Genomic DNA, 144,179 nt, shown 5'->3' with positions numbered 1-144,179 from the left:
ACCTCTGCTGTACACATCAAAATAAAAGTGTGGGGAGAAACATCAAAAGTAGGGGATATCTTAAGCTTCATAAAACCTGTATATTTGTAAGTGTTACACACGTATTCCTGTACTGTCTTACAACAGGCCTGTTTCTGTACACTTTCAGTAACTGGATTTACAGGAGCTTATTTTTATTCATAGCTAGATTAAAAAAAAATACATTCCCTGCATCAAAGTGAATTAAAAGGAAATGACATGCAAGGGGAGAAGGTAGCTCAAATTTCTCATCAGCAGTCTAATCATGAGGGTGACCCACAGGCAGCTCGAAAGCTGCCCACACAATTACTCATGGAGTCTGCTGAAAAATGGGCATCGCTGCCAGTAAAATCTCTTTCTTATCTTGAATCCAAGCCTAGGGATTGCCACCTAAATAGGAATCGGGGGGAGGAACACGAAGCGCAAAGCGCTGCGTTAAGCTGGCACTATAGATCAGGGTTTGGCAGGCTGTACGTTTTTATGCGATGCGTTTCACGGACACAGACAAATATCCACAACTAGGACAGGGATGAGCAACAGGGCGATTCCGAGTCTGGTTTCCCTTTTCAGTTACGCCAGTCTCCTTGAAGTTAATTGACCTGCCCGGGTACAAGAGACAAAACTTTTGAGGGTGCTGGGTGGGAGAGTGGTACTTTCTATCTCGTACCACGCTACAGGCACACTAAACACTGTGAACTTCCAAGTAATGAAAAGCTGCGAGATCAAAGCACAACTGCCTCCGTAACCACCACAGCTAAAACCTGATCATGGTTGAAGTGACTTCAAAAGCATTATGTGAAGGATGACTTTAGCATTTGAACTTAAACTACACCGATACTCCAGCAACATTATGTATATAAAGGAGGTTTTACTGCTGTCTACCACTCTGTTAGGGACAGACGTGACCAGCTTTCAGCTACTAGAAAGAAAGTCTTTAATGGCGTTTTTTTCACTGAATACTTTTTTTCTCCCAAATAAATGTATATTGGGGTGGGGGGAAGGTAGGATTCAAATTATTTCTGAAATCATATAAAATTATCAGAACAGTTTCAAAAAAAAGAGCTTATGTGTTAAGAAAGTCGAGATGTTTTGACAATTTAATTGTTCGTTTTCAATGAAGTAAGTATAAAATAACAACAGTATGAACAGCATCAAAAAGCTTTAAAAATAATAAAAAAGAAATAAAATCTTTTATTTTCAGCCTAGCAAAATATGCTTCTGTACCTGGAACAAAATTTTACTTTTAGTGAGTTCCCTGAGAAAAATATCACTTCAACTAACACTTGCAGCACTGTTTAGCGATGACCTGAAATTATTCTTTGCACTCATTTGACAACTGATCTGAAATAATTAATTCACCTATTCATTTGCACAGAATGATGATGATGAATAGAATATCTTAATATATTTTAATATTACAGAGTTATGTATCCACATGTGATGTTTTAATGTCTCTGTATTCATCCGAACCAGTGGCTGATGTGACTATACAATACATTGCATATTATAAACATAATTTCCTTGGCAGAAAAACCCAAAGAAAAGAAAGAAACAGGCTGATTAAACTGTGGAAGGTGGCCTCTTCTTACCACGTCATTGTTCTCAGCTTTTTACTAGCTAATTATTTCCTTCAAATGGCAGGCAGAGGTTTTTGACATTATTTTTTCCACCAACAAACCACCTTTAAAAACAGCAGTTTGTGTATGGAAAATCAGTGCCAATATTTTAATTTTTTTAATTAATCTGAAACATGTAAGATGCCTATGTATTGCTGTTTATACTAATTGAGTTCAAATGCTTTTATATGATTTAAACTCTGATTTCTAATGAAATTTCACTCAGGGTTGCTTCTCTAAATAATCTGTGGAGTCACCTGTTTTATTATTCTGCTATAATACTGAAATATGTACCTTTTAGAGTTATGCACCTGAAGAAGGACATTACAACATCAGTGCTTTTTAATAGTTAAGGATTTTATAAGAACTGAGATCCTTGGCTAGACTTGCAAATTCTGAGAATTTCTGCATAAAATTAACTTTTACCTTTCCGACTCCAAATGTGTTCAGAATCTAAATGTCTAATAATAAACTTCCTTAAGGGATGTACTTCTGCAATGAAAAATATATAAGGCCCTGCATATTAGAGTTCCATAATACCTGTGGAGGAAAGAGAAGAGATTGTTGTGGACTTTCCTCTTTGTTTAATTGAAACAGTCAGCATTGGCTGGTCTGAGATAGAAATGTTACTGCAAATCAGTGAGACCGAGCCAAGTTTCCATTCAAATCAATGGCAAGGTCCTGTAGGCTCACACTGACTGTTATGTTTAAGAACGGGGACTCAGCAAACTCACAGTATTTTCTAAGGAAAAAGGTGCAGGCTTGGACAATTTCTTTGAGAAGTGTAGGTAATGATAAAAGAGCTACTGTAATAAGTGGAATGGAAAGTAGGCATAAAAATGGTGATGTACTGGGGGGAAAAAAAAAAAGGTTCAATTTAGATGTATGGAGACTTCGTAGGTTAGTTTTTAAGACTGCCTCATTTACCCATTCTGAACACATAGAAGAGATTTCAATAAAGAGCAAATGTGACCATTTTATTTTGAACTCTGACCTCCTTTGCCCTTCATTGCAAAGATCTTCTTCCCACTTTCTTAAGCAAATTACTGGTAAAACCAGAAGCTATTCAGTAATATGGGGGGTGAGGGTGGCCAGTTTCTAAGCCCAAGTTTGTCATTAATGCTATGAGTGTGAAATTGTTCAAAATACTACAGACCCCATACATTATATTGTTGGAAATGCATGAAAAAAAGAAAATCCTCAGTATTATGGAGAAAGCCTCTGGGACCTCGGATGTCAGTTCTAGGAGAGAGATTGCTCTACCTATAAATTCATCTCTCCTAGAACTGACATCCAAGGTCCCAGAGCCTTTTTCCATATCACTAAAGACTTTTTTTATGCAATTCCAGCAACGTAGTGCATTCCATTCTTTACAAGAAATGTTCAGCCATTCATATTGCAGACAGCCAGACATCCTGCTGACTGTTTGAGAATATTAGAGAACTGTTGGGAATGGAGGTACCAAAATACTGTATTGCACTAAATTTTCAATAAGCTTTCATAAACTAAAATCCGCTATATATTTCAAATGAAAAATGTCCTGTCGAAAAAAACCAAACAAAATAATCCTAACAAAAGTAAAAAGCAAGTGAAGTAGAAGCTATTAAAAATGTTGTATGCCCACATTTGAATTTATGTGTATGTGTGTGTCTCTCATGAGGGTAAGCTGGGAGAAGTGCAAAGGTATCTCTCATGGGCCATCAGTCTCACTTTGGTGTTACAGCACAAAGCCTTCCTCTGTGTGCTGAAAAAGCTCTATGCCTTCAGCTAATAACAGTCACAGAACAACGGCATTAAAAGAGAAATGCGCATTTTTGTCAGTGAGGCTTGGCTCTGTTCAAATTTACTGCTTTAGTTACAATTGGCAAATGCTACAAGAACTTTAAGACAATTTTTATCTTCCAGTGAATTGTAGGGGAAGGCAATAATAAGTTGTATTTAAAGCAAGCTAGAGATGTGCTACTAGGTGTAGCATAGAGGTGTGCTACTAGGAGCTCAGGGATATTAATTTGGGCAATACATTTTGCCAGTTAGGAGCATATGGCTACTAGTAAAAGAGTGAACAGAGAAGCTTTTTCAGATTCACACTACAGCAGCTGCACATTGAGGGATCCCTGGCAGCTAAACAGTTCCAAGGTACCATTACATTGGGGTTTAGGCATTAATACACCAGAATAGATGTTATATGAGCACAATATGAGCTCCAGATGTATCACGTAAATACAGTACTTGCATGGCTTTACAGGTGAATATTTTAAGTGTTTAAAGAGTATTTCAGAGGTTTGATGTGAACTGATTTAGTTGGTGAAATACACATGAACGTAAGCGACATTGCAGTCACTTACAGGAGCACATCCTTTTTTCCTAAGGGTGTGGGAGGGAGAAAGAAAGAAAGAAAAAAGAAAAAGAAAAAAAAAGAATAAAGAAAAAAAGGAGAAAAGAGAAGAAAACAGGAGGGAAGGGAAGGGAAGGGAAGGGAAGGGAAGGGAAGGGAAGGGAAGGGAAGGGAAGGGAAGGGAGGAGAAAAACCTTGATTTGGTTGTGATGGTCTTCTGAAAACCTCTACAAATGGTGCTAAGGACATAAATCTGTGCAATGTAGCAAATCCCAGCTGAGGTCAGGGAACTTCATGGAGACTAGAGCATCTGCTGTTCTGTAGTCAGGTGGGGATCTATGACTTCAACTGAGAGGAATTCTAAGAGCAGCTGAGATTTTGTTAACTATTATTTTTATATGTTCCCAACTGAAGTTTTGGAACCTTAAGTGATCCAAATAATCAATATCAATATATTCTAGGATCAGAGAAGTCTAAGGATAGACTTGCCTGACTCAGGTATTTTTGTTCTGAGATTAGTTTTTTTGGGAAATTTTTCAGACTCTTGTCTGCCTTCCAGAATCACAAGGCTTTTTTTCAGTCATTGTGATGACTGTAACACAATAGCTGTATCAGCCGTTCACTTTTGAAAAGATGCATGCTTTCTGGCTGAACTGCAAAAACGCTTGTTATTGTTGACAACCACTTAACATCCAGAACAAATAGTTTTTCACACTGGAAACAAAAATATTAATTGTTTTAGATGTGGTTATGTTTTTTAACAGCAGATTGGACAGCTCTGCAGTCTGGGAAGCAGCTAAATAGTCTTTTGTTTTCTTTATACTAGACATGCATAGAGATCTGGGAAGTGTATTTTATCTGTCACTGTACCTAACAGACTAAATTTGCCTACATCTGGCTTCATGTCTATGGACTAAGTTTCCCCTCCTTTTACCTATGTGTCTTACATGGATTGTAATTACACAAAAGGGATAAAAGGGTAAGGGGCCTGTGGGGTTCTCACTTACGGGTGAGTAGGATTCCCATCGGAAATTCATAACCCTCTCTAAAATCTTTCTGAGCCTTATTTCCTTCCTTTTTTAAACTAGCACCAGTTTTGTATGATACTGTACTTTCAAACTCCATTGTCTTACATGTGTGCATACACACACAGACTCATGTGCATGTGCACAATTCTACTAAAACTTTCCCCAAAAAGTTGACATTTGCTATAAAGCAATAAGACTGCCACTGATAAAGACTCACCTGAGGTTTCTAAGTTAGAAAAGCAGTTAACTGCCTTTATAGCAAATGGAGAGAAAAAGACAGCATGAGAGAGTAGTTCTTAGGTGGGGCAGCTCTAGACCTTAACATCAATGAAAAAGAGCAGAAAAAAAAGACATTGTCAGCAGTTACTGAAGTGAAAGTGTCCTCAGTGACTTTACATTAATGTTACATTCACAGGCCTATGTATCTGACCTCATTGCAAAAATGCTCAGCTTTATGCTGATCTAAGCCTCTGCTGCTCCTATGACAGTGTCATGCTGTTCAAAGATATTGTCATAGTCCTGCAGGTAGAATAGAATTACTGTTTTGCTTGATCCAAGGTCTTACCCTAGCCTCAGTGTCATACCTCTGCTGCCTCTGGTTCTGGGCTCTTTATAGCATCTGCGAGGTCTATGTAGGCATCATTGGAAACTTTTCACATGATAGTTAAGCAGTTCAGATATGAATAAAATACTTGATTTAGGACACCATATGGTACAAAGGAAGGCTGTAAAATAACTATCTGACAAGAGAAATTCATCCATTTGATAGGTACCTACTCACAACCTAAGAATATCTTAGGTAAGAGACACAACCTGTGTTCTTCTGCCATTCTTCTGCCTAGAGATGTAAGCAGAACTCGGACAGCAATGAAGGACAGTTAAAAAAGAAGTAATGAATTTTATGTAAGAATAGCACTATTTGTTTTAGCTATTCCTTTTTCTTGTCTGTAGACGACTGCTTGTTTTGACTTTTGTCAAAATTCTCCAAACTTTTTGAAATTTGCTCAGTTAAAGATCAGCTCTTCTGTATTGGCTTTCCCTATGCAGAAGTCTCAGAGTCTGAAGGCAACTGTGCGACACCTATTAAAGAATAAAGAAGAAAACTCAAGGGAAACAAAACCAAACAAAACCAACTTAGGTCTAATTTACACTTCACCTTCAGTGTTCATAGAAATGTAACAAATGAGAGGAAAAACATTCTTTTTTCCTTTTGTTTCATTAGTCATGAATGTAGGTGTGTAGGAGAATATCATGTCAAAGTTTTGCTTTTCAACATTAAAGTGTGCAAAAGGTTAAAAAGCAGAGAGAAAGGGAAGGAAAAAAAAGAACAGAGAAGCATAGACAAGGGGGAAAAGATTGTAGAGCAGGAGAAAATGAAAAGTTCCAAGGCAACTGCCTGCAAAGATGCACAAATGGGAGGAAGAGCAGAGGTACAACTGAGAGAAGCAGAGTCCAAAGGCCCATGAAGCCACACCAGGCAATAGCAGTGGTCATAGCTTCAGGCTCATCACTTTGCCACGGTTTTAATAACCTGACATCTCTAGAGTATATATCCATCATCTTTCAGTACCTCCAAGACAGTCCACCTGTGAACATTGATGGAAGTGGTGCTTTACTGAGGAAATAAAAGCAGTATATAAAGATTCAAACCTAGGTTTTACTATTTGGCATATACAGTAAATGATTAGTCTTTATTAATTAATCTGGGCTTTCCTAAAACCACCAATGTACTTGAGCAGATTTTTTTCAGTCTTTTCAGAAGAATAAGTAGCATGCAGACATTTTAATAACCTCACGTCTCAAGTGTATATATTTCTAGTACCTGCAAGCGGCATGACTCATCTGTCGACCACTTAATTTCCTAACTTGAAGGGTAGTAAGCTATTTAAACAGAAGGGGAGAAATGCATGATGAGAAATAAAGAGGTCATTCTATTTTTAAGAATTTAGCCCCCATCTCCTGGTTTTACTTGTTATATATTCTCATCCTTGATAAAATTATATACTACCTGCTGTCAAGCAGAAATGAAGATCATATGAGTAAGTATAACCAGGTAAAATGTAACCAGGCAGCTGATCTGTTTCATGCATCTTCATAGCTTATGGGATTAAAGCATGACAAGCAGAAAAGTACAGGGATCACAGTTACACAGATCAATCTTCATTTGGGATTGTTACTTTGATGTGATCCAAGTAAATTCCTTTTAAGAAGTAAGGATGTGGTTGCCACTTACGGTGATTAAGTGTAATCTAGTTTGATTCAATATGTTACAATATAACTTTCTTTCCAGGTTCTTTTCTGAATATTCAGGAAATTTCACACATACAAGACTCTGCTCACTGGGAACCTATTTCTACAAACTTGTTGAAGGGGTAAATTGCATGGAGGGAGAGAGGTTACCACTTTTCCTTTTTCAGAAGTATCAGACAAATGTTGTTATAAATAAATTTAAATATGCTGCACCTCTTACATCTGGCCTGCCAAGAAGTTTAATAAAGCCCCATTTCTAGTTTGTCTTTCTGATGGCTTGACAACTTCACTTGCCCAGACTTTCAAACACATTGCTGGTAGGTGAATGTGAAAAAGACCCAAAACCAGACGGCATCAAAGTGGATTTGTCTGAACTTTTCCTCTGAAGTGAGCACATCAGAACCACTGACAAGGTTTAAAATTAGAACGCTAGATTAAAACCAAAATTAATTAATACCATTATTTTTTTTTGAAAGAAAAAAACCATAGGATAAGAGCCAATATATGTAAAAATCATTTATTAAGAAATCTTTCTCAGAGCACCTTGACAGGCTTGCTTCCAAGCAAGGTTTCAGTACATCAAGCTAGTGACTATTAACTATTAAAATAAACTATTAGTTTCCATATTGCCTTTTAAAGCCGCTTCATCTGTAGTCCAGCTAAATCCCGTAGCATTATGACAAATGTAACCCTGATAAAGTTTTCCTCTCCACACCATTTCACTCATCCATAGAATTCCACTGCTGAAGGCTTGTATTAACAAGTTACAGTGTGGTGAGTGTCTCTGCACAGCTCAATCTCCAGTTCCAGGGAACTGTTCTCCATAAACTACTTGGTTGGCTACTGGCTTACTGGCCCACGTTATACATTAGAATTTAATGGGAGGAACTCTTATTTTCCGTGACAGCAAAAACTAATGAGGAAGACAAAACAACAACTAAAAGGTTTAGAACCTTTAAGCAAAGCTGGTTACCTGGAACTGAACATCTTCCCATGGCCAGTGACCCCTAAACTGAAAGCTTACATAGTACACAAATTTCACAGCACAGGACACATTAGAATATAAAGAGTAGACAGCCCATCAAGAAGTGGGCTTCTGTATCATCACTTTTCGCTTTTACCAGCAGAAACACCAATATGCGCTTTTCTCGAAGACTCTGATGACCACAGTGATCCCATGGACATGTTTGCACTGATGAAAAGTGTCTACAAAGAGGAAAAAATGGAGATCCAATATTATCACACTTAGCGTGCCTAATCAAATAAGGTACATGAATTTACCCTTTGCAAATTGCACTGCACATATAGATCTGATTGATGACTGTGGTGAACAGTTTGTGAATTACAGCATGATTAATGGAAACTGGTAGATTTCAATCCATGCTCTTGCCAGAGATATGAAATAGTGTGTGCAGTTGTATATGACTCCCTGGCTGAAGGTTTGACACTCAGGCAATTAAATGAGCCTGACAAGCATCTGGCCACTGCCTTTGCAAATGAGTCTGCGCATGTCTACACAAATGAAATTACTTGAAAAAACAGCACATAAAATCTGTTGATTGGCTCATAAATTTGGACTCTCCCTTTTTCCCCCTACCTGAGTCAGGGAGAAACCCAGCTAGATAGTTTTAAATTGGGGAGCCTTACATAGTGCTCTTTGAGGTCTGAAAAATATTAAATCTGCTAGAATTGTCTGAGTTTGTCTGGTTTATGGAAGTGCTCTCCTTTCCAATTTGCTCCCTATTTCAGCCTTCTTCTTAATTTCACTACTTTATTGAAACAATGCTCATATTTAGTCCATCTCCTTGTTCTGAAGATCTTCACTCTAATGTTTGAGTGTTTGAAATAATATCAGTAATGGAAGCTCACAGGCTGCATGAAATCTCTTATATCCTTTCAAGGCAAAACTCTGCCTGGGAGAGTAAGAAGAGAGCATAAAAGACAGAGCAAGCAAAGGAAAAAGTAGTATTGTCAATTCTTTTTCTCAATTACAATCAAAGTCCATCTTTAGCTCACCTCCCCTATTGTTAATCTTTGGTCAATATCTGAGTCCTTGCCCCCCCTGCAGACTTATTCTTTCTTAACTCTCACAGCTTTCCCTCCCCTAAGTGCTAACACTTTATAGCTAGAAACTGTTTCTTCATGGCTTCTCCCCGTGATGTCACTCTATTACCTGAGTCCCACACTGGCTTCTGACTTCCTTCCACAATCACTCTCTAAATCCTTATTCTTGTCTTCAAGGATCTATCCCTGCCTATTTCTCTCTCATCTCTCTCCTATTTTGATGCTTGTGTGTATCTTATATTTTTTCAACTCAGAGGCATGAATTTCTTTAACTCAGCTGTGAAATCTGTGCTGAAATAACATCCACTTATCCCCTATAATATTTCAGCTTCTGAGACTCTGTAGAGAAAATACAAAATTAAAAACAAAGCGTGCAATCCTCAACATTGCTATAACGAAACTACAGACAAAAACACATAGCAACTGGCTTTACCATAACAAAACTGAATATAGCTCCTGGCAGTATTTCAACTCCAACATAACAAACCACGTAAAAATAGTGATGGCAAAGACTAGGAGACTGAAGCACACTATTCTTTGTCAGCATATAGACCTGCCTCTCGTACAAGTTTAATCACGTATCACCAATCCCACATCAGTGCTTTCTGAAGTCGTTTCCTAAAATGAAAGAAAATGGGACCAATGTCCTGGTCATCATTCCCGTGGGATCTCTAATGAAACAAAGGCTTGCCCTACTTTCTGGACCTGCTCACATGGTCTCTGGGCTGGGTTAGAGATTTCTGTCCTGCCAGAGAAGAAAAAAACCAAAACAAACCACAAAACCACTCACTGAAGCTGCAGCAAAATCACATGTCTTTTCAGAAGGCAGTAAGGGCAACCCCAACGTTAGGGTAGTGGGGCAAGAGAGATAAAACAGGAAATATGGGCTTTTTTAACATATTTGAAGAAGACACATTACTGAAAGTAGTTCCTCTAGAGAAAAAAAAGATAATTTCTTGTTCAAAGTCTGGGAGAAGAAGGAAGAGGCACAGCTAATTAAAAGTCAGCTGTTGAAATTCCAGCCTGTAAAAAATCCAATTTGAAATTGAAATGCCTCATAAAAACCTGCCCAAAATCTCTATGGGCATCTGGATTGTGATGATGTAGTACCAACCATTGATGAAAATTCCACTGAAAACAAATGTTCTGTCCAAGATATTGAAGATAAAAATCTTAACTTTGTTGAAGTCAGAGGCAAAGCTCCCATGGACTTCTGCAGGGCCATGATTTCAAACTAAAGCTTTGGAAGAACTGTGAACCTGAAGATAAGCCATTTGTTAGTGGTTATAATTTTGCACTGAACGTATTATAGAGCCTTCCTATCTCTCTCTCTCTACCTTCTCAGGTAAGTACGTACACAAATTTATTTCAGCATTTTAAGAGGTAAAACCACAGCTACTCCTAATTTGTGAAAAAAACCACCACCACCACCACCACCAACAACAACAAAAACAACCAAACAAACTAAAAGTGTCGTATCTCTATGTCTGCTCTACTATATTCTTTCCAAACCTCACATAATCATTTGTGGAAAAAAATGCAGACATTCAGAATTTGTATTTTCCATTTCTTCTAATTTTCCCCCTGTTTAGCCCACCTAATGCTGCCTTTCTTTGGAAAGTACTTTGAGGCCTTGCTGAAAAGCACTGTGTACTATTTTACTTTTCTTCAGCAAAAGCTTGGAAAAACACAAACATATACAAACAAATCTTAAAAATCTTCCTCATAGAAAGGTTGGCTCTGAAGACAAAGGCCATTTTAAATTGAAAAAAGGTTTGAAATAGGCACATAAATATTGATCAGCTCCACTTACAAAACCCTCGCAGTGCAGAAGGGCCAATAGGCTGCCTCGTGGGGTTCGTATACAGCTCTGCCCAAAATGCAAAAATAACACAGGAAGGCGATAAAGGATTTTGCAGTCTAAACCACAAAGCGCTGAAGTCCTCTTCTTATCATTCCAGTCTACCCAGCAGTGGATACCCCTGTATGAACCTTCGGCATGCCACCGTCCTGGCAAGGCAACCTTACTTCCCAGGAGAGTATGAAGATAAGCCTCGCTCCCACAATTTAACTTTGAGCCAGTAAAGCTGAGACTTGTCTGCAGCTGTGCGTGACGTGTCTGTGGCTTCCTCAGTCACCTGGAGAAGGAAGCAGACTGGAGCACACAGGAATATCGCTGTCCTCCGTCCACCCCCCGCAGCAGAAAGCACGTCTCGGGAGGCAGCGTGGTCCCAAGCTGCCCCTGGGATGTTTAGTCATCTCATAGCTGGGACAGGTAGATGAACTTGGGAGCTGGGACAGCTCTGGAGTCCCACATTGTGGACATCTGTCCGCCCCGTGCCCTCTGCTAACGCTGCCTTTAAAGGTGGGAATTATTTTTTTCGCGATGAGGCCATTTATCTTCAAGGGCAGATTCAGAGAACTGCTTTCTGGAAATGAAAGTACCTGTAGTAATTAACAACTTCTGCTACTACTAAACTCTAGTGGGCTGGAACTGTTAACCTGAGGAGAAGATTTTAGATGTCATTACCAATCCCTTGTGTCATCATTCTTTCAGTCATTCATTGACACAATGTCTCGAGGACATGCGCTTGCAGAAATAATTGAACTGTGCCTTACAAGCAAATTCAATACACCTTTTCCTTCAGGTTGCTTTTTGTGATTCATGATGAGCACAGATTGAAAAAAACTTGAGAATACAGAAAACTTTTTTTTGTTTCAGAAGCTGAAAAGACTAATACCTCAAAGTGACCTGCTGCAGCACTTCATGAAAATCAGATTTCAGTTGTCTTTGACCAGATTGCAAAAAGACAGAATCGGAGATGTTCAGAGTAGCAATTTAGAATAAACTTCTCTGGAAACAAATGTGACAGTAACAATTTTAATGAAAAAGAGAAAGGCTAGAAAACTCAGGTCATGTTTTCAAAGCCTCTGAAGTCTCCAAATGAGATATTTGCTGCCTCAATAACAAATGCAAGAGCTGCAATTTCAAAAGAAGGTGTAACAAGGGAAGAATGAAGATTGGCCTGACAAAAATCACTAGGCAAAATCACAGACTGCTTGTACAGAGAACTTATCATACTGACCAATGCCACTTGTTTATCACCATATATTCCTTTGTCTGGTTCTACTTACGTGGGATTTTTCTTGTTGTTGTTTTGTTTATTTCCCCTCTTAAACTTTAGTTCTTACGGATAGGAACTGCCTTTTTCCATTCCTGTATATTCAGTGTCTTGCTCATTAGGGACATGGTATAGCATTGCAGGTTTTAAATGCTGCCACAGAACAAAAAAGAATCTATATAAATTACACAGCGTAATTATGTTTAAGTGGAAGTAACTGTGTTGATGTTTGCTGAAATGATGAACTCACTCTGTGCTGATTTTGTGATTCCTGTTGCAAACCTCTCAACCTGCATAAGATACGTGTTCTTTTATTATTATTGCTATTATTGTTAATATTATTGTTTTCATCACTTGCAGTAATAATTATTGTTGTTGTCGTTATTACTGTCATTATTGTTTATGTATTTAATATTATTGGTATTATTTGGTCCAAATCAGTGACCAAAGTGCTGAGCTAGTAATTGTTTTAGGCACTGCTTGAAAAAAGTAACAAAAAAGGATCAAAACTTCAGCTATTGCCCCAGTCCTGTGAATGTCTTTATTTAGATGAATTGTGATTCCCTGGACAAAAAGCACAGTATTGTATTTGGGTCTTATTGCACCAGAGAACAGATCAGAGAAGCAAATGAGGGATAGGATGCAATATGAGCTAGAAAGTCATATATGAAACAAAAAAAAACCAACAAAAAAACTAACCTTACAAAGGTAGCCACGTAGCTATGGCTGAGCATGATTTACCTCTGATATTCTCTTGAAACTGGTGACAGCTAATCCTCTTCCATGAGATACATTTCCATATTTCATAGAAGCCACATCCCCATAGCTTTGCTAAGGGTACACTCAAAACATGCATACACTTTTGTTCAGTTGAACATTTCATTGTATAAACAGTGAGTAAATGACCTCCAGCTCTGACCTGATATTATTAGTATTTTTGTTTTTCTTCCACACTGTTATTTGAAAATATGAATTCAATATACTAATCAAGTTAGGAAAAAGATAAACAACAGCAATTACAATTGGTTTTGAGAAAGTAAATGTTTTTCTGAGAGGGTAATTCTTACTTTGATGATCTGTGTAATGACATAGCTATTGCTTAAAAAAATGATAGCAAGCATTTATTGTCTTTACAAAATTTAAATTGACAACGCATAAACACTTTAATAACTGAATCCACAGAAGAAAAATATGAGTAGAATCAGAGTACAGCATAAGAAAAGATACTGTGTAGGTGGTCTCATTAAGATATCTCTGAGATGAATGCATGAAAATAGCAGGGCCACTGATAATTCATGCTTGAGAAATGGTGAGCTATTTTCCAAGAAAAAAAGAAAATTAATCATTTCTTTTCAAGTACTTGATTATTAAAGAGCTGGCAGAGGGGGTACAAAGCTAGAAGCAATGTCTTGTTTGAAGAGCTAAAATGTGTCACATAATCATTCCTCGTAGTTTTGCCTGGTTGTACATGTGGAGGAGCAAACTCTCCTACACCACCTAACAAAGTTCCCGCTATCAGTCCTCATTCCCTTCAGCCATACGGGAACCTTTGGGCATTAAGTCATATCAATAATGAATGAGGAAAGCATTGAAGCAAATAAGAGGGGCTGGCAAGGAAGCAAAAATGAATCCCACCCTCAGTACTTTATTACCAAAAAAAAGACCAGAGAAGATACTGGAAAAGAAAAACATTCCATCTAGCTCTGGACATCTGAGAATTGCTACCTTTGGGTTTAAATTTCTACATGTTTTACTCTTTTGAATTACGTTTTTTAAACAGCTTTGTTAAGGCACATGGATCCTGAAACGTGTATGTAAGCCAAAAAACTCCACATCAGCCTGAGCCTTGCTCAAGTAATTCATTGCTTACCCACTGACACATCTTCTTTTTCCAGGCTTTGCCTGAACACTGCCCTTCTGCCTTTCCGCTCTTTTGACACACATCATTTTTTGTCTGCAGTCACTGGTCTCCATCTTGCCGAGTGCCACTGACCGAACTCTCCACCTTTGCCAGTATGATGTAATGTTACTTGGCTATACTCCCTCACAGAGTGTTGCTTTGTCTCTTTTGAAGCAGGCTGCCAACAGCACAGCGTGAGTAATAAAGATCAGAATACACTCTTACGTGGCTTTAGTTACCGCCTTTTGGTTCATTTCACTATCACCTTATAAAAATAATGAACAAAAAAACCCAAGCCAAACTGTATAAAAGAAATAGACATATTCTTCTTTTTATTTTCTGAGACTTCTAAAACAAAAGAATAATTTATCAACCATTGGGATCATTCTTACGAGTCAAATAACAGCAACGAAAACCATTGGGTCCGTCAGGGGAAGCCCTATGTCTCATATATACATTCCTGTGAACTATTCTTTCTGCATGAATTAAAGATAAATGAATAGTGGAGTATGCCATCATAATTTTACTTTTTTTTTACTGAGTTACTGTAATTCATGTTAATATTTAATGGTCTTTTCCCTCACGGAAGCTGGTAAGCAAAGAAAACCGTCTTGGGCTGCCCACACTTTACCTGTGCTTCCAGAGCAGAGTGAAAAAAACAAAGCAGTGATACTGAGTTCCTATTTTATTAACAGGCTTTAACTAAAAGGATTAGCACAATATTACAAGTTCTGAAGAAGGCAGATAGTATGGCAACTTAACCTTTCCACTTAGAAATACAGAGGTAAGGGAAAAACATCTATTGTTCTAGGGAATACAGGAATAACAAAAGAGACACCAGCTGTTCCCAAGCTCCACTTGCCTCCCGTTAGAAAAGCTGGAAGTTGAGAAATATATATTATCTATCAGTATCTCTAACAGAGACATTACACCTGCCTACCTATCCATACTAATGTATTCGTACAGGAAATAAACTCAAGTTAAACATAAGAGCTTTGAGAATTTCTAATAAGGCAGCTTTTATTCAGCATCTGTAAGAGTTTAGGGAGGGTTGCTTTTTTTAAATTAAAATAGTTTTCACTTTCTAACTAACGTAGTAAAAAAATTGCAGGACTATTCTAAATGTGCTACAAATATTACTGTATATTAAAAAACAAGGTTTTTGCTTAAAGGAGATTAAATTTAGAAAAATTATTTATCCTTTAGTCCCTGCAAATTACAGAAAGCAAGAAAACACGATGCAATTTTTAACCATCCTGTGTAGTACATAAAGCATATTTCCAACACTTTCAATCTTCATATAGAATGTCTTTTCTTCTTCAAATGATAAAGAAATTGTTTATGCCCAATATTTACCTTGCACTGTAGGCAGGCACACTGTAAAACTGCTTGCATATTCACCATTGATATCACCCCACAGAGCTGAATATTTGACCAATCAACAAAGGACCTTACATTCTATGATCCTTAATTTTGTAATAATGAAAATCTGCGACAATCTCTGAGAGTGAAATTCACTGTTAGTGCATTACTGAGAGCCTCTGTACCTCAAATGGGCAGTTAAACAGGTATTCACAGCAGGCAGTGTGTCAAGCCCAAGGCCGCCAAATGTGGCAAAGAAAATACCAGAAGGAAAGGTACAGGCTTCATCAAGTGTTTCAAAAAGGTGACCTCTTCGTAAAATGGAGATTGAAGAAGCCAAAATCTCACGTCTTCCTGCTCCTTCTGCAATGTAGCCAAACTTTACAACTCCTACAAGGAAAATCTTTCTTGCATTAGTTCTTGTGCCTCAAATTTTGACAATTTTAGTACCAAAACTTCTCATCAAATGCTACCAATCATGTTGAGTATATCAAAATGAGTATCTGAAAATTTCCTGGCCAGAAGTGTGAAACATCAAGATGATTCAGATTGTACTGATCATGTGATTTGTCATTTGGTAAGAAATAGGACTGAAAGACCCAACAACTATATATGTTATGAGATATTGCAATTGATCAAGCAGATAAAGAGATGAGTGTGTACATAAACAAAATTAAATAAAATCTTTAGATCAGAATTCTGCAAAATTTAACCTTCCTCTGTAAGATGCCATTAGCTTATTCAAAAGATAAAAAGATTTTCTCTTGGCATTTTACAGTCAGTCTTGGTGATGTATTATTTGTCGTAAGAAAATCATGATGATAAGCAGAATTCTTTAGATCATATGATGAGGAAGACTGCTAGGTCGTAGTCTCCTATGTGCTGGAAATAAAGACATTGCTCATATTCTTGCACAAGTACTTTCAAGAACTCCTTCCCCCCAAACTTTTCATTTTACTTTTGAAGAATGACTGGAATGGCACAACACTTAGGTTAGCATAATTAAATTATTACTTCAGTTTGACTTTTCCATGGAAAATGAACACTGAAATCAGGCAAAATATTGCTAAGGTTGTTCCTGAGATGCCTTTTCATTTGAACACATTCATTTAAATATAATTAAAAATTATCTGTTCCTCAATCACTATCAGGTCGAAGGCAGGAGCTGCATCAGAAAACAACCAAAACTTTCTGATTACTTGATTTTTCTGGATTTTGACTTGAGGGAGTTGAGGATTTTGTTGTTGTTTTTGTTGTTGACGGGGTGTTGTTTTGGTTTTGTTTTTAAAAGTAGCAGCTGCTTGAAATGTATTTTAATATTTTTTCATACCCTAAAGGCCTCTATTTTGCACAGCAGCCCCAGGCACTAGCCCTTACATTCCCGTGAAGTCAATAAGACTGTCTGAAAACAGAAAGGAGTACAGCCCCCATTTTTACATGATCACAGACTAATAAAGCAGCTTGGATAATTAAGCATTTTTCTCAATGTCTGAAGTAAAGTGTAGGGTGTCCATGAGGAGACATAGCAGACAATGAAGTAGCCTTCTCCATTTAACAAAGGAAAAATCAATAAATTCTTAAAGATGACCAATGGATGCTGACCTTATCCCTTTAATTTTGTGTTGCAGAACACCATCTCATCAGAAAAGATATTTCTATTATTTAGGTGAAGTTTGTGTACTTAGTCCAGCTGGGAATGCCCGCCAGTTAAGGCGGGGAAAAAAAAAAGTGCACTAACATGTATTATGTTTCATGGTGAGATGAAATGCAACTTTGGAAACAGATTTGACATTTGAGATTTCCCTGTGTTGCAAAGGCAGAAATTGTTGCAGACATAAAAACGCTCGGTATATGCATCTGGAGGAAGTTGTGCACAGTTCTTTGAAGCACCCCTGGCAGCTGATAATGGAGAGCTGTTGGCAGTGTTTAGAGAGGCAGATGCTTACCTGTGCTCCTACAGTGTGCAGTCTTGGCTTGATGACAAGGTGAGAAGAAGGACAAGCCATCGCAGAGTGGGGGCAATTGGCAGCTGGTGCCCTACTGGGGAAGGGTAAACGGGTCACCTAGGGCTTCTTGCTTGTCTGTAGCAGAGTCATCAGTCCATGCCAGAATAAGCACTTTTCAGAAAATAAAGCAATTTCTTATACAGCAGAATGGAAAGAAATTAAAACCTTGATAATTCAAACAAAAATAAACAAATCGGTTTGCAGCTTGGTATTTGATAAATTGCAGACTGAAAAATACCACCTATACTGTAAAATTGCAGCGAGGCTTATCTGTGTACTTAGTGAATGCAGGACTTGTCGGGCCAAGTGGCAGGTGTTTCACTGGTGGTGTTCAATGTCAACTGGATGCTACTGAAACTCCATAGAGGGTACTTCCCTACAAAGTGCTTCTTCATGGCTTTCTCTTGTTCAAGCTGCAGGGCAGGTTGTCTTATGTCCCCTTTTTATGAAAACAGATTCTAATCCATGAGTTGTTCATCATGACTCACTGATAGTGGGGAAGGTCAAAACCAGGAAAGTATACAGTAAGACAGACAACAAAGAACCCACTTACAGGGGAAAACAAACAAACAAACAAACAACATGAAAAAATAAACAGAACATCTGAACCCTTTCCTTGTAGCAGTGTTAATTCCTGTTGTCCTGCTGAAGTAGGATGTGTTTGTCTCAAAGGCACCACGCCAGGTCATGATATTCTGAAGTTGAAAGATCAGTGACAAATCAGAACATCTAGGGCATGCAAACATATTTATGTCATGCTTAGCCAGCTAGCTTATTCAGAAGTTCACTGTCAATTTTAACATTGGCAGCAAGGGGCTTTTAAGCATTTGTAAAATCTCAGAGTACCAAATACCAAGGTATCTTAAGATTCAAACACATTTAAAACTGAACGACAATGGAAACATTAGGCAAGAGGAACACATTAGGTATCATTTTCCTTGTCCTTGGCTGAAGATGAAACCACCTCAAGCATTGGTATTCGACTTGTGTTTAATTCCGAGAATGGCCAAGCATGGATACTGAGACAGATGTCATTTGAATAAATGAACAAAGAGTCTGTGATGCACAGGTTGGGTAACATGTGAAAGCACAAAGACTATTCATTTGTCATATCTATGAGCTTGTTTCATACCCTCCTCACTAGAAAAAAAGTCCAGGTGTTTTGATCAAAAGACTAGAGTCTTTTGGCATATCATAAGCATTTGTGAAGTCCAGAAATTTGATTCATCTGTTAAGTTTTGCTGAAAGTAATTTTCATCAAAAGGAGCTTGCTCCATAATTTTGTCTAGGAAAGTAAACCTTTACTGGAAACCAGTGTACTTTTCAGGCTGGTCAGTGTTTCTAATCATATTCACCGGAGAATGACACATTCCAGTACCTTAATGCATCCAGACAACATTGGTATTAGCCAATGGATTAATGAATTATAGAGGTTTTTCTCCTAGCAAAATTAAAATCTTAGCTATCTAGCAGGCCTTTGGAACCTTGCCCTTTGATCATCCAGGATATCATATGTTTCCTAGATCTGTCAGCCGTTCCGATGATCAGGATCTGAAGTCTGATGCAAACATATAATAAACTGATCTGTATGTTGTGTCAGCAGCTGGAGAAGAAGTGTCTAACCATAGGTGAATTTTACCACCTGGCGAGATGAAGCATAGTACCTTGTCGTTATTGATGAGAAGAGCAACAGTTCTAGATGTAAAAACCAACGATTACTCTTTGTATGATGATTCTGAATATCCTGAAGCAGCAGTGTAGCTATTATAATCATTCACTTAAACTTATGACTGGACCAGCATTGGCAGCATTTGCTCTTGCCAGTTAACACATAAAGGCTTGTTCGGACTTACAGTCAGAATACCCCAGACCTGTATGACTTTACAAAAGCTGGAAGATGCCACTTCAATGACAATATAGAGCATTACAGGAAATGTCAATGATAATCAAAAATTACAGGTTTTGTAACTCATTGGACATCTACTCTAGATTTCCTAAGTGATCCTCGGAGGTTTTACTTCCATTTAGCCAGTGTCATTCTATACCCATTAGCCTCTTTTTTGCCTCTTCAGTTGTAAGAACTTACAAAATCATTCAAAACTAGCTTTGATCAAAATGGTGAGGTACGCATCACTTGTGAAAATGACTCAACCCCATAATAATGCCCAACAGAGAACCAAAAAATACTAAAACTGAGAATGTTGTTCTACAGGCTTCTGCCTTATTTTTGCTTAATCAGTTTTGATTAGCTTCTTCCTCTTACGCTAGCGTGAATGAAAACTTAGGCTGTAATGCTGCAAAGGTTGCATCTAAAAATGTACCTAAGACTGTCTAATGAGATTGCAGGAAACAGACAAACAAGCATATGGGTGTCTTTCTTGTTTATGCTCCAGAGCAACTATGACTCATGGTATCATGAAAAAAGACTTAGAACAGAATACGTCTTTTCTTACTTTGAACAAGTGAAAATGTAGGTTCCCATATTTGGGAAGATCAACCTAGACATTAATCCTAAATCAAAAATAAAAATTAATTCAATGCATAATGTCTTTAAAGTATGCCTGAGAGGGAGATATTGACACTTTATCAAATATATTTTATCAGTTTGGCATATGTCATGGTTTAACCCCAGCCAGGAACTAAGCACCACACAGCTGCTTGGTCACTTCTCCCCGCCCCCCCCAAGTGGGATGGGGGAGAGAACCAGGTTAAAAAAAGTAAAACTCATGGGTAGAGATAAAGACAGTTTAATAGAACAGAAAGGAAGAAACTAATAATGATAATAATAAAATGACAATAATAATAATAATAATAATAATAGGATTGGAATATACAAGTGATGCACAATGCAATTGCTCACCACTTGCTGACTGATGCCCGGTTAGTTCCTGAGCAGTGAACCCTCCCAGCCCCACTCCCCCCAGTTTATATGCTGGGCATGATGTCACATGGTATGGAATGTCCCTTTGGCCAGTTGGGGTCAGCTGCCCTGGCTGTGTCCCCTCCCAACTTCTTGTGCCCCTCCAGCCTTCTTGCTGGCTGGGCATCAGAAGCTGAAAAATCTTTGACTTTAGACTAAACACTACTGAGCAACAACTGAAAACATCAGTGTGTTATCAACATTCTTCTCATACTGAACCCAAAACATAGCACTATACCAGCTACTAGAAAGAAAATTAACTCTATCCCAGTTGAAACCAGGACAGCATAGCAGTTTTCATATAATCCTTCTTCTCCACCTTTCAGTGCTGAGGCCACAGGCATTTAAGTGTTTCCTGGACAGTTCTGGACATTTTAAAGTGGACACATTGATGTCATCAGCTCTCCTAAAAATATGGAGTCTTTTTGAGTATCTCTAAAATTTACCATTTCTTCAATAAACCATAATCCTTGTAATGAGCAATACTTCTTTAAATTGAAGCTCTCCTATCACAAGCTTTTAAGAAGAAAAAAAAAAAAAAAAAAGAAAAACATGCATTATTAACAACCACAGAAAGGGAACATCAACTTTCCCTGAAGAATCATTCCTCTTCATAGTTACAGTAATAACTTAGCATAGCCAGGTCTTATCAAAGCCCCTGCTAATGTGATTCTCAGGTATTTTTTTCACTGTTATGTCATATTTCATACTAGTTGTTTCAAGCTTATAGAGATCACAAGGTAGATCTCATAGTCACCTTACAGTTCCTGATGCCCCTAAACCTCTGACTTAGATTCAGCACAAGTCTGGGTGTATGACAAGTGTGATTTTTAAAGTGAGATAGCTCTGCAATGTCTTTACTATTTTGCACAAATTTCACACTCTGTTTCTCTTTACTTTCTAATGTACAGTGAGAAAAGTGTTGGTATTTTTGAGGGTCATTCATATATCCAAAACATAAGGGCAGATATGTATGCATTGCCTTAACACAAGCTGGCCTTTCTTGGTAATTACTGCACTATGTTTGATCTCAATATCATATGCCTCTTGTCTTACACCACTGGCTATGACATAAACCAGGACTACCGTGGCTTGGCTTTTTACTGCTACACATGAAATCCCACTATAATTAATTAGTGTTGTTATAGCAACATCTTTTATAACATTGCTTGACACTCAAGGGAGGGAGTGACACAGGGGTGAACTGTATGAGAAATCATTTTGTAAATTTCATTATCAAACTCCCTGACTTCATTGCTTTTTTTTTTTTTTTTTGTTAAAATCATTTTTCCCCTCAAATTGGTTCCCTGCTGTATTGAAGCCATTGAGCAGTCAAATCTCAGCAGTAATCTTAGATTGGTCTTGCTCATGTGAATACTCAGGGGCTCATGCTAAAATTTGCTATCAAAAAGTACAAATACAGCACGTCTTTTATTTCAGAGTAATTGGGTTTTTCTTATTATTATTTACAATGATTGCACACAGGATAGAAACTTCTTGCTGTACTTCACTATCAGTAATGGATACCCCCCACTTACATGGACAGTATTAAAGAATAGAAGTTTTCTTTGAAATCAAAACTTCTGTCCTAGCAAAAGGTTTCCACTGTGCATCATTTACCACCATGGAAAACTTAATTCTCATTCACTGTTAGAAAGCAAATACAGCTTTGCATATTATAAAAAAAAAGTTAAAGGACAGGCTTTATACCAGTTTGGTCAAAGGAGGTCCCATCACTTTATTCAGGCCACTGAGGAATGATACACACCATTGAGTCACTGCTTTTAGCAGTCAAACAGAGCTTCATGTAAAGTTCTCCAGCTACCATGATTCTGCGTGTTTATTACTCAGGTGAAAAAACATACCCGTATGAAAGATCCCTTCAATGTTGTAAAAACCTCAGCGGTGACCCAGCTGTACGAGCAGGTCTGCTGGGACAGGACCGCTCCTCTCACCACAACTCAGGTGAGTTGCTGAAAAACTTACTGCTAGCGCAACAGTTTATTCACTACTAGGAGTAGGCGGCTTCCATACTGTCCCCTTCCCTGTGCCATTCCGCCCTACATCCCCCCGCACACACCCAACGGATCAGTCTGGTCGTCCTTTCCCCCTGGAGCCAACGCAGGCAGCAGACGTTGCCAGTTCTGCAATCAAGATGAGTAATTTGGCTGTTGCTGGCCTTCTCTGAAAAGGAATGCTTAGGAGCTCCTGCTGCTGCCTCTGCAGCCCAGAGCGGTCCGGGTTTTGCTCTGTGATGCTCTTGTGCCCTTAGCAGGGCAATACCGCAGAATGAGAGAGGCAAGACAGCCTAAACGATCTAAAACAAATGGTCATCAAGATTCAAAAAAAATTCCTTTATTTTAGTATACATTTATTACATACATTATAAATAATGATCATTATTACATTCAATATAACAGCATTCTATTTGTTGAGGGATATTATGGTGAAAGAAGTACCCATCCCATAGTTTACAGTGTAGAAGCAAACACTCAGAAGTCCCTAAGTGATTTTTGAAACTAATTCCCCCATAAGTCATTAAAATATAAAAAAAAGAAGATGCCACTTCAGTGCTTAAGAGGGAGCAAAAATAAGCCTGTTTCTTCAGTGAAATCAACTGGGAGACCAGGAAAGTGTAATCTAAAATGCTAAACAGTCCTTGAAAGCAAGGATTCACACTCATAGTAACTGCTAGCCTATAGATTCTTTTATTCCTTGTTTCTCACCAAATGAATCTAAGTCTGAATGGTGGCACGGCTTCTAAAAAGAAGATAAGGTGATCTCCCCACCTGGTGTGTTACCTACTGGTATAAGTCTGCTTCACTAGGCTGAGAAATGGAAATGCAAAGTCTTTCAGGGACAATAGGGAACAAAGCAGCTTGGTGAAATTTCTGACCAGGATATAAAAACTAAAGGGTCCTTTCTCTTCCACCAGTGCTTCAAATGAGAGTGGCAAATACCGAGGCAGTTTGAAAGACATCAGTTCTGTGTCTCTTGTATTATGCATACTCTGAGATCCCCTCCCAGAGCCAACTCCAGATGGATTTAGGCAGAAGAATACCTAATTTCTCTATCCCAAGAAAACTCAGATGCTGAACTTAGCCGTGTGAGGATTTAGGAACTTCTGAGTATATATTTCTAGTGCCCAGAAAACTTTACATTTAAATCATAAGATGCCTACAGAGATTGTACAGGGCTTTTCAGGATTACACTCTTCATTGTAGGTATCTGCAGAGTAAGTCCCACTTCAGATACCTCAGTCCTTTTTTTAATATGGCCCTTAGGCGCTTCTGAAAATTTTATGTTATATGTCAATATCTGACAAGAAAAAAACATGAACCGAATGGAGGTGGAAAGGCAAAGTAACAAAACAGTTTAGCAAAAATGTCTCCTTGCTTTTTTGTTCTTCTTTGGATCCCACAGTAGTGCTGGAATTGAAATTAATATAAGCCGGACTGAGATCCTGATCATATCTGGTATGCAAATGGACACAGTATCAGGCACTTATTTTTCCTGTACCTATATTGCATTCACCAGTGTGTTGTCACCATAAGTACTGACACAAAGATATGTGCTGGAAACTTCAATTAACAAACTACAGGTCTATTACAATAACACCACATAAATATATTCCTGCTCTAGTCTGACCTTTAATTTGCCAGTGGAAAAATAGAATTACAGTGATACTAGCAGCCGTTTTTAGTTGTGTAGTTCATAAATGGAACTAGATCCACTATTTCTCCCTTAAGCTGTCTTAAAATGTCTCTTCATTATAATGAGCCTTATTTAATGTTCTGTTTACACTACATCGCATAAGATGTGTCAACTGCAAATGGTCTTTCGAATGCCACTAAATACCAAAGTGGAGAGTAACCACCATATCAGTGATCCTTTGAAATGTGTGAATAAGTATGTAGGAGAGCATCACTGATGACAAGAAATGACAAACATGGTGATAGATGTCACAGCTCAGCAGGGAAATTTTCTTACTTCTCCAACAGATGATATAAATGATTATGTATTTAAGAAAAGCTGCAAGCTTGGCAAATCAGTGGGACACAGCAATAAGGGTAATACTGTTTTAAGACTAGGAAAAAAACAACCACAAATTAAATCAAAAGTACTGCTGAAGTTGTAATCTATAGATAAAGCAAGGGATAGCACATGCTAGTTTTGGACAGTAGAGGTGGGGTTTTATACCTGAGAGAAACAAATCTGTATTTTCCTTTAAAGTGCATTTTAAACTGTCTTTTAATTCTTAATTTTAGTTTTTTCTTCACCAGAATCTTCATGTCTCCATTATCAAAAAAAAGTAGCAGGATATTTTATACAGTTTTTTCCTTGGGCTTACAAATATCTCCTTCAACAAAACAAATAAAGGATCAAAAGTAGAAGCTTTCTATAAAACAATGAGCTTGTCTATTCCCAAATTCAAATGCACATTATGCACTGTTGCTCCCACTGCAAGCACAATATTCACCTTGCCAAAGCCCAACTGGGTGATGTTGGCCTTTATAATGTGTGACAAATAATATCAATAATTCACAGCAAGAAGCAGTAGAGAAACAAGGTTTTGTGGGACAGAGGTATTTCAAGTTTGAAAATGAGTGATGTTGGGTTTAATGAGATAGAGTAAAGAATGAACTTCCATTGCTTCCCTTTTGAACACACCATTAAATATTTACAGGGAATTCATGTCACCTGCAGCTGACTGAGGATGTCAGTCCTCAACTTCTTACAGAGTCGATAGAAGATGGCCAGCTCTGCAGAACAAGTTGAAATGCTCTCAAGACCCACACCTTTTGCTCGGTGGTCTCCATAGCATTACTATGGTCTACATGTCTCACCACTTTTCTCATGACTTTCACTCTTGGAAGAGTGCTCTCAAGATTGCTCAAATGTTCCTACTCTTGTCCTTTCTGGGCCCTTTTCCACTATAGATCCTGAAGCTGAAATAATATTCTGATCTCCCTTCAGCAAGTCCATGCTCCTTCCATTCCTGTTCTCTCTAACGACAAAATCTTCTAAATTTCTTGAAAGACCAATGACCTTTCTTCATTCAGCATAATTTCTTTAATGGAAAAGACAGACATGAATGTGAGTATAATGATTAAATAAACACACAACTAGATTTTTTTTAAATGTATGGAAAAAGAAATTCCACTTCTTATATAAATTATTAAAAAGCACTGAAAATATGTGAGTGAATTTTTATATTCTTGTTTTTTTCTCATAAGTCAGAAAGAAAGCACGCCCTGGGGTGTGCAAGACAATCCATTGGGGTGCAGGAAGAAAGTATTCTTTGTACCATTAATAAGTCACATGAAATAAAATTATAAAAATAATATTTATTTCATCCTTTGCATCTGTATCTTATCCATTCTTTATTTTGCATTTTTCCATATGTTTTATAATGTACATAATGTATTAGTACATGGCCAGTGGTGGGTCCATTTTGGACCCAACTGAAACCAGTTTTGCCTGATGGGGGGGCAGCCCCGTGTCTCACCTCAAAGAGGCCACCCCTGTAGCCCACCTTCCTGCTACCAAAACCTTACCGTGTAAAGCCAAGACACGTCTATCATCTATAAATACATAAATATACCTATACTGGGGGTGCGTGCTCAAAAATTTTTTACTGGTGGGGGTGTGTAATCAAAAAAATGGGGAGACCACTGCTCTACAGTTGTTAGCTCAGGCTCTGTTATACTCTTTTCACATAGCATCTGGTCAGCTTGAAGCTTGAGCGAGAGACAGTTGGGCACTCGCTTGAGCTAATGATTCTCACCTCCGTATAGTTGATGTGGGCACCTCGATGAAACCCTCATTTCACCCCCAGTCAGGTAAATCAAGTCAAAAGTGCTCTAAAGGACCCTGTTTCTTTTCATTGACTACCAACGCAGCTGTAGGATTACTAGTTCAGATGTTGACAGCTCATAGTCTAAAGCTAGGTTAGATGAATCCTTCTGCTTGAATCTACCTGGCACGTATCCTGCATGCAGAAACTCTGATTCTTCTACATGCATTAAGAGATACAAACGTTTTTCTGATGCTGTCATATGTGACATACAGTATTCAGACTGGCTTTAAAATCTTTGTTGTGGATAAAATTTCTCTGAAGGAATTTTTCTTTCAAGTTCCTCCCTTCAGTTTCATTTAGTTTAATTAAATGAATTGCCTAACAAAATTTGCCCTTATTGGCTCCCTGTTTTTGTTTTTCACTCCAGACAACATTGTAGTAGTAAGAAAAGAAGAGGTGCGCTGGGTGAAAACAGAGGAAAATAATTAAAATTCTATTAATTTAGTAATTTTAAATGCTGTATTCACAAAGGACTAATCAGCATACTCTCTGTCACTACCAGTAGTCTGTAGTCAAGAAGTTAATGACAAAAAAACCCAGGATTTAATGAACATTCTTCATTCACTACAGTTCTAAAACTGTTTACATAATATCAGAGAAGTAGCAGTGCGACAGCACGACTACATAGTTGTTGCTGATATTTTTCTCTACATACTAATATGAGTAGAATACATTTCAGTTTGCCACAACATGTTCCTTTTTCATGTAAATACATATCTTTAATATTAACTCTTTATAACACTTTATAGTTTTTTATAGTGACTGATCTCTGGCTTCTGAAAAGACTTGTTAAGTGTGGCAAGTTGTTCTGTAGAGGTGTTACTATCACAATTTGTTTCTTTGGTTTTATTTACTTACCACTTGTATTTCCAACCCACTTTCTCACTTTGAGGAATCAAAAGTATATAACTGGAGAATTTTCTTCATTGCCTGTTTTTTTCCATTGTCTGCTCTTCAAATTGGAGTTAGGAATACTGGATATTCTAGGGATTCAGGGAACAGCATGCTGAATTGGGTTAGCATTCATGGCAAACACTCAATTTCTTACATTTAAAACAGCTTTTTCTTTTAGTAGTTTGATGTAAGAAACTGTCTCTGTCACCACTGGCTGTTCAGTAGCATGACTATGTCCAATGAGCCAAACCATCAAAACTATAAATGCTCTGTCATATAAATAGTAACTAGTTTTAAGGGCAATCATGATAAAATATTGTCCTAAAGGTAGACCATTTACTGAGATCCTGATAAAATGCCTGAAGCCCAAGATTGAAGACTATTATTGCACAATAAAAGTAACACCTCTATCCAGAGGGAAATATTTTTATACAGCTATAGCTCAGAAAAGTCACCACCTCATTTATTACAATTTTCTGTTTCTTTCTTTTAAAATGAATGGTGTAAATCTTTCCTGGACAATTCTCTTAAACAGACTTGGTTGAATTATTCATTCTGAGTAATATTAGTTGTCAATTTAGACTTTTTTTTTTTTTTTAATTCACAACCTTCTGCAAGCTGATCTGGAAATGAAATCTTGGCCTCAGTGAAGTCAGTGGGAGGTTTTCTATTTGCTTCAAAAAGGCCAATCTTCATCTTTTATATCTACGATCTGTTTAAATTAAAATACCCTGTTGATGCATATGAGACTTTGAGAAGGTACAGAGGTTCAGTCTTACCCTTAACTAGGTTTTTTTTAATGTGTTTTTTCTTAAAAAAAAGAAAAACAAAAACAAACCCCACCAAACCTAAATTATATTAGTGAATGACTTAACCTGACAAGTCTTCAGTTCACCATCACACAAATATATTCAAGCAGAGCAGATAAAATACTAGAGAAAAAAAAGCTAAAAGCTTTGTGCAGGTTAAAACCAACTCTCCAGAGTCTAGTATTGATGCTTAAATAGCTATTGTGAGTTTGTCACAATTCTCTAAATTTTAGCAGGCAGTAAGAAAATGTCAAATTTAAAAGCAAAGATCGTCAGTAAAAGGAGTGTGATCATTAACAGCAAACAAGAGCTAATGATTTTAATGCACCATTATCTAGAATGAAAAAAACTAAAACCCAAAACACACAATCATTAGAAAGAAAGAAACATCACAGCCCAAAACAGAGGGGATTACCAACACATTAGAGAACGTGATGCAGGCTAGCCTAAGCACAAGACTCAGTTTTTAACCTCACGTCCCAGGAGACAAGAAAAGGCAGAGAGAAAAGGAGGGAAGAGGTGATCTCAGGATGTCAGAGAAGGGCAATAGTAATCCTTCTCCTTAACTAGACCATGATGTTGTGAATACAAACTTAGTTATCTGGAATCTGCTCAAAACAGCTGCCATATAGAACACTTTTAGTAATACTACTACTACTACTAATAGTAATAATGATAATGATAAAGATAAAGTTAATGATAATGATAATAAAAACCCACAACCCCCCGCCAAAAAAAATCAACCTACTTGCTTTTAAGTAGATATTCAAACTTTCAGTTGGTGTATACTACAACTGTAAAAAGGTAATTTTAATTTTCTAAAAGTTCTCTAACTTAATCAGGTTTCTTAGGCCATTATGTGTCAGCAACAGTCATATAGGCCATCTCAAGTTCTGTTTCATCAATTTATTTTCTACAAAACATCCCAAGCTTTTGAGGTTTTGTGTTTCATTTCATGCTGCAGTAAAAATACAGGTTCTGAACTATCACACTGAATTAACGTAAATGAAAGAACTTATCTGCTTATGGTGAGGCATATTTGTAATTAGACTATTTTTTTCTAATCCTGGAAAGATTCTTAAAATCCATAGCTGGTTTTCATTTTTTTTTTAAGTATTACTTTGCAGATTATTTGTATTAAAAAAAAACCCAAAACCACACCAAAATCCAACTGCAACCAGTGATTGTCTTTATAAAGATACATATAAATTCACAAAAATTCATTAATTTCTTGTATAAAGTCCTCTCTATGAGGTTAAAGGCCAGGTTTTAAGAACTTGCCAATGGAGAGTTCAAAACCAAAGAACCCATAGAAAACATACCTATCTTTTTTTCCTTAAATGAAACTTAAACTACTTCCATTTCATTTTTAAGGAAAGGATGATTAGAGCATCTGTTCTTCCCATTAAGTTGTATCAGATGAGGGCAGGTTCAGTACAGTGCTATTTAGTGAAGCAATGTTGCTTGTGAAAAGGAAGCCCAACTTTGGACTTCGGGGCATAATTGGGTCTGTGACCCAACTGAAGATCACTTGAACCTGAACATCTTGACTGCTGGTGCAGTGACATTTTTGCAGCATTCAGCATAAGGAGAAACCAGCTAATGACAGAAACCTTAAGAGAAATCTGGTGGTTGCTCAGAATAAATCTCAGTAAACAAGTGATCTTGAAAACTGTATATTTGACAATGGAAGCATTTGGGGCATGCTACTTAAATGAGCACAAGTTCATTCAGCCTGTTTAGCTGCCACCTTTCAATTTAGCCATATGGGAGGTTTCCAGTTGAGACATTTAATAGCCCTAACAACTTGCTGTTCTAGAGAAATTTGATTACAGTAAATACAGCAGTGGCATGCTGCTTACATAGCTGGCAAGGCTGCGATACATGGGAAATCTGTTAGAGAATGAACTTTTTATCTTGGCTTATCACCTGACAACCATCAGGGTTACATAAATGGATACTAGTTTACATCTATGGTTAAACCTGAAGTCAAGCTGCTATTTTAGACACAAATACACTACGTTCTGAAGTGAAAAATTAAGTTCTTGGCTTTGAAGATGATGATGATCATGATGATTTACTGATATCATGTGAAAACATGTCATGATATATATCATATCATGACATCATATGCACTTATAGAAAAGCTAAAAGAAAGATTTTTGGACTGAAATAAAAGAAACAAAAGAAAAGGAGAAAAAAAACCCCAACCCTGGCTCCATACAAATATTTTCAAGAAGATTTGAATGTTTTGTTTAGCTATTTTTGCATATCATAATATATTTTTTTCTAATTCTGGCTTTGTGTTGTTTCTTATTTTCATTAGTGACTATCCAGTTACCTCATACAGTAATTAAAAAGTCTCAGCATCTTCCAGATAAGAAGAAATTATTTGGTCTTCCCTTTTTGAGGCTAATTATATAGGGAGAAAGGTAGATATCCTTTCTGTCTTTAAGGTATAATTTAATGTATTTACTACCTTACTTTAACTTTCACATTATTAGCTTTTAATTCTTTCTTTAATTGATCTTTTGCTACCTTATCTGCTTCAGAGCTATATTGTTTGCAATATTCTGGCATTGTACATGATTCTTACAGTCAGACTCAATTAAGCGAAAATCAGAAGTAAACAGGGATACACAAAGACACAAAGCATAGGATTAATCTGTAGAAATTTAGTCATTTATTAAGTGACAGTTATGAAATAATTGACAGCATGATCAGTTCTGACACTGACAGTTCCACTGTCATCAGCCACATTCTTCTCCATTGTCATTTTTAATGATTAGATATCGCAAAGAGAAAGTGGGAAAGCTCTGTGGCATTTTAGAAACAGCTGCTTCTTGCATCCTGCTCTCTCCACTTCAGTGTGTTTTTTTTTAAATCTTCTATTTATTTCTCCTTAATATTTTGTCATATTCTTCCAACTGTAAGATAAAACATTTTCTTCCTCAGGTCAAAAAAAATTTATTATTTATTACTCATTAAAAAAAATTAAATACCTTATATTCAGAATCAGAGGTGTACTTCTTATTTTAGGACAGAGAAAGTTCCGGAAGGTAATTTTTCAGTTGAGATTCATGTCATCCCACTTTAGCTGAGAACAAGCCGGTGCCTAGCCTAAGTTAGTTACCATAGGGCTTCCTGATAGTCGTCGATAAATAGGCATCTCTAGAGGGCCATGCATCCCCTTACCTTAAACCTCTTACAATGTCTGTTTTGTAATGGGATTAATCGCTGTGTCTTAGAGGCTTTTTGCAACCACTAAGGAAGCTCCTGCCAACAGTGTCATTCACTAATTTTACTCAAGACATGACTCCTTAAAAAAAATATTGATGAGCTAAGAGAAAGAAAAATAAAGAAATAAAAGAGTGAGAAGAGGAAATGCATTCATTAATGGGGGGACGGAGGAAGCGTTCTGTTGATTTTTCAATGCACTGTAATTTTCTGATGATTATTGTGGAAAAAAGTTCAAAGAATAATGGCACTTAAGTAACACTTCAAGAAAGTGATTTTACAAGTTGTCTTCATACCATTCCTGTTTCTGCAAAAGAAATGTTTTCTGCAAACAAGAGCAACAAAGCACATAAGAAAATGAGCAATATTCTTAATAGTGTTATTTTTTTTATTTGTTTATATGCTTTTTTTCCCTTATGACACCTACATACACTTAAACTTAAAGAGAGACCCAGGTCAAAACAGGAAAGAATTAGGCATTTGCAGTGTTTATTTAAAATGGAAAAACACTTCCAGCACAGAGGGCAGAGCATCTAATATACTCTACTATACATCTGTCCTGAGGATATGTAGCTAAACATGAATTATCCCATTGCATCAACGTGGTTTTGGTTTAGATTTGAGTGAGGGCTATAAAGGGCCATGTTATTCTGCAATTGCTAAGACATCACGAAAAGCAGAAGCAAATTGTGTTGGCAAATTGTGGATTAAGGATGGGTGAGCCAGTTTAAGAAAACAATTTGTATCTACCCTGGAGAAAGAAACCCTAGAGGAAGTTTATTAAGGCTGCAGTATTTAGGGGACTGATATATGCATGTTTCTCCTTATTTAGTATGCTTTCCAGCAACATAGAAAAATTCTTTTCTTCTCTCATGAGGGAAAGAAACAAATTGTGTCTAATTAATTTGTTAATTAATGCTTCTTATTGACAGCATCGTATTCCTGGTCATGCATCATCTTATATCATTATTTTTATCTAAGACAAAAATAAAGGAATTCTACTGGGACCAGAAATACGAAAAGTTAATAAATATTGTTTTGAGAACATCATTTAAAAAGAAAGGAGAAAAGTGAAATAAGTTGTTCTGGTTTGATATGTCTCATTACGTGTTCAAAAGGGTCCAGTAAATATGTGTACTACTATAATTAAAGCATATTTTTGTAACTGACTGAATACATTAATGTCTGAAAAAAATCGTGGAATCCTATAATATAGTAAAAGATAGTAAAGAAGAGTAGAGAAACTAAAGACATTTTCCAGATGTTTTTACTGCACCATCACTGCCATGTGACACTTATGCAGCACTGAAAATTTGAGGAATACCATGTTTCTCTCCATATCCCAGCCTCAGACAAATGAAGCTGAGTAGACCACTGTAATCATCACCATTTAAATTACTCCCCCCCCCCCAAAAAATAGTATACAAAATTAAAAATCCCAGGCAATGGGATTTAAGTAAGATATTTTTATATGATTTTGTCAACTGCAATGACAATTAGTCTGAACTCCACACTGTCCAAAGCCTTTTATACATTTTTTAATTAATTTGAAAGCACTAATTAGGCCTAAATTTTCCAAAGTTTGACAGTGCCAGATTAAACTCATAGATTTCCTTGATAAAATTTTCTGAGCAATAGGAATGGAATAGGTCCTACCTACTCAGACATTATGAAAAAAATGTTGTGATTTCACTTATGAAATTGTATATGAAGTTAGGGAAGAAAGAATTGGTGCTGGAATTATGAAATTGCTAAAGAATGACGTAAGTGAGAAGCAAAAGAGGATTGTGTTGAAAAGCTCCAGGGATGTTCCATGCAAAACTCTTCAGGGCAATGCTGGATCTGATGCTATTTAACATTTATCTATGACCTACAGCAGGTAAAAGTTATAGACACTCTGGCACAACAACTGGCTGTAACGAGTCCATGATTCAGGATGTAAATTTAAAGGGCTTTACTGATCAGAACAACAAGCTTTTGAAACAGAAACAGGAGAAGGAGAAGGCACAACGTCATTTTTTTTGAAGGCAGAGCTTGATCTGTCCACACAAAAAAATTCTGTGATGCTCTTGCCAGTGTTACCAGCACCCTGGGGCTGATGACTCGTATTGAGAGGTCCCACCCAAGGATTTTTCTCAAGGGTTGTTTCTCTTCTTTTACACCCCTCCTTTAGCTTCCAGCTTAAACACCAATTAACAGTTAGTTAAGGGGGTAGGAAGGTCCAAGTGACACAGAGGAATTCCTCCAGGAATGAAGGTAGCAACGTTCCCGAGCAACAGCCACATGAAGGACCTCGCAGGGTTTTCAGCATCGCATTGCCGACCGCGTTACACTTTCTGCGAGTATGGCGTAGCTGCCGCGAGGCATGGACTTGTGTTTGTGAAAACATGTAGATGTTCTGCTGCAATACAGAAATCTGTAAAACAAAAAAAAGGAGAAAGTTTGGGCAAAAGCTTTATGAGCCTGTACGGTATTTTACTGTGGCTTAGTATTTCTCACCTTACCATCTGCTTTTTCCTTTCCTACCTTCTGATATTATGGTAATTTATTTATACAACAGCACAGTGGTAGAATACCGGCAAGATATTCTCAAAACATAGCTGCAGATAGGCAAAAGAGATTAATTTAGTTTTCCTTTGAGGTACGGGGAGACTGAAAAAAATGGAGTACTGTACTACACAATCCCCCTTATGAACATTTATTTTAAAGGCTCACATGAACTCTCTAAGGAGATCTGGGAGGAAAAAACCTAAGACATGCCTGTGGAGATCTATGAAGTCTGTAGAGATTACAGTTGTAATCTACATCTGTAAGCAGATGTATTAAAAATCTTCTGAAGTTAGGAATTATTCTGGTAAAGTATGCCTCTTACTTTTTTTTATTTCTTCATATCTGCATCTTCCTTCTGTTTTGCATACCTCTGCTTTCCTCACAGAGATATAGAAATTTGCTTCTACAAGAAAAAAAACCCCAAGTGCATCATAGATTATGAATGCAATTCTGACCTCACCTCATTTAAAAGTTATGAGGCTCCTATAGGAAAGAAGAAAATTCGGTTGGTAAAACAATTTGGTAGTTTGATATTTAGTTTTCATCTCACTAGAAATTGAAACGAACAGGAAAATATCGATATCTACCATTACAGGATGATGACTGTGTCAGGCTGCTTGGTTGCTCGCCTTGGAAACGTGGATGTGGTAGTCCTTGCGATCCTGACAGTTGGGACATAACGGTTCCTATGTTTCAGGAGTACAAGTCCTGGAAACACCACCAAGAGGATAATAGTCACACCAATTTCTATGGGCTTCACAGGAATAGGCGATCTGACGGGGTGACTTGGAAGCTTGAGTTTTGCTGGAGTTGGCAAGCTGGTGTGAAACGCTGGAAATGTACTTGGCAGGAGCTGTTTGTAAATGTACATTGGTTGGATGTCTGGCTTCAACTGTTTGGTCGTTGTCTGATGTTCTGATTTCCTCAAACTAATGAGTTTTGGCAAAACCATGATTCTCCTTTTGCAGTTAATTCAAGACTTCATGATTATTTAGTTGCAAAATCTTTCTTCTTCTGGAGGGCGGAGGATCCCACCTTCCCACAGCCCTCCCATATCCAGGTCAGGGTAATATCAGGAGGAGTGGTGGCAGCCTGAGGCCTGGGCTGTTACGGTTGGATTTATCCCAGATGCCTTTCACTTCGAATGAATGGGACTAATGCGTTCATGAATAAAGCCAGCTCCACTGTGACAATTCTCAAATAGACACAAACAAACACTGCATTGAGGAAAAAGCTTTCTGCAATTTCTGGAGATCAGAGAGCATCACCTCTCTGAAAGCAGGACCTGTCATTGACTCTTCCATAATTACCACCTATACTGTAGTTTTAATGAAATTAGGAAAGCAGTTGCTTGACCCTGAATTCTGAAGGAACTGCAACATAAAAGTCCTGAATGTTTGTTATGTAACTTGTTTAAAAAAAAAAAAAAAAAAAAAAAAAAGGTGAAGTCTTAACCAAAAAAATCATCAAAAGATAATCTGGTAAATTTCAGATCAGTCCATTTAACCTCAATTTAAGTCAAATATGTAGAAATTATACTTAGTAGTAGAATTAGCAGAGCAATACAAAATAAGGGAGAAGTATGAACATGAGGAGGAGTGAACAAAAGAGCTATCTTTCAGAAGGAAATTATGTTTCAAAAATTTATTAGAATTATTTTCAAGTACTCAAGAAGCATGATGAGGTTATTCACGTGGATTTACTGTACTTGGATTTTCAAAAGCTTTCAAGAGATCTTTTATAACAGGCTTTTAAAGAAATTAAGCTGTCTCAAAATAGAAGGAAAAAATCCTCTCATGCGTTAAGTAATGGTTAAGAGAGAGAAAATAAATTATAAGAATAAACTGTTATTTCATCAATGAAGGGTGACAGCCAGTCTCAGGTATCTGTGCTGTTATTCATGTTGTTCAGAATATTCTAAAAGGTAGGAATAGTGAGGCCACAAATTTTGCTGATATAAAATTTGCATGAGAAAAAAAAGTATTCCTGATTGAAAAGTTACAGTTGGACATCACAACACTTACTGACTAGGTTGTTAGAAAGCAGAATAAGTTCCATATCTGTAAAAGCAATGTAATAGTTATGGAAAGGAGATCAAGGCTTACATAATTTTAATGTTACTTGTTTGCCACTGGAAATCATTAAGTTGTCAAAGATGATGAAAAGGGTTTGGTCAGTGTTGTTTGAGAATCTCATGCAAACGTTTGGGGATGTGATAATGATGTTTCCCTGGAGCAGGCAGAAATGATACGGTACAAGGGAATGTGAAGATAAAGCATGAGAAATGAATAAGATACAAATAGATAAAAGGAGAATTAGAAAGTACTTTGAAAGTAGGAGATTCTAGAGGAAACTCTTGCTATGTCAGAAAAAAAACAGAAAATAAATATTGTATCCCTCAGTACTTACATATTTGTCATCAGTAGAGGTTGTGGAGACTGAAAGCATAAATGAATTTTAGAAGGGATTAGACAAATTAATGAGGCATAGGACAATTAATGTCTTTTAAAAACAACAATTTGGATGCAATTTCCAAAGTAGGCAGCCCTTAACAGATGATTGTTGGAAGCTGAGAAGGTATGCCAGAGAGAGATTATGTGTTATCTGGGGTTTAGTTTAGGATAAAAATGGAACTGCCAACTAATTTAGCAAAGTGGCTTTTATATTCTAATGTAATAAGATGTCTAAAAGAACTTCACCTTGCCTTTCATTTTTGCACCCAGGAAATCACTGCGAAATTAAACAATATAAACCATATCTGTCTCTCTGTTTGCAAAAATAAATGTGAATTCCTCATTAAAAATATGCTTTAAAACCCATGGTTTATAGGCAAAATAAATAGATAAGATTGTAAGAATATATTCTTACACCTGAGGCCTAGACATAACCACTTTGGTAATATTTTCATATTTTTTGTTTGTAGTAAGAAAACTACTGCTGTCATAAATTTTATATGAAATTTGTTAAAAATATATAGTTGCGACATATGTAAGTGGTAGGTCTTATGGAACTGCAGTATTTATGGGATTTTTTATTTCAAATTGCACCATTGCACCATTTTGAATTAGTGGTTTAAAATCATCTTTGACAGGAAGGAAAAATTTCAAAAAGGTAATTCCTTAAAGCAATACAACTTTTTTAGGTTTAAGATATTTTTCTACGATTTTTATAATTAATATAAACACTCCCCTGTAGGAAAAAAACAAGAAAATTCAGTTTATCTTTGGCAGAAATCATAAATTAATATATTAGATGCAGTACTTTCTGAAAGTTTATTTAATTTCTTAGGTTTACGAAACTATGTCAACATATTCAAAAGTGGTTTTTTTATTGCACCGTCTTCCAGTTAAACACTCTTCTGTTCTCTAAGTTTATTTTTAAATTTCAAAATTTCCACCTGTGAATATTATTAGATTTGATTAATTATATACAATTAATCCTGTATTATAATAATTATATGTATAGCTATATGTATAATTCTATTTCTAATTATGTTACAATAAAGATATATTATAATAACTACATATATAATTATATGTTATATATTATATAAGATATTAAAGAAACCTTTTTGCTTCCACTTGGGCGTGTTGGTTGACAAGAAGCTCAACATGACCTGGCAACGTTCGCTCACAGCCCAGAAAGCCAACTGTACCCTGGGCTGCATCACAAGAAGCGTGACCAGCAGGTCAAGGGAGGTGATTCTCCCCCTCTACTCCTCTCTGGTGAGACCCCACCTGCAGTCCTGCGTTCAGCTCTGGGGACCCCAACATAAGAAGGACATGGACCTGTTGGAGCGAGTCCAGAGGAGGGCCACGAAGATGATGAGAGGGCTGGAGCACCTCTCCTGTGAAGACAGGCTGATAGAGTTGGGGTTGTTCAGCCTGGAGAAGAGAAGGCTCCAGGGAGACCTTATAGCAGCCGGCCAGTACCTAAAGGGGGGCTACAGGAAAGATGGGGACAAACTTTTTAGTAGGACATGTTCTGATAGGACAAGCGGTAATGGTTTTAAACTAAAAGAGGGTAGATTTAGATCAGATGTAAGGAAGAAGTTGTTCACTGTGAGGGTGGTGAGGCACTGGCACAGGTTGCCCAGAGAGGTTGTGGCTGCCCCATCCCTGGCAGCGTTCAAGGCCAGGTTGGATGGGGCTTTGAGCAACCTGGTCTAGTGGAAGGTGTCCCTGCCCATGGCAGGGGGATTGGAACTAGGTGATCATTAAGATGCCTTCCAACCCAAACCATTCTATGATTCCCAGAAAATATGAAGACTGAATTTGGGTGCATGTGAATTTTATTTTTCTTTGCTTAAGATATATAGTCTAAGCAGACATGTTTGGGTTTTTTTATATGAAATAGTCCAGCTCCTTGTAAGAAAATTCTGAAGAATACAATACTTTCAGAGGCACTGTTTTCATTTGTGTCCTCTGTAAGATGATACTCAAGTTTGAGGTAATCTTGATATGTCAATACATATTCTTACAGAAATTGTGCCATCATCTAGAGTGTTTGCATTTACCTGAAAAATACTCTGTGCTTAGAGTATTTTTCTAACTAATCTCTAACTAATTTAGAGACAGGCTCACTTTTCCAACATATTCTCCCTATTCAATGGGCTTCTTAAAAATTCATATTTAGAGACCTAAGGCAAAACATCTCATTATTTGTGGTGTGATACAATACTCAGGATATAAGCACAATCTTTTATGAAGGACATTTTATACAACTAGTCAAAATAACTCCAAATATGTAAGCAATGTGATTTTTCTCTCTGATGGCCTCAGAGACAGGTCTTTGAACATCACTTCACTCTGCTGTGCATAGAAACAAATTTATCAGGATATCTGAGACCTAAAGGGTCTCAATAGTATTTCCCAACATAGGGCAGAGTTCATGTAAAGAACAGAGGAATCTTGTTCCTCGGCATAGACTTGAAAGTTGGATGCAGAACGGTGAGAGATCTATATTATGAAATGCCAGTGAAGATCTTTCAAGTCATGAATACTAAATCCCTTTGAAAATCAGACCATTTCTTTCTGCCTTTAAACCAGAAAACCTGTAGATAGCAAAAGTAAAAGATGGTGGAAGTTGGGCTGCCAGCTTTCTTCTTCAGAGACTTGCTCTGCCATTGACTCGCTGATGAGGTGGCAAGGAGGCAATGTGATCAACATACATCCCTACAGAAACTGTGTCCTTAAATGCCTTCCCAGCCTTCAGACAGCCCATGAAGCCCATCACTGTTGCTTATGTTTATTCTGTGGCTTTTCAAGGCAGAATCCCTGGTCTCTTTGTATTCCTGATGAGTAAGCCTTGCATTTTTGTTTTGGTAAATTTACATTTCCATTTTCTGAGGATGTAAATGTTTTACAGAAGTTGTAACATACAGTAAAACAACATGTTTTGTACATCATCAAGACTCCCTGTGACTCCTTTTATTGTATTTTAATGGTATTCATTATATATATAATTTTTCAGTTACAACTTGATATAAATAACGCTTATGGCAAACTAATGAATTTTTGCAGGACTGACTGTAATTTAAGGAAAGGCACTTTTGATAATGAAATTATTATTTTATGTTCATTTTTAAATGAGGAATTGTAGTAATTTGTTTATCTACACATGCCACAACCACACTCAAATGCATATGTATATACACATATAGTTCCATACACATGTAAATAGATATATGGAAATGGAAACTGGCAAAAGTCATGTATAAAATACATCAGATCTTTTCCCTATGTACTTTCAGTGTCCCAGATGAAATATTTTTTTCCATCACATCATCCTTTTTATAGTGCAAGCATATCAGAATTTCTAACCGTAGTTCAATGTATAAATGTCATAGAATTTGTCATTGTGATGAGTTTTCTTGATGATTGAAATAGCATTTTCCAGAATACACTTTAATAGCTATACTGTGAGAGATGAAAACCTAAGTTAAACACAGTTTGTTTTCCTTTCACTTCCCCTAATGTAAAACAGTAGAGAATCTAAATTTAAATAGTAAGCCTCAACTCAGACTTGGTGCCTTTACTTGTATTGCAAACGTGATCATTTCCACGGTAATTAAAAAGAAATACCTACTCCATATTGTCATGTATGACAGCTGAGAAAACCATTGAGACTCCAAGAAAAAGGGCATAATTTTGACCTCAGTTTCAGCTTAGAGGATAGAGAATGAGAGAAAAACTGACCTGAAAATACACATATGCTAAGTATCTTACACCTCTCTACCTCGGATGTAAAACCTATGTGATGACTGGAGGAGAACTATTTTCACATTTGCTTATTAGTTTTCTGAACATTTTTTTTGTTTGCAGTTCCCATCTGACTTTTCTGATATCTATATTTTTCATGTAATATTGTTTCCTTTTTATTCAAATACTTCACCACATGTGTAAGGGGTATATATATTTTTACAGCTATGTGAAATGTGCCTGAATGTTTTGTAAAAGACATACATAAATGAACTTCTAAAGGATGCATCTTTTTCATCTTTTTTTTTTTTTAATTACTCATTAATTGTCTCATAATATCTGATGATCTTCTTGCTACTTAAGAGACACTGTGCAAACAGTGGACCCCGGGGACTATAAAAACTGTATTAGTGTTCATTAACGCAGTGCATTCCTTAGAAGCCTAAAGAAGACATCTGGAATAAAGCAGGGAAATGACTCAATGAAGATCACAAATCAGACCAGCGGAGCAGTTTTTGTGAATTCTTATGTATGCAAAATATCTATAATATTGATATTGAAATGAATTTAAGGCAACAAAATAACTTCAAACCCACCTTTTAATGACTCATTTAGGCAAAAAGTGAAAGAAATGCAAATGTTTAAAATCACTTTAATATAACCTGGGACAACAAACTACTATGCTATAGCCAGAACTGCCACTATGGAGCAGCATTAGTGTTATTTGTCTTCCCTAATTGTTCATTTGTATACTTAAACACATTTGTATTGCTCTTAAATTTAACTTTAAAATTATATGGCTTGCAATGATTGGTGGGGAGGGATGATTGCTGAATTCCACTATTATTTTCACTCTTAGATAGTGAATGCATACGAAACCTGAACTTCATTTTATTGTATTTTTTTAATCCAGAAAAATAACTGTAATAGTACTTTGCATACATTGGGGAGGCATATTCATTTTTCAAACTGACTATAACATTTTACTTTAACAGATATTAAAAAACCTCTAATTTTTAGGACCTGTTGGTCCTAAAATACAACACTATGGATGGTGGTTAAAAACCTGAGAATACTGAATTAAATACCTATTTGGCTTTTTTGTGTCACTGATGGTGGGTGGTGATGGGTATTTTTTTCAGAAGAAAATAGACTGTTTGGCAATAACAAAAACACCTTTTAACACTTAAGTCTGGAAAAGGTTAATTCTGATAAAAGCTAGCCATTTTATGGAAAGACCACATTAGAAGCACAATTGCTAAGTGCTTTTGCTTCTGAAAGCATGATTACAACAACTAAAGATATTAAATGAAGAAACCCAAACCCAGAACTACTAAAATGTAGAGCACAAAAAAGAAGTACTTAATTTTTCCCCCCTTTTTCTCACTACACGTGTATTTCACAGTGTGTGTACTACACACTTCCTTAGGGCACTGTTAAAGCTGCTTCAGGGATAATGTTTGTGGGCCACCACGACCCATGCTAAATTTACTATGCAAACTCAGTTTGAAAGGCATGAGGCACCTTCACCATAGATTTCAAAGTGAATTAGCATAATAAATACAGTATAGGCTTTAAATTTGCCTTTTAGGGGAATATGACAGATGTGTAAGCCATTTCTACAGTAAGTCTGCTCTGAATAATTAGAACTGCTCAGGAGCTCAAATCTGAGGTCATAGGAGGACATATAATAGCTAAAGGTAATGTATAAAGAAGATCTGTCTATATCCTTTAGTCATTTTACACATTAAAAAAAATTAATGATAGATTGTTCGTGATTTATGCTTATAATTGCAATAAGTTCCTTGATCCATGGAAATCAATAAAAACTTTACCATTGACTTCAATGCAGCCAGGTTTTCACCCTGAGCATTCTAGGTTATGACATTTTGTTTCGGAACTTTGCCAATGTTTGCAGGACCCAGATGGTGATTACACAGAAGGATTAAATTTTAATCTGATTTTCTTCTATGATTCTTCATGAGAAACAATGCAAGATACACATAAATAGCATCAAGGGTCATCTTGATGTTTAGTTTCGTAGGGAAGGCAGTATTGTATTTTCACCTAATTTGTCCCAATCCAGAATCTTTTCAGTAGTTTGCAATTTCAACCAAAAAAATGCAATGGTAAGGGTTTAAAAGAAGTTAAGGGAAAATCAGCAGGCGAACACAGGAAGGTGAAGATCTTGAATAACGATCTTGTTGGAAAAACTGACACAGCATGAGGATATACATAGATACCAACATTCACACTCTCTCAGTCTTCACATATAAATAGAAAAGCATGCTGTACAGTTTCCTCTGCTTAAACTAGTGTTTGGGTTTAGCTCAAGAAAACATCAAGAATTTTCACTGAATTATCACTTTCATGTATCTAATATGAAAAGATATGTTTGTGTTTTCTTCCTGTAACTAGCAAAACTATGAGGTTTTGTGTTTTTCCGGGGTATTTCATCTTATGATTCCTACCAAAATACATGAGAGGGTTTGTAAAATTTAACTTTTGCCTTAAAATATCTAGTCTAGGCCAGCCATAACATATAGTCAATGCAGCAAGAAGAGGATTCATCGCATCTAACCCAGATGCCTTAAAGAGTCAGGGTAAATTTCCCTTTCATGATGCCCAGCCCTCCATTGACTAGAAATTATTCTGAGATTAATGCCATCTTTAGTGCATAAAGATGAAGGTAGGTGTTCAGTAGAATTTTTCAGATTTGTAAACTGATTTGATGTCTAAACCTCCTGTGAAAGCAATAGAAGTAATCACTTAATCTGATAATGTAAATCGTAAACCTGATATGAGTCTTTACATACCCAAATACCTTTTCAATTCTACATTATAACTTTCACAGTACTGTCTTTGCTTGACCTCCATTTAACTTTTATTTCCAGACAATGAATTGGCTTTATCTTGCTCCACACTAAAGAGCTAAATTTCATTTTGTAAGAATGTTAAATTGCATGCTGAGGTACATTTTTGAAGTGCAATATTGACTTAGATATTTGAAATTCACACCACTGATTAGTTATGCAATTCAGATTTTGCTTTTGGCAAATAAGCATTCAAGCTGAAGGTACATTTCATGAATTTTATCACTGGTAAAGCCTGATCACTGCAATATTGACAGGAAGCAAGCACAAAGTAGGCATGAAAACAGTTAAAGTGAACCCACTTAAGAACAGGAATTAATATTCTTGTAAATGCTTTACAGTGTTCTCCCACCAATGTTTGGTACAGACAAAAGGGAGTATCTAAGGGTGAGCTATAAATTTTTCGTTGGATAAAGAATGAAGCACAAAGAAGTACACGAAGCACGTTAGAGGAAATTTTCAGTGGCACAGGGGAAGTCAAACACCCACCTTTTTGTTTTCAGTGGCAATCTGGAGCTAAAAATCAGTGACAGGCTTTTGGAAGGCTCCCCCAAAACACATAACTCATTCATGTTTCTGAAGTAGGAAAAAAAAAATTAAATAGCTATGTTTGTCAGACAAACTTTTTGTTTGTTTGTTTGACAGTGATAGGTAATGCTGAGCAGCTTTGTCCTATTCTGTGTCATCAGCATGATTTATACTACAGTGACAGTATTATGCCTTTCTAGGTACACAACAAAATACCAGTTCTTACAAGCTAGAAAAAACTGACACTTGAACAGCTTGAACTCAGAAGGTGGGTGAAAACGCTAGAAAAGATTTTGGGTCCAATATGTATTTAATTTGGGACCTCAGCAGTGGAAAATCCTGGTTCTTTTTCTTAGCTACAGGAGCCAGGCAACTAAAGAGAAAACAATCTATTACTTGTGCTAACACAATATGTTTCAATGGAAGAGCTTTTTTCTTGCTACCCTTTCCTACCTCAAGATAATAGGCAGGTCTTATGTCTTCTTCAGGTCCCCAGTTGAAAGAAGTTTTAAAAATCCTTTTCAGTGTCTTTCGATCAGGCTTCAGTCTTCTTGTCATTCAGCTGCTGCTTTATGTTTCTTTCTGAAATACTTTTGCGGTAATCTCTAGAAAGAAGTCAGGCTGAGGAGTATTATCAATGGAGTTGACAATTCCTCCTCAGATGTGAACACTCATGAATGGTGATACAAGGGAGGCCTGTTTTAGTTTACTTTGTGCCTTTAGCACAAACTAGATGTTTTCCTGGTTTTTGTCTGTCTCAAAATTTCATGTAATGACATCTCTAGCTGTATCAGCCTCACCACTTCTGATTCAGTTTGAGTGATTTATAAAGTTGAGTCTCACCTAAACTGCCTGCAAGTCACCATTCTCCCAGTGAGTTGTGATATTTGAATAAATGAGCTCTGTGAGACATTTCAGTACAAATTAAAATTATTTCTCTGATCTAACCTGCTTTACACTAGAGAACTGTAGAAGTGCTCAGGCTCCACTGGGACAGTGGTGACTTGTGAATGAAGTATTAATTTCACAAACCATTCAAGTTTGAATGGAAGATCTCGTCTAATTATGTCTTTACTCATCTGTTCAACATAAGGACTTACAGTACATTCAGGGAGGGAGGAAAAATAGCAAATTTGGACCAGGGAAAAAAGAAAAAAAAATACATATAGCACAGATGGCATGACATATATGTACCATGTGCCATAATGTTACAACATTCCAAAGCTTTTTTTTCACCCCTGAAAATAATTAGATTTCTGATGATATTTCCGTTTCGTAATGAAAAGAATGCTAGTGAATTGCTTGAAATTATAGCCTAAGTGTGGAAAGAAAAAAAAGTAATTTTGTGGCTGGCAAGGATAGATGAAAGTGGGAGGTATGAAACAACGTGCACATTCTGCATTAGCAAACAATGGAAACACCTCAGCAATTTCAAAAAACACCAAAGGAAGCAAAAAGGTGGGAAGCAACACAGATTCAGTTCCAGCAAGGATGTACAGAAATAGCCTACAGCTTTTGAAGGGAAACTTGCTAAATCAAGTATTGAAGATTATAGTCTACTAAGAGTCTAAGGGGAATTTTTGTGGGGAAGTAAATATTAAGGAAGTTAACTCAAAAAATTTAGAATAAGGCAGTGCTGGAGTTCAGGCACATTGTCAAACTACTACAGGTAAAAAAGTTACTACACATCACATAAGCCATGACAGTTCTTTGTGTGTGAGGATTTTTAGTCCTTGAAAAACGTAATGTATTTTCATGTCATTTATACTCCTTCAATTATGCGCTACAGCAAGTTGAATTACATTGCATTTGTTACAGGCTTACAGCATATACGTAGGCAGTTCCTACACAGCAGCTGGCGATCAGTACCTTCATAAACCAAAACAACATGACTGTGGATTCACAGCCTATAAAGACAGAACAGGAAAAGAGTAGAGGGAAGGAAAACTAAAAGAAATAATAAAAAGGATTATGCAAGAAAAAAAGCACCCTTCTCCTTTTATGAATCTCTTCCTTAACATTTTTTATTGTGTTTGCAATAAACTAAAGCCATTGACATAGCCATTGATTTTGTGACAATTTACTGGTACATAGATCTGATCGGTGCAGGCTGATTTCACTTTTAGCTTAGGGGTCTTACCATGGAAATACCCCTTCAGCTGTTTAAGTCCCATAAAAGCAACTTTGCAAGGCTGAACCGCAGATGTGTTATACGTTGAGACATTTTACTTGCTTTAAAGAACATACGCCAGTGTTTATCTTGAATCTGATAGTACAAGGGCTGCTGTGAAGGCCACTGGTTGCTTTACAGAAGGTATATTGTTCTTTGCTTGTAAAGGACTGTGAACTGCCAAAGTCAACTAGAGAAGTTTATCAAAGACTAGTAAGGAGAAAGTGACAAGAAAAGCTTCTGTATAAAACAGAAGAGCTGATATCTCTCTTACGGACTCTGAAAATAACTCACTTAACTCTTTCAAAGCATTTATAATGTTTGGAAAATTAATGTTTCCCAGCTGGGATATTTTTTCTGTTAGCAAGTCCAAGAGGTGTCATTAAGCTATAGAATTTAAAGGTGGGGTTTTTGTGGGGTTTGGGGTTTTGTTTTGTTTTGTGGGTTTTTTTTGCTTTAAACCCCCGAAGGCTCTTGCATTTCAACAAAGTGCTGCTGATTTACAGAGGAACAAAAGGAGGCAGGCATTATCAATTATATTAAATTAGGTTGGGCCAATTAATTCTATTTGCAGGAAAGTGTAAGCAAAGGTTATTCTTTGTTCTTTGTCACTTAGATGGCAGAAGGATGTGCAGTTGTGAATACCGTATTGTGCACAGAGGTACAGCCCAACTATTTAGGTGTGCTCCTTCAATATATGAATGAAGTGCTGTTGAAAAAGAAAGGGACACGGTACAATTGATGAGGACAGATGAATTACGCTCTAGATGCACTTCTTTCCGTATTGACTATAAAGAGCATCGAGATAATTTGCTCACGTATGTGTAGCTACAATGTAAGCTTCTAAAGTGAACTGTGATGAATAGAAATTATTTCATTGTTTAAGATGTGTATTCACAACTCTTTCTTTTCAAAGAGCTGTACTAGCATCAATAGAAACTCTACTGTCTGACCAGAATATGCTGTTTCAGGATATTTTGTGTGTATCTTACCTTTAGAAGAAATGCAGCTACATACAATGTTGTCTCCTTCAGATCTTTGGCTCCATGCTGAGAACCAATCTTTGTAAAAAACTTCCATCTGATAACCACTGAATGGACAGAGAAGAACCTATGACGAGGAACTAAAATAATAGAATGCAATAAAGCGTGTTGACACATGCTGGATAAAAGAGCATTTAGTAAAAGAATTCAAGGTAAAGGCTCATTTTAAATTTCCAAACTGTCACAGAAGATAAACAAGACAATGAGGTCGTACGGGGCCATTGGATCCGTTTCCAAGGTCAAGTCCACAGAAAGCTGATGATGAGGTTGCTTGAATTGCTTCATCAGCTGTTTGCTGTTTGTTCAGAACATCCAAATGTTTTTTTTTTCCCTCCATTCATTCTCCACTGATGTAACATTTGTTAGACCCTGACCTAGTTCGCAGGTCACTACTGTTATTACACAAAAGCAATCCAGGTCCATATTTCTTCCCACAGGATGCTTTTAAACCTTTATTTTATTATTTTTTCTTTCCACTTTTTTGTTTGTTTGTTTGCTTTAACATACCAAACAACATATGCTTGGTTGTCTCTAGCACCTTCTTTCACTTTTCAGACTCACTTTGACTCTCAGCTGGTATCATCCTTCCTTCAAAATCAGAATGTCTTCGTGTCTGCCTATAAAACATTAGTACTGTGGTCATTGTTGAATTGTCAGTTTGCATAATTGCTATATTACACTTTATATAAGCCAAACGTGGTGGTTTTTTTGTTTTTTTTTTTCCCCAAGAAAATGTAGCTTTAGTATAGCATGTACTCTGTTGGCAAATTTTGACATTTTAGTGAAGACTAGAATCTTTCCTTTCCTAGACTGTACAGATCAGTAGAGACAGTTATACATCATAGCAAATCCAGCATAGTTTGGTTGTTCATCTCAAGGACCACAAGAGACCTGATCCCTTAGGCTGGGCTTTTTCGCAGTGATATACCTCCATTTCCTAATGACATCATTTGGAATTGTGGATGTTTCATTCCTCTGAATATCTGGCTCAAGGCCTCAGAAGCTGTACACCTAAAATGTCAGCATTGTCTCAGTTGACTAGTCATTACACACACTTGACTTTTTATGTCTACAAAATGAATTTGGTTTTTTTTCCCCTCTCCTTTCACTTGCTGTAGTCTTTGAAGTAGGTTGTAAGCGTCAGCTTTATTATAGGATGCACACATATACATTTGGAGATTAATAATTTAAACATATATAAGTCACAATTCCCTAAAAAAAGTTATTTAATTATTTTTTGTTTTTATTAATAATGTTCCAGGGTAGCTTTATTAATTGTATGTAAGTACCCACATATTTAGAGTAGGGTTCAATCTGTTCAAGTCAGGCAAATAAGTTACACGCACATTTTTGGAATCTTGGAATACACTACCAGTAAACTAAGTTCTCTATGGGACAAGAGGGATAGACAAGTGTCCTGGAAGGACTCCCAGCACAAATCTGAAGATCACATAGATTGTGATCATAAATGCTAACAAGTTTAAAGAAAAGGATAATTAATTAAGAACTAAAGATAACATTTTGAAGACTATACCCTTGAGGATTGATCAGGACTCTTACACTCTTACATGTTCTGAAAAAGTAAGATTTGAATTCCTGTGTCCTTCCATTTAAACTTCAGTATCGTTTGAGTGTTACTGACTTTAGCTTGAAAGCTGATTTGCCTCACATTCCTGAAGTTTAATGCATAAATTATAAAAAAGTAATGTTAGAGAATGAATTACTTAGTATACTTTATCTGGAAAGGTATTTAATAGTTTCTAAAAACAAGAACTATAGCTACATCTTGCCATCCAAGATAATTCATCTGACCTTTCCTAAAGGAGCTCAGAGTAATTCAAATATTGAGTTGAGTTGTAGATGAATTGTTCCACTAATTAGAGACCTTATCTCAGGTACTAGCAAGCAGTAAGGAAAGATTTACTTCATATGTTCTTGCTGTACAAAAAACCTGGTACTTCTGGGAAATGTTTGGCCTACTACATATGGGTTTATCTGCTGTATACACGTGTAGTAGGTTGACCCCAGCCAGTGGCCAAACACCCACCCTGCATTTTGCTCATTCCCCTCTCCCCCAGGACAGGGAGAAAATAGGAGGAAGACGAGAAGACTTGAGGATAGGAATAATCACAGTGTAACAGGGAAAGCAAAGCAAAAAGCAATTTGTTCACTGCTTCCCATCAGCAGGCAGATGTCCCACCACTTCCTGGGAAGCACATGTAATGGTTACTTGAGAAGACAAATGCCACGACCATGAACATCTCCCCTCCCTCCTCCCTTCTCTGAGTTTTTATTCTGAACGTGAAGGTCATAGGACATGAAACATCCCTTTGGCCAGTTTGGGTCAGCTGTCCCTCCTATATCCCTTCCCAACCTCTTGCCCACGCCCTGCCTATTAGGTTTTGGCAGGGGGAATAGAGGAGAGAGAGGAAAGTCTTGATGCTGTGCAAGGACTGTTAAGCAATGGCCAAAACACTGTTGTGATTTATCCGCAAATACAAATCACTGCACCATATGGGCTGCTGTGAAAAAAAGTTAACTCCATCCCAGCGAGACCCAGTAGAACATGCAATTGTTTGGAGATGTAGAAGAGAAGGCACCCTAGCCAAAATTTCTTGGTTGCCTGCAGAAGGGATAATGAGATCTGATAAAAAAGGAAAACTGCTCACGTAAAGTTTATCTTATAACATTAGAAAAACTTCTATGGAATAACTGAGTATTTTACAGTTATGAACATTACAGCATCTACTATGGGAACAGTAATGATAATATCTAGCTGTGCTTTAGCTTGTGGAAACATATGATAGGGTGGTTAATGCCTCTTATTACACATCCTGGGTTTCACTGTCACTCTTTTATCTTGTTGAGGACTGCCCCTCCCTGATCCGTTTGTAAATGGGTACTCAACCATTTTGTCATGAAACTAAAGGAAATATCTTACTAGCCATTTGGTCACCTTTTGTGCAGCTGGCTCCAGAACTGGAGCTGCTGCACAGAGTTTCAGTGCCTTAGTACCTCCCCTGAGAGTAATAAAAGGTGTCTGGCCTATTTTCCCCTCTTGTATATTTTTATATATGTTTTTATGCCTTATACTGTTTCCCTTGAGAACAGAGTGTGGTGGATTAATTTTGGAGGAGGGCCAGGCTCAGAACAGCCTCAGCAGAACAGGGCGAGAAAATGGGATGAGAAAAGGATGGGGAGATCACTTAGCAGCTACCGTCAGGGACAAAACTCAATTTAGGGAAGATTAATTTAATTTATTGCCAATTAAAATAAATTTGTGTCATGAGAAACAAAAAGACAAACATTAAAACCACACCTTTCATCCCCCTTTTCCCAAGGTCAGCTTCACTCCTTCTCTCCCAACTTCTCCGATCCTCTGGGTCCTGAAGTTGATAGTTTCAGATAAGGGTGAGAAATATTATGAAAGTTATCAGCATTTTGAAGTCTTCACTTGGAGGCATATGATGATAATGATGGGGTGCCTGATGTTGATGTTGATAGTTTCTTCCTCCTTTCTCCAAGGTTTGTCTGAGACCATTTTTATATGTGTTCTAACATGCTTTATGCCTTGATCTTTCACTGATCTCAAACTCCACATTACCTCTGATTTTAAAGCAAATGGTCCATTGTGCATGTTAGACACTTGTTCTTTTTCCTTAATTTTACCCCCCACACAGGTTTTTCCAGCTATTAATTTTGCATTGCTACCATTAACTGACTGCTGGTGAGTTGCTGATAGCCCTGGGGCTTCTAGGATCATCCCAAACCAACGCCTTGAAGCAATACCTTCGAGGACTCTGCTGTTATCCCGGCTCAGTCCTCCTTTATATTGAGTCTCAGTGACAATGCAGAAATAATTCGTTCTTACACAGCGCAAAAACTTGATAGTTTTATATTTCCTATTTTTTTAGCAATACATGTTACACAACACAGGTATAAAAAACTTAGCAAAATAAACTAGGTAATAGTCACCCTCTCATTAAACAATTCTTGTTACAACTAAGCAAGCTAAGGTAAAGCTCCAATACAGCCAAGACAAATCTACATAAAGCCAGATAGTACCTGACCTGAGGTTTGTGTTGTAGCTTAGTAAAAAATCTGTGGCCCATTACTAGCAATGGTAATTCTGTATTTATTGGCAACAGGGCTAATATTCAAGAGACTTGAATTGTGCATCACATTAATACTCATGGAAGAAAAATAAACCAGACCAGTTTTTGTCTCTAAAGGGAGCCAAACTGATAGTTCTTTGTAGTACCGGGAATATAAAGGTATGGAAATTATTTCAGTAAGAAGAAAAAAATTATTTACACATCAAAAGCCCAAGAGTAGGACATGATTCTTGATGACTTCAGCATTGGAAATTGTGCACGTTCCTCGTAAATAAACTGAGGACAAAGATAGTTAGCAATCGTACACATGCTTCTATGATTGCTGCAAAAATATCGTCTGATCTGTCAGTATTAGACATTGTGGTAGTGTGATCAATGCCAACAACATATGCATGTGAGAGCTTTAATAAGATTTTAAGAAGCAAAAGAGAAGCATCTTTTTCACTGTGAGAATTGTTAGAAATTGACTATGGAGAAAAGAAGAATTGTGTAGCATTTTTAATGGAATCTCAATGTAAATTTTTAATGTAAATCTCAAATCACCTTTCTAATTTTAAACTGTGACCTATGGAGACCAACAAAATGAATTTATTTTCAGGCAGAAAGGTTGGTATTGGTCACTTCATAACAGGTTCCTAAATGTTAATCCTAGTAAGTAAAGCAAAACTGAAGCAATGCTTTTAGGATATAGAATTTACTGGTATGACAAGAAGCAAAAAAAGATTTAGAATTTTGTACGCTTCGTAAATGAATTATAGTCATGAAGAAATATCTCAGGTACACTATAGGCCATTTAGCCTATACCTGGTATGAACAACCATTAACATAAATAATCCATGAATGAACCTTGTTAACAAAATAAAAAGAAAAGTAGCCATTTTTTTATTTTAAACTCCCTATGTATAATAGAGGGAAGTGAGGAAACCTGAGAAAAGTGTCCTTAGATGTAAACCTGAATTCTCACCTAGCGGCAGCAGCACAAAAACAACAGTTAGAGACATTAAAGACACAAAGAAAGAACTGGAAAACTGGTAAAATCTGACAAGAACCAAGAATGGACAAAAACTTCGGATGTGTGAACAATGAGTACTTTGTGCTTGAAGATGCTAAAACTACAAGGAGTGCTGCAGTGTACTGTTTCCAATTCCCCAACACTCCCAGGATGTTTGGTCAGTAGACTAGGTGTCTTGTTTATGTAATCCTGCTTAGTTTTGCATATATTGTAAATATATCCAGTAAAGCTTGTTTGTTAGAGGATTGCCTTTGTCTTGGTTGTTGACTGCTCATCTAAACAATTCCCAGAGGTATCATGAAAAATACATTATATTAGTATACAATGGATTAGTAATCCAACTGCAATATCTACAAGTATTAAAGAAAGCAACAGAAGGAAAACCAGAGAGGAACTATGGAAATATGTTCAGAGCTGAAATAAAGATTTGAGATATTCAGACAAAGGAATCACTTCTGAGTGAAAGGACAGGAAAAGAGGATCTAGAGATATAGGTTATCCTGCCTACTTCTACTTTTTTATTCTAATTTAAACTTCAAAATATAAGTTAACTGACTGAAGCCCCTTTTAGGTCAATCTGTCATTCAATTGATCCGTCTATTTATCTATATATCTCTCTATTTTATTAGGCATTATTTTGTCTACCCAATTATCTATATAGTGACATTACACAAAGCCCAAGAAAGAGCTTTGACTCTTTGGACTCAATGTATTCAAGAACAGTGATTACAGTGGTGCTGCAACTACAGTCTGTAACGAAGGGGGAACCAGCCTCGGTGAGACTGGATAATAGAGGACGCTCACAATGGCTGTTCAGCAATAGCCAGAAAGCACATATTCAAGCTGGGAAAAGCTCCATTTTTCAGTACAGAGAGTTATAATGCAGCTCAGTAATATCTGATTTCTTATCCCATTAAAATGACTGCCTTGGGATTTATTTTTCCTAAATAGGGCTTCTAAAAGATAGTCAGTCTGCCTTTCCTTTGTAGTCATTGAAATAGTTCTGATGAATCATTCTCTGAAGGAAGCTATTTGTGTTTGTTAACTATAAACAAAGCCTAGGATTATTAGATGAGAATTAGACATCACATTTTGAGATGTCTACAGTTCATTCCACCCACATACTGGAAGCAAGTATACGACAACTGCATTTAGCAAATCTGGTATAAGTTAAGAAAATACAATAGTGCCAGCTTTATACAGAATTGGACAGAAGGGAGAATGGAAATCTGTCCATTTCCTTGTCCATTTCATATTCAATGATGTTCAATTTGACATAATTTTCTAATGAAGAAAGTCCTTAACATTCAGGATGGGATTCATCTCACCTAACTTAGTAACTATATCTGAGCTAGTCATGCTAGGCCCCCGTACAGTATCCACTGTAGTCAGTCGATAGAAATAGTATAGCACAGTTCATATAAATACACATATATTCACTGCTGCTGATGTGCATTGTACCTGAAAATTCCTATTACTCTTTATGGGCTATGAAGAGGGCTCATAGTGATTGGCTTAGATAGAGATGTGTAATCTGCAGGCCTCTAAATTTGTTCTGAGAATTTCCAACCTCAGCTCCAATGGGATTTTATTTGCTAATTAAGTACTGAACTCATTTTGCAAGATTTGGCCAAACATGAAGCAAGTATTCTTATTTCAAAAAAAAAAAAAAACAAAAAAAACAACAAAACACCTGCCACATAATCTCCACTTACCTTTAATAGTTTGAAAGTGTTCCCATTGAAGATGAGGAGAAAACTCTCATGATTTTGGGAGGATTATTTGGCTCAAGTTCTCATTCACAGATTGAAAGGTCTTCAATGAGAAAAGAGGAAGCCATAAATCCAAGCAAAAGATCTGTCTACAGAGGAAAAAAACACAAAAGCTGCTCATTAGGACTGACTTTGCTCCTAGTTTTCATGCTGCAACTCAAATGAAATGTGATGCAAAAATCAGTCAGTTCTGTTTGCACTTGCTTGCCAAAATGTAGGTAGTTAGTTAAAGGAACAGCTGTTGTTGCTATAGACAAGCTGCTCTGTAGAAATTAATTGTAATTATTAAGAATAATCCTGACCTGGGTCACAGATGCAATGACTTAAGTTCCATTCTAGACATTAATCAGACAAGTCTTTTCTTCCTGAGACCGTAAAATCAAGAAGCCTACTCAGTTTGATTAAAACCTCAGTGATGTTTTTGCATGATGGAACTGTTTAAGAGAGATTTTTGCTTATAGTTAAGGGGGGAGGGGATTAATCTCTATGAAATTTTTGGTACAATGTAGGAGGGAGTTCAAATGTTTTCCAAAACAGAACAGAATGACAGGTTACTTCAGGACACATTCTGGATCTAGCCCGGTATATTTCCAATCATATATAGGAAAGTAATTTTGTTTGACAAAATATCTTTGGAAATAGATGCAGACAAAATTTTGCAGACAAAAATGCTCATTCTGAGGGGTTTTGTTGTTTGGTTGGGGTTTTTTTGGTAAGAATTGTGTTGCTGTATCCAAGCTAATTGCTAGGTTTTATATATAAGGTTTTATATATGGGTAGTTTATATAAGTTTTGACACAGTAAAGTTTTCTAAGGTTCTGGAAGATACAACCACTTCAAGCTTCCAGCCTCATATTAACATAAGGATATCAAGATAATTTCTCTGTGGACTGCTAATGGAATAACTACCAATATCAGGTTTTTTACACACTTTCTGGACTGTAACAAAGTTTGGAAAATGAATTTCTGTCAAACTAGTTCCATAATCACCCGATATTTTTATTAACACTTTCTTCATAGTGATCACCATCAACTAAAGATGCAACTTATGTAAAGTCTTGACACAAGTCAAGAGTGGGTAAACTTTGAAGAGAGAAAACATTGGTTTATCCTTATAAAATTACCAGACACAAAAAAAATGTGACATTAAGCTGCAGGTCACTAGTAGGATCATTGCAAGACCTGGTAGTAGTAGAAAATATCATTTGTCTTAGACAAAAGAGAAAAAGCATTCAACATTTCTCATTAACTTTCCATTTTCCTTTCAGGTTTCAAGTTCCCTGAGTGCCTCTCTCCTTACTCGTTTCTTATTTCTTCCTCTAGTTTTCATTTTCTTTTAATTTGTCGTCTTGGAGTAGAATCTGGTCCCTTTTTTTCCTAAATTCAGTTAAAAATAATTAAGTTAAAATTAATAAACCTTGTTAAGTAAGAATCAATTAAAATCACCAACCCTGTGTAAGGGTCTCTTTGTACCCCTTGAAGTGATTGAAGTGTCTAGTGCTCTCTAATTGCCCAGTTTTAATGATCTAATGTAGGCAGTTCAACATCTTTTCTCAAACCAGCTTCAACTGCATAGTTTCTGAGCACCTTTCAGAAGTGCCTTAAGAAATGTGACTAGCATTTAGGATGTGTGGTTACTTCTCTCTTTAGCCCCTTATTCAGGTGACTCCTGTACACATTTGGTAGAAATTCCTCTGTCTCCCAGACAGCTGTATTTCTTTTCTTAATCATCTATAACTTTTTTTTTCCCTTTAATTAGGGTTGTGATTTTTTTCCAGTGAAAAAAATTGCCCATTTGTTTGATACAGATGTATATACAGTCTCCTACCAAAAAATACTTTCAAATCCGGGTTAAAATTGTTAAACAAATTTTGTTGGAAAACTTTCTCAGGTTTGATACATAAAACCGGTAATGACAGACTACGTTTTCCAACACCATCCTTCTGTTTGCACAAGATTACAAGAATTCAAGACTGAACTAAATTCCCTGGACTATCTAAGGAAAACTTATCTCACATATATCTGTTAGTAAAACATAATCTTTAAGGATTAGTTACTGGTGTCCAAGGAATCCGTGTTCAGTTTTTTATAGCATAAATAAACCTTAAAGAACCAGATCCCCATCAAATAAACATCCCAGTCATAACTATGGAATAAACCCCCCAACTGTTTAATAAACTACTACTAATAATAATTGTTATATAATAACAACCATAACCAAAGGAGAAAGAAAAGCACCTTCTCTCACATCTGATACAGAACACTTTTAGAGACAGCAATTCTTTGGTTTTGTTTTTGTTGGTGGTGGTGGTTTGTTTAAATTTCTTAAACCTTTTAAGATTTTAAACTAAGGGAGAACTTGAAATCGTGTCTTCTGTGTCCTAGAGAGATACTCTAACCACTAGTCCTGGCTGGAAAAACAGAAGATGAAAATGCTTCCTTGCTCCAGTTATTTGTTTTGTGAATGTTAGTTAAATCTAGACTTTGCAATTTCTGTCTAAAAGATGTACGTGGAGGTGAGACGAGATGAAAATAATGAAATTTTTTCCCTATTGTTACCACTATCCTTTCTCCATTTTGTTAAGAAATCATGAAAGTGGCTTTTATTTGGTTTAAACAACATTTTTTTTTGTTTCTTGCATCATGAAACCAAACAGTCACTTCTTTGCACAGTCATACTCAAATCCACTTGTCAGCTATTGCTGCTGCTCCTGGATCCTGCTAGGTGCTACACTCGTATACTTTCGATAAACTTTAGCCAAATGGCCTGGAAAATAACCTGACCTTTTTCTAAAACTCCACCATTATTACTATTATTGTTATTAATATATCAGATTGAGTATTTCACAGGATTACAAGAAGGAGAAGCTGCCTGCTTTAAGTTTTTTACTTTGCCTTTTTCTTTTCTTTTTTCCTTCTTTTTCTTCTTCTCTTCTTTCCTTTCCTTTCCTTTCCTTGGTTGTTTTACTTTTTGATGTAAATTTAAGAAATCTTTCATTCTTGAAAAAAATTTCTTTAAGCTTTATAATATAGTAGATTTTTTTAGTTTTTGTAGTTTTGTAGTTTTCACCTACTTTTTTATCTATTGGGTAATGTGTGTAGTGTTCTCTGTATCGGTGAAGGACACATTGAAATGACAGTAAAGAGAGCTGACAAAGATCATGTGACTGACTCCTGAGCCAACCAGGAGTACTGATTATCTTTTCCTTTGATAAGTTCAATATATTAAATTTCAGAGCATAGCTAAGTATCTGATATTAACAACTACTGACTAGGTCACCAATTTTCTCTCTCTTTCAGGCTGGAGTTGTCTCTCAAACTGGAAAGTAAACCTACATATTGAAAAAAAACCCCTCCAAACAGATTAATTTTGCTTAAATTTATCCATATTAAAATTATGTACGTATTTAAACCATTGAGATTTCTATTCAGTCAAAGGGGAAGAAAATGGCACAGTAAAAGAAGGGTATTCTTAATAGGTGACTTAAGAGCAGAACAAATCTTAGAGCAGACATCTAGACTTTAGATGAATAGTCAGATCAAATGACTCACACTCAGCTTAATGGTGAGAGAGGTGATTCATTTGAATATTAATGTCCATTGACTGGTTCTCTAAAATTGACTGTACTGGGGATGTTCTCACCTGGTACTGAAATAAGGCCATTTCCTTTGGACTGTGTAATCAACAGCTACGACTGTTGCAGAACTATCTGAGTGTTTCCAAACAAAAGCGGGGGGGAGCTATTTCACATCCATGAGAGTGTCCAGAGATTTTAGGAGCTCTAGAAGTTGCCTGAGGTTCATTAACAGTGATAACAAATCTAATTCAATGCTGTATTGTACAATGGAATACACAGAACGGTTTTAAGCTCTATATTCACAACCAAAGAGAAACTTGCATTCAAATAGATTGGAGAGAAGCTTAAATTTGCTTTTAGCTTTTTGGCCACAATATATCATCCTCCTCTATGAAGACCATTGTTTTTAAGCATATTTGTACGGTGCGTAATTTGTTTTGGTTGGTTGCTTGCTTGATTTATGGTTTGGCTGTGGGGGTGGGGGGGGTGCTGACTTTATTTTATATATAATCCACATCTTTAAGTCCAGAAACACCACTGCAGAATTAGACATCATTTTCTTAAGATCTTGCTGTAGTAGACAGATAACACACAGTACTCCTCAAAGAAATATTCTCTATTAGACTGTTTGACACCTTTATTGAAGCACACAAACAAGAAAGGTAAAAGCATTTGCCTGAATATAATTTAATATCAGTTCCCAAGGTTAGGTCAAAAATGGTTTCATCTAGATTTGTGCAAAAGAATGTCAGAATAGTGACAGGACAATAATGCATTTTTGGCCTAACACTAAAAAAAAAAAATATGCTGAAATGATTAGTTATTTTGCCAAAGTAGACTCACTCATCCATGGATATCATTGGAAAGCATTGACTAAACTATTCAAATGTTCCCAGGTGTTTCTAAACACTGGGCTGGATGACTGCACAAATGACAGTCACACTTTGCAATTCTGTGATATTTCCTCTGTATCTTTAAAAACCCTTGAAGTGGTAACAACTCTTTTCTGTACCTTTGAGACATTTACAAGTTAATTCAGTCCTTCCTTAGGTGAAATAAAGGGAATTGTTTAACTGACAATGCCAAAGGAAAGCGAAAATTAATAGCAACTGAAAATGGTTTAAAGAAATGTATGTTGCACCTAAGTTTCAATTTAACCAGGATGTATCAGTCAACAGCTCAATATCCAAGTAGAAACCAGTAATGAGTGACGTCCCTCAAGGGTCGTTACTGGGACCAATACTATTTAACATCTTCATTTATGACACAGATGGGATTGAGCGCACCCTCAGCAAGTTTGTGGATGACACCAAGCTGAGCGGTGCAGCTGATATGTTAGAGAGAAGGGTTGCCATTCAGAGCAGACCTTCACAGGCTTAAGGAGTGGACCCATGTGAACCTCATGAATGGATTGAGAGCAGCCCTGCAGAGAAGGATTTGGGGATAGTGGTGCACAAAAAATTGGTTGTGAGCTGACCGTGAGTGCTTGCAGCCCAGAAAGCCAACCATATCCTGGGCTGCATATAAAGAAGCGTGGCCAGGTGATTCTCCCCTTCTACTCTGCTCTGGTGAGTCCCCACCTGGAGTACTGCGGTCAGCTCTGGGGTTCCCAGCACAAGAAAGACATGGACCCTTTAGAGCATGTCCAGTGGAGGTCCATGAAAATGGTCAGTGGGCTGGAGCACGTCTCCTATGAAGACAGGCTGAGGGAGATGGAGTTCTTCAGCCTGGAGAAAAGAAGGCTCTGGGGAGACTTTATTGCAGCTTTTCAACATACAAAGAGGGCTTTATAAGAAAGATGAAGAGAGACTTTTTACCAGGACCTGTAGTGGTAGGACAAGGGACAACAGTTTTAAACTGAAAAAGGGTAGGTTTAGATTAGCTATAAGGAAGAAATTTTTTACAATGAGGGTGATGAGACATTGGAACAGGTTGCCCAGAGAAGTTGTAGATGCCCCATCCCTGGCAGTGTTCAAGTCAGGTTGGACAGGCCTTTGAGCAACCTGGTCTTGTGAAAGATGTCCCTGCTCATGGCAGGGGATTTGGACTAGATGATCTTTAAAGGTCCCTTCCAACCCAAACCATTCTCTAATTCTCTGATAAATTGTTGGAAAGTTTTATTTCAGCTCCCCTCCTGTGCTTCCTATCCCATGGAGCAAATATACATAAGTAAGGCAAGTATTGACTCACAAAATATTGATACCCAACTAATGACCAACATACATCCTCAATATCCATAATTTTTTACTATATTTTGGGTAATTTACTCTTGTCCTGGTTTTGGCTGGGATAGAGTTCATTTTCTTCTTAGCAGCTGGTACAGTGTGTTTTGGATGTAGTGTGAGAATAATGTTAATAGCACACTGATGTTTTAGTTGTTGCTAAGTAGCGCTTATCATAAGTTAAGGATTTTTTGGTTTCCCATGCTCTGCCAGCGAGCAGGTGTACAAGAAGCTGGGAGGGGACACAGCCAGGGCAGCTGACCCCAACTAGCCAAAGGGATGTTTCAGACCATAGAACATCACGCTCAGTATATAAACTGGGGGAGTTGGCCAGGAGGGGTGGATCACTGCTCAGGCATTGGTCAGCGGGTGGTGATCAATTGCATTGTGCATCACTTGTCTTTTCTTGGTTTGTATTTTTTTTCCTTTTTTAAATTTTATTTTATTCTATTCCATTTCATTACAATTATTATTACATTTTTATTGCTATTATTGTTAGTATTAAATTTTATTTTACTTTAGTTATTAAATTGTTCTTAACTCAACTCATGAGTTTTACTTTGGTTTTTCCCTCCCAAATGTCCACCCACTGGGTGGACAGGTGGAGTGAGCAAGTAGCTGCATGGTGCCTAGTTGCTGGCTGGACTTAAACCACAACAATACTATATATGATGTTTCAATTCAATGAAAATATACTAATTAACAGTCATGGTGCATGTATCGTTACTAGTATTACTACTTGTATTTCACAATATGTAACGTTCAAGAAGCTTCTGGTGATCATCTTGTTGCATCCTGAATCACTCTGCCAATGTTCTGGTTTTACTTATTCAGTCAGGTACATGAAACAATACATGTTTATGTACCCAGGATATGTCACTCAAGACTTGCTAGAAAAAAAAAATCACAGAAACAAGCTTTAAAGTTAAGTTATATACTTCTGATTAACTCTAGAGGCTGAGAAAAGGCAAACCCATTTTTCAACAGATCATTACTTGCTTTTATAACCCCTAAGTTTTAAAAGCAGAATAGACAAAGCTTTAATGGTAACATTGCTGGTGACTATTACTGTGTAGGAACAAGTTTTCATGGTTTGATGAATGCTTTACATTATATATACATTTATTTTCCATACAGTGCTTTTTTTCATGTAAAAGTAGACATGTACAAAGCTTTCATCATACAGTAGCCAGCCCATATCTGCTCCTGCCAAGATGTACTGTCATATTCTGTCAATTGCCCCTTCAGTTTATTCTCTTGACTATCTCAGGTAGGACACTTATCTCTGCAACACAAAATGCTTTGCATATATTGTGATGTTGTGTAAGTAATGGTATACATAAATTGCATGCTTGCTGTCCCGATGAAGGAGCAGAGGAATCATTTTTAGTTTTGGCTAACTAATGTCTTTTTTTGATGTAAAAGCACATGGTAGTAACAGAAGAAGCACTGTTAGTTGAGAAGAATACAATAGCGTTCTGAGGCATCCTTCTTGTTTTTGCACAGTTTTTAATAGTTTCATTCCACCAGCAGCTTTCTGGAGAGGAGTGCAAAAGCTAGACAAGAGACAGCACATTACTGGAAGAGAGATGAACATCAGGATGTCATATTAGAAGCAAAGAGACAGACCAGACAGATTAAGCAGTTACAGGAGCATATTTTAGTTAAATTTACAGTCTCTCAGGCTATGGCCATGATTATGATCTGACTGTGACAGTCATATCAATTAAGTGTCAGGGAAAGGGGAATCAGGACCACTGAATTCAGTGAAGTTGCTCTTAGTCTACAATACTGAAACCCTGGAATGGAAGTTCTAAGTTTGTGTTAGAGATTTAAAAAAAAATAAATCCTTGATTGTCATTGACATACTTTTGACATGGATTTTCATAACATAAATGGATTAATTGGGGCTCTCCTCCACTTGAAAGGGGAGTTGCAGTGACCAGCTAAAGGCAAATAAAGTAGGTTAATTTGACTCCTATGTGAGAAATAAAGTTTTTATACCTCTGTTGTATATCAAACAGTAATTTTTTTTCACCACATAGCCTAGTCAAACGTCTATGTCACTTGATAGAAAAGGGCAATGGTGTAGCACAGCTCCTGTACCCAAATTCCAGCAGGATCTCCCATCCTTGATTAATTCCATGTGCTTGTTTATTTCTAGGCTGCTACATAATCAGGAGACATATTTCATGTATGTATGTTAACCTGCAATATCTGCTGCAAAATATCTCCACTTGGCAAGTATTTTAAGTGTCTTGTTAATTGGCTGCTGCATGTATACAGTGCCACTGCTGTCAGAAATAAGTGCAAAGCTGTTAACTATGGAAACTAATAGTTGCCGCTTTGTTGTTAATTAGAAAAACATTTAACATGTAAATCACAAATAATTCAAATTTTAAAAAGTCTTAAGAAAAAACTCTAATAATTTCAGCTTCACACTTCAAAAGGAAAGTTTGCAAGTAACCAACTTGGAAAGAATTGTTAACAGTTGTAAAATAACAGCTATATATTGGGTCCAATAAAATAATCAAAGTAATCAACTAAGTTAACAGAAAGTGATACATCTGTCAAACACTGCCAAACACCACACACAGCTCAATTTCAGAAGAGAGGAACCTAACATGAATATCCAGAAATCCATGTCGAAGCATACGCATGTTGGATGAAGTTCCTAAAAATGTACCTGTGTGCCCAACTTCAGTCACTGGACTTGTTTGGAAACGGGTCCTCAAGTGTTCTATATTTGTAGGTAGATATGAGAGAATGATGTTAGCGGATTTGCCAGTGCTCCTAATCCAATTCATCTTATTAAGTTCAGCAGAACTTGCCACCCTTGGCTTGTTGCCTCAGAACACTTAATTAATTTGGCCCCTATTTGTGATTTTCGAGGGAAAGATGCCTAGCTGAATAACTAGCTCTGCAAAATCATAAATATAGTACCTAAATACGGCGACAGATCCTTGAATTTTCTCCTAGGCACTATTGTGCAAATGTAAAAGAGATGAAAAGAGGCTCTTTCCTATGGTGATTTATCCAGAAAGATATAATACGAAGCAGCACAACAATAGGATTGACTTTCCCACTTTTTTTTGGATCCTGTTATCCCTACCTGATAAACAATTCTTTGGGGATTGCAGCGCAGCTGTTTAGTATTGATTAAAGCTCATCGTAGGCTATACTAATCTGGTTAGAAAATCACAAAGCCAGAACAGAACCTGAGCACAAGAGGCAATCCAGGCCTAACTAAAAAAAAATGTGTGTAACTAAAAGCAGCACAGATGAAGGAATGAACAGAACATTAATTTTGTATGTCTTCTGGTGCCCCTCTACAAATTCCTCATACTTTATGTCAATGCTGTTATATTTTTTGGTTCTTACTGTTTGTTTCTGTTGTTTAAATAATTAAACAGCATTATTATATTAAATAATTTGCTTTTCAAATTTTATTGTAATTATGAATTACAAAATAAAATATTTAAATAATATTGGAATAATATTGGGTTTACATTTATAACCAGGAGACAGTTAGAAGGTGTTTCCTGCTGGATAAGTTGTACCCAAAGAAGAAGGTAGGGTACAGTCCTTCCCTGGAAAACAAGAAATCTGAAGCATACAATCTTTTTGTGAAGCTTGTCTGTCATAACCAGACAGGGTATTAAGCTCTTGTAAACAATGTAAATGCCAAACTTCAATACTCTCCTCATCCTGAGGACATCCAATCCCAAATTGCCTTTTCTTTTCTTTCTAGTAAGAACTCTGTCCCTGAGGTTATCTATGGCCTGGGGAGGAGGGGAGTAAAAAGCTCTTCATCTCTCTGGCAACCGTTTTACTGAAGTAAAAAATATGAGTAATGTGATGAGAAGCCAAACAAGCATGTGCATATATAACACTGCAACTCTGTAGTGACAGTGTTTTTCTCAGTCATACCTGAGCTCTGTAGCAACCTGGTGGGAATATGTCTTCATTTTTACTTTATTTTTTTAATTCCATGAAAAGAGGGAAATCCAACATGTTCCAGCTTAGTTTTCCTTCTAGGAATGCTAGAAACATGTTCCTCTATTCACATTCCTTTTGGCTCCATAACTGTTGCATTCCTGGTTACTTCAGGGTAACAAAGAAAAACAGAAAAACAAACTCAGGGGTTTGTGCCTTTTTACCTCATAACAGCTCCCACAGCTTCTGCTTAAGTCAGAATCTTGAACAGTCTTCTGCTTCACACAACAGGCTGTTACCAGATTATCAAACCCACTCAACTCCCTTTCTTTTCAACGCTGGGGTGGAAATATTTTCTTCCATACAACTCTCTCCTTGACATGCCCAGTGCGTGCTTGTGGCATCTTCACTCCATCTTGTATCGGTAGCATGAGTCAGCACAGGAGCTGAAGCTGACTCAGACTGACAGTACTTGATTGATGATACATGGCTAAGTACACAGAAGTTCCTTGATGGAAATTACTTTAATGAGTGATTTGAATAAGCCTGATGCTGGTAGACTACTTAAATGTGAGATACTGAACCTCTTGAATCAAGAAAAATTAAACTGAGTTGGTGGCTGAGGTAGTATGAGGAAAACCAGCTGCTATAGCTTGAATTGCAACATCTGCTTTTATTGTTTGTAGCTGTTCTGGTAATATTATTGCCCCACCTTCTTGCCTAACACAAATGAGGAGGTAGATAAAGAAGACAGGGTGGGTATATGGGAAGGACTCTTACAGGAGAAGAAATGACTGAGTTATCTACTCTCCCATTGTCCCTTTTCATCACAGTCTTGTCTTTAGATCTCCTATGTTCTTTATCATAATTGTCCCTAAAGTCCCCCAACCAGTACAAAAAATAGCAATAATAATAGTTCCAGCAGCAATTTAGCTTGTAAATAAGTTCCAATTAAAACCCCAATCTTCAAATTGGCAGCACGTTGTGAGCTAATGAACCAACACAGAGCCCCACTGATTTGAGATAGGATAACATTCAGGCCCCAGTTTTAAATAGGCAGCCTGTGGGCAAACTGTTATAACCATATGGAGCTCCACTGACTTCACATAGGGTAAAGCTGAGAGCCTGGTCCTGCATAGTGCCGTCACAGTACCGATAATCCCAACCGCAAAATCCAAGGTCCAGATTCATCCCACCAAACTTGAGAGATTTGAGGCAGTAAATTTAGGAGTAAAGTGCCCCGAGGCTACAATGACCCTCCAGAGAAGAACGGAGACCTGAGGTCCCCACTGATTATGGGGAGAGAAAAGAGCCTCACAGATCCTAAACCAAAAGCATAAATTTAAATGAAACAAATTCAGGCTTTGCTTTATAAACTTCTTCAGGGGAGCAATCATAATTTGATTTGTTTCTGTGATGTGTTTGATGAACTTTTGAATAGAATAAATGCATATGGATACAAATGACTGAGTTCTAGAACATTTAGAATAGCCACTCTGACTACTGTTATCATCTATTACTACAAAAGCTTCTCCACATTTATTTCTGTAAGTATGAGTATAAACAGTTCACTAATGCTGCTCGGTTGTGAACATAATAATAATCATCATCATTATTTTTTATAAATATAGAAGTACCTCGTCACACTGAAATCTAAACGTTGTTTATGCAAGTAACTATGATGATTTCTGACATCATTGTAAAACACACCCAGAAATCAAATTGTATTTTGATCTAAATAGCTTATATGTTCCATCCCATCATTTGCAACATGACAAAACTGTAAAGCATCCCTAACTCCTTCTTTCCTCTTTTGACATTACAAAAAAACCTGCTGCAGTGCATAGATTTTCACAGGAAAATGCAGAATTTCCTGATTATAAAATATCTTTCTTGTTTAGCCCAAACTCTGCCAACAGCACTAATTTTCAAGAGGGGTTTTTGTTTGTTTGTTTGAAAATGAGAGGGATAAACAAAATTTAATTAATATGCCTATAATGAAAAGATAGTGTGGATCAAAGTAATGGACCAAATAACCAACTAGATAAGGTGCATTTAAGAGTACACTTCAGCCATCCAAAAAAAAAAAAAACCTAAGAAAGATTTTATATTGTTTTCAGAGCACATATGGAATTCCTCTCCTCTTGTGTTCTATATATCATGTGCAATAATCCTCCTGATTTGGGAAGATATAATTTCTTCCACATGAATCCATAATAGATGAGGGGAGAATTTTTTAAGAGCGAGGGATATATGCTGACCTCTAACATTATTTCCTTTGTTTCTTGGCACTGCATAACTAGCGTTGAAAGAGGAAAAGTGATATTTTTTCATAGAGAACATACATTGTTCACAATCTGCCTTGTGCCTAAATTTTAAAGTAATAAAAAAGAAAAGATTCAAACCGTATTACTCTGTCAGCAGCCCCTGTTCTACACAATATAAACATAATCACTTGTTATGGTAGCGTAGTTCTCGGAGTTAAACTGCCAGGAAAGACAATGTTGCTGGATGAGGGCCAGCAGAGAGGAACAACACCTCCAGATGGATAGACCAGGCTTTCATCTGATTCCCAGAAATCCTCTTGGGTGTCAGAGGATGCATAGGCTCCTTCAAAAGTCTTTCAGTCAAAACCTAATAAACACTCTGACAAATTTATATGGTACAGTTGGAGACAGCCCCGCAGATTGCATCAGAGGTATGTAAGCACATAACATCAGCCCTGTACCCTTAAACCCTGGTGAGGAACAGCTAAAAGCAAATAGACAAATTATTTGTTTAGAAATCTGTGATTTTTTTTCTTTCATATAATTTCATACCCTCTTCTGAAAGCCAATCTCCTTCTGCATGTTAGTGTTTCTAGTCCATATGTTCTTAGCATTACGGAGTTCCAGAAGGATCTCTTGGTCTCGGTGTGGGCAGCTTTCAGTAAGTTACAAAGGTCAGTGCATTAGGTCCGAGCCACGTTAACACAAAGGCTGCTTTACAGCAGTCTTGCTACTTTAAAAAATCTTTAAGGGAAATTAATAGAATTAACACCCACCTGGGTGCCCTTCTGTACTGCCAAGGAGTTGCAAAATATACATGAAAATTAAACCCATAACTGAAATACTTCATGAAATCTGTAGACAGAGGAAGTATAATGAAATCCAGACTTAAAAAAGAAATTTCTGAGTGAGCAGTTTTAGACCAGTTCAAAGAAACACTTTTTGCTGTACTATTTGATACGTGTGCAAAGGAAATTGGTACAGTATTCAGGATTATAAATAGAGCAGGATCCACACTAATCACTTCTTTTCTATTCTTAATTGTGGTTTTCTTTCATTTAGGTTATCTATAACATATAATTAGAGATTGCTGTAAGGCAGCAATTCATCTCACAAACACCTGACATTTCTAAATTTTCATGAATGATGGTGTCCGTTGAACCCCTTGAATGAATTACTGCCTTAAAACCACTTCTCTGAAGGAACAACCTTACAAATGCAGAAACCTTTACTTCTTGGCAACCTGTAGTGGCATTTGAAATTTCTTTGTCTCTGGGCACTTTAAACTAATATTTCATTAGTTGTTAAAACAGGGTAAGGTCTATGCTTTCTATTGATTGCCACATAAATTGTTGTGAGACATTATTTTTCCCCTCTAGTACATCACTTTTTCTTGTTTGCTTGTTTTCTGCCTCTGCTTCTGGAACATGTACAAGAGGTTTGCATTATTAGAGCTGAATAACATTATTGCTGCATATGAATTTGCTTTTTGCTATTTTTCTTGCTGTTGTTTTTTCCATATATTGAAATTTGATTTCTAACACTGCTTTTAGTTGTATTATTAGCCAAGCTTAACTAAATATAATTCACTTTGACAGTAAAACTACAGGTAAAAAATTTGGAAATATAATTGCTGTGTTAATATTCATAAAAGGTAGATTGCTGCATTACAGTTAGTAATAAAAGCATGTTGAAGAGTTGTGAAAACATCCCAAAGTCTCATTGCATCCTGATCTTCATAACCTTTATTCCCAGCTAAAGGTGGTTCATGATACTACATCACTCATACACGTGGTAAATGAGGTGGTCTGCCAAGGGTGAACAGCACTCTGGGCAGCAAAAACTGGATCCGCAGCAGTTTTTTCTATTCTTCAGCTCAGTTTCATTAACTATTGCAGAGATCAATCTCCTTTACCTAGTGCATTTCTAATCACATTTGTGCTAGATGAGAATTCATTAGCATCTGTAAATGGCCCAGACAAAGCAATGAGACTTAGCCACTGCTACTTTTATATTAAGCAACTTAAAAAGCAGGTCATAGACATTATTGCAACTTTCCTTTTAGAGTTAGGTACACCAAGAGAGAGCAACCTGGTACAAAGAAACAGTGGCTGTGTCTTTGTAAAACTCAGGGGATTGTTCACAGGCAGGAACATATTTGATGAATTTAGCTTTCATTTTACTAAAGAATTACCTGCGAATAGCTCTCATTTTGAAATATATGAACAATTTCTACTGTTATAAAAATGTAATGTGCATATATTTTAGTATGAGAGTAATCTTGAACCATGCGATTTGGTTACATCCATGACAATGTAGTATATATTCTACACTTGATGAATACAACTTTCATGGCCATGGAGATAGAAGAAGGAAGAGAAATTTAATTTATTGAGGTAAGTGCTTACTCTTGCACAGACACATTATTGTGAAATTTTCACTTCTAATAAGCATTCTTATAAGCATATAAATGCTTATAAGCATAAGACATTCTTTACATAATGCTTGTAAAAAAATCTGAATTCCAGTCCAAACAAACCTGTATGGGTTCCCGCATATATCACAATATTTATTCACTTCTCTAAATTTGAACATCTTTTAATGTATATGGTTCTGGATACACATACATACATCTGTATGTATCTATATCTGTGTTGGGTCTGGCTGCGATGGAGTTAATTTTCTTCAGCTCGTATGGTGCTGTGTTTTAGATTTGTCACAAAAACAAAGCTGAAAAAATGCTAATGTTTTAACTGCCTACTGAGGTTAACCCACAATAATATATTAGACCAAAATTCATATGATTAACATGAGTTATTTATTTTGGTAAGGATTTTTTTTCAATGTTTGCCACATCTGATTATTCAACATTTTCAAATGATGCCTTAAAAAGTTGCCTTTTCACTATTATTTGCAAAAGTTTGTAGGAATTTTGTGGAGGGACAACAAATTATTTACTGTGCTTGTATCCAAATCTTATAATCATCTAATGTTATCTTTCACAGACTCCCTATAGCCCTGTGGGTTCCAAGAGCTCTAGTGCATATATGACTTGTATCAGTATACCCATCTTTAGCTTTTACAATGGGGAAAATGTAGTAGCTAGTAGGCTGGGGTTTTTTTCCTCTTAAGTAATATTTTTCTGAATAAAAAATTTCTACTCATTTCTTGATTGCAATTATCAACTTCTCAGTCTTTACATTCCACTATGTGCCTATCTAACTTTAGTCCAAAGAAATGCTAGGCAGATCATTTTTTTTTTATCTTTGTAAAGGAATAATAAATCATAACAGTAATTGTCAAAATCTTGGGTTTGGGGGTCTAAAATCCCCTGAAGGTGGTTTAGTCCTCTTAACCCCAATCTCATAAGGAGTACTTAACTCATGGGGATTTATGCACTTTATGTACCTAGACCCTTTTTCTGTTCCACGTTTTGTGGACAACTACTTAAGGAAAAAACAAAACACATTCCCACCTCCACCAAAACTCCAAAACAGAGATCTTCTTTTGCATAAATTCTTAGTAACTGCAGTTTAAACCAAGGAAGAGACTTGGGGTTTAGACCTCTTTAAGCCTGAGGGGATTTGACCTACAGTTTCTTCCTAATAAATACATGTGTTCAGAATGTGCTTTCTTAGTGCACTACTCATACTTATGCACCCATTTTTAAAGTTGGATGCTATGCCATTTTGCACAACAGTGTCACTGATCAGAAAACTAATGGTGGGAAAATCCCTAAGTTTATTCTGACTGATTAGAGCATAAATATTCTGGTGTCTGGTCTTAGGACTGTTTGGTTGTTTTTGTTTTTTTAACGCACAGGGGATGCTCTCACATCAGAAGAGTACTTCAAGTGGGTGATGGTAGTGGGAGATTTGACTACTAGATATAGACAGATGGGTTTGTGATGCTTGAGAAAATTGGATCGTAACTTGCCTGCTGAGTGCAAATGCAGTGAACTTCACAAGATGTTCAGAAAAGCAGCTGGTGGTCATGGTCTATGGTCCATATCATTAATGATATAGGGGAATGTAGGAAAAACATTCTAGAGGCTAAATTCAGGCTGCAGTCCAGGACCAATGTCCTGAAGCTCTACCATAGGGTTCTGTGAAATATTTCTAGTCCCATGTGTGAGTGCCAGGAGGCAGCCAGGAATCAAATGTCTCAATGCATGACTGAGATTGGGCTGGGGAGATGAGGCATTTAAGATGTTAGGAAGGGGAACAAAAGAACCTGCACAGGAAGAAGTTGCACCTTAATCAAAATGGAACAAGGCTTCTGGGACTGAAAAATAAAAGGTAATAGAGGAGTTTTTAAAATAAAAATCAGGCAGACAGCTAGGTGTTGGGTGATTCTGACACCTGATACTTTCTTTGTAACAAGTAAGTCAGAAGCACTAAATAAATTTTAAGGAAGTGTTCGATCAAGTAAATAAGTTAATGTGTCACCAGGGCTGCCTGATGTTCACCATGCAGTTCAGAAGGAACCCAAATGTGAAGTTGTAGAAGCAGAGGCCAAAGTGTGTAACCTGTCATCACAAACTGCAGTTGTGCCAGAGGACTGTCAGGTCACCGATGTAACTCACAGGTATGGGAAGGGCTCTGAGGGGAATCCTAAGAACGGCAGACAAGTGAGCCTGGCTTCTTTCCCGAGTATCCATCTGGCAAAGGCAGTAATAAAAGATAAAATCACTGAAATCATGAAAACTTGGATAAACATAGTCTGTTAGGAAAGAATCAGAATGGCTTCTGTAAAAGGAACTCACCCCCCAAAACCTGCTGGTGTTTGGGGAGGTTTTGAAGAGCAAGTGGATAAAAGAGAGAGGATGGACATAATATATTTGGATTTTGAAAAAGTCCTTGGCAAGTCTCTATATCCAATTCAGTATAGAAAGTAAGTTGTACCAGGAAAGGCTTTTTCTGGTTAGAAATGAGGTTAAAGGAGGGAAAGCAAGTTTACTTTCTGGGTGGAAAAGAATCACCAGTAGGTTCCCCATAAATCAGTGTGAGGACTGGTTTCATTCGACATTTTCATTGATGACTTGGAGTAGAAGTCTGCAGCAAACTCTCCAAGTTTTCAGGTGATAACAAATTCTTGAGTTTCAAAGTAAATAAATGTAAGGTGATGTGTCTAGGGAAAAGAATTCTAAATCACATCTGAACTCTGAACTGGAAGTCACAACCTAGCAAAGAAACCTTGGCGTCAACATTGAGAGTTTTCTGGAAATGTCATCTCACTATGCCATCAAGAAAAGCCAAGGAAGTGTTGCTCACCATCACAAAGGGATTAAAAACAATACAGAGGTTGTTATCTTGCTCCTGTAGAGAACCTTGGAGTGTACACTTCTTGACCACTGTGCAGCTGTGTTTCCTCCACATTTCAAGAAAGACAGAGTGGAGTTAAAAAAGGCACAGAAAAGGGCAACTGCAATAATTAATGGTCTGGAACAGCAGCAGTCCTGCATTTTTAAATACCTTGCCTCAAAAAAGAACTAACACTGGTTGTATCCCAGGTCAGTGGGCCCCTAAAAGGCACTGGCTCCCTGGGCATTTGATGAAGAGAAGTGTTTAAGTCAAAGGAATTTTTAGGAGATTTAATATTTCAAGGAAAATTTAGGTTGCGTTGATAGGGAATTTAAGTGTTTACTTCAGGACCATGTCTTCAGGATTAGGAATGTGGAAACTGAGTGTATATCTCCAACAAAACTGGGTTCCATTTCAGATTCAGACACCAAGGGCTTGGATTACTTGCCTAAACAAGAGGAGGTGAAGGACCTTATGTCTCTAACACTTTTAAGGTGTTTGATGCACCTGCATAGGGATCGTGGATGTGACACCATGTCCTCTGGAGCAGCAGATGGAGGCCAAAAAGGATAAATTGGTGCACTTTGAAGTTATGTACAGGGAATTAAACTGCACCAACTGTAACCTATTTGTAATTTTAAATTTAAAAAAAAAACCACCTTGAAAATTATAGGAAGAAACAAAATTAAGAGGCTAAAATATGGCTGTGGTTTCAGTGCATGTAATAGCAGTTTTCTCAATGCTTAGTGATGTTGAAATGATGCTGGATTTCCCTAAAGAACTGAAACAGATAACTGCAAGTTCTACTCCACCCAAATTAGTGGATTTGGGGTTCTTTTACAACATTTAACCTTCAGGGAATATCTATTTTTGCCCTTAGAATTCCTTGCTGGCTGCAGGTCATAAGGCTTTATACAATGAAGTATAATTTACCTGCTAAGTTGTTTACAAACAAAAATAGATGATATCTCAAGCAGTAACAAACTTACTTTTAATGTACAGTTCATCAATTCCTACTAGAGAAATTTAAATGCAACATCTCAGTTAACACTAGTGATACGGCTTTTAGTCAGTTATGATTTCACTTCAAAATGTCACTTTGTCACCCTGGAAAAATAAGACAACTTAATGTGTAGTAAAACTGAATTAAAAATTATTATAGTGATAAAAGTAAGAGGCAGCTAGGTAAGAAACCTTTCTGGACTACCAAACAGATGACCCTTCTTTGGCATTCACTGTTACACTACGTCCTTCCACAAAGCTTTCCTAAACAGCACAGCCCATCTGCATAACTTGGAATGAGATTAGACCTCATCTCCTTTCTAGGCAACTGAGGTGGAAGAAAAAAGGGGACAACAAAAGAAAAAAAGAAGGCAAGACTCTACAAAGTATAGTGAATAGAACTGATCAGCAAACCTCAATGGACTTCGGCACTGGAACAGAAGAGCTTTGTAAAATGCTGTTGATTGTGTTGATTGTGTTTTCCTTCCAGAAAAAACACACAACACAGGGAAGGTGGAAACCTTCACCACTAACTGAATGTGATGGGTTTTGATATATCTTGAGCTGAATGTTTTGAGTTTTATTTTCAAAATGCTTTTCAGTTAGAAACTGAACTTTGTGAAAGTACAATAAAAAATAGTCAACACTGAAAGAATTATGTATTTTAGTTGAAGCGAAATGTTTTTACTATGATTTTGATCTTTAATTTCATGGAATATTCAAGTTTATTTCAAATTCAGAATGAAACCAAACATTGATATTCTTCACTAACAGAATCTATACCCCACCGCTCCCCAATACAAATAGTACAGCTAAGTAGATATAAATAAGGAAAGGCAAACTTATTAAAACATGGACAAGGCATAATCTCCTCAAAAATATTTATGGGATCAGTGATGGGAAGAAAACTCTTAATACTTCTCACCCATTTTATAAATTTTATTTAGTGGTTTGATGATAAGAAGTCACATGACTTCGCATGCTTTTTAATACTGTTTGGGTAGCTGTATTCTATGTATATTTTAGGCTTCACTTCACTGGACTGTAACTGACTTCATTTGGGGGACTAAAAGATCTGACGAAGAATTTAGATCACAAGCAGGATTCAACTATCAATTCGGGATGCCTGTTGCATGCAAGTAAAAAAATTCATTTTTACATGAAGATTTAGTAGTCTTTGGTCAATTTTCTGAAAGAGAAAGATTAATATTGTGTAACAACAATAAAATATTCCATTAAATGAAACTACAACACATTTAATAATTAAAACCAACCATTTTGTTTGCTCATTTCCCAAGTAAATTATTCAATTGACTGTCGCAAGATACTGTTAAAGAAGGGAATTGGCAATTTTTTGGTTTTTAATTGATACATCTCTACATATTCAGCCAGAGAAAGAAATGAATAATGACATATGGATGTATACTGGTATCACCCACAGTTTGCATGAACTAAATTTGAAACTTTTTGTTTGTTTAGAAGTTTATAAAATCACAAACTAAGAGGTAACCTTTGAATGAACATGGACGATGTCTTCTGAGCAGAATACTTTGTAATTAGTGGAGTACTTGCCATCCACTAAAAGCTTGGATACTAGCTGTGATGGAAGGGTAAAACGCCTACAGTGGTTCCCATGTTACTGCAACCAATGCCACAGAACCTGAGGATTATAATTCTTGGAGAAGGGATAAAGGATGTGCTTAGACAAGTAAAGCCAAATTTTGATCTCAAATGTGAAAAAGCTACGCACAAGGTTATGCACAAAAGTTAAAGTGTTCCTCCCAGTTATTTCTATCACTATGTATTTAATCTTTCCCACATAAATCTCTGTATTTTGAGCCTTATTTAATGAGAAAATGAGTTGAGGTCAGTTTGATAACTACACTACAAAGTGTAAAGCCAACAGTTCCATGTTTCTAAGTATTGTATCAAAAAAAATTAGTCACTGGTTTGTTATCTGTTTCATCTGTAGATGGGTTGAAGTAAAAGACAAGGGTTTTACTATTCTAGGAATATGTGTTGAGACAGGGGATGCTGAATAATTTTCTGATTTCCCTCTACTTTCTATTGTCTTATTTTCCACTGCAGACAAAGAGAAATGAGAAATTCCAGATGCACTACAAAATGCTTTTTAGGGGAAGAGGCTTGTTTTTTAGTTTTATTCTTTCTTAGACTTTTGGAACTCATGATTCCTAGTGGTTATCACTTTTCACTTTGCTGGTGTATGTTTTGTGTTGACAATAAATGCATTGTAGTTTCTGCCCAGGGTTGAATGCAAAAATAATTGGTTTTACATATAGTGTTACTCCTTTTTTTGATGAGCCTTTGAAATTGCACCCAGTATTAGAAAGATGAATTTTGCCCTCTACAAAACTTATTAGAGTGTGAACTTTTGTATTACAGGTCATTTATTAAAAAGTAAATAATGGATTCTCTTTAAGACTATACTGCATTTAATATAAAACCAAACATGATTGTCACTAATTAGTGTTAAAGTTCTGTATATGAGTGACTATTTCTCACTTCAGAATATTCTAGGTGCAGAAGGCTGAATCAGGGATAAGTGAAAGGGAGATGTAAAGCAATAGAACAGAAAAGTATAAAGCAAAAAGTGTCCTTATTCTGTGCAGTGACTCAGACATAGATGAAAGATGATTCTGTGTACCAGTCCTCAAAAAATTCATTTTGTCTTCACCATCATTTGATAAGTACTGTTGAAGATGAAAGTTAACCCAAAACTCCTGTCTGAAACAAGACGGTAAGATGTTGGGTCAACTAACCTTCTCAAAATTGAAAAGAAGGGAGGGGATGGAGTTAATTTTATCTTTGGATCCTTGATCTTGCAGTTGGTTAGGAAACTATTTAATCCAATTGTCTTATTTATTTCTCAAAGGAAAGTTTTGCATTGGGACTATGTTCATTACAGTTGCTAGGTTTTTCATAAGTTTTATGGAAAAATTGCTGTACAGAATAGTAAGAGACAATAAGGTATGGAGTGTCCTGAGAGACATCTCTTTCATGCTCTTCTACCACCAACCCATCCAGTTCCTCCTCCCATTTAACTTTGAGTTCTCATCCTCTTTTTCAGGCCCTTCTGTATGTGATGTATATCTATGATGCAATAAATGAAAACAGTCTATGTCACATCTCACTTCACAATAGCATGTACAGAACAAAGATTAAAATCCCATCAAATAAGTGTTTTCTCTCAGTGTTTTGTGTATTCTTGACACATGACCAGCTCCTTTTCTTGCAAATCATCAAAGAGATTTGCATCTGTCTCTTACTGAGTATTCACAGTCTGAAAGATTTTTGGGGTAGATGGGAAGAGACTATCTGGAATTCCTCTTTGCTGTCTCCTCATGCTAGGTTATTTGCTCACTAGGGTAAAATATGCATCTCTGCACAAGGCAAAAGGCCATGTCTAAATGGCAAAAGGCAATCTCACCTAACCTAATAATAATATACAAGGCCATTTAGAGTGATTACATAGACCTGATTCATTTTGCCATTGAATAATGTATTGGAACAGCTTTGCAATATTTTAATTATTTGATGACTGTGTGGTTTCCTTATCCATATTTTAGAGTTAGATGAGTAATCATTGTCTTCCAGTCAATTAGTCGATGTGCCTTTCCATAATTTTTGTTACTCAGTGCTAGCGATTTCCTACTGTAAGAAGTGATTCTATTTAAAGAGTTTTACAATATTTGTCTGGTGTCTTCAACCAATAACTTGATGAAAATATTCAGTAAATAATTCACTAGTTTATGTAAGAGCCAAGTGATTTTCCAAATGGAGGACAAAAAGATGCAAGGATAAATTTTCATTAACTTTTAATACTTATTTTGGGTTTTTTTTGTCTTATAACTGGAACTAGCCAAACATCATGACTTAGGGATTATTTAGAAAGGCTATAGCTCTGTGACAGAGTGAACACTAGTTCGTTTTCATTTTTCTCAATAAATTCTGGATTTCAAGAGTCTTTGACTAAGTCTTTCTTCTGTGCTAAGCCACTCAAATATTGGTGAGTAAGATTTTGAAAATGGTTTATTGTGGTTGTTCAACAAGATCCAGTGGCCTTTGGTGAGAAAGCCGTACAGTTATATATGTCTGAAAAAGCTGAAAAGACACTTGCCTTGATAATGCAGGCACACACATACTTAACTTGACCCAGTGATTTGACGTATATGTAGGTGTTTAAAACCTGGAGAGTCTGTGAGAATTGCTTTTTGCTGCATTAAAAATATAATGCAAAATATTACAGGTTTTTTCTTCTTGCAAAAGACAAAGAGAGGTTATGATGTGCCATAACCATTGTCTCTGCAAAAGAAGAAACAGCTATCACAGCCTTAAAAGAAGAAAACAATCATCTGGCTTATTCAGGTATCAACTTTTTTCTCTCATCTGGGAAGGTTACTCAACAATAAATTTCAGTTCTGTTTCTTTCCCTGATTGTCTCACCTTTCTGGAAGATAGATACCAGACATCCCCCTTCCAGCTAGGTCAGACAGTTCTTATTCTTTCAGACAGTGGCATTGCTATGGAGGAAAGGTTACAACCCTGCTGTATCAGACACTAGAAGATTCAATCACTTTTTCCTGGTTTCCTTAAATGCTTTCTCCTAACTCCACTTAGAATGTCGGTGTTTTGGGGTATTTCCTCCCTCTTTGATACCAGATTCTATAAAGGACAACTACCACAGGAAGTTGGCAGCAACTAATTTACTTAACTTTTCCCCACTACTGTCTCGGTTCTTTATTAACTAAAAACTATCTCCTTAATCAGTATTGATAAAATAATATTTTTTTTCCCTGACAAAAAAAGTGCACACTACTGCCTATAAATAATCCTATTTCTCCCAAATCATGCTTTCTGGTTATACTCAAAAAAACTTTAGCAGCCAAGAAGACAGTGGATGGGGCGCTGCAAGAACTGTCGTAGTAAATCTCTCGCCATCTGTCTTTATTACATTAACACGTAAAACTAGCTGGTGATGAGCCAGTTTCTTTCTGTGACTCTTCCAGCACTTGTTAGCTTTCTTTCTTGTTCAAATGGTCCACAAATTTTGTTTTGAATGTAGTGTAAATGCTTAAGATTTACCTGCATATGATTGATGTTGCAGGACAAACTTGCCATGTTATAACTGAAATGTTTTACTACATTACTTGGGCTCAGAAGGAGAAAGCATCTTCCATACCTTGCCAGGTAGAGGTGATACACATGCCTCAGCTGTTACTGCTTTGACAATTCACTTTATTCCAAAGGTTAATACAGTTTCTGAATGTCATTGACTCTATAGCATGCACGAATTTATGATGAAATTACAGGCCAATATATTATGGTTTCCCATTTTTCACTTTGTGCAGAATTTAGTGATAACACAGATGAACTACTTAGGATTCTAATTAGTAAAGGACATTATATTATACAAATTCATGAAAGATTGTTACTTGAACTTAATTTTCATTGAAAAAAGATATTACTCAAATACACGACAGTGTGTCAGCTATTAACACAGGCCTGCTCTGTGAGGACACTGCCTGTTGAAGTGACTCTCATAAAACAGATTCCAAAATCAGAAACTAAACTGCACAAGTTCTTTGCTGTTACTTAGATCATTTGTCCATATGAAGCACACAAGGTCATATGCAAGTTTTACGTAAGAGGTCAATTATCCTCTTAGCATAGTTGTCTCATCAGGTTAAGCTAAGGAAAACAAAAAAAACTCTGGGCAAATTAGACGTCTACTGGTTTGCATTAGCATGGAAAAAAATCCCCAGAACTTCAACACAAAATTTAATTTTCAATATTCATCTATGTTTACTTGATGCCAAAAGCACAAAATAACTTGTAACAAGCTATATTTATATTAGACTTGCTATACAAAACGAAGAAGGTTGAAACAGACCTATGCAACAGTGAAGTTGTTATATGACAAACAGTAACTTAAATACAGTTGTGATATGAGTATTAATTTCTTTCACCCATCTACTTGTATTTCTAAAAAAACAGACCCACAGAAGAATATTGTTCTCAGAATGAGAGAGGAATACCTTGTTGTTTGTAATGTGATTGAATTATAAGGTAAAAACCAAACAAACCAACCCCAAGCATTCAGGCAATTGAGAGTAAATGTGCAATGTGGATATGTGCTTTCCTCAATGTATTTCTTTTAAGCTGAAAATGGAATGCAGGTGTGAAACTGTTTTGGAAGAAAGAGAAGGATGAGGTGTACCAATTCTTCATGTTGTGTTCCCTTTCCATTTCTCAGAAAGTTTGTCCAGTAAGCATTTTTTCTTTCTTTTAGTGTTTTTTTAGGAGCTGGTCCTTTCTTGGTGTAGAAAAGCTGAGGCCAGCTGGCAAGAAAGTAACTGTAACATTGCCACTAGTATTAAATATGTAATGCAAATTAACGGAAAGTTTTGCACTTTTAAGAAGGAGCTCAATGTTTTTCATGTTCATTTTTATAGAAAGGAGAGTTGAAGATGATCTTGTGACTAACATAACCTCAATATATTGGAGTTACATGTTTATCTGCACTATGGGTACATGACTTGTGACTTTTACATAGCAATCCCATATTGAAGTGCATACAAAAGAAATTCCAGACTACATTGTTGTATGTCACTCTGTAACACTGCAAGTTGGGCTCTTGGCTCTGTTGTGGGCATAGGCTCCTCAATGGTTTTGTTACCAAAGCTTCTTAACCAGAAGTAGAAAGTGATTTCCATTTGACATCACCTGAGGTACAACATAAACTTTTCCAAAGAGGATTTGCTTGTGTTAGGCTGAATTGAGGTCCATACTGCACATCATGTTACAGTTCTTCATTTCTTTATTGTTAAAGTCAACAGCTCTTTATTGACTGTGAGTCTGATACTTGCCCTTCTGTTACAGATTTCAGATTCTCTGGAATATGAAAATAATAATAGAATCTATTAATAATTCTGTTCAAAGCATGGAAAACACTTTACTTACATGTTCACACAAGAACTCTTTGGAAAAACATTTGCACTCAAAGTAAAACTTGTATATTTTCAGTTTTTGCCAGTCGTGCTTTCCCTGGTATTTCATCTATTATTCTGTAGGAAGAATAAGCAGCTTCTGAAATTGCAAATGCATTCGCTGTGTTCCCACTTACACTTCTCTGTGTGTGCCTGTGCTTAGGCATACGTATACACACACCCCAGCTTAAAAATAAATGAGAAGAAAATTACAAGAAAACCATGAGAGATTAATTTGCAATGTTCTACCTAGAAAGAACTAATATTCCACAAAAAGAGAAATAAATTCTGCTGCTTTTGTAGACCTCTGTTCCATACATTGTATGTGGGGCTTTGTGGTGGATTAGCTTTGGCTAAGGGTCAAACTCCCACCCAGCCGCTCTCTCACTCCCCTCCTCAATCAGACAGGGAAAGAAAATAGGATGAAAAGTTTGTGGGTCAAGATAAAGAGAGTTAGATCATTTACCAGTTACCATCACAGGTGAAATAGACTGAACTTGGGGAAAATTAATTTATTGCCAATTAAAATAGATTGAGGTAGTGTGATACAAAAAGACAAAACTTAAAGCAACACCTTTCATCACCCCTTTCCCAGACTCAACTCCTTCACTCCCACCTCCTCTACCCCGTTCACCACCAAGCAGCACAAGAAGGATGATGGGAGGTTATGGTCAGTACATAGAGGTTTCTGTGCTGCTCCTTCTTCCTTTCACTTTTTCTCTGCTCTGGCATGGGCTGTTCCCACAGTCTGCAGGTTTTTTTCAGGAAAAAAGCCTGCTCTGATATGGGCTTTCCACACAGTTCCTGTCAGCAAAAATCTGCTCCAGCATGGTGTCCTCCATGGGCTGTAGGAGAATCTCTGCTCCAATGCTTGGAGCACCTCCTCGCCCTCCTTCTCTCACCTTGGTATTCCCTCTGCTCTGACATCCACTACAGGGGTCCTATGATGCCTTTCAGCTGGTGGGTCTGTAGCCCAACACATTTTATTTCCCAGTTAGCTGTTATTACCCAGTCTGACATATTCTTATTTTTCATCTGGTAGTCTGCCTGTCACAGAGTTCCCATCCTGTGTGTAACTGCTATCCAACACTTTCAATCAACCTCCATAAAGGAATTGGGTGATTTGCAATTAACTGAGAGACAGACTCTCACCTCTTTTCCCACTTCACTGACATCCTTTTTTTCCCTACCTTTTTGTAAGTAAAAGAATCATTACTGTGAATTAAACCTACACAGCTCCTGCCTTCCTCTCCTCAGAGCTTAACTCACTTGTACTGTTCTCAGTACTGTGCTGGCCAAGCAATACTAAATAAATTGCAGAAGGAAGATTACTGAGTATCATTCCAAATGTTCTGATTTAAAATGGTTTTACTTCCCATCTTCTTATTTTATTTGCTTGCCCCAAGAACTCATAGCGTCCTGTTGTATGTCCAAAATACAATGACAGCATTCTTAAAATTAGAGGCAATGCACCCACAAATGTAGGAAAAAACGGCATCTCTTCAGCGTAGAAATCATAGTGTAGGGTGGTATGCCACCAAATACGGAAGACTGTTTACGGGTCAAAGACTTAGGATATTATAATTACTCAACCAATTAAGATTTGGAGCAGAGAGGTAAGTGTGATACCTATTTGATCCTTTTCTGAGAGCTGCTTAATCTGAATCATCCTTTAGGACATTCCCCTTATTCTCAACTGTGGATGCAATTCTGAGCGTTTCTTGTGCTGTGACATACTTGCTTTACTGAATTATTATGTACTTTTCACATGGTGACAATAAGCTAACAGGAATTCTGTCTACGGCTAGACTCTAAAATGCATGTTTGAGTCTGGAGAATAATATATCCTAACCATTTCTAACAAGATAGGCCTACAATTTCTGCAAGAAAAAAGATATATATTTGGAGCATGTATTTGCTTTAGGAATGGAATATCATACAGGATTCCTATGTTAAGTAAATTAGCATATGAAATTGATCATACCAGTCTACAGCACCGCTGTAATCTCCTGCACATGAATGACCTAAAAAAGATCACCTTGGTTGAGTTTATTATATGAAGTGGTAAACTGAGTAACAAAACTGTCAAGGATCATATTGCTTTTCTTCAATCGATAAAAGTGGTTGATTAATATTAGCATGATGTTGCTAATAATCGTGTCCAATTACTTTTTAGTTTGTTGTTATGTCATGATGGGAGCTGATTATTACTGTAAATGGTAATTTTGCTTCCCATCATGATTTAGTATTAATCTTATGATTACATACTTGGCTTCCATTATTAACCACATAGGAAACCAACGATATATTATTTATGGTAATGGACATCAATTTAGATTTCAGGTGTGTTTTTCTTTTGGTAACTTCACTGTGATAGATATTAAAAATATATCCTCTTTCGTAAAGTATTCAAATCCATGGGATGACTAAGTTTGTCCTAAGAAATTACATGCCATCTACTACAATTGAACAAATAGACTGGAAAGACCTTTATTGCTCTGTTTCAGTATAGTGCAAAAGCTATGGGCACATAAGAACAGTAAAGTTTCATTTTGAAACTTTCAATGGGTGTAAAACAAGAATAAACCCAAACATATTGGCGAGCTCTTAAACACTCTTACTGACTTGCACTTGTCTGAGTAAGACAAAAAGAAAGTCCAGGACAGTGAAATATAAGTATGTAGAATAATGGTCTTCAATGAGAAGCATACTAGACATGTGATGTTGGAATATAGAAGACATTCAGCAGGAATCAGAAAAGAAGTGAGACAGTTTAAGAGACACAAGAAAATGTGAGGGTTTGTAGGATCATTGTGTTCAAACTTCTCTTATGCCAGTGTGCAGAGCAATCTGAAAATTTGCGTCACAGAGTGAATGAAGGGAGCTGAACACAGTAATGAATATGCTAACAGTATTGTATTATGTAGGTGTAGAAACGTTATGCCCATCTGAAATCTATTGAATAAAACATTGTGCAGATGTTATTCATCAAAATATTCTAATAGTATTATATACCTTCTATTTTTAGTTTGTCTAATTGCAGGTGGATCACGCTATCAATGCTCTGATTATACTTGGTGATTGATACACAGTTTCAGTTAAAGTTCCCTGGCCCTGTTGTACACACAGCTTATCCACAACCAGATTTACTTTGGATGAAAGCTGTGTGAGATGGGGAGATAAACATAACTCAAAAATTGGTCTTCTCTTCCAAAAAACAGAAGTCAACTTACAGAGGAACCATCACAAAAAGAAATATCAAACACAACATTTACTATGGCTGGAGAAAGGAAGAATGTAAAAGGAAGTGGGGGTTTGGTGATACGGGTGACTCAGTTTTAGGCACTCATTGGAGTGTTGCAGGTGTAGTCTGTATTAATAACAATGGGAGTTTTGGATGATTATAGCTCCTCTCCTGCCACTCCCCTAACACTTAGCTTCCAGTTTCTTTCCCTCTTTCAAAAATGTTTGGTTTGTTTGTTTGTTTGTTTGTTTTTTTCTTTTAAATGGTGTCTGGCAATCACAGCTCTTCATTATCTTGATAGTACCAAAGTGAACATGGTTGCCTTGCTGAGATTTCATTATTGTTGTTAGTGTTTCAATGTCATTTAACAAAAACATCATGCAATCCTTTGAAAAACAACAAAAAAACCAATCCTAAACCAAAATACAGCCTCACCTAAAAGAATTCAGTGGAAGAGCAAGTCAAGTTTCCCTCTTCTAAAATGGAACAGGTGGTGAAGGCTAATGGCCTCACTCATGAGGGTTCAGCAACATGGATGTCAAAAGAGAATTGGAGCATAGTGACATTTAGGAAGATGGCACTGCAGACATGTAGGCAAAGAAATCAGGCACCATCTCAGCACTTTTCTTTACTAGTTTACACGTGATAAAGAAAAGCAAGACACAACTTTATTAGAGGTGGAAAAAAACAAGAATAACTTGCTAGTTTTACAGGAATAAGAAAGCAAGCAGAAAACATTTTGATCACTGATATGATTTATCCTCATGCTTGCAGATGTTGGAAAAGTTGCAGAATTTTTTAGAGTATCCATGTCAAACTATGCTTTCAAGTTATTTTGAAGAGCAAACCCCAATGTAAATTTTAACTACTTTACCCAGTATTGTACTGTGTGTAGGCCACTTGTTCCCACGTAAGAGAGAACAAGAAGCTTTTCTCCCTTATTTATGAAGCCAGGAAAGGAGAAGAACAATAATATTCTATAGAGAAAAGATGAGGGTTTCATTCCTCTGCCCCTCCCACCCCCACCAGAAGGTAGAAGGACTCTGTAGCAAATAGTGGAGGGCAAGATCATAGCTCTTACCAATGTCAGTGGCTTGTTATTGATGTGCATTTATGTCCCGGTACCATCTAATTAGCTTGCTTTGTGATTTACTGACCCAGCTCCACTTGGCATTTTGCATGACAGAGAAGTGGAGGCCTCGGTGTTATTCTGCAACTAGAGACAGCAGTCTGCCATCTACACAGCCTTTATCACAGTGTGAGGCAGAGCCATGCATGCATCAGAGGACATTATTAGAGAGGGCTGCTTATTCGAAAGCAGTTTCCGTTATAACAGATATTATCACCCCTGATGAAAAAAAGAATTAAAAGATGAAATCAGCTGCTGTTGCATGTGGGGAGATTTAGCTATTACGCTGTCCATGCAATTCTGTGGTTGATAGGCTACAATCCAGTCTTTGTTTGTTTAAATGATGAAATGGTAACTGCAAGCTATAAATCCATGGGAGTTTCCACATGAAAGAGAAAAATGTAAGAAATATGTGAGAAGGGTATAAACCATAAAGCTATCAGCAGCCGCGCTTTTTTCTTCCTTCACTCACATCAACTACGGTCTCATCCTATCAAAGGTAACATCTCTCTGTGCAGAAGAACATTGTCTTTCATTTTGCCTGGACTAAACACAACTTCCAAGTCTCTTCAAAAGTGCTTATTTAAAAATATTGATCAATCATACTGAACAAAAAGATATTTAATAGATAAATATTAAATAAATCTTAATAAATATTGGTATTGCAGCAGTATGTAACCCCTGAAATCAGAGATCAAGGCGAAGCATTCTGAACATGGAACTGCTCTGTAACAATCCTTCAATCAGACCTAAATATAAGAAATGGGAGATGACAAAAAGTGAAAGGGAGCTGGGTCACAACGGGATGGTGTCGTGGTTTAACCCCAGACGGCAACTAAGCACCACGCAGCCACTCACTCACTTCCCCCCCCACCCACTGGGATCGGGGAGACAATAAGGAAAAAAAAGGTAAAACTTGTGGGTTGAGATAAGAACAGTTTAATAGAACAGAAAGGAAGAAACTAATAATGGTAAAGATAACAATAATAAAATGACAATAAAAATAATAAAAGAATTGGAATATAAAAAACAAGTGATGCACAATGCAGTTGCTCATCACTCACCGACCAATGCCCAGTTAGTTCCCAAGCAGCGATCTGCCCCCCAGGCCAACTCCCCCCAGTTTATATACTGGGCATGATGTCACATGGTATGGAGTACCCCATTGGCCAGTTTGGGTCAGCTGCCCTGGCTGTGTCCCCTCCCAAATCCTTGTGCCCCTCCAGCCTTCTTGGTGGCTGGGCATGAGAAGCTGAAAAACCCTTGACTTTAGACTAAACACTACTCAGCAACAACTGAAAACATCAGTGTGTTATCAACATTGTTCTCATACTGAACCCAAACCACAGCATTATACCAGCTACTAGGAAGAAAATTAACTCTATCCCAGCCGAAACCAGGACAGATGGTTATGAAGAGTGTGATAAGCAAAGACCACAGCATGCTGGGGTAAAATTTTGACCTCATTGAAGTCTGTGGAAAAGCTCTCATTAACTTCTGCAGACTCAGGATTTCCCTCCAGCTGTTTAACTGTTACAGAGTGTTTTATAGTCGTCATAGCATGGGTGTAATCATTTTCAAAATAAGCCTTTTCCAGGTTATGCTAGCTCTGGATGATTGGATCTGTAGAATTTAAAGGATTTGGTTTTGAATTAAGACCTAAACTGAGTAGGAAAAAATGCAGTAAGTGATGCATTTTGTTTGCTATTTTTTAAAAAGACTTATAATATGAGGACAGAAAAATTAACATGAGCTGAAGAAAGAGAAGATTCATGTGTTATCCTGTATTATATCCTTTTGAGAGAAAAAACCTGTTTCCTTCCTCTCTTACATGGCAATAATTGTCCACCCCTTCCCTTTTCACTGATATTGGTATCAGATGTCCTGGTCTCCAGATAGTCCTGACTGGGAGCATGACCCATGGGGCTGCGGTACCTCATTTGCAGCCTATGATCTCAGGTTTCTTTATTCTGGAATGTAATAGAGAGGAGTTTGTGTACATCATGACCTTTCTTGCATGTGGGGTCATGTCACATTTGAGTGCACATACAGGTTTTCTTCCCATTAAAATCAAGGCATTAGAAAAAACGGTTGGCTTGTGCTCAAGTGGTGCCAATGTCACCTCCATACAGTGTCATCACACAGCTCAGACATGCTCTATTTTAACCATGAAAAAAACCTCTTTCAGTGAAGGCCTAAGCTTAACCTCCTGCAGACCAAGGTACAGTCCTTTCCATTTTGTTACACAGAAAAGAAACTGTGTGAACTGCCATGCTGGTAAAGAGATATATTAGAAATGTTTATTCTTAAGCCATTCTCCTAAGGAAATTAGCACCATTTCTCTATCTGTCCCCTCTCACTTGCAAAAGCCTTTGATGTAATTGGGCAGTTCCAAGCAAATTTCACAAAGGAGTACAGATCTGAAAGAGATTATGTTTCTTTGAATTTTGAGAAAATCAGGAGATGGGTAAAGGATAGAGAATCTATTAATGTCTTCCCTAAGGGACAGCTGGGAATTGACCAGCTGTGCTATTTGCTAGCCAGCCACAACAGCTGTACCTCTTAACCAGAAGTACAGCGTGCTTTCATTTGCCCAGCTAGCAGCAGACACAAAAAGAAACTAAGGATATTGTTTGAGGGCTTATGAGCCCTCGTATGAAAAGAGCTGGGGTTATTGTAATGCATGCCAGAGATATGAAATGGAGAGGAAAGCATTGTGGGTTTGGTGCAGCTAATGAAGACTGAGGAGACTGCAGTAAGTTTTCTTTCAAACGAACTAACAAAGGACCTGTCAGTAGCGGGGTAAAAATCTTCGGGGAGTCAGGATGCAGATCCTCAGGGAACCACGCTTCATTGGTCCTCTGCTCATGGGACAACTGGTTTGAACGATGGTAGCTGCCAGAGTTTGCTTATAGTAGATACTGTACAAGCCAAACAAAAAAGATATTTTTCCTTCAACACGACTGTACATGTCAAACAGTCTGAAATGGGGTATTAGCAGAAAATTATTTGCAGAATTTGCCTACATCTATTACTAGCAAATGTCATTGATAGATTTACCAGTGATTATCTCAAATGATAATTTGTCTCAATTATGTGGTTGAGCACTGAGCACTGACCACTTACCCCTGGTTGCAGAGAGGGAAAGAAATAGTTCACAGTGTTTGTGCCTCTTCATTCCATGTAATTTTTAATCAATTATTCATTTTAGTGTGATCAGTTACCTCAGTTGTTACCTGATGGTTCACTTTATCTGTGAGACTCTAATGAAAGGTCTGTTGCTGATGCCTTAGAGTGACTCTAATAGGTACAAACTAATGTGAAGATGACAGGGTACTAATGAAGACACAGGAAAAGTGAGGATAATGTTTACAAATAGTTGTAGTGAGACAAAATGAATCTTTAATGATCGATTTCAAATTAAAGTGCTAAATGGCTGATTGTTAAATAGTGCTGAAACATTCAAGTAAGGCTGTAGACTAATAAAATGCAATTCTTAGAATATCATATTGATTTTATGATAAAAAAGTACTTAATATGTTGGGCAATTTATATGAGAGTAAAATAATGCTTAAATTGGAAATCTATTAGATGCTGGTGAAACAAATCCAGTTCTTTTTGATTACCATTGTTACTATTTATGCTGGCTAAAAACTTATTTTAGAAATATACTGTATATGTGGTTTTTAATTTCCCTATGTATGGAGGGAACTATGACTGCTGAAACTATTAATTTAAGAGGATAGTTAACAATGTTTCTATTATATCATCCAATTATTTTAAGACTTAATAAAAAGTGAGCCTCTGCCTTTGTCCCTTTACAATAAAAGGCTTAGCAGAAACATTTGCAAAACAAAATGTAGCAGCCAGCTCCTTTGTGCAACAGAACATACATCTATCACAAGGCATATTAAGCTATTTTCACATTGTTCAAAAGATACATATCTTCTCTTGTACAGACTATTTCACTAAGTAAGGATGACTTCCCATGAGGCTTTTGTATGAGCTTTTCAACTGAGAGTGACAACATTTTATGCATATTGAAATCTTTTAATCACCAGATGTCATCTGAATCAACATAATTGTAAATTTGTTTCAGGTAAGTTAAAATGTTATGGAAAGGTAAGGGTTGTTTCAACATATATAACAAAATTTAGCTTCAAGAAGAATGATTGCATTATTTCCAAGACAATTTTCCAACCTGCAGAGCACAGTTTGAAAAAAAATATTTTAAAAATACATTTAGTCTTAGAAAATTATAAACATAAGACCACAAAAGGGAAAAGAATGTACAAATATACAGAGAAATGAATGTAAACATAATGTAAAATATTCAGGATAATACATTTATCCTTGTAGAAATTTATTTCTATAAATAAATTAAAGTAAATTCATAAGTAATCTTCATGCCTCTCATGTACATACAAGAATGTAAACAAATTTAAAACATGTGGGAGACTCTTTGAACTAAACTGAAGCACAGTGGGAAATTAAACTGAAGCTCTTTAAAGAAGATCAAGATAAAACAGAAGAGGGTAGTGTAGCCTTCTAAGTAAAAAGAAATTTAGAAGAAAAAAAAATACAAAGAAACATCAAGTCTCAAAAGACAGATAATTAAGGGTATGATCCTTCAGAACTCATCATCCTGTATTTGTGAGAAAATAGGGCCTTCAGGAGTTGAGTTCTGCATAGCAAATATAGTGTGACCCCTCTGATATATAAAGAACTGAGCGATCCTTTTATTAGGTTGAGTATTTCAGTGGTAGGGTAAGATTCTCTACTAGACGCCACCCCTGTTAAACGATCTCAAAGGGCCAGAGTTGTCTAAAGGGATCTGAAAACCCCAGGTCCAAACCGACTCTCAGCACTTGTAAATGTCTTCCACAGCTCTCTTCTCAAACGCAGGTGTTGGAAGTTTGTCCAGAAAGGGCTGAGAGCCTTCAGAGAGGACCAGCAAGCAGAGCAAGAAAGATAATCTCCTCAGTAGTGTGCTTCCCTCTTGGTTACAGTAGCAAAGGGAGTCTTAAAGGGCATGTTTATATTGATAATTGAATGAGAGCAAGGGAGTAAGTGGATAGCTTATTCCCTGACTCTGTTTTGGAGCACTCCACATCGATGCCTCTAAGACAAGTCAGCGTTAAAAGGGCTGCTAGTCTTAAGAACCAAGGACATAAAACCGTCAGTGCCATTTTTCTTCAGTGCCAGGGATCAGTTTCTCTTTCTCTCTTGTTTAGCAGTAGAGGCATTTAAACTTAGAAGCATGACTGGATCCACAGTCTTATGCACCACACTACAAATTGTTAGCTGAACTCACTCTACACATATTAACCCATACGTGCAAATGTCCCAGATGAAAGAAAAAACGTTGAGCTGACTCTAAAAATCCTATAGCAAAGCTTACTTACAGCTTGATCACAGGCATATAGAAGTCAGTGGTAAAACTTTTCAACTGCATATAGGGTAAAAATGCATTAGATGCTTTTGCAGGAGGAAAAATAGAGATTCCTTGTTATCTGCAGAACAGGATCATTATGCAGCAACGTGAGTATAAGCAGCAGCTGCGGGCTCTTTAAAAGGTAGTAAAACCAGAAAGGAATATACTGCAGGACTAACATAGGAACAAGTGAGTGCAAACTGAAAATGAACTCAAAGCACAGCCTAGATGTCACATCTCTGCGACTGAACCCTCTGCGCAATTGAGGAATGAAGATACTTGCTCAAAATGGTTCTTTCCTGGAGATATCCACTGTCAAGGTGAAGATGACACTCAGGCAAGGGTCTTTCTACTGTTGCCAAATCTATCAGTAACTGATGAGTCGTCACTGAGTTCATCACTGAAAAGGGAATTGCTAAACAAGTAAAGTGACCAAACAATATTGGTGCCCAAGGATACTCCTGACACTCAGACACAAGCTGGGAGTCCAGGGAATTTAAGGAACCTATCTAAGAAAAACAGACTGGCAAAATAATAAATACCACACCCCCCCAATAAGTCTTTCATTTTAATTTAAAATCTGAAGTGCAGAATGAATAAATAAATAACAACATCATTTAGAGAAATAATAGTGGTTTATATATTATTATAGATATATGAAATGATAGATATATGAAATCTGTGATTACAGAAATAGTTCATAAGAAAAGGAAACCCAGATGTTTATACTCAAATCTTTATATTTTATTGTGAAGACCATTAAAATTTGACCAACATATTCGGGATGAAATCTTGTTTAATTTCCTTAACTTCAAAGACTGTATCCCAATGATGTTCTCAGGACATCTACAGATGGGAACTTTGGCATAAATACAAATTCAGCAACAGGGGAACAGAATCTTGGTGTAAGCCTCTCAATTATTATCTTATTGCTAATATAAAATTGTATTAGTCTATATAAAATAATTGGAAATTATTAATATGAAGTTATTCTGATTTGTGTATGGCAAACATCTATTCCTCAGTCATGTTATTCTATTAAAAAAATTTAGCTGTCTGCTGTATAACTGAGCTGGTCTGTTGACCTCTGTCTGGCTCATTTCTCATTTGTGACTCTTCTAACATGTCCCAGTTACTTAACCGTAACTAAAGTCAATCTGTTCTTATATTTTCTATCACTTTTATTATGCCTTGATAAGCTGCTTTCTGTATTGATGTAAAGTTATTTTTAAGGTTACCTTACACTAGCTAATATTCTAAGACCTACCAGATGAGCTATAGCTAGATGATAAATCTTTAGGGCATCAGGGATCTCGCTCCATCATAGGACAGTAGCTGGGCACAAGAATCAGGAGGAAAGGAAAATTCCTCCATGTTCTGACACTTTCCCGTTCCCGATATACACTGCAGTCTTGCAGCAAAGGATGTACCAAAGGTGCTGAAAGGTACCTTGTTCCCTGGCATTTGGCTGAAGACATCATCTAATAAATGCATGTTGGGATCAAGCATTCACAGGCAACCGTGGAGAAGAAAATACTCAGATGAAATCTTGAAGGAATAAGAATGGTTGCAAGGTTGGCAGGACAAATATTCTTCTAGTGAACAAGAACTTCCAAGGCCACTGCCCAGAGTCAGGATCCATAAAGATAATAGCAAAGTCCCTTTTCAATTAAACAGGCAGGCAACATTTTTGCAGATGACACTCCATTACAGAGCTAGGCTGGGGAAATCAGCTTCTTCAAAGGATTGGCAAGAGTAAGCTTCCTTTAGCCATTAGTTTGCTAGCCAGGAGAGGAGCCAAATACTGAGACTCCTAACAACTTATGATCCAATGAGCATTTCTTCACCTCCCTTTTCCCCCCCCACAGTCGCTGCGTCTCCCCTAGATGCAGCTGTATGATCAAAGAAAGCCTCACAAAAAGTGACCTTATCCTCTGCAGACAGAGCTGAGTGCAAGATCCCTGGTAACACTGGCCCACGCAACGCAACAGGCAGTGAAGTAACTGCCAGTCATCAGCTCAGAACATAGTCCTTGTTTAAAGACTACAGGAAGAAGCAATAATTTGGGCAGTTCAGAAGCTAACTGCTGGGGTTGTGGCTGAAATCACAGTATCTCCTCCCACATGAAAGGACAAGAACAGCCCCCACCGCACTCCCACTCAACACTAGCTCCAGACATGATGCCAGAAGAAAACCAATTATCAGAGATACACTCTGGTTAAAGACAGGGAACTGCAAGGCATGAGACTCTGCAGATGAGGCTGTGCAGGGAAATGCAATTACCAGCTATGTATTTATAAAACCTGGCTCAGTGATTTTGCTCAATATATGCCCTATCATTGAGCAGCATAGCACAAAAATCTGTCACAACCAAAGGGTGCAGTGCTGCAGTGCAATGTATGTGAAACCAGTGCCTGCAACAGCATCACTTAATGTTAACAATAAGAGTCCTGGCTGTAATGTTGTAAATCAAATGCTATTGGAGCCCTGTAATATATCAAGTTCAAGCAGCATAACACAATAAAAACCCAGCATTTGTTCAGCTGAAAGAAAGAAAGGCATTCCTTGTTTTCAAATAATGTCATGGTTTAGCTACTTGGTGTGTGGGTTAATGGAGAAAGGGGCAAGTGTATACCACAGCCAGTAGGCGAGAACACTTATCAGTTATCAGCCTTGGTCACAGAAGAGTTACAGCACACCCTCAGCACCGCAGTGATAACATGGTGGATGCAGAGCCTTTAGCAGCTGAGTGCCAACATACACCACAGGATGTGTCATAACAATTACTTAGGGTCCGGGGGTAGAAAACAGCAAATATCAAGCACAACAGTATAAAATACGTAGTAATTGAGGGTTACAGTGCAGGCAATGGATTAACAGAGTTTTTACTTCTTCCCATCATTTTTTCCGTAAGCAACAATTGCCAAAATAGTGATCCCTCTCAAATAATAGGGGGAAAGCTATGCTGCTGTATAACCCTTCCCCATCTGCTTCTTTCCATAACTCTACATCCAGTCCCAGTGTATCAGCTAGTTTAGGAATAAGTTCTTATGCATGATCCACATGCTGCCTTTGGGGAAATCAACCAAAAAACACACCACCACCACTCCCCCCTGCACTTTCGTGGTGAATGGATGAGAGAAGAAGTTCTGCTAATGATTATAAAGTGCAGTCATTTGACTCCGGGGCAGACTGAAAGCATGTTAATCCAGATAGCCTCACAGGTAACACCAATAAAGTTCAGTGGCGCAAGCACTATCACATGGTGGCAAAGTGGACATCCTCCAGGATCCCCATGTACAGACCGTGATTCTAAGTTTTTATAAAATCCCCAAGAGAGGACTTTGTTGTTACTCTGATCCATTCTGTATTAATTAAAATATCACAAGTGTGCTATCACATGCTCTAACCATACCTTCTGGCAGCTGTATTGGCAAATTTTTAAAGACATGGAGAACAATATCTTGCTCCAAGCTACATGTTGTGGTAAGAAATAGCCAGGGCAGCATGTGAAATATGAAGCACAGAAATGAAGCCATCCATGTTGGGGTTTAGTGTCAAATCCCCAAAAGTGTGCCGTGTATCTCACAGTAGAAATAAAGCATGGCTTCTGTCCCAAAGAGCTTATAATCCAATTTATAAATGAGTTACTGGACAAGAAGAATAAAAAAAAGAGCAAGAGTAGAGCCCATGAAATATCTGTATGTCTATGGGAATTGTTACATATGTGTATAAATATATATGTAAAAATTAATTTTGCTTATCATCATCCTCCCCACCTCCCTCACTTGTTTTATTTTTTTACTTATGTCCTGTAAACCTTGGCATTCTGGAGAAATGAGTTTTCAGAAATTATTTATATATGCCATTTAGGTTTTATCTATTGATATATAAATATATAGAAGCTATGTGCATATGCCTTTTATGAGCTTACATGTAAAACCAGGTAAAAAAGGAGGATGACCTCAGTTTAGGGTCAATTAGTAGATATGAAGGTATATAGAAAAGGTAGGGGCATGCAAGTATTTCAGTATCTGATTTATTTAGTGTTAGAAATATGAATATTAATATGTATGAATATTTAGTGTTAAAAATATGAATAGAAAGGTCGGGGGAAGAAATTACACAGCTAAAGCTAAGTAGAATGAGCCTTTACATTATGCAGGAAAGAATGATAAAACTGGGGAGGAAAAAAAAATGGGTCTTGGGGAAAATGGGAAGTGTTCAGAGATTAAACTGATGTATTCACTAGAATTACATAACGATCTGTGCCTAAACTGTGTCCCTATCAATATTTTCAATTAAGACACTTTATTTGTTGTAATAAAGAGAACATCTTTCTACCTTTTATTCTGGAAATTCTTCTAAGTCTTAGAACTGAAATTAAAGGCCTTTCATCAACATTATATGGTGTCTTGCTATAATTAAAGCTGTAAAGAATAATTATATGAAAGCTTTGGATATAGATACAAATAGAGTAAGATGTTAATGGATAATAAGCAGAAATACACTGTATGCCTAGTCATTACCAGTCAGGGGAAAAGAAAAGTCTTAATATCAACTGATCGTTTAGAAATACTATTGGAAACTTTTTTTTTTTTTTTTTTTTCTTTGGGGGCAAAGGACTCAAAAAGAAAAAGGAGCAAAAGTGCCTTCATTTGTCTGGTTCCAACAGAGCAGACAAGCCACAGTATAAAAATGCGTCTTGCTACCAGCTGCATGGAAATGCTGTGTCATCTTGGATTCAGTCATCCTTGATTATACTACTTAGGTGCTGAAAACTCATTGGATTTCAATAGCATCTAATGAAATCAAATTCCTTCACCTCCTCTGATAATGTGGACCTTCAGCTCTAGCAATTTCAGTATGCTCTCAACTGAACCAATAAACTCAGTTTTAATCACCTTTGCTATTTGGAATGATCAGAAAACAGATATATATTTTAAGCCATGGGCCACTTAAACATAGGGTTTGTAGATTTCTCTCATCCTTTCAGTCTGAAGGAAAAAAAAAAAAAAGTAAAGGCAAATAAAGGCCATTTGAGAGGTCCTGTATTTTTTGTTGGATAAAGCAAGTTGGCTTCTTAATTAGAAAAGAGCAGAAAGAAAAGACTTTCTAAATTCTGAAGTAGGAACCTGCCTACTGTTGCTAAGATTTTAATTGCCAATGACTGGTGCTTTCTACTGATCCCATTACCTGATTAATGGTTATTATTATTATTTGTTACTTGCAAAGTGCCTGAGGTGGTGAAGGTACTTCAAAGAGAAAATAAATGATGTGGTCCCGTCCCTAAGGAGCCTACAGTCTTACAATATGAAAGATGACACAATAAGTGAGAGCAATAAAAAGCAGCGGCAATAGAGTGAGAATAATTACATGGTTACTTAGGTTCATTTTATACACAACTTGATGGTACTGCTGTTTGCTTGATTTGTTTCTGCTTTTTTGAGCAGGAAGGACGATATGGGTATAAGAACAGAGAGGAAATAAAATGGAAAAGAAAAGCAAGGACTTATACCTCCGTGTGTATATATGTGTGTGTGCGTGTGCACGTGTGCATGTGTGTGTGTAGAGGGTGACAGGCATGGTAAAACAGAGATGTAGATTCGAAATTACACCAACAGAGCTACAAAGTGAGAAGGAAAACAGGTGAGATAAGTTGTGAGAATGAAGAATGAAATTAAAAAGGTGAAGAAATAACAGAATGGAGTTTGTTGTCTTCTTGGACTGTCTCCAAAGAGTGATCATGTCACATGGCCAAATGAATTCAACAGACAGTCAGGAGGGAATCTTGCCTCGGCTCTGGATAACAGGCTTTGGGATAAGACGAAAGGCTGGCATAACATGCATCAGTGGATTAAAGGCTGTTATAACATGCAAGTGACAGTTCCTCTAAAGAACTGTAGTGAAGGAGCACCAGATTTCATAACCTTCTACTTACAATTCTTCTTTTTGTGAAACTTCCATGTGGGACAGGTGGCTTATCCAGCTGGAATTTGTATCTACCCCATTATACTTACTAACTTTCAAGTGAATTTCTTCCATGAATTTCTTCAGTCAGTTTTGGCTTCTTGCCTCCTGTGGCAATAAATTTCACACCTTATACCTGTGTTGCAAAGAAAACTTTGTTTATTTTTCAAGTTGCTGTTCTGATAAGTTCAGTAAGTCCATCACAGTGCTTCACTTCGAAAAAGTGAGAAATCCTTCCTAATTCTTCTTTTTCACATTTCTTTCCCACATTCTGGGAAGTATCCCCAGCTACTGCCTGAAGTCTTTCCCTTCCCTTCCCTTTCATTCCCTTCCCTTCCCATTCCATCCCATCCTATCCCATCTCCTTCCACCATGTAGGGAATCACCTATGTTCCCCTCCATAGGGACAGAGGGAGACGTTCACCTCCAGAAGCTGACTTTGTCTGACTAACTACCCTAAAGGCTCAACTTGGATGCTCACACTAGGCATCTAATGCCATTTGAAATGCCTCAGCTTATTCCACAGAGCTGCTGCTCCACGTCTTGTGTCAGATGCCCTAGGGTTTCTTAAATGGCACTACTCTTATGTGTGGGTTAGGAGTAGTACTCCTAAAGGTTTTGGGCTTAATAGCTCTCTAGGATCCATTCACTGTACTGTTCAAATCTCCATAGATCTCCATGGCAACTTAGACAACTAGCTTATGTACAGAAATTTACATATAAACACCTAAATATAGGTGTTCTGAACTTGAACACTATCCTGCTAGGTTCATTTACTGCCTAAATTTAGGTCTCCAAAGTGTGGCACAGAATCTAACATTATATACCTTACTTTTAAATGGCAAATTTCAGTAAAATAAATTTCAACCTGCTATACCAGCTCTCAATATAACTAATTATTGCACATAATTTATGTTTGTAATTAAATTACAGTATGAAATAAAAAGATATTAAAATGTAAATTGAAAATCCTGCTTATTAACATATATGTTCAACATTTACTAACTAGTATTTTAACTTAGGGTAAAAAAAAAGTTAAACAATCCATGTGAAATTAGCTTTTCATTATAAAAGACAGTAATCATGTTTTTTAATTAGGGATGGGACTGAATCATAAAGCTTCACTTCCACTTCTCTTGCAGATGTGAATGCTCCCCAAATTTGATAACATTGTGGGCTTTTTCTAGTCTGTAGCCAATTTTATATAATTTTCCCTATTTAAGCCCTTTCTTTATGAGGCATTAACATTTGCAAAAGTATTTTTTTCACATTGTCTCTGCAGGCACAGATTTTTCCTTGCTGAAATATTTCACAAAACAATAGTTTCCTTAATACAATATCAGAGACTTTAACAGGATTGGATTTCTCGGACTATCAAGTCAAGTGCCTGTTTTGCCTACAGCCACATACTATAATCCATTTCATAAACTGATAAAGTTTTATATTAGAGGTTGTTCTGATCCAACTATTCTTTTAAAAAGTTGTATACTTCAATCTTGTGATGGTTAGAAATACTCTTCTAATCTCTTCCCTAAAAATATACATAATCAATTTATGGTTCTACATGCCAGTATTGTTTTTTTTGTCTTAAATAGTTTTTCCTTTTTTCTTGTGTACCTATAGACTGACACTTTGTGACACATTTTTCAGTTAGAGTTCACTTTTCTTATCATGGAAACCCTGTTCACAGTATTTCAGATAAAATTTCATCTGTCTGTTTAAGAAGTTCACTATATTGCTCTGTTTCTACTGCCTCATTCAAAACGTCCTAATATTTCATTTGCCATTTTCACTGTCACATCTGATGGTATGTTATAGTCAACCAAGGTAGTATTCTCCTTACTGGAAGAACGTTACATTTTTTTTACAACTTAGGTAGAAGTTTATTCTTCCTTCACTGAAGTAAGCATGTCTCAGGGCACAATTCATCACATCCCAAGGCAGATGCCTAAAGCTGTTTGCAGTACTCAAAAGTACCTATTTCTCTTCGCAGACTGCAAAAGGAGTTTGGGATGATCAACTCTGATATAAACATCTAAAATGTAGCCATCTAATGTTAGTTAAGCTAAATTCCACTCTGTACTAAGAAATGGGTAGCTTGACTCTTTTTCTCCTCTTCTTCATTTCCATTTGAAAATCTCAAACTTTATAAGTGAACTCCAGTTTTCAGACAATTTAGAGTTCACGCTTTTAAATTTAATCTGATTTACTCCTCAAGATTATTCTGATTTTTCTGGTGTATTTCATTAGTCCTCAGTTTTCATAATGATCTCCCAACTTAAAGCTGTCAACAGATGTAATTCAGTTAAAATAAAACAAAACAAAACAAAACATAAAACCTATAAATATCTGTCCATCATCTTCTTGTTCTTCAAGAATTCCAAAGGTAGTCTCATTCAATGATGATAGTTTCCTCTTTGTCATTATACATTGACAACAACATTTCAAACAGTTCTTTACATAACCTATTACCCTAGTATAAATCATTTTCTTCACATTGGCTGATAATTTCCATCCAGTACTGTTTCTATTTATTGAAGTTCAGATAGATGAAACCTAATACAATTCTCTTGTCTAGAAAATAATTTATCAAAGAGAATGAGTTATCTTATTCTATTGCTTTAACATTTTTCAACAAACTTGAGGAAATCCATGCTGCATTCAATCCCACTACGAGTTTTCTTTTTATTTCAAAGAGTATAGAAGCAGCATAGTTTTGGTAAGATCCCCAGCAGGCTAAAGTGAAACTATGCAATATAATGAGAATTTTATAATCATAGATATATATTTTTTCTTTAATTTTCCAAATAGGTAAGGTTATTCCCTTTGGAGCTTACCACTTTGCACTTACTTGTTATTTCCAGTATCAGCTAGAAATACAATATCATTACTTTTTGGTATCAAAGAACAAAGTAAATCCTGTTTCAATCCTCCATATTTTTCTTCTTGGTGATATTCTTCTATCAGGTTTGATATTTCACTAACGTTTATATTATTTTTGACCCTTCATTAGTTCATGGATTTATCTCTGTCACCACTATACTGTTATCTTCTACTTTCATGACTATGCACCTGCTGAAAACTTAAACAATACCTTTATCTTTAATGATTTTTAAAATTGCAGCTGTTTTCTCTATAGCCTTCTATAACTTCACAACATCTAGACATCAGAAAGTACAGCTTCTTATATGAGCATTATGGTCAGCTGTCCTGGCTGTTCATCTGTTTCAAAATCAATTGCAATATTTCCTCTTTTTAGTTGTATGTGTAACTCCTAACAAATCCCAATTCAATGTCACATGCTCCCTCATTTATTCTTCAGGATTGCTTCACATCTTTAATACTGATTAATTCTAGTGTTATTTTATTCTATAAAATAACTTAATTTTGAACTAAAAATTTTTCATAGTCAAATGCTGTTCTGTGACCAGCAAACAGTAGCCATAACTTTTTCCACCACCCAGGATTTTAAGGACAAGTTAAAATTTGAAGTCCAGGTTCAGATCAGAGGAATCCACATCTCAGGCACTCTTAGCTGCCACCGTGGTGGCTGTCAGAGACTTCATTAATGTGTCCGTTGTTAATTACATCACACAATTAAATTTAGTAAAAATTGAAATTATTTCCTATAGTCTCCATTTCCTCATCTGCCTTTTTACTTTTCAGTAGATTACAAATGATAAAAGTTTTAGACATTGCAGACACAGTCTTATATGTATTAGGATTTCTATAGCAGAAAAGCTTTTTAATGTATTAAGGTCCTACTTGGTTGAGTGCTGTGTTAACACAGTCTTATTGGGTGTCATTCATCTACCCTATATTAGGAATCCACAACATGTCTAGACACCTAGATGAGGCACATGCATTTAGTCACAGTTCAGTAGTCCAGTGCCAGATACCTGATTCTCTTATCTACCTTCACTGTAGATTGCAAGAACCTTTTCCTAAGGAACACACACTTTGATTAGTATGCATAGTGAGAAACTAGTTCCTAACAAGTAGTCCTGGAAGATGCTGCAAAATGTTTTTCTTCATGCACAACCCAGATAAGGCTAGTGTCTGTACTATTCCCTGGCTACTATCACAGTTTGGGGGCCAATGCTGAAGAGAGATATCCTTGCACCATTGGACCCTGGAGCTGCTGGTCTCAGTCTCAAAAGGTCTGTGGTAGAGTTCCCATCCCTGGGGGTTTTCAATATGCAATTGGACAGGGTGGTAGATAAACTCATCCAGGCTCCTGTCGCATCCCAAGTTTGGAGCGACTCAGGTTCATGGATTTCCTTTGTCAGAATTAAGGTGAAATGACACCAGGGGAGTTGAAATGACAATTAACATTTATTCAACCTAGCTAACCTTGCCCAAGTACAAGTGCACTTATCAATATTAACCTTGCATCATGTCATTAAGCTGCTGTTTGAAAAAAGAAGGGAGGTGTAGAAAAAGAAGCAGAAAAAGGAACATGAAACTGTGTCAGAAGGCGAGCCCTCCCATTGAGTCATGAGGTTCAGAGCAGACCCCCTTGCTTTCTGGACTCCTTCTCAAAGAGGAGCCCAGGGGTGGCTGGATCCACTCCTAGTCTCAAACTTGGTCAATGGTTTATGTTTAAAAGGATGAGGCATAGGGAGCATGGAAAAGAGAGGAGAGAGAGAGGGAGGGAGAGAGAGAGAGAAAGAAAAGAAAGAAAGAAAGAAAGAAAGAAAGAAGGAAAGAAGAAAAGGGTTTCACCAGTCTTGTGTCCAGCATTGGTCCAGCCAGTCTAGAGATTCAGTTCCAGCGGGCATGCACTGAGAACTCGTTCTCCCTTCTTTTATAGTCAGTGGTCTCAATGTGCGCAGTTCACGTTCCTGGGGTTGTCTGGAATCGGTCAGTGAGCTTGGGGGGTTCAATGGTGAGTTGCCTCTCTTTCCCTGCTGGCATGACCGCTTAAGATAGAAGCACAGTCCCATCCTCCATGGGGTCCCCTCCTCCAGGCACATAAGCTATGCTCCTTGTCCTAGTCACTTAAGATAAAGAATTGCGCCTTTGGAGAAGCGTGGTCCCACCCTCCGTGGGGCTTTCTCCTCCAGCCACATTGTCCTGTTCACACAACTCCAGCGCTTTTACAGAGGCTGTTTTCTCCACCAAAGTTCTTTAATGAATGTTTGAGACATTGACTGTAATTTGTCAGACCGTCACAGCTCCCCTTTCCACAAAAAATTGGACTAGATGATCTTTCAAGGACCCTTCCAATCTGACCTGTTCTATGATTATATGATTTAATAACATCACCAGGATATTCTTCAAATAGCTAATCTCAAGCGTATAACCTGAATCAGAAAGCTTAATTTACCTAAATTTTACTAACCTAAGCCCCAGAAAAACAGACTTATCCAAAAGCTATGTAACGGAGTGATCCTGAAGTGATATATGCATCGACATGTAGAAATTGACAGGAAAATTGTTTTGTACTCCTCTTTCAGGAACTGTCTTGTAAAAAAAAAATTAAAAAAAAAATCCTATTATTCTGATTACTTCTTTTAACAATAGGAGAACACGGGATGCTCTGCATTCCTTAGACCACATTGCCTTTTTCTGAGCCAGCTAGTCATAGGAGTTATGGTCGGCATGCTGTTACCTGGATTGTGAGGAAGGATGGTCACATGCAGTGAGAGTTTGACAGAGGTTTTACTTCTTACTGAGGAAAACAGTCACCAGGGAAGAATTGGGTGCTGAGGCCAGATTGGGACAGAACTATAGATCCTGTACACAGACCCTAGGAGCTCATCTCCAAATTTGGTCTGCAATTAAAACAATCACTCCCAATGGCCAATGTTTTCATGGCACAGGTCCACAACTGTGAGAAATACACCGTGGTATATTTGGGAGATTCTGAAAGATGTGCTTATTTGACCTATGGTATTCTGGGAATGTCAACTCATTAGAATAATCTGTGCAAACTCCAACTTCTGGCTACCTGGTATATAGTCAAGACGATGAACTGACAACAGTATTTGCCAAGGATGTTGATGAATTCCACTGAAATCCTCAAGGCTAAGGATTATCTGATAGTAATGAAGAAACATTCCCATATATTGGATGGAGTCAGTGGCCAAGAAACTGACTTTGGGGACCATGTGCACCTCCAGAGATACACTGAGGAGTGAGTTCAGGACAGAGGAGATCACAAACCTGGTATGTTGTTTACTCTAAGACTCAGTTCAGACCCTACTGATAAAGCTTTGGATGTTAGCCACAAATAGGAAGTTCAGTTATGTAGCATCTTGGCTACGTCCTCTTGAACTTATTCCTGTAGTTTCTAATATGATTCAGTTGTAAGTCCTGAGTGAGTATCAGCAGAAGTCTGGTAAATATGGAGGTAAGAAAGAGGAATTAAAGAGAATTACTTAGCTGCCTAAAAGCCCTGGCTGATTACCTAAGGACAGATAAGTTGTATTCATTTTTTTTTCTATATTAGGTGAAAGTAAACAGAACAACATTTTTCAGCAGTTGACTCTTCTGATCCTAGATGTATAATATTTCATAAATATATCTAATGGATCTCTTAAGGTTGGTCTTTATCTCACATAATTCCATTTGAAAGCATAAAAGTATTCAAAAATCACAAGAAACCTGATCAGTAGGGTGAAATATGTAATCAGTCTGGGCTAGAATATTTTTTGAATTTTTGAACTACAGCAAAATGTTCTGATATGTTTAGTTGTTGGCCTAGATTTGGAGTAGTTTAGGTGTCTCAACTCATTGCCATTCTGCTATTCTGTCATTCTCATTATTCAAAAAAACTTCCAAACATTTATTTTTATAGTGGTTTAGACTTTTGTCTGTTATCACTGATTGAAAGTTAGTTTCCCCAAATCAAAAGGCAGTTTATGAGACATTGTTACTGCAAAATTTATCAACCTTTCTCTATCCCGCTGAGGCTGGTTCTGTACAATCAGTGACTTCAACATGATCAGTTAAAAAATCCCAACAACTCTCTGTGGCATTTTAGTTAATTTCTCTATTAGGGAAATTACTTTTTTTCCAGTCCCTAATGATGGCTTGACATTCAGTTATGATGTGACTACCTGTACCAGGAGAATTATTAACGAACATTTCATAGCAGTTGCTTGATATAATTTTGTTGGTGTTTAATTAGTCCAAAGTTAAACGATAAAATGAAGTTTGGATATTTAAGACTCTGAATTTCTAAAAATTCTACATAATCTATAATGTTAATTAAAATATTTTTCCTATGTGTGGGTTTTTACATCTGACATCCTAAGCCTGACAAAGCCTAGAATGGTTTTGGCATCTAAATCCTTCTTTTCTCCTAGAAAATCTTCCTTGGTGATGCTCATGCTATGTATTGTTTACAAATTACCACCGAGTAGCACTTTCATCTGGTGTTCAATACTTCTGCAACATAATGGCTGCATGTTAATAGCGGGCTGTGGTTGCCAATGGCAACAACACTGCTTCAGCATTGAAAAGCAAGTACCATATTGCGAGAGCAGCCAGACAGATCCCAGTATGCTGGGTCTCCACCGTAAATTTCCCAGCTGCAGCAGCTGAATAAACAACACCTTTTCTGGCGGATGCCATAAGCAGGCAGGAGTCAAGCAGATCACATGTAAAACTGAAGTGTCAGGGGCTGAGCTCCTTGGACCCAAGCAGAGGGCTGAGAAGGGGTCATCAAAACAGTCCAACTCAGAGTTAGCTACCGCAGCACACCGAGCACAGCACCTGAAATCCTTTGGGTGGTGTAAGAAAGAAGAGGGTCATTCAGCCAATAATCACAAACAAACAAATAAACAAAAACCTTGTCAAATCACCATTTCTCTGAAGCCCGTATAATTTTAATCATTTCTCCTTTGCTAGGAAAACACAGCAGCTTTGAGCTCTGGTTTTGTTCTGCAAATGCAAAATTGGATTTAAGCTGTTGAGACTGAATATCGTTTAATGAAAATGTAGGAAAAGATTCAGTCTAGAGTATGTTGTATTAAACATTTGGCTTCACTGTGTGATAAACTGATCAAGTTCATTTATTTATTTATTTATTTATTTATTTATCTCTGTTTGAAAGGAAATGAACTCAGCCTGGGGTGCACCCATAAGAGCTGAGGAAGCTAACTGATGTCATTGCAAGGCCACTCTCAATTATCTTTGAAAGGCCATGGTGATTGGGAGAGGTTCCTAAGGACTGGAAGAAAGCAAATGTCACTCCTGTTTTCATGAAGGGGAAGAAGGAGAATCTGGGGAACTACAAGCCAGTCAGCCTCATCTAAGTCCTTGGATAGGTGATAGAGCAAATAATCCTGGAAAACATCTCTAGATAAAACAAAGGACATGATAGTGATTGGAAACAGCCAACATAGGTTTACAAAGGAGAAATCATGCCTGAGCTACCTGGTAGCTTTCCATGATGAAATTACTAGCTCGGTGGATGTGAGGAAAGCAGTGGATTGTTTTTTATTTTTATCTTGACTTCAGTAAGGCTTTCGACACTGTCTTACCATAGATGGACTGATAAAGTATAGGCTAGATAAGGAGACAGGAAGGTGGACTGAAACTGGCTGAACTGTCAGACTTAAAGGGGGGTGATCAGTGGTGCAAAGTCCAGCTGGAAGCCCATTACTAGTGGAGTACCCCAGGAGTCAATATTGGGTTCAATATTGTTTAACCTCTTCATTAATGACCTGGATTCTGGGACGGAGCGTGCACCCTCAGCAAATTTTCAGATGATACAAACCCAGGAGGAGTGGTTGATGCACCAGATGGGTGTGCTGCCATTCAGGGGGACCTCAATGAGCTGGAGAAATGGGCCAACAGGAATCTCATGGAGTTCTGCAAAGGGAAATCCTAAGTCAGGCACCTAGGGAGCAATAACTCATGCATCACTACAGGCCAGGAGCTTACCAGCTAGAAAGCAACTTTGCAGAGAAGGACTTATGGGTCCTGGTCTACAACAAGTTGACCATGGGTTGGCGATTTATCTTCACAGCTAAGAAGGCTGATAGCCTCCGTGGTTTCATTAGGAGGAGAGTTACCAGCAGCTGGAGGGAGGTAGTCCTTATTGTCTATTCATCTGGAGTGCTGTGTCCAGTTCAGGGCACCCAGTACAAGAGAGACAAGGACATACTGGAGCAAGTCCAGCAAAAGGCCAGGAAGATAAAAAAGGGATTGGAACTGGGCTGGGTTTTTAACTATTGGGCTGGATTTACCAGTTGGATGTTTGCGCTGGATTTTTTACTTATAAATTTCCAGGCTAGTGAACAACTTTTGTTTGTTTTTTTGAGATGTGGGAACATTTCAATAGGGAAAGTGTATTTTGGTAGAAAACACTGTAATACAATTAGGTGTACTACAATGAAATACAAAGCTTTATCTGTTATTTGTTGGTTATGATTTTGCTTTTCTTTTTGTTGTTTTATTGGTTTTACATTTTGTTTCATCGCTTGTTGGTTGAGTTAGCATTCATGATTTTTTCTTTCAGAGGATCACCAATCTGTAAATCAGATACATTATAATAAATGCAATAATGTGTAGCCTGGATCCAAGAGGCTTTAAGATGCCGTGAAAAATTGCTCTCAATATGAACATTTCTGAAAAACAGATGTAGAGATGTGGTATATTGCTGAATGAAATATGGATAGCTCTAAGGGAGGAAGGATAGATGAAAAGCTATTAAATATCTATTAGGTGTTTATATACCTGTCTGTAGTTCTATTCGATTCTATTCTATTTACTATTTGGCCTGTCTGAACTTTCTAGCCTATATCCTAACACAGTGCCTTTTGCCTCCTCCCTTTTCCTTAACTAACTCATCCACCCATCAAACTATTGCTGGCATTTGTGAAAATGTGACCTTTCAGGTAGATATTAGGTCACCTGGAATGAAGGACTGTATGACGCTGTTCACTACACGCACTGTTTGTCTACAACTAGAAAAGGAAATAAAATAACAAATCTTTTTTATTGCTTTTACATTTACCTTTTGCACCATCCTCACAAGTAGCAACAATGTGGGAATGAAAAATAAAAATTAATGTAAATCATATATAAGTACACGTATATATATATATGCACACTATTTTCTGGTTCATAACAATTTTTTTTCCATAAAAATTCAAAATGAATCAAAGTAAAAACCTAATTGTAGAATTCATTTAATTTAGAGAATAAAGCCAACCTAACCGTGAGATCCCCGTCATTCCAGACTCTAATTTTCCCATCAAAATCATGTTTCATCATGTAATGGAGGGCACTAGTCACCAGACCCATTGTGGCAATGTCCTCCAGACCAATCCACGTGAGTTGAACATGATGGTGAGAGTGTCACAGGGTGTCCAGTGGTTTAAGTGGCCCACTAAGGTGCGGTTAATAGGGAAATGATTCTAGATCCAAGCCTGGGCAGGTCTGTTAGCCAGGGAAATATAAACAAAGGGTATTTGGGTGCCTTAAGATTGTTCCAGAGCCCACAATAAGGCTGTACTAAGATTACACTGATAGGATAGATATAGAATATACTTATAGATATATTATATTTTGTGTGTGTTACCCATGAAAATTTACATTCAAACACCATTACTTCTATATGTTGTGGAAAATTCTACCTAAGTAAGAATATATAGTTTTTGAAACAAGCTTTGTGTTTCAAAGAATGGAAATTTTTTTTGTAACTTGAAGGTACGGTACCTTTTCTTTTTTCTCTAAATATTTCAAATGCCCATTTTTTTATTTATTTTTTTTTCTTTAAAAGGTAAATTAACTGAAGTCATCCAAATTATTAAATCTCTAGTATTTCTGGAAAAATAAATTTTTATGTTTTGAACAGCAAATCTGATGTCAGGTGTTTATTTTTGAAATTTACAAAGTGATGTCATAAACTAGTCTCACTTTACTATACTTTATGAAAGACCAAACTTGAGACCAACTATTCCATCTGGCATTCCAATATTATGAAAGTAAATTTGCCTGTCTGAGTATGTCAGGATTAATGGAGATCAATATAGAATGACTCTGCTCTATATTAATTTTACTAGCATCTAAAAAGTGCAGGTTAAACCAGAAAATATTTGAAACAGCAGCAGTGTGAAAACCTTGACTGCAGGTGATAATGCTATAAACCTTTGTATGGGGTGCAGCAGACGTGCCAAAGCTGATTCTCACAGTTATTCAGAGGCATAAAATTTGGCACAGGAATCAAGTTTTACAGTTTAATTGAATGAAAAGGAAGTGTGAGGAAAAATAAAAATCTCTATAGCAAGATTAAAAACTGAATTTTCTTTTTTTCTTTAAATGTAAGTTGAGAACCAGACTTTTTGTTTGGGGTCTGTTTTGTTGGGGTTTTTTTTTTCATGTATAGCAAGGTAGGAAAAAAGTAAAGTTACATCTGTACACTCACTTTTGAGTACATGTTGGTTGCATCATAGCAGACTGTCATGGTTTAAGCCCAGCTGGTAACAAAGCACCATGAAGCTGCTTGCCCACAAAGCCACTCGCTCATTCCTCTCCACTGGCCCTGGTGGGATGAGGAGGAGAAAATATAAAGAAACGCTCGTGGGTCGAGACAAGGACGGGGAGGGATCACTCACCACTTAAGGTCACGGGCAAAATGCAGACTCACCTTGGGGAAGAAATAAAATCAATTTAATTCACTACCAATCAAACCAAAACAAGGATACTGGGAAGTAAACCCAAACCTGAGCACACCTTCCCCCAGCCCTCCCTCCCCTCGGCCCACCCCCATCCCGGTTCTCTCCACCTCCTGCCTCCGAGCGGCGCAGGGGGACGGGGAATGGGGGTTGGGGTCAGTCCGTCATACCTTGTCTCTGCTGCTCCTTCCTCCTCAGGGAGGAGGACTCCGCGCTCCTCCCCTGCTCTGCCGCAGGGTCCTTCCCACGGGAGACAGTCCTCCACGAACTGCTCCACCGTGAGTCCTTCCCGCGGGCTGCAGTTCCTCACAAACTCCCCTGGTGCGGGTCCTTTCCGCGGGCCGATCTTCAGTCACAAACTGCCCCAGCGCGGGCTTCCCCACAGAGCGGCGGCCACCTTGTGGGGCATCCACCCCCCGCTCCCCTCCGTGGGCTGGGGACACACAGCCTGCCGCCTGGTCTCCCCACGGGCTGCAGGGGCATCCCCTCCTTCCTCCCTGCCCTCGGGATCTGCACAGGGGTTCCTCTCCCATCCCGATCCCCCGACTCCCGGCAGGTTTCCCCTCTGGAATCTGTTCTCCCAGAGGTGGGTCCGGCTCCCAGCCGGGGAAGCTTCCAGCAGCTTCCCGCAGCAGCCGGCCCTGCCCACCCGACCCTGCTACCTAAAAACCCTGCTGCACAAACCCAAAATATAGACATTTAGAAATCCTGTGATCTGTTGTGAGCTTTGAATACACAGATCAGCTGACCACTCAATAAAGCTGCTGCATTGCATTCATAATACTTTCTTTTACAATAAACAGTTACCATATTTCCAAATTTTTCTCAGGTCCATCTCCATTTGTTTTGGTTAATTTCTAATAACAGAAACTGTTCTTTGTTAATAATTCTAACAAAACTACTTATCCATATTATATGCAGGACCACAGAACACACCCTAAAAACTTTAATTTCCATCTCACCAGCAACATATGATCCATGTCCATGAATTACTACAAAGAAAGTTAACATTTTCACCTCTCAGGCATATTCTTAGACATTTTTGCTCATGGAGGAACATGGCCAAATATGTCTTTCTTTGCCCGTATATACAGAAAAATAGTTCTTCCGTAAAATTGCTACTTCTTTAGTCACTTCATGAAATGTCTGCTTTACTGTCATTTTGTGGAACAGTTAAAAATGTCAGTCATTTATTGAAATGATTGGCATTATAAGCATTCCACTTCACTATCTGATTTTTTCTGTTTGGTCATTACAAGAAATGTCTGAATCTTTCTAGAATTACATAAAATGACTGATTTTACTGCTCTGATCTTATTGTGAAACCTCTTGTACCAATGTTATGTAATGTGAAAAAATCTGGGAAAAAAATAATATCACCAGCAATTTCTTGCTGAACTTAATTACAGCCCTTTGCAAGGGGATCTTGACAAGAGTTACTTTGTTTCAAAGTACCTTCAAAAGAACAGTGGTGTCCTAATATAACCTCAGTCAATAGCCAAAGTTTTAGTTTTCAACTTTTTGAATATTTGCTTTTTCTAACTGTCCTTATCCTAGCCCTTAATAAAACCAGAACTCAATGTACTATGGATGGATGCAGAGTATTAGTCTTCTTTTTCCCTGGGTCATGGAAGATGAAAACACTCTCAAAACTAAAGGCAATTGAAACATATCTGTACGGTTACAAAGGATATGCTTCTAGTGGGCAGGCAATAATACATTAGATTACCCATGGATTTTTTTTTTATTTATTTTTGTTTATCTGATTCATTGAGCATATGCATTTGATTTGGTATAAAATGATATTGTATATAATTTATATAAAATGGTTTATTCAAAATGATATTGTGCTATCTATCTGTCCTGGTTTTGGCTGGGATAGAGTTAACTGTCTTCCTAGTAGCTGGTATAGTGCTATGTTTTGAGTTCAGTATGAGAAGAATGTTGATAACACACTGATGTTTTCAGTTGTTGCTAAGTAATGTTTAGTTGAAAGTCAAGGATTTTTCAGCTTCTGATGCTCAGCCAGCAAGAAGGCTGGAAAAGCACATGAATCTGGGAGGGGACACAGCCAGGGCAGCTGACCCAAACCGGCCAAAGGGACATTCCATACCATGTGATGTCATGCCCAGTATATAAACTGGGGGGAGTGGGAGCGGGGGGATCACCGCTCAGGGACTAACTGGGTGTCGATCAGCGGGTGGTGAGCAATTGCATTGTGCATCATTTGTATATTCCAATCCTTTTATTACTGTTGTCATTTTATTAGTGTTATCATTATCATTATTAGTTTCTTCTTTTCTGTTCTATCAAACTGTTCTTATCTCAACCCACGAGTTTTACTTCTTTCCTGATTTTCTCCCCCATCCCACTGCGGAGGGAGGGGGGGGAAGTGAGTGAGAGGCTGCATGGTGCTTAGTTGCTGGCTGGGGTTAAACCATGACACTACCTATCTATCATTAAAATTCAACAATACATTTTCCTACAGAACAAACACTTTACTGTCATTTGATACTAATCTGGGGGAGGGGAAGCCTTGAAAAAAACCCACAACTCTTAACATTTTCAGGAGAGATCATAGAATCACTGAGACTGGAAAGTTGACACTATACCCTCAAAAGAGAGGCACAATGAATTTAAAAAAAAATAAATTTAAACCAATAGATTATTTTTTCTCAGAATGAAAGAGCAACAAAATAAAGAGCATTTAGAGAGGTTGCCCTTAGCTGAATCTTTGCTTGAGTGTTTATTTGGAGTACAGTTACATACAGAAACATAAATTTTTCAAGGAATTTCTTGAATGATCTGATAGTATGTTAGAAAAGGAAGAGATGGACTACTCAGTACAGTCTACAATTAATCTTTAATGTTCGTCTTTTAGACTGCACTCATTATACATCATTGAGTTTGTATGTGTCATCTTGAAAAATCAGGTAGCATAAAGTAGGCACTCAAAAAGTGATTGTTATATCATGAATCACTTTATACAGACAGACCATGAATGCATTTAGGCTCATAATTAGAAGAATGCTTTTAACATTAAACTAGTAAGGCTCTGGAACTACCTTCCAACTAGAGTGCTAAGAGCAAGAAACCTAAGAAGATTTTATCATTAATATGAGCACAATTGTTACATGAGTTTAAAAGGCTGCTACCTGCCATAACGTAAAGGTAGGTACGTACTACATACTTAGAAACATTTTTGCCATATGATTTAACAGCATATAAATAAAAGGCATGGTAATGTATCCTAATTTGATTCCCACTTCAGCTTTGTTTCTTGTATATACGCTTCTAAATATATAATAAATGATTAGTCTTTGTATTGTGTTTACATATCAAGGTTTTCGTAGCAGGGGGACTACAGGGGTGGCTTCTGTGAGAAGCTGCTGGAAGCTTCCCCCATGTCCAACAGAGCCAATGCCAGCCGGCTCCAAGACGGACCTGCTGCTGGCCAAGGCCAAGCCCATCAGTGGCGGTGGTAGTGCCTCTGGGAGAGCAGCTTTAAGAAGGAAAAAATGTTGCTGGGGCACAGAAACTGCAGCCAGAGAGAGGAGTGAGAACATGTAAGAGCACTAGCCCTGCAGACCCCCAGGTCAGTGAAGAAGGAGGGCACGAGGTGCTCCAGGTGCCGGAGCAGAGATTCCCCTGCAGCCCGTGGGGAAGACCATGGTGAGGCAGGCTGTGTCCCTGCAGCCCAGGGAGGTCCACGGGGGAGCAGATCTCCACCTGCAGCCCGGGGAGAGAGGAGCCCACGCCGGAGCAGGGGGATGTGCCCTGAAGGAAGTTGTGACCTCGTGGAGAGCCCACACCAGAACGGGCTCCTGTTCTATGGTTCAACCTATACAGCTATAATAAAAGGACCAGTGTGAGTTCAGGAACGGGCTCCCTGATCATTCAGTGTCTCACTGTAAGTTTATTACTCACCTCAGGTTTTGATGGCTGCAGAGTTCTGTCTAAAAGAAATCTACCAAAGGGAGTGTGATCTAAGCAAGGATGTGAATTGTTCTGTGCTGCTTGGTTTGGAAGCAAGGTATTGTCCCTGCACCTCTTTTAGCAAAGTAGGCATAGCCAGCAATTATTTACAACATCAGTATGAACTAAGATACTCCTATACTATTAATTATACTTAATTACTAAGAAGTATAAAGTTTCTTATCTTGTCGACTAAAAATGAAGTTGTTGATATGACACCACATGATGCAATTTCTGTGTTCCTACTTTATTATTAACAAAAAAAAATTCAAGGCATTAAAGAGTTAGGAAATGCCAAAATTAAGGTTGCTTCTATGATTTGGAAATGTTAGAAGTTAGGCAAGATCTAAGGCAAAGAATTTCCTAATAGGAATTCTATTTCTAAGATTTTTAACAAAGACTGATGGGTAAGACAGTGAACATTGGCTAGATATTCCTGCTTTTACAGAATAGTTTATGTATAATGTGAAATTATTCATTTATACAAACTTTTCACAATGCTTTTTAATTTCTTATTGAATGCCTGACTTCAAACTATGGCAAATACTCACAAAAGGGTCTGTAGAGAAAAGAACAAAGAAAACAATGTACAGAACAACACAATTCCGTGGTTTTGGAGCAAAGCTGGAAAATACTGTCCATCAAATGTTTAAGTCAATCTGAACAGAATTAAAATTTTTCAGGTATTTTTTTCTATCTGAATATACCCCCCAAAAATACTCTCTGTAGGTTGAAGAAATGAAGGATATAGAAATATATAAGTGCTGAACACTTGTGTCATGTCTGCTTCTTCTCATTTGTTGTTTATGAGCCAACACCTAGTCTGAATACAGGCAAGCTGAGTAGCTTGGCGATTGTTTTAGTATGTACTATCCTATTCTCTGTTACTCTCTCTTTTTCTTCTCTTCCTTCAATGAGAAGAGACAAAACAACTATTTTCTAAGCCATTTGATTCTCTGTTTGCAAATGGAAAAGTATAGTTCATTGTGTATCCAGTCAGTTTGATTTAATTTCCTCAGGTTTCTCTTTGAGGACTTGAGCTAGATGTTTAGTAATTGGCCCTAAGTCTTGCTGCTGCCAGTCAAGGCCTGGCAGAGATGTTATTTACATTACTGGGCTCAGACTAACAGTTTTATCAGTTCAAGGATCACCTTGTGCTCATGTTTCTCAGGTTTAGGTACAGTGTTTGCGCCTATTCACTCATATTTCATCACTTCAGGCTTGGTAAATTTATTACATTTTGTTTCACACCTGAAATAGGATGCTCTATTTACTTCAGAGTTGTGGGAAAGAGCTTATCCAGTTCTCTGTATTTGAGTGAGCTCTTCTCTCCATTCTTCTCTATCTTGACAGCTAGAATTCTGTATACATGTCCTCATTTTTATTTTCCTTGTTTTGGTCTATATATCATAATCCTTAGCAGAAAATGAAGCAAATCATAGGTTCAGTTTTAGAGCCATAATAAATTCATGTTTAATCTTATTACAGTTTTCACAAGAGATTGTACCTACTTCTGCTTTCCATCCTGAATTTTTATTTTATGGTTGAAGAAAATTAGCTGTTTCTTGTAATTTAATTAGCAATATTTAATACTGGAATTTTGGCTTTTCTCACTGTGTTCCTCTACTTTTTGTTCTGACTTCACCTTCGAGAAGTCTAGCTTCCTAAGCAAGTGAAAGTATTTTCCATCTTTGACTGCCTATTTGCCAATTTAACTTTCTAAAAGTCTTTGTATGTCTTGGATGATTCATTATAAGTTTGACAGAGATTGTAACAGCTATGAAATTCCCACAAGTTCCAAGGAGACAACTACATAGAAAAGGAACGAACTATTAATGTCCTCACATCAGGTAAAGTTGCAACGTAAAGCCACAATTTATTCCAGTTCTAACTACCTACCAAGGAATACACATGGATAATTGCTTTTAAATCAAAAACACAAACCAAAGCTTCCTCAATGGTACTTCTACTTCTGTGGCTCTCTTCTGCTGTCTAACTTCATGTTTGAAGTGTTTATTCTGAAAACTGGTCTGAAGCCTTGCCTTTTAAACACTTTCTTTGTCAGGGTTAAAAAAATACACAATAATTTTTGACACCTTTTAGTTAAAAACATTCCAAGCTTTTTCTATGAATCCTTTCATTGTTTTCAGTCTTGTTGGCTTGACAAATTACTTCCTTTGTTTTCCAAAGTGTGCCCTTTGTTAACTGGGTATTTGTTTATTCCTCACTTTAATTAAAACTGGTGAACCTTGATTACTGGCACCTTTTTGTTTTATGCACCACACTATGCCTTCACAACTTTGACAAACCAAGTCTGAAATAATATAATTTCTCATTGTTTAGGTGAGTATCTGGTGGAGAGCCAGTGTAGCTATCACATCCAGGACATAAGCTGTTATATTTGGCTTCTTCCATTTTTAATCATTTCTTCTCAGAATTTAATAACCATGTACACATCTCTACATAAGAGACCTGCACCTGAAATGGCCATATGTTCCAGCAATTTAATCTCTCCCTGAGCAACAGTGACATCCATGAAAATATGGCCTATGTTTTGGGCCATATGCAACTGAATTGAGTCCTTGGTCTGTCAGTGGTAGCTATTCTGCTCTGGCTTGGTACTCTACCTCCTCAAGTCTCCAGTGTATCACATTTGTTCAGTTTAACAAGCCCATCATGCAGTGTTTCCTCCTCAGTGGATTTGGTGCTTATATCCTTCCAGAGGTGAATTTTGCCTACTTGTCCAGTTATTGAGCATCTGGCTACAATTTTTAAGATATTTTATATCACTTTCATTTTTCCACCTGAAATACGTCACCATTTCCAGTTGATGATGTTGTCCTCCCATAAATTTCAAAAAACAGCAATTCATATAAAAACAGCTTCTTTCAAAACCACGGCTGAGAGTAGTATGAACCCACAGTTTCTGCATACTGTCTTCTTTTCTGTTTCTTCTGTTCTGGAGAACAAATGATCCTGAAATCTTCTTTTAAATTTTTCCATGTTCTCCTTCTGTGTCATTACCATTATGCTGGTTGCCTAGATTTTAAACCCTCCCCCCCGCCCAACCAAATGAATAACAAAGTCATAGATGGAAAAGTTCTCCAAAATTACAGGTCCCAGAGAGACAGAATTTTGCAAAGTTATGAGCAAATGAATGCACAATCTTAAGAAGATCTATGCAACTTTCTGCTTTTTACCCTTTTAAGGTAACTGTATATTTTGTATTTTGTTTCACTTCACTTGCTTTGTACAATAAAAAAAAAAGCTCCAGAAAGGGCACTAGTTTACCCTTTTAAAAGATATAATTCTTAAACTTGTTAATTAAAGAAATTATTTTTCAACTTAATGAAATGTATGAATGATATAATACATAAAGTACAGTCTAAATTCTACCTATACGTAACCTATTTTACACACACAAAATATGCATATAAGAACTGTACATATGAAATATATTTGTGAATGCTATCACAAGAAGTGAGAGGTATTTAACTTCTACTAGTCTGAACAAAAATAGATACTTTTTACTGTGCTGTAAATATTGAGGGTTTATACATGTATTTGTATTCTGCCATTATTTAGAATAGACCTTGCATGGTTAATTTTTTATTTATCTTATGAAACAAATTTTATTCCCAAGGTTTAATAAAAGCTTGTCTTTTGGATTATGATGTTCAGCACAGTCTATCCATTCTAATTTTTTAGGATCCAGTACGTACCTAAATGAAACTCCAGCCCAACCTATCTGTCTCCTTACTAACACATACCAATAATTCCTGGTGACCATGTATAGCTCTGAATAATTTGCCTTTCCAAGACTATTGAGCATTTTTCATTGATATTTATTTCCTTTGCCTCATCTTTCACTTTCAACACATCACAAGTTGAAGTCAAACACTATCACACTCCAAAAAAGGCAGTGAGTTGTGATCCATTTTCTGAAGTCTTTCTCTTAAAACACATTGGTTAGCCTTCACGAGGTCACCTGCAGAACGACAATGCCACAATTTCTTAGAAGCAGTGACTACCCAGAGTTTCACAATTCCTTTATGAGCACGTGATTGGAAGGGCTCATTTCAATGTTTTCAGAAGGAAATAGCTGCCATAAAGCAAACATAGCTTATGGATACGTGCACAAAGCAACTTGCTTGCAAATGTACCTGGTTCATGAGTGTACAGTGGTTCATGCAGACTACAGATTATTGACATGAAGAAATTATTTCACTTTTATACTTTTTTAGACTACCATTTTCAGTGGTCTACAACTCTGATTTTTCTCAAAAAAAAAAAAAAGGAAGGATTTTTATTTAAAGGTTTTGTGTTAGTAAAGACATCAAGGAAGGTATCAAAAGTTTCTATTTAGAAAAGCGTTTCTGCCAAATACTATCACTTTAATAAGATATTTAACAATTCTTTTCATTTCACATTTATTTTTGGAACAAAAGCCTACACATTTGTTGCAAACAGGGCTTAGGCTTGAAGTCCTAACTAGTCTTAGGTAAATATTTCAAAAATGGTGTTGTTTTTAGGCAAGAGTGTGTTAGAAGCTGATGAGTAAGCCAGTCATAAAGTCATTTTTAAAGAGCTGTGATCATGAATACATTAGTAATAGGCTGGGGATAATAAAATTATCATAAGATGGAATTTATGATTCCTTTTAAAGAAGGTGTGACTGTTCAAAAGGTAATTGAGTGCTTAGTGGAATTTGTGTTGTACATCAGCGTTAGTGTTGATCTGAACACATGAATGTTTCCTAAAGGAAGATTTTGGAATTTGTCAAGAGAGAAAAAAAACCCTAAAGACAGAATAGTAGAATTCAGAAATTGTGTCCTGTAAATTTGAGTTCGTATGCCTCAGACTGTCTTTTCTCAAATGGTTTGACCTGCATCCCTAAACAAAAATCACAGTGTCATCTTTTTGTGATGGGAATAAGGTATCATGGGATATTTGGATATCTGTGCAAGACAAAAAACAGGTTGGCTGAGGATCCTGGTCTGTGGACGAGGCTGGGGGTATGATCCCCAGTTATGTTTTTCCAAATAATAATATTTTCCCTTTTAGATATTTGTTTCTTCTATATAAACAGGAATTATCCTAGAGAATATAGGTAATTATAATAAAAGTATTCTGTTGTAAATAGTTCTTTATAGGATCCAAAAATGATTTAGGCAGAAATTTTTCAAATAGATTTAATCATTACCTCAGGGACAGTGCATATTACAGAAGAATCTAAAGAAGAGTGTTTGTGAAATTACATTACAAAATAAATTTTATGCAAGAAATTCACTCATTTCCTGTAGACTTCAGACATTTCTTAAAGTGCAGAGATCTCTATTTTAGGCACTTAAGTGAAAAGGAATTCTGCAAAATTCTTTTCAGAAGCTGCATAAGATTAGTAGCCTGTATACCTGCCAGGGTAGAGTTTTATGCAAATATAAACAACAAATTTGCCTATTTACAAATGCATATTAGGCTTTGTGTTGTACATTATAACTAAAAGTAGCCAGAATTATTTCACCCATAAAAATCTCAAATTTATGAGGAAACAAACAACTCATCCAAAATTATTTTGATTCTGAAGTGCAATTGTTATACTTCATAGAAATGGTATTTCATAGAGATATATCTTTCGGGTTTTTTTAAACAAACAAACAAACAAGTCCCAACAATATTATACCTGAAAAAACAGAATATTGCTAATATGATAAAAAAACAAACAAACAAACAAAACCCGCAAAATGCTTCAGTTTAACCTAAAGGTATCCTCACCCACATGAGGTTATGGAAAGTGCTATGGGACTTAAGTGAGTTGTAAGTACAAAAAGCAGGTTTGTTCTTTAGTTAGAATTGCAGAGTAGCGTGGTATCAGGGCTGGACCTATGTGCTCATGCAGTGCACTTCAGTCATTAATTCTCTACATGGTCCAGCAACTCCCCATCCACTCATCTACACAGAAGACATAACAGTCTTGACATAACAGCTTGAGCTAAAGGACTTGAAACAAGGTGTTTCACTGAATCTTCACAATTAAACATTAGACTATTACAGGAACCTTCTGGGTGGGAATTTTGGACAGTTCTGTGAACTCCTTGTTGTACATTTATATGAGATTTGTATGTCTCTATGACTTTGCAGATAAAAAGCAGCAGAAAATAAACATGAAGATTGTGCTGGTTTTGGATGAGATAGAGTTAATTTTCATCATAGTAGCTGGTATGGGGCTGTGTTTTGGATTTGTGCTGAAAACAGTGTTAGTAACACAGGGATGTTTTCGTTGCTGCTGGGCAGTGCTTACCCAGAGCCAAGGGCTTTGCTGCTTCTCCCCCCACCCCACCAGCGAGCAGCCTGGGGGGGCACAAGGAGTTGGAGGGGACACAGCCAGGACAGCTGACCCCAACTGACCCAAGGGATATCCCACACCATACGACGTCATGCCCAGTATGTAAAGCTGGGGGAAGAAGAAGGAAGGGGGGACGTTGGGAGTGATGGCGTTTGTCTTCCCAAGTCACCGTCAGGCGTGACGGAGCCCTGCTGTCCTGGAGATGCTGAACACCTGCCTGCCCGCGGGACGTGGGGAATGAATTCTTGGTTTGCTTTGCTTGTTCACTGGGCTTTTGCTTTACCTCTTAAACTGTCTTTATCACAGTACACGAGTTGTTTTCTCACTTTTACCCTTCCAAATCTCTCCCCCATCCCACTGTGGCCAGCGTGAGTGAGTGGCTGGGTGATGCTTAGTTGCCAGCTGGGGTTAAACCATGACAGTCCTTTTTGGTCCCTAACATGGGGCCCAAAGGGTTCGAGATAACAATAGATTTGCTTGGAATGTGCTAAATTGAATTTATATCTGTTATTGCTGTTTAGCTATTAATTGGCAGGTTTCTGTGCTTGCCGTGGGGCTTGCTTGCCTTACTGTATATTATATTCTAGTGCTCCTTAGCGGCTGCTTTTTGCTTTCGCTGCTCGGTGTACTGCTGTACTGCTGATCATCTTACTTTGCTGTGCCTGGGAACGTTTTGATAACAGCAGTGGCGATGGGCCTGGGCTGGCAGATGGCCAGGGCATCGCTGCCATTCCTGTGCTGCTGTCCTGGACAGGCTGGAACTCCAGTGTGAACTCGAGTCGAAGGGACTGTGACCGGTGGATGAGTCTACGTGGGAGCAGGACACCCCAAAGAGTCTGTGGCTGTGAATAAGTCCGTACCAGAGCAGGTACACCTTGAAGTATCTGTGGCTGTGGGTCAGTCCATGCTGCAGCAGGTACAGCTTGAAGCACCAGTGGATGTGCACGAGGTCATGCTGGAGCACTCCAAAGTGTGTGGCCATGGATAAGCCCACGACAGAGCAGGTACACCCCTAAGGGACTGCAGGCTGGGGATAAGTCCAAGCTGGAACAGGGGCAAAGGGAGGAGTTCATTGCAATGTTAAACCCTATAACCTGGCCTAAAGGGACCAGAGGTGGAGCTTGTGATATAAATACCTTTAAATTGCTGTAACCCATGATTTGACAAGGCCCTGAGCAATGTGACCTAACTATGAGGCTAGTTCTGCTTTAAGGAAGCAATTGGATTACATCACTTCTAAAGGTCATTCCCAACCAAAATTATTCTATGATTCACTAGACAGAAACAATTCATACTGAAAATTACAAACTGCCTATCTAATTTATCCTTTAGTCATGGAGCTAATTGACCAGCCAAGTACAGATGGTTTCAAAAAGCAAATTGACCAGTCAAGTACAGATGGTTTCAAAAAGCAGTATATGCATCTCCAAAGAAGTGAAATTATTAATTTATACTATGAAGGACAAATTAATTTAATTAGTATACCGATGTTAAAGAAGTGTTGGAATGAGAGGATGGGTGTGGAGAAGAAGTAAATAAATTTAAGGAGAGAAGATGGGTTATCTTGGAAAAAAATTAAAAGAATGTTAACTCTAAATGTTATGTGTAGCAGCAAAAATAGCGCTCTCTAATGTAATCTGAGGCACAGAATACTCAAAAAGGAAAAAGGAAAAAAATTCTGGAAAAATATCTGGAGAGAAAATGACTTGTGCGAGTCATCTGGCTGCAAGAATTGAACTTTTCAGATTAAATTAGTTACAGTATACATAGATCACTAACATTTTTTTCTTTTCTGTTCCGTTTTCTTCTTTTTTTACAAAAAAAAAAAAAGAAAAAATACAGCTGGTTTGTCAATTTTTGATGCTGTAAATTAATATTTTATTTGCTTTTTACCTCTTTGTCTGTCTAAGGATAAAGCTTAATTCAAAACAACCAGTTAACCAGATGCCTTTACCTCAAGAATACTCCAAGCCAAGCATTAGAGTGTTAGGACACCCCAATAAGTGTCAAAAAACTCCAACATATTATTTATAGTATCTAAAAGATAATAGGTTACAACTTCCAGTTTCAAGGGCTGGCTTGAGAGCTAGTGTCATACTGGACAATAGAGAGAGAATCTTCCAGTGACTGGTGACTGACAAGGGGAGTTATCTAACCTATCTCAAGGAAGAGAAGATCTGAATTTTGAGGCCTTTGAGACACCTGAGACCTGAAAATCTTGGAAAATCTTGGAAAGGATTTTTATACACCAGATACTGTATGCACACCCTTGGGCAGGTAAGTTCCTCACCTGTGTGCTATTATTCAGTTATATGCTCCTTTGCCAAATTAATTCTTTAAAGTTCAGATGAGTAATGCCAGGCTATGAAGCTTAAAATACCATTAACTGCTAAAAGCTATGGCAAAAATGAAGAATGTGGAAGTTACTCTATGGACGCAGATGTGATGCTCATTTTAGACATGAGTTGATTTTGGCAGAGAAAATATTAGTGTTAAAATTTAATTTGGAAACCATAAAAATTCTAATATGTATATGACATTTTCAAAGGCTCTCAGAATGTTTGCACCTTTATTTCCATGTTGTTCTTCTAGCAGGAAATAACCTAATCTTCATATTTTCAATAGATTTGCTTTAGCATTGTTGTCTTCTACATTTGATGATACATTTTGTTGGTTGTTTTTTTCCCTAAAGATCACAATTGATAACTTCTGTGTTAGGTACAGTTTTAATACAAAACCAGGATAATTCATATAGATCACTCATCCACTCAGAATAAAATATGTAGTCGTTCACCAAACAACATAGCATAGAGTTATTAAACTATTTAACTATATTTTGTCTGCTTGACTGCAAAGAGCTTCATATATGTGTACATACATGAGTACAAGTGCCCAAACATGCACATAAGAAAACGTATATATATAGGTATTTGCATATTTGCTTTAGTTTGCTGGTGTTTTCTCTATGTTTTGGGGGTTTTTTTCATTTTTTATTTTCCGTTTTTGTGGAAAAGCAACATACTGCCAGTTGCTGGGTGGCCCAGGCCTTGTATGAGATTCTTAGGAAGCTGGAAGTCTCTACTGCTGAACTGATGTTTGATGCTATATACTACAGGTCCTTTGTGAAGCCATAAACAGCAGTGGGTGAGAACACAGTTTTCATACCTGCTTTATTGTTGGTACTTGATAGAATTACTGTATTTGAAGACATCTGTATTGGTTACACCATATGTTTTGCAATCATTAGTAAATAACAGTTACAATGTCTATGGAGGAAAACTTAAAAATCTGAAAAGTTAGCATTACTGTTTCAACTTAAACAACAAGACTGAAAATAACAAGATTGAAAATATCCAGCAGAATTATTTTAAAATGTCAAGTCTGTGACTAATAGAATAAGCTATGGAGACAACTGTTATTTATTATTTTTTAATACATCTGAAATAACTGTTCCTGACAAATCTGTAAGCCCATTACTAGTTAGAGAAGGCAATATGTTAATAATGATGCAGAAAACGAAGAAATGTTAAGAATTCTTACTTTGCATATGATAAAAACGTTATAGATATATATAGATATATATACCTCACGTGGAGATAATGAAAAATTTCCTGTTTCAAGGGAACCGTTAAAAAGCATCTTGGGATAAACAACATTAAGTCAGCAAACACACAATAATTTTCACCTTATCCTCAATTTAGGAGTGGGGAATGTTAGTGCTTTTCCAGTGTTTAGAAAGTAAGTAGAATGATCAATAAGAGTAAGCTAGTTGGCATGACAAAAATTTGAAGCAAGTAATAGAAAAAGTAATCTGAGATGGTGTTCATATTTATATTTGTACTAGAGGTTAGAAAGATAATGAATCTGTCAATCAATGTGTTTTTATAGGAAAATGCAATTGCTCTGTTTCAAATATTAAGATGCTTATGAGGAATTTGTCATGTTACCGTATGATAAAAATGTCATATATTATACGATAAAATGCATTATTTGTATCTTATACATGCTAGATTTAAAGCTAATTAAGTCCTGGATATACCCCAGTTTAACTTCATATACTTCAACTAGGCACTTTCAACAAAATCAAAGGGTGATTCAGCCAAAAAAAGTTCTGAGTTAGTCTTAGTGGTTCCTTCCTTTCTCCTTCAGCTACAGAGGAACCTGGATGAATCAGCCTACATCTGAGTTAGCGAGCAATGCAGACCATGTGAGTGCACTTGTATAGTGACTGTGTCAGGGCTGAGGGCTTCCTCCCCACGCTGTATATGCTTTGGGGAAAAGGCTGAATTTTTAAAAAGTTTGATTTCCTCCATGGTTAGACAATTCTGGATAGAAAGTACTTTTAGTTGAGGAAAACAAGACACAGCAGAGACTAGTGGCTGGAAGCTAAAGACAGACAACTTCACAGGGGACAAAAGAAATTTTTAAAGCAATTAACACAGAAAGAAAATGGAACTGATGATTCTCCAAACCTTGAAGACTTCAAATAAAGACTGAAAACTTTGTGAGTTAAGAATTATACTTCAGTACACTGAAGTATGGCTTAAAACCAATTGTTTCTAGGCAGAATGTAAACGTCAATGTCATATACAGCAAACTATCCCGGATGGCAAACAATACTTCTTGATCTGGAGCTCCATGAAGAGAAAAAGAACAAGACCCCATTTTTTTTTAGCTCTTCCACAAAAACAGTAATTTGAAAATCTAATAGAAATTTCAGTTGAGATTTATAACAAGATGCAACAGGTGGCGAAGTGGGGAAAAGAAGGGCAGTAAATCAAGATAAGCTCATTTTGCATATGAAGTGGCTACCACAGCTCACCACTTGCATGGCAATACTAGATTGAAATTGTCTTTCTGAGACAATAAACTTTACATCTGTTACAGTAACAATAGCAAAAAACATGCCACTGTTATATACATTTTCAAATACTTGTCAGTGTTATCCACTGAAAGTAGATGAATTAGTATGATTGTTTACTGATTTTGTCCTCCAAAGGAGGTTGGAAGAGTAAAAAATAATCTTTTCTGAAGAACACTATCATTTTTTGAAAGACAGCTTAATATTCAGGGGTCTTGACATTCAACTAACTAAAAAAAAAATTATTATAAAAGATGAAGCTTGAAAATCCACTAATCCTTAATGAGTATTAATCTCCTAACTACTTTAAAATAGAGGTGGTTTATATTCCTGGAGAAATCCTACATAAGAAATTATGTCCTGAGCATGTGCTGTTCAACATTAAAGTACCACCAGAATTAGTTTCAATTAAGAAAATTAATCTGAAATTGGTTTGTGAGCATTCTGACATAGCAGAAATTTGATTGTTAATATTCTAAACAGTTTACATTGGGGTTTTTTATGTGCAAACATTGAAGATATATTATGTTTCCATTCTTCTTTAATATGGATGGTTATTTTGATCAGAGTTGGGAAATTGTTTTTCCTCCAATTTTATGCTAGCATGGAAAGAGGCATTACGCTTTTCTCTAGTTATAAAATTACTGCACATATTTCTTTTGTTTTTCCACTGAGAACGAAAAAAAGTCTTTACTCTGTCTTAGTATGTCCTATTTCTATGCACATCAGAGTAATTATTGTCAAAGATTTACTTGAGAATCCACCTTGTTCCATCAAAATGACACAAAATCTTCTTCACCTGCATGTATTTATAAAAGTGCATGGCCAGTAGTAAAGCAAGGACAAATAAACAGCAGATGTCTAACTGTGCTCCAGGATCAATAAATTACGCAAATGGGCCATGCCACAGTGTAAACTCTGTAAAGTTTTTCTTGTAGAACAAGAAGCATCAAAGATAACGTCAGAGACACATCTTTGTGTGACTTTGAATTTGTTAAATATCCAACAATAGGATTCCTCATGGAAGACTGAATAGGAAGAGGTACAGCATTTAAAACTCAAATCTAAAAACCATATGAATATGAATAACACAAGTATGAATATAAATAAGTATATAAAGGAAGCGTGTGTGTACATATATGTGTGTATATATGCCACTGATGTCACAACTGTAACTGATAGAATTAAGTCATTATTGTGCTTATACTAGGTGCTTATGGCATTCCTGGCTAGCCCCTTAAAGTCTCATAGTCTTTAAGAAACTTTACAAAGTTGGGGGTTTTTTTTGTCTTTATTGCCGTGTTCCTGAGCCAGTAATTGTAAACCCCATGGCAGACTGGAAGCGGATGGTTTTGAGCTAATAAGCAGCTTTTGGGGGTATTTGGAGTGCCGAAAGAAGAGGCTAATAACAGATATTCTGGGAATCTCATACAATTGGACTCAATGTCCTATTTCTGGCAGCTTGTGCATATGAAGTATGCTAGAAAAGCAAGACACATTGCTGTAGCTTAGTCACACAGAGGGAAAATTAGAAAAGAGATATATAAAGATGTAGGGACAAACAGCCTGATGATTATCCAGATTCTTCCAAAATACTGTAATGCTGTTTTGTTGAAGATTCCAGCCTTAATTCTCTGAAATGAAGATTTTGCTTGTTTCAAAGGCAAAGATTACCTATAAATCAGAGTAAATATTCTGGGCTTCTCTGTGTTCTTGTGTCTCAGTATCTAATAAACTAATAAGAAGAAAAAAAACCAAAAACAAAAATCCATGATCCTATTTGTGCAATTAAATTCACTTGATCCATGTACTTTCCTAGAATTTTAAACCTTTATGTATGCTCCTAATATAGGACTACTAATGATAACTAATCAAGCACTGCAGTAAGCCTATGAATTCCATTTAATGTGATAACTGGCAAACATGACCTCCATGTATTTCAGTCAACATCTTGGGAACCACAACATTTGTATTGGTTTGTATTCTGTTTTTTCTGATTAATTTGATTCCCTTTAGCTGTTAAAACTAGATAATTTGATCTGCAAATGATGTGACACTTCCATTAAGATCTGAACGTTACTCACATACTGTACAGTAGAACATAAAAAATAGACCTGTCTTGCACAGGTTTGCAATACACAATGACAGTGGAGAAATGAAACAGGAAATAAACTTGCTGTAATGCAATGAGCATGTAATGAACATAAAACAGCAATGTTATAAAAGTGTTAATAACTGTTTATTAAATATGAATGTTTACGATTTCCATCAGACAAGTCTGTTTCATTTATCACAGTGTACTTTGGTGACAATGAAGGCACAACAATGAAGACAATTTATTTGACTTCATTATCTGAACTACTGTGCTTTAATGGCCCTGCTGTTCTAGCTTTCCTAATGTATCCTCTCAAGGATACCATTATGCACCTGCTATTTTTCTGTATTTTTTTTTAATTTATTATTGGGTTTGCATAGTTATAAACCACTAGCAATACCCAAATCCTATCTTAATTTGCCCCACACATATCCATCTCAATATTTACATTTATATATCTTTGTAAGGACAAAGTAGATCTGTTCTTTATAGATACCCACTGTTATCTTTATTATTATATTTATTTATGGGGCAAGAATCACACAATGTATTTGGATTCAAAGAATGAAACATGAAGGTTCATATAAAGTTATAAAATAGTCACACAGAAAAATCATAGTATTTCTGAGGGTATAAGGACAGAGATGCATCAAGGAAAAAGCAATGAACAGGAGGATGTAAGAAAATGTAAGCTAAAATACAGAAGCTTTATTCTGTTTATTCTAGGTCTTTCAGATTCTTTTATATTGGTTTCTTTTCCAGCTACAATGTCATCCTACTGTTCCATGATAAATTATGATATATCATTTACAGCAACTATTTGCATTACCTTAGAATGACTCTACTCAGCGCTTGTCAGGCTGCACCTGGAGTACTGCAACCAGTTCTGGTCCCCACAATTCAAGAAAGACACAGACAGACTGGAGAGGGTCCAAAGGAGGGCCACAACGATGATCAAAGGGCTGGAGAACCTGACCTTTGAGGAAAGACTGAAGGAGTCAAGCCTTTTCCCCCTGGAGAAGAGAAGCCTCGTGGAGGACTTCATTATTCCAGGACTTAAAGGGTGGCTACAAAGAGGACGGAGGCTCTCTCTTCACATGGAGCAGATGGAGAAGACAAGGGACAAAGAGTGCAAGTTGCACTGGGAGAGGTTTCACCTCAACATAAGAAAGAATTTTTTTACAGTGAGTACAATCATTTGCTGGAACAACCTCCCCAGGGATGTGGTAGGGTCCTCATCATGGGAGGTTTCAAGATGCAATGGGACAAGGTGCTTGATAATCTCATCTGGGCTCCCTTTCCCACAAAAGGTTGGACCAGATGATATTTTGAGGTCTCTTCCAACCTGGGCTACTCTATGATTCTACGAAATGAACCACCTACTTCACCGTCTTTCACCTTTCTTTGTGGTGACATCCATGAAATAAATGCTTACACTTTATTTTATTTGTTGTTACTTATTTTTTTCACAGGCAATTTTTCCCTACAGATCCAACAGGAACAGACAAAATAAAGTGTACTTTAACTTGACAAATTAAGTATCATAGCAAAACTTAGCCAGAAGATTTTTCCTTTTCATCCCTTACAAACTTTGGACTTCTTGATGAAAAAAATCATCACCAAAAATGTTTTGGGTGATGTTACTACAAATACATCTGTGTTCTCGCATATTTTATAGGCATCATAGTACTGTTGCTTCATGATTCTTTTGCCTACATGCACCGTTGTAGGTGTCAGCTATTGCCTAAGATACGTTATGGGGTCTTTTTCTTTCTTTTTTTTTTTTTTTTAAAAGGTTACTCTTCGGGTACAGGGAATGATAAGACTGGGAATCTTGGCAGGTATCCATTAGACAGAATGGAAATAGAAACATGAGTTTTTCAATTAGACAGCAAAAGGCAACACCTTATCTTTATGATACCTGTGTTCATCTGAAAGAATTAAATTATAACTGCAGATAACATACTTTTATTCTGGCCAAAAATTGTAATTTTCTAGAAAGGGCAGAAATCTCTTCTATAAAGTGCAACTTATGGCTGATAAGTAATTAAAACAGAACATTTTATCAACCTTACTTATGGTCAGAGCCTGTCATAGTGATGCTCTTAGAGAGAGACAGGTTAAATTGCAAGTCACAAGTACACTTAACTATTAAGCATTTTAGGTTAGGGCTAGATTTTGTGCTTGTAGGCAGAGGTTTGTATATGATAATGGCATGGTCTCATGCTGTTTAATAGGATTACATCAGGTGCAACAATTTAAGAAAATGCAGATCTCCAAACAAACCCCCAAAAGAATATGCTAGGTGTTTTTTTGTTTAGGGTAAGGGTAACTGTTGAGACAGGCACTACTGTGAAAAATTAATATCAGAAAGGTTTGAGCAGAGAGAAGGAGGTGGGGGAAAAGGATGGTTGTAGAAGGTTTCAGGGGAATGAGGGGCAGAGATCTGCACACAGAAAGAGGAAAGACAGGAGGTTTCATACATGGAGAGTGAGGTTCAGACTTATTTCTGGAAACAGTCCTATTAAAGTACTGTTAATCAGGGGAAGAAGAGTGGGTGGAAAAATACTGAAATAAGAGATAGCTTGGAGAATAAATACTGTACAGCTGACAATAAAAGGGAGAGAGGAAGTGGTCGAAAAATAAAAGGTTCGAAAAATAAAACGTTCAAAAAGTAAAAGGTTCGAAAAATAAAACGTTCAAAAAGTAAAGATGAGGAAGAGAATGGGTAGATACTTCAGGTAGAGAAGGAACGAGGTGACCAAACCAGTGTGCAGTGGGCAATTCTAGGAGGAAGAGAAAGTTTTCCTCCTGAACAGTTTATCTGGCCAGTAGGAGAGTCAGCAGCATGGTGGCAAGCATCAACAGACAGAAACTGGACTTTATTGTATTTTCAAGTAGAAAGAAGTATACTGGCACCTTCTGCTATTTCTGTGCATTTATCCCAAGGAACACAGCCACCTAACCCAAACCCCGCACTTTATTCAGAATCATATGATATCCTTACTTTTAACCCAGAATTGTTGGTTCATCAGAAAGCTTTTCTGCTTGTATGACTGATGTGTGGCTACATATTATACATGTATAAATTATGCATAAGCATTCAGGACCTGAGTAATGGATCTATCTCAACCAATGTAGCAGGCCCGGCAGTTTTGTATATGAGCCTACACCTTTTAGCGTGCTGATAAAATGTAGAAGTGAACATTTCCAATGCAAGGTGAGTGGAATTGTTTTAAATGAGAACATATGTAAAACTTTTCTCAACTCACAGTATTAATCTTTCAGTAAAGATCAAGCAAACTTGCTGAGGGTGCATTCTGCCCCATCATCCAGACCATTAATGGAGATGCTGAATAGGATTGGACCTAGTATTTCACTCTTATTTGTGTGACAAAACCACTCTAGTGGTCAAAGGAGATCTGGGGATCAATAGTAGACTTAGGTCTTCTCTAATGGAACATTTTCTTTTATGGTTTTTTTTTCATTGTTTCCTCAAGTAGCTGAAAAACTGTTTTACCTTTTCATTTTTGTTTTAGTTTATGGGAGTGATTAGCATGTAGCAGTACTTAAACATCTTTCATTTGATTTCCATCTTTCATAACCAGTGTATATCTTTCAGTTGCCTGTTTCCAGTACTGCTGGATATTTTGTCATATTTCTAGTATCCATGTAAGCAGGAATTTGTTTCCCTGAAATGTAAATATCTCAGTTTTATATCTGTAATCTTATACAGTTCCTCATTGACAGGCCTTTCCTTAATGATTTCACCTGCTTAGTGAAAGCTGTTTAAAATCAGTACTGTCTGTGTGTTCAATAAAGTATTCTCTATGTATAGATACACACAGGTATAATTAGAAAATAGATATGGTCTTCCCCCCTTCCTTTGACATTCATGTACTGATACACGAAATAAAAGTTAGAAATTTTCTGTTCCACTGTTTTTCATATACTATTACAATCAGTCACATAAGAAAGCATGCAATTGACAGCGTGGTAGTTTGCCACTGATATCACTGAGATGTGATTTCACCTCCTTGTGAGTACCTAGCTAAGTTTACTTTAGTTTTCCACTTCCAGACCTGAAAGATTTGCTATTAGAGAGGAAAATCTTTTATGAATCCATCTGGTCAGCTGAGGCAAGAATCTTACACAACTGAATATAGATACATTTTTAGGTCTTCTAAATTAATGCCTCATTTAATAATTCCAAGTAATTATTATATTCATGGATGAAGAGTGACTATCACACTTAGGGATGACAAACATAATTCTGTTCTCATCTTCTGTCCTTAAAGTTATCTGATTATTCTAAATCTTCCTATGCTGATACTTCCTTGCCTTCAAAATATCAATTTTCTCTCCAAGGCTAATAAAAGCAAACAAACCCCCCATGTAGGCATGTGTAGCATTCACAGCACCTACATCCCGGTATTTTGAGCCCAGTTGGCTCTGCCTGTGCCTGTAGACACTTTGATATTGATGCGCCTTGTCTAGAACCTGGACTTCAAAGTGAAACTGGTGTCATTAAAAACCTCACTGCTTCAGATCAGGTAAACTTTTAAACTCCGCTCTGAATGAAAAAAAAAAAATAAAAAAAATTATTTTTGAACTCAGCTTCCTCTTTGAAGTCTGGCTTCAATCCAATTTTAAAGAATCTGTCAGCAAAGTCAGCAAGGTTTGAGCTGGAGGCTTGATTTCTGCAGGCTATTCTGTCCTCAGCTCAACCCATAGAGATTCACTTGGATGCGTCCCTCAAACAGATGTGATCGCTGCTATTCCTCCTCCTCAGGAGCAAGCTCTGGCAATCTGCTCCATAGGATGAGGAGAAAAAGGTAAGAATAGACCTAAAACTGACAATTTTGTAGTCGAGACTTCTGGCGTTCTTTTGGCCTACTCTCACTTCACTCTCCTTCATCCATGTTAAAAGAGAGGGGTTAAAAAAAACAAAGGGAAGATCTTTGAAACCCGAACAGGGGTCTCGTCTTCAAGATCGCTTTGTAAAGAGCCCTTTGCGGTATCTCCTCGCTTGCTGTGTTACCTCCCACCGCCGAGTGATTCCCAGCTCCTGGAGCTCGACTCCGAGCACACGAGGAAATTCACTGAGAGAGCTACAGCTAACGGCTGTGATGTGAGGTTGTAAAGCTCTTACTGCCGCACCTATGAAAAACAGCTATGGTGCAGGAATCATAAATATTTCAGCTGGTTTTGGTCACAGAAGGAAAGTAAAACTAAATAGTTTTTTGTTATTGTTAACCTAGCAAGCTTTGAGAAATAGCAGAACGTTTTATTTTACGCTGGTTCGACTTCCACATTCTGCATAGCTATTTTTCCTCTTAAGAGTTGAAGTTCAATTGCCTTCTGCTTTAATTCTCTTTGGTAAACCGGACTTTCTTCATGGGTTACCTGTGACGTGATGTCGGTTCAGGGAGAATGAAGGCTGCAACATGTGAGGGAGGAGGCAATACAACCAGCCCCGGAGGAGAACGGAGGCGTGATGGAGGGGCAGGACTTTTCTAGGGTACCTGAGCAGCTTGGGAAGACGTGTCAACATCGAACAGAACAGGGAAAAATTCTTTCTCTTTGGTGTGCTGAATCAAAATGCTTTGCTGTTGGGTGAAAGCAAAGTTCAAAGTTGACACCTTTTTTTTTTTTTTTCCCCCTTCTCTTTTTCTAAAGAAAAAGAAAATAATTTCAGGAAGTTTCTAAGACAACACTTCTTTTTCAGAAGCTGCATTTTCCACCAAATTAAAAAATAAAAAATAAAAGAAGCAACAGCAGCATTAAGGTGTAGGAATATACAGAGTTGTTTGATAATATATTCAAGGACTGTATATAGTATCTTACAATAAAAAAACTTAAACGGCTATATTTTCTGCCTTGTCTTCATTATCAAGAGCTGACTTACTACATATAAGACCTTGTTAAGTGTAACTAAAACAATGGGTGAAAGTTTGGAGAGAAGTTCAAGCAGAACATGGTACAAATGCTATTTGCTGTGGAGGTAATGGATTTTAACTTTTTGATGTTTGCAAATCATGACTAGATTTAGGGAAAGTAAGCATTAATAAAATAAAATTATTAGGCTGGTGGCAAAAAAGCTGTCTGAAGCTCCTTGCAATTTTCAATAAGCCTCCCAAAAATTAAAAGCGGGTATCATTTAATATTCTTTAGTTGATATTAGCTGAATATTCAGATGCTCTTAAATTAAAAAAATATTACTTATGAGATAGTTAATTTAAAAAAAAGATAACCAGTAGTCAGAAGTCTTTAGTTCAATAGATTTTTAGGCCATAGATTTTTCCTGGTCCCTAAAAGGACCAACAAATGCTCCTTATTGTTTGGGAGTATTATGAGGATAAGTTTGGATAACCAGTTTGGACCAGCAAGCCCTTTGATTCTGTGCTGAAACACCAGATGTGGCATTTCATTTAAAAGTTTAGTATTAGTGCCAGTATTTCTCATTTCTATGAAAGAAGATCCTCCTTTGATTGTTGCAGAACACAACATGCATGAATGTTGCTTTTACTCTCTCTACTACAGGATTCATATCTGGTTTTGTATTTTTTAGAAATCTGTATTCTTATTTTAATTTAAAATGTAGGGAAAATATATTATCCTCCAAAATTAAAGTATGGAAGAACTCACATAATTTGTTAATATTTTCTACAAATAATTTTTTTTTTTTCCTGCGGCTTTGAATCTTTCTGTTTTTTCTTGGCAGGACATCATAAATGTCACACAAAATTCCAAAATATTTCTGGGCTTTGCCCATAATCTTTATGGTTGAGACCTTTTCAAGACTCCCTAATAGCCCAGCAGCAATTGAATTCACCTGCTTTCAAACAGCATCTAATTTTACGTTTCCCTTAGCTTGGTCTGAGATTTCCCAGTATGTCTAAATTTAACTATGTTCAGAATGTCTGTTCTGCATTTATCTCCCACCTAAAGCCAGACTCAGTCTAGATCTGAGAACCTGCTTACCCAAATTCCATGTAAAAGCCATGTAAAGGAGTAACCAAGGAAAAAGCTGAATCAGATAGAAAACCTGCGCCTCTATTCTCCGATGAAACTTGGGGGGATGAGTCTGGAGTGTATACTCCAAGATTTTCCCTTGGTTCCCTCTGGAATTAATGAGAAGAAGCTTAAACTAAGCACCCTGGAGTGCCCTTCTGGGCTGTGCTGGTCATACAGGTGGTTTCTGAAATTTAAGCAAACTACACTGGGTACCTAAGTTACAAGCACAAACTTCCATCTTTGATTTTCAGAAGTTTTATTTTGCATGTATCTGCATCTTTCTGTAGAAATTAAAGGAGATAAAAATGTTAGCAAAGCTCCATAAACCGTGCTCAGCTAATAATAATTCTTGCATGTCTTCAAGTTGTTATGGAGCTTAATATATGTTATTAAGTTGAAACATTCTAGAAGGCTGAAAAGTAACACTGTTGGTAACACATGTACAAATCTTGTCAAAAAATACACAAAACTGTGATATGTTTTCTGCTGAATGTTGTGTATTACTTATTTTTTTACTACGGCACTTAGTCTTGTGGGAGTTTCCTACATACATAAAAAGGTGAAAAATAGTCTTCAGGATCTAGAATGTAATAAATACAAAGAGCTAAAGAAGAAATCAGAAAAAAAAAATGTGGAGAAATCAGCCCGCTTCCCTCTAGAGTTAACATGACAGAAGCATCTTTATTGGGTACTTGAGTAGCCACAAAAAAAGTGGCAGAGGGAAGAAGGCAACCAAAATGTGTATTTAGGTAAGTGAAATAGGGGTAATCGTTCATCATGCTTATATTTTTTTCTGCAAATTGATTCATATGAAAGAACAGCTATGTCTATGACTAGTCTGGATCCCCTGATAAGAAACTTGTGCAGTAAATTCTGCCCCGGTGTGCCTCTTTCGTGCTTATACCCCAGCGTACCCTTACGAGGGCTGTTTGCCAGGTTCGGTGTGACTGTACCAGGCACCTGACTTAGCTGAGGATGCATCTACAGCTCAAGTGTATAGTCCTGGGAGGCAAACTAACTATCCTAAATCAGTCCTGCTTACTCATCTAATTCTCCTACACTCTTTGTCCTTAGCTCTCTCAAGAAAGACCAGTGCCTCTGAACTCTCCCAGAGGGCAAGTCAGTCTGTCTTAATTAGGTTCCTAAATTCATCATGCTGGATATGAACTGAAGTCTTCATCTGTATCATGCAGAAAACAGAGTATGACATGCAGCAATGTTAGATAGCTTTTTTAAGAGAATGAACTACTGTTACCTTATACCTGAAGTTCAAACAGGACACTTCAGCGTTACAGTTCTTAGGTTTTGTGGTTTGTTGTTTTCCATGAGCCCCAAAGGCTTAATTCAACAAAGTGGTTTTGTATGCAGTTGTATAACATCACTGTCCTCATAGAGTACAAAATTATTATGTGACAGTAAGCGAGACCTGCGCCTGCCAAAAAAGAAATAAGGGAGGATGCAATTTTTGAACTCTATACTACACAAAATGCAGTAGCTTCCACCTCTTAATGGTCCAGAAGGGTAATGATAGCACAGGCTAGACTTTTAAAAGCTATTAATCAGCTCCCATTGATTTCAGTGGGAGCTGGATATTTAAATACCTCTAAAACTTTTGTCCAATATACTTGCACATTTTTTAATTACAAGATTGGCTGCATAACTAGTTACAAAACAAAAAAAAAAAGAAAAAAGAAAAGAACAAGAGGAATTAATGTTTTGACCCTACTTCAGTAAGTTCCTAAGTATTTGCCTGTCTCTGGACATGTAAAGTCACATGCTGTTGTTAGGACTCCAGGTGAAGCATAAAGTAACGTGTATTTAACATCTTGCTGTATCAGAATTTCTTTTCTACTCCTTTATATACAAACAGATCGGTTCTGAATATATTTGCTAATGCTATGGTTTATCAATATGATAGTATTTTCATAAGTATATATTCTAACATATTGTCAGAACATATTTATCTTTTTGCATTTGTGAAAACCAGTCAGTGAGGGCTTCATTGATAAATGTGAGATTTTTGTTAAGCCAAAAAGAGATTTTTAAGGATGAAGGCTTTGTGGTGCCCTAATAAGTTTATAGAATTTTAAAATATTTCCAGTTGGGTGTCTTTTCCATGTTAGAATTTAGAAATCTAAGAGAGTGAAAGGAAAATGACAAGAAACAGTTCTTAAGCTTGTCATGTTCCAGTGGGTTTGAATTTTTAGTGTCTCTGTTCTCGGTGCCTTACCTCAGGAGGAGGAGGATGGGATAACCAGAAAATCAGAATAATAATGGGGAAATTTTATCTGTGGAGCTACTCTAGGACTAAATGTGCTTTAATAATGTCTATAGTCTTACCTTCACACATTTTTTGGCATCCTTAGTGGAAGTTTCCATCCTATTCAGGACTGACAACGCTAGCCTTTCAGTTCTTGGCATAACAGCAAAGGCAAAGAGGGATGATATAGTTGAAGAATACGATCATTAACATCCATATGATTCCATCTTATCTTGTTTTTACTTAGGCTAACAGCAAGGCACTTATTATATCACTAATCTACTGTTATATGAGAATTTGCCAGAAAACTCCATAAAAAAAATCATCTCTAAGAATTTTTATAATTAACAGTAAAGGGTACCTCAATGTCTATTTCAAAGCTGATTTGATGAATACAGAAAAGGTCAAACTAAAAATAACTAGACTGAATCAGTTATAAGTGTAGTAACATATGCCTCATTTAATAATGAACTCTAAATTTGCTCTGCAGTTTAGGTAGTATCATGAATGCTAATTCTGACAGTAAAGGGTTATGAACTACCTGTCTGCTCAAGTCTGGCACAAGGTCAGGCAGTTTTAGAACTAATGAAAACCCTGATGTACCAAAAGGTGGATGATTGACACGAGTGTGCTTGCTGAAGAAAGTGCTGAGGAACTCTGGTGCATTCAAAATGACAGTGTCCTGAAACACAGTTTACAACACTCCGTTTGTTTAGCCCAAGTGTAGCAATAAGCCCAAGTGCTTATTGCCTACATCAACAGTGCCAGAATTCAGGGCACATTGTATTAAACTTTACATGCCAATCACCAAGAAATTTTTTCTGGTATGGTTTGTGATGATCAACCTAAGGCCATTATACTCTGAATATGTGATTATGCTTAGAAAGACCTTTTTGTATATGATTCAGAGCATCCTGAAAGGATGAAAAGGAATTACTGTTAAATATGATTAATTTTCATCCATTTATTTCCTTTTTAGACCAATCTGCAATGCTGTGACTATTTTTATTTAATTCCCAGCTTTCTGCAAGTAATGAGAAGTTTTTAGAACATTGAGATACTGGACAACACAGCATGTTCATCTAATCACATATAAAGGGTGTCAGAATGGATAGTGTTAGAAAACAATTAAACAGAAATAGTTTATTCAGAAATCTTGAAAATATGCAATAGGTAAAACAAACATCTTTTTTCCTGAAGTATGGTGCTTTTTCTGAGACAATTCATTCACCAGTGTAGGAATTGAGCCACCCAGAAAATGATTAAAGGATATATCTGAGCTACAAAGTTAAGACATTAATATGGATTATCAAGATTTCATGATTTAGAGACATTCTGATCTGAGTAACATTCAGGTGTGCAGCAGCTCAGAAAATTTCAGTTCAGTTCAGGTAGGATCCTAATTTTAAGAGATGTTAAGAGCTATAGTAGATAGTTGAAAAGAAAATGTTTCTGGTCCAGTAACAAAAATGTGTTTGAATAGGCAAGACATGAGATCCTTTCATACTCAGAAGTAAAAGGGTTTTGTTAAACAGAGGAAGGAAGAGGTTTGAGTCCCATATGATATCCTCAGCTATATGTTTCTTGTATCTTTCTGGCAGGGCAAATGCTGTAAATGTGTAAGCATCACATCAGTCACCTCAGCAAAAGTGTCTAAATGTCAGCTTCTTTTTTCATTTGCTTACAGGATATCTATCAGATGGCATTTGAACAACTGCCTTCATCAAGTCTTCAGCGACTAGACGTTAATACTACTATATGCAGGTTGCATGGCTACCAGGAACACATTCTTGTAAAACCATTTTGGTAGTTACAGTATACCTCAGGATGTTTTCTATAATAGGCCACGTTTCTGACTTTAACTCCAGTGCTAATCATCATTTTACCTCAATTATTTCCCAAGCAGTCATTATTAACTATCAGGACTTCTAATCTTTTGATTCAAAAGGATACTTGGCTAAAATAGCTTTTTCAGGGGAGGTGGCTAAGAATATACACATACAAAAATTTTCATACTCCCATACTGTATTCATATATAAGTACATGAAACACCTGACCAACTACATTTTCCCGATATTTATACTATACAGAAAGAATAATTTTTACACTGAGACACCTACTATGCTAACCATACACTGACACTTGAACAGAGGATCGCTAATCCTAAAGGAACTGATTGTTACAGCTTGACCAAACCATGAAGAGCAAGATGATATTGCTCTTCCAGTCACACAGTAACTGACTGGAGACATGACTGAAATCTAAAAGAACATTGATTATCTCCATATTTTGCCTCCCATCCCTCCTTGCATCATCCTTCTTCCAGGTATCTCAACTTGTAGAATTTCTATGAAATTTACTCTTTGTAAACACATACTTTCTTCAAAGCTGTAAAGTTACTGTTTGACAAAGCAGTCCTTTTTTGAGTCCCACCAAAACATCCTCTGTTCTGTTCATTAGTGCAATGGCAGCATTTACTTATCATTTTTCAACTGTTTTCTTTTATAAGGATTTTTTATGTTTGCTTGTGTAACCTGGTGTAAAGTGGAGCTGAGATCTAATTCAGTTGAAACACTGATAGAAAGAGCAAGAGTACAGTCTGCTGGTCAGTAGAGACTATAATTCCCTTAGCTTCTGAGATGCTGCATACAGAATAATGTTTCTAGTTTTGAGTCCCCCAGTTCATCAAGTTATCAACATGTAAATGGGGTGAGTCACCAAAATACGTAGCTAGAGCATAGGATGTACATGGAGAGGCTGAGAGAATTGGGTTTGTCTAGACTCGAAAAGAAAGGCTATGGAGGGATGTGACTGCAGTCTTCCTCCCCTACCTAATGGGGGTTAAAAAGAAGATGGAACCAGGTTATGCCCAGAGGGTCACAGAGACAGAACAGGAGGCAACGACCACCAGTCACAGCAAAGGAAATTCCGGCTAGGTACAGGCACTATCTTTGGCACAAAGAATTGTTAATTCTGGGACAAGTTGCTTGGGTAAAGGCTGGACAAAGGCTGAAGTAGCCTCATCTCGTTTCAAAACTAACCCTTGAGCAGGAGGCTGGACTAAATAAACTCCAGAGGTCCCTCACAGCCTAATTAATTCTAGGAAGCCTAATGTTAGTTGTGATGGAATTATTGGTCTATAATGCTGGATAAACCATCTATGTGACCTTTTAAATGGTCTAAAGCTATAACTGGAGTTTAAGCAATGAAAACAAAATAAGGTAATAAAAAGTAAGACAAAGAAAGTAAATAAAGCATTCCTTATATTTGTATTGTGCCTCCTTGCGACCTGTCAGCTACAACGTAACGTATACATTCTTCTGTGGTTTTCAAACATGAATTTGCTGCTGCTTTATGTCACCATAGTAAATCTATAATAGCAACAGTGTTTGACTGTTAAATAGAATAAGGAAAATGCATTTTCACGTGATGGTGAGACGCAGGGTTCACGTTGGTCACATGCAGTCACAATGACTGAACCAGAAAAACAACATTCATTACCATTTCAGCACATGCAAGAATCAAGAGTTGCACAAAGCTGCTGAACAGAGCAGATTTTCACAGCGATTCAAGGCAAAGTCATTTAGCACAGATGTTTCTGTAATTGTGGTGCACTCAGAAAATTCAGTGTTCAGTGGTCCTTGAACACACATTTCCCATCTATATGGTGTATGTTGAGTAATTAATAAAAAAAAAATAAATGGAAGGAGCTTAGTCTGGATAAAGTATACCCACTTGAAAGTTACGGGGGGCAAGGAAGAAGATAACGAGATTTTATTTTGTTTATTTTTATGCTTATATGATTTGTTGTCCTCCAGCTTTGTTCTAGGGTTTTGGAGTTTGTTTGTTTGCTTGCTTGCTTGATTGATTTTCAGTATAGAGATTATTTAGCACACGCTGCTTCATTGTGGGCTGAGCGAATGGAAAGAGGTGTGATCAACCATGCTGGAATTCTGTTTCATTCTGTCATTCAGCGTGAAGAATGCCTCAGATCTGTTCCAAAAAGCAGGGATTGCTTACCAGTCCTTTAGGTATTTGCAGCAATCCAAATGGCAGAGTTTGCTTTCCGTTAAAATCTGATAATTTGGCTAACTTTCCTTTGAAATCACAACCACAGGATTGTGAGAGAATGAGGAATACATGGAATTTTCTTGGAAGAGGAGGAGGAAGATAAGAGAGAGTGTAGGAGTGTAGGAGACTACATAAAACCTGCCATCCAGAGAGGAACTTAATATGGGGATGAATTATATCAAAAAGAAACATGTCACAGAGAGAAAAGGCAATATGAGGGAAACCTGGACACCAAATAGGATTATGAGACAAAACATTCAATTCAGAGTGAAGAGACTGGTACAGAAGACAGTGGTGGAACTTGCTGGAATATGCTACTACTTACAACCAAGTAAAACAAGAAAAGACAAACCATTGTATGACCAAGTACTAGAAGAAGGAAGGTTATGCACAGAATCTCTATATTAATTCAGTTCACAGTCCCATCTCACCATTATGTCCTGGCCTCCTTGTTCTGGCTACGCCTCCAGGCACAGTAGCAGGATCCCCTACCAATTAGAAGCAGCACTAGTCTGGCTCTCTGTAGAACTAGAAGTAGCTATGTGTCATGAAATCCAGTCTCTTGTCTTAAAAAAGCACTTTGTCATTTTTTTTTCCCCTCTCCTTACCTGCCAAACAGTATTTTCCTGAGGATGTGTCACAGTCTTCAGTCATATACATAGCTGATGTTGAAAAGGACCACACAAAAGAGAGCTCCTAAAGCTTCCTATTCTCTTTCTTTTTAGCTGTTAACAATAACAGTGAGAACAGTGATGTTGGAAGTGGAAAACCAGCGATCATTTATCCTTTTGCCTTTCTGGATCTGAACTTTCCATGTGACTAAGAAGAGCAGAGTCCTCATTCATGATCCAGAGAAAGCTTATCCTAAATATATATATTGATAAAGGTATATGAAAAGAGGCTATTCCTTCTTCATCACATACACCATGGCTTGTCGTTAGGTCACAGAGTGACACACGCTCTTCTGTTCTCTCAGGGACCATTTACTCTGTAATCACTACACATGAAGTGGAACTACTTCAACAATAGAAGTTGAGACTGACCTACTGCAGATGTCCCAGAGACTGATCTTCAGAGCTCTGCTGCGGGAGATAGAGATGTTACACGTGGAGGTGCTCTAGCCACGTACTGCTAGATAAAAGGCACAGAACTCTCTCTTCCACAGCCTGTCTATTGTGAGATGAGGCATATATAACTATCGCAATCTAAAACAGGGTTCAAAGTTGTGAACCCTGCTCAGGTCCTCCCAGTAGTGAAGACTGTACCTGTGTATCTAATTAATCTTTAAACTTATATGGCACAGGGAAGCAGCTTTTAGAGGAGCAGTGAAGAGCTTCCCCTCACTCATACTCATGTTGTTCCCAGCTAGTACTTGAAGGTGGAACAGTTTCTGCAAGATAGGCTTTGTGCGGTTTGATTCCCTTGAATCAAAAAGGAAATTTAGGGCAACAGTGTCTCCCGTTCTGTGTGAATGTTCAGCATTCAGCTATACTGTACCCAGGAACTACTGGATAAAGCAAAGTAACATGAATAGTTACTTTAAAAGTAGTGACCACTATTCTTTTTTGAAAGAGAAAGCTTAGTCACTTCCTTCACAAAAGAGTTCATGGTTGCAAACTTAGGCAGAGGTAAAATACATCACTTTCTCCAGTACTCCCCATCACCTACTGCAGAGAGTAAAACATCCATTGAGTAGTCTTTTCTGCAACACTTGACCCTCCCACAGCGTAAAGGATTTTTGCACAGAAAACTCTGTCAAAAGACCTTACTTGCCAAACTCAGGGCACTTTCAGGACTAGACTCTTAACATGTCAGATGCTTTGCACGTAACGGAGCATCTGCTGTTATCCTGCAGTCTTTTCAAATGTTACCCAAACTTCGCCTTTGATGGCTCTCAGGGAAAAATGATGTGAGGTAAAGGCCCATATTCTGCAGTCCACAATAATTTCACACTAGTATAATCCCATTGATTTGGATGAAGTTTCACAGGTACGTGGCTGTTGCAGCTGAAAAGATAGCCAGGCCAGTAGCATCAGGGGTTGAATGGCTGAGCTGAGCTCAGTCTCAGCTACCAGATGGGTGGAGTGACCTGATTACCTGCATATAATAGCAAGAGAGGTTGGAGAGGTCAGTCTCACTTCCAGCATGATACGTGTTATGTCAGAATGGTTTGTGACAGCTCCCACTGGCTCAAGAATGACTCCTGCTGACTGAGAAATGCTTATGACAGCTCCTACTGACCCAGCCAGTGGGAAACAACCCTTTAACTCAACTGGGATAGATGGTACCGACAAAATACAAGAGGTTCAGGTCAGATCTCAAATACTTTGTTAGTATATTGTACACAGAAAATAAAGTCACATAGTCTGGTCCTCCTCCAAGTAGTTAATCCAAATTGGAGTATCACAGCTTGCCTGATATGCTTAATAATGTATTGGTAAAGATCCTAGGTGATTAATCTTCTTTCTGCTTTCTCCCTTGCTCAGCTTTTATTGTTTATAATCGTCATTATTCATTGTATTTAAATATTTATATGTGAATATATATATTTTATATTTTACATGGATATTTGTATAAAAATATACACTTATATACATTTATATAAATATTGCTGAAAAAAGTCCAGAAAAAAAACATTGGTCTAGGAAATTACTCTAACCATGAATATTAAAATACATTTGTGTACAACCAAAGTTAACTTATTTAATCAAGATGCTACATTAATATATTTTAAAAGAATGCCATGGCTCTGTTCCTGCTTAGAGGATGTTGGGTCTCTTTCCCCTCATCCCCTCTGTATACAGAGAAGTGGCCATAACATAGAGAAAAAAGTTCAAGCTGTTCAAGCTGGTTGCCACTGAGACAGAGAGCTGAAAGTGAATGATGTGCTGAAACACAAAGCTGCAGGATGAGATCAATATTTCTGCCTTTTAGTCTTGTCTCCTCATCTTCTCTGCTTGCATGCTTTTAAAACTTGCTGCTCACAGCGCTGACCAGTAATAATCACCATATTTATATTGGAATTCATCTTCTTTACATCTGTTAGCATATGGCTTTCAAGATGCTCCATCCTTTATTGTCAAGAATGTGTAACTTCAGGGTCAATCAAGTGCAATCATTTGTGTTTTACATCAGCAGAGTTCGTTTCAGTATATGGAAACAAAAGCCTTAATGAGTTACAGTGAATCATATAATAAAGATCTCTCCTGACTTATGCAAATTTCTCACATAAATTTGATCCAAATAAGACACAAAAAAGGCCTAAACTATAAAACAAAGTCTGACATTGGTGACACATACTTGATCTTTGCATGTGTGTATTAGTAATTCCTTGTAGTGCTCAGTTCCATTTACTCCTTAAAGTTTTCCTTTGAAAAGTTTATAGTTGAGCAGACATTAGTATTGAAAGATTCAAATCACTTTTTTGATAGAATGCCTTGCAAGAATGGCTTGTTGAAGTAAAATATCATCTATTTGCTCCACCCTGGTTGTTATATATAATTGATCATACAAATACAAATTCATCTTGCTACGATTGCTGAACCATAAAAGAGCCAACGTGGAGGCCTGCCTACAGCAGGAAGGGAACATTTTTTCACCCAAGTCAGAACCTGGAACCAAAATAAATCTATCAATTGACTAAGATGCCTGCTGGATCAGTCTTACCTGCATTGATCTTATGAATCACATGAATTGTGCCTTATCAGTCTCTGCTTCTTTCCATTCACTATAAAGGAAGCACAAAGTACCTAGCACAGAGAAAACCATCTCGATTGTCATCAGCTTTTTTCTTCCACAAAAATCTGACCAATTTTCTGTGCACATTTTCAAAGGTGCTTGAATTCTGATACTTAAGTTCAGCAGACACAGCTAAGCCCCCACCCAGTCATTCACTCACTCCCCCCAGCAGGATAAGGGAGAGAATTGAAAGAGAAGATGTGAGAAAAACAACCTTGTTCATTGAGACAAAGACAGTTTTGTAAGTAAAGGAAAAAAAGGAAAGAAATAGCTGATGCAAAGGCAGTCATTCACTACCTCCTACCAGAAGAGCAATGACCAACAATTTCCTTGGACGATCTCTCCCTCAGTTTTATTGCTGAGCATGGTCGTATGGTACGGAATATCCCTTGGGTCAGTTGCTGTTGGCTGTCCCGGCTGTGTCTCCTCCCAGCCTCTCGCTCATCCTCAGCCTAATCTCTGGGGCAGCAGAGTGAGAAACAGAGAAGTCCTTGACGCTGTTTAAGCACTGTTCAGCAATAGCTAAAATGTTGGTGTGTTTCAGCACTGGTTTGGTCACAAATCCAAACCGCGGAACCGTACAACCTACTATGAAGAAAATTAACTTCATCCCAGCTAGACTCAGTACAAAAAAGATATTCGTAAAGACATTCCTCAATTGTCATTTAGCCCTAGGTTTCATGAATCATGTCTGTATAGAAGAGTGAAAACAGAGTGTCACCGCATTTCAGCTGAAGCAGTACAGAAGCTGACAAAACTGGCATGTGGTATCTGCCAGGGAGACCTGGAACACCGTCACGCTGTATCAGGTGCAGGTACCCAGGCATTGGCAGGCAAGGGCTGCAGGGGTGGCCTCTGTAAGGAGAGGTCCCAGCTGGTTCCAGCCACCTCCAAGCGACCCACCGCAGACACAGCTGAGCCCCTCATCGAAGATGGTGGCACCTCTGGGAAAACAGATTTCTGAAAGGGCAAAACACTGCATGGCAGGGAGGAGTGAGGGCACAAGTGTGAGGAAGAGCCCTGTGGACACCAAGGTGAGAGAGGAGGGAGGGGGAGGAGGTGGTCCAGAAGCCAGAGCCGAGATTCCCCTGCAGCCCATGGACAGGACCAAGGTAAAACAGGTATTTCCACGCAGCCCGTGGAGGATCCTTCACTGGAGCAGGTGGAGATGCTCTGAAGGAAGCTGAAGCTCATGCAGAAGACCACAATGGAACAGGGGAAAAGTGTGAGGAGGAAGGATTGGCAGCAAGGAGCTGTTATGGGCTGACCCCAACCCCCATTCCCTATCCCTCTGCACTGCCTAGGGAGCAGAGGTGTGGGAGAGAAGTCGAGAACGAAGGAGTGAGGTTGAGCCTGGGAAAAGGGGGAGGTGAGGGGAAGGTGGTTTAGCTTTTGTTTCTCACCATCCAAATCTATTTTAATTGTCAATAAATTAAATTAATTTTCCCCAGCTTGAGTCTGTTTTGCCTGTGATTGTAACTGGTGAATGATCTCCCCGTCCTTATGTCAGCCCATGAGATTAGTCATCTTGTTTTCTTCCCCTGTCCTGTAGGGGAGGGAGAGTGAGAGAGCTTCTGGGTGGACATCTGGCACCCAGCTGAGGTCAACACACCACGAGGTTAACCCACCAATAACTGATGTTGCTCTACAGCTAACAATTTCCTTATGACTAGGGTAAGTCCTTACTGAAGTCTGACTTTCATACAGATTTCACCTGTTTTGAACTGCCATTTTCATAGTGACACTCTCGACATCAAACACGCTCTAAGGATGTCCAAGATAGTGTAGTCTACCTTAGCAGAGGAGTAGCGAAGTTGGCAGGGTACTTACCTGAGCTGTGTAAGTCAAAGATTCATGTCAATCCTCGTATTCAAATTTTAATTCATATCCCACAGGAAGGCCTTCATGCTAGGGGTGAACCTATTTCCTCTTTGAAACATTCAGAATTACTCAGGACCACAGTGTCCTACATCTCAGGCTACTTTATCTGTGTACCACACCCAATGAAAAGTGCGTGTGAAGTATGAGATGCTTTTTGCCCAATGAAAGAAGAGATTGTGTTGATACAATATGGCTGCAGCAGCAGCAGCCATACATTTCAGCACAGCAGTACAGAGGAAAAAAAATCACGTTGTAAGCTTTTAAACAAGCTTCTCTCTGGCCAAATGAATACTAAAGAAAAGTCTGGATCACAAGGGTTGCCCAACCCAGTAAAGTCTAATATTTGGAAAATTCACTTTAAAATGCTATGTTTGTGTTCAAGATCTCACTTCATGCAAGAAAGTGAATATGTCTTTATAAATAAAAAGTCCAAAATCCTATGTTGGGGGCTATTCCTTTTTCTCAGCCTGAACCTCTGGTTTCTATATAGGTTGTGCTACACTCAGTGCAGAAACATGGGGACTCCTGCTGCCTACAAAGATCCATCCATGAATTACCTTTGAGGATTAAATTATTAAAATAAATGTTCAGACAGACTTTGTTTCAGACTGTAAATGCAGTCATTACTAGTAGTATCACTAGGGCTCTCAGTGCTCATTTACCCATTTGACAATGAATGCAATAATATTCACCTCATATTGCTGTCCTGTTCAATTAAACCCTTGGAAATTCTTACCAATTTCCCGAGTAAATTACATATAGAGTTAGTAATACAGAACCTCCAGCACACCTCCCTCCACTTCTCTAAGACCCTCTGTGCTTACAATTTTGCCACCTGTTATTTGTTTAAAGATCTCTAGTCTCTTGATGTTTGGCTCAAGTTGAATTTTGAAAAGACGTAGTTAAAACAGTTATGTCATTTCTGAGAACAATTACAGGGAAAAATACTTTAGCTGATTAATGGCAGTAGCCTGCATCCAGACTTGGTTCTACGCAGCCATGTTGCTAAAGTAGCTCCTACAGAAAACCCTGCAGACACTGTTTTTCTCCAAAAGCTGGGGTATATGGAGGAACATCTGTCCATGCTGGTTTTGGATAGGGACTGGGTGTTGTCCTAAGAAGTCTGAGTTTTCTCTTTTGACATTTCCCAAAGACAACCACAAGCCCAGTCTCAAATCCAGGCTGGAATACAGAAAATGTGGATAAAAGGCAAATTTAGACTCAATTGAAGGTTTGGGCCAATGTTTATAATATAGGGTAGAAATTACTATTGATTTTCCTTTTGCCATTAAATTAAAATCCTCTCAAATTTGGCTAGGTCACATATTTTGCAAAAAATAAGCAACCCACCCATATGATCAGAAGATACTTTTTCAGGCTTTAAGCGGATACACTCTAAAATACCTTGTACAAACGTATTTTTGTTCCCTGTGTCAACACTGCCTACCACTACTTTATGATTACAGTTTCAAGGCACAGAGGCAATTATAACACATTCTCTGAAGATTTTAATCTGTAAAAAGAATATA

This window comes from Haliaeetus leucocephalus, unplaced genomic scaffold (genome assembly GCF_000737465.1).
Source record: "Haliaeetus leucocephalus isolate CR32 unplaced genomic scaffold, Haliaeetus_leucocephalus-4.0 Scaffold32, whole genome shotgun sequence".
NCBI classification, from domain to species: domain Eukaryota; kingdom Metazoa; phylum Chordata; class Aves; order Accipitriformes; family Accipitridae; genus Haliaeetus; species Haliaeetus leucocephalus.
This window is presented reverse-complemented; position numbering follows the sequence as displayed.